General features: G+C 39.5%; 1 protein-coding gene and 1 pseudogene across 8 annotated transcripts; one reads left to right on the top strand and one right to left on the bottom strand.

Annotated features, from left to right (window-relative positions):
* Nucleotides 1-6,659: 6,659 nt before the first annotated feature.
* Nucleotides 6,660-78,822, bottom strand: ERO1B (endoplasmic reticulum oxidoreductase 1 beta). Of its 8 annotated transcripts, XM_010820421.4 has the most exons (19): nucleotides 78,546-78,822; nucleotides 63,027-63,146; nucleotides 51,594-51,677; nucleotides 46,234-46,275; nucleotides 45,326-45,388; nucleotides 44,781-44,863; nucleotides 33,281-33,354; nucleotides 27,891-28,011; nucleotides 27,707-27,753; nucleotides 24,927-24,938; nucleotides 23,201-23,227; nucleotides 19,811-19,903; nucleotides 19,456-19,702; nucleotides 18,633-18,702; nucleotides 15,889-15,975; nucleotides 14,667-14,800; nucleotides 9,598-9,654; nucleotides 8,006-8,044; nucleotides 6,660-6,998 (listed from the first exon to the last, which is right to left on the bottom strand). In XM_010820421.4, the coding sequence occupies exons 1-19, from the start codon at nucleotides 78,645-78,647 to the stop codon at nucleotides 6,983-6,985; spliced, it is 1,518 nt and encodes a 505-aa protein (XP_010818723.2). In that variant the 5' UTR covers nucleotides 78,648-78,822; the 3' UTR covers nucleotides 6,660-6,982.
* Nucleotides 78,823-85,838: 7,016 nt separating this feature from the next.
* On the top strand, nucleotides 85,839-87,517 carry LOC782464 (adenosylhomocysteinase-like; annotated as a pseudogene).
* The last annotated feature ends 56,662 nt before the right edge of the window (nucleotides 87,518-144,179 follow it).

The raw sequence follows: 144,179 nt of genomic DNA on the forward strand, positions 1-144,179 counted from the left end.
TAAAGGTCACGAGAAGACAAGAAATGGAGATTATTGGTTCCAAAATACCCAAACATCCTCTTGTTTTAAGGCAACATGATGAAATTACCCCCTCCCCACCCATAATGTGAAAGTTTAAGAATGAGGTAGAGGCCATATCACCAAAAATTTTGTACCATCATTTAGCTAAGTCTGATTGAACACTAAAAGGCTGCATATTTCTTGTGCATCCACTGGAAATATACACAATAGGATTAATTATGGTGTTAACTGTCTAAAGAATGCCAACTGGTTTGTGTACAGGCAGACCTTGGAGATTGCAGGTGCGGTTCCAAACCACTGCAGTAAAGCAAAATACTGCACAAATGTGAATCACAAATTTGGTTTCCCAGTGCATAAAACGGATTTTCCCTGTAGGTCCAGTGGCTAGGGCTTTGCCACTGCAGTGGGTGAGGGTTCATTCCCTGGTCGGGGAGCTAAGACTCCACATGCCGAGTAGCCAAAAAACCAAAACATAAAAAACTGAAGTGATATTGTAACAAATTCAATAAATAACAATGGTCTACACTTTTAAAAAAATTACGTTTATACTTTTAAGTGTACAGTAGCATTATATAAAAAACAATGCACATACCTTAATTAAAAAATATTTTACTGCTAAAAAATGTTAACCATGATCTGAATCTTCAGCAAGTCATAGTAGTAACAAAGATCACTGATCACATGTTACCATGACAATAATAATGAAAAACATTTGAAATATTGTGAGAATTACCAAAATGTGACACAGAGACACCAATGCGGTTGGGAAAATGGCATCGGAAGACTTGAGCCACATAGGCTTGCCTCAGACCTTCAGTTTATAGAAAATGCGGTATCTGCAGTGCAGTTAACGTGAAGCACAGTAAAATGAGGTCTGCCTGTAGATATCTTTCATTGGCTTTTTTCCCTTTCTACAGTGAACCCATTTAATTGAGCTGATGATGAAAACATCCAGTGTGTTCACACACAACCGTGGACTCTAAGAAGTTTTGATTCTGACAATAAACACACATCAATCACATTTAGCTATGCCAGTTCTTTCTTGAATATGTCAGGCAGTGTTAATGACTATGCTGGCTATTGTGTTTAGCTGCTTACATCAGGCACACTTGCTAATGTATCCCCAAATTTTCTCTTTATCAAAATCCAAAAGAACTGCTCTTTGTTGGCCTTGAACAATTAACCCTATTTAAGAGGAAAGGAGGAAGAATTAGTAAATCCTAGAGCGTGAGAAGTACTCTGAGAAGAAGGTTCTCATTTGCATTTACATAGTTAAGTATTACAAGAATATTGCTTTTACTTTGACAATAAAGATGAACTTGTATTAGAACTAAATGGGTCTAAATATTTGAAGCTGTCAAGATTTCCAAGAAACTTTAAAAAAAAAAAAAAAAACTTGCTTTGCTTTAGATTACTGCATGATAAAATATAGATTAGCATAAGGCTGATCAAAGACACATCTAATATGTATTTCTAATTTTTATCCCATATAGGTGAGAATTTTGTTAATTAAAAGCATTGTTAACTGTGCGTAATATTAAGACTTTTCATAGTGCAGATGGAGGAGCTTTTGGAAATGATCAAGCTAAATAGTGGAATTCTCAGACTACAAACTGATTAAAGTGAGGACACACTTAACATTTTTTTAAGGGACAGTGAGGGTAAGGAAGTGGAATTAAGTGTTTATTCAATACTTCAGTTCAGTTCAGTCACTCAGTCGTGTCTGACTCTTTGTGACCCCATGAATTGCAGCACACCTGGCCTCCCTGTCCATCACTTACTATGTGCTAAACCCTGGGCTAGGTATTTGTGGGTCCAGTCAGCACAGTCCTTACATTAACCCTGCTCTTGGGCCTAAGCAGGCATGTATGAAGAGCCCTTGCATGAAAGGGTCAAAATACCTGAACATCAGCTAATGTCATCCATGTGCTCCCAACCTAGGTAACTGTGTGCATTCCCCATTCCTGTCACCCAGGTCCTCTGGGCCTGGGCACTGATGTGTGCTCATTCCAAGTGGGGTTCTGAGACTAAAACCCCTACTTGATGACCTGGCAGCCAGAGTCCTTAGGTGCAAGCCCATTGACTCAAGAGCTCCTAATGGTATCTGCCTAGTTTCTCCAAAGCTGGGTTCCTTCCCTCTGTCCCTTGACCTGGGGCTGGATCTCTCCTCTGTTTTCCTTGCCAGCATTCCTTCTTTAGCCTCCAATTCTAATCTGTTCTTTTGACAGGTCAGAGGCTGCCCTGCCATGTAGAATATTAGACTCTTCCATCTGTAGAACAGATTCTCCCTCTGAACTTTAAAAGCCCACTCCAAACTTGAGATGAGTGGGCTGATCTCTTCAGCTAGATCTGTGACCTGTTTCTTTTTAGCCTGTATGACCTCCAAAATCTCTTTCTCCACTGATTCCTGTCACTCTGATCCTTCTTGACTCTGACCCTCTATTTCCCATGAACCTTGCTAAGCTACAACAGTCCGTCCTGTCTCTTTGCAGTCATAAGTACCCTTAAAGGATTAACTGAAGTATAAACGGGGTACATTTAGCATAAACAGATGCTGCTTTACCAGCACCTTTCAGTTGATGCCACTGTACATCCCTTGGTGCATTCACTAGCCCAGAGTCTGGGCTTCAGGCCTGCAGACTGAAAACCTGTCAAAAAGAACAGAAAGAACACTTACCCATTTGGAGATACGGTCTGTGAAGGAAATCAGCATGGGTAACTTAAATAATAGAATGATGTGTGGTGAATGCTGACTCTGCCCTGACCAAGGGGTGGTAGGTAGATTGTTTTAATTGATTTTAATCAATCTGTGACAAATTGATGGCACTTTCAAGCAGACACTAAGATTCATTCACAGTTGTTCAGTCGCTCAGTCATGTCTGACTCTTTGTGACCCCATGGACTGCAGCACACCAGGCTTCCCTGTCCTTCACTATCCCGGAGTTTGCTCAGATTCATGTCCATTGAGTTGGTAATGCCATCCAACCATCTCATCCTCTGGTGCCCCCTTCTCCACCTGCCCTCAATCTTTCCCAGCATCAGGGTCTTTTCTCATGAGTCGGCTCTTCGCATCAGGTGGCCAAAGTATTGGAACTTCAGCTTCAGCATCAGTCCTTCCAGTGGTTTGATCTTCTTGCTGTCCAAGGGGTTCTCCAGAGTCTTCTCTAGCACAATTAGAAAGCATCAATTCTTCAGTACTCAGCCATATTTATGGTCCAACTCTCACATCCATATATGACTACTGGAAGAACCACAGCTTTGTCTATACAAACCTTTGTCAGCAAAGTGATCTCTGCTTTTTAATATGCTAAGTTTGTCACAGCTTTTCTTCCAAGGAGCCAGTGTCTTTTAATTTCATGGCTGCAGTCACTGTCTGCAGTGATTTTGGCATGGAGGGTACCTTCTCCACTAGACAAGTTTCTATGTTACCTATTCCTCTTCTATTAAAATACAGTTGATTACTGAACATTATGAAGGTTAGTGGGGGCTGAGGCCCAGGGAGTCAAATCCATGTATAACTTTATAATCAGCTCTCTAGCTGTAGTTCCAAATCTGTAGATTCAGCCAACCGCACATTAGGCAGTGCTGTAGCCCCTGTGTATATAATGAAGAAAACCCACGTGTTTCCAAGTGGACTCATGCAGTTCCAACCCATGTTGTTCAGGGGTCAACTGTATTCTTTCTCTGGGTGTATTCTTATGATAAACTAGATATAACCCAGTGAGGTTACGGAATTCTTAAGTTACCTGAAGGCAGGGATATTTGTTTTGTTCACTGCTATATGTCCAGCTCCTACAAGAGCGAGCAAATACTCAGATCCTGTTATTCTGACAAGTTATTGGGGTTTTTTAAGGTGACTTTTTACACTTGCATTTTTATCCACTGCATATAGATTTTATAAGTTTAATACTCATTTAAGGGCCCCTCCCTGTTTTTTCATGAATCTTTGACAGATATCTAACTTTTGTACAAAGAATCCATAATGGAATAAAAAAGAAAGTAAGGATTGTATAGCAAGATCATTCTGAAATCATTCTTAGAAGCTGAGTCTCAACTGCATGTTCTGTCTCTTTGTCCTTACCTGTTTGGGCACTGGCAAATAGAATACTGATGTGATTACCACAGCAGGTAGTAAAAAGTAGATTTTTTATCAAGTGAAGTATAAAAAGGACAGTGACATATTGTGGTTAAAAGTGCAACCCTCCAAACACTTGAGGTGGTCAGAGTTTTAGCATCATTCATATGTTAAAGGATTTTTTTTTTCTTTGAAGCGTTAATGGAACAAATAAGAACAGCTTTAAAAAGTTATTTTAAAGGGGTGTGGGGAAAGACTGAGGGGACCACTGTAATAGCTATTAAAACCGAGGCCCTGAGTAATTAAAACAATGTGAAACAGGTACAGGAGTAACAGACCAATGGAATAGAGAACCTAGAATTTTAGATATGATTACACATAGCATCTCAAACTAGTGAGGAAAAGTTGCATGGTGCTGGAATAACTGGGTAATCACCTGGGGGAAAAATAGGTTGGATACTTAATTTGCACTTTATACCAGGATACACTCCAAGGAATCAAAATATAGATCTAAAAAAATAAAACCATCAATGTTCTAGAAGAACATACAGATGAACTATTGCTGTGAACAAGGCATTCTTAACTATCAAAGTCCAGAAGTCACTAAAAAAATCAATAAATTAGACTGCAGAAAAATTTTTTAAAAAATCCATGACAAAACCACCATAAGCAAAGTCAGAAGACAGACAACAAATTGGGGGGAAAAAGTGTACAGCTTCTTATAGACAGAGGATTAACAGGGGTGTGCATGCTCAGTAGTGTTCAACTCTTTGTGACCCCATGGACTGTAGTCCACCAGACTCCTCTGTCTATGAGATTTCCCAGGCAAGAAATGGGTTGCCATTTCCCTCCGGGGGATCTTCCTAACCCAGGGATTAAACTCACATCTCCTAGCATTGGCAAGTGGATTCTTTACCACTGAGCCACTTGGGAAGCCCCCAGAGGATTTATATCCCTGACAAATAAAACACTTTTAGAAATTGATAAGATCAATAGTGCAGTAGAAAAATGGGAAAAAGATACAAACACAAAAGGAAATTATACAGATAAACAATAAACCTTAAACAAATGAAAGGTAGTAAGCCTTACCTGTGATAAGGAAAAAACTAAAACACACTGATATATAATTTTATCAGCTTATCAGGATAGCAAAAATCCAACATTTTAATAATACTCATGTTGGTCAGGTTGTGGGCAAGCAGGCATTGTTTTAAATTGCACACAAGTGTCATCTGGTAACCATCTCCTGTGGAGGGCATATACTAATATTTTTCACAATTACAAATGCACATGGTCTTTGACCTAAAAATTCCATCTGCAAGAATTTAGACTATAAGTTCATATTTACATATGTGTAAAATGACATATAGAATTCTGGAAACAATCCAAATGCCCATTAATAGAAGACTGGCTAACTAAACAATTGTACATTCAAATGTGAAGTGTGAAATGTGAATGTCGCTCCGTCGTGTCCAACTCCTTGCGACCCTATGGACCATATAGTCCACGGAGTTCTCCAGGCCAGAATGCTGGAGTGGGTAGCCTTTTCCTTCTCCAGGGGATCTTCCCAACCCAGGGATCAAACCCAGGTCTCCCGCATTGCAGACGGATTCTTTACCAGCTGAGCCACAAGGGAAGCCCAAGAATATTGGAGTGGGTAGCCCATCCCTTCTCCAGCAGATCTTCCTGACCCAGGAATCAAACCAGGGTCTCCTGCATTGCAGGCGGATTCTTTACCAACTGAGCTATGAGGGAAGCCCTGTACATTCATATAATGGAATAATAAGCAGTTATCTTAAAAAAAGAAGAGTGATTAAGTTATCCATTGACATGGGAAGACTGCCAAGAAAAACTAAGTGAAAAAAAGCAAACAGTATGTATATACCACCACTCTTTGGGTAAAAGTGAGGGATAAAATGAGACTTTCCATTTGTATTTGTTTGTATATGCCTTAAAAATGTATAGATGGAAATATAAGAAACCAAGAACAGAGGTTATTTGTGGTAAGGGCGGGGGAAGGATGTGCAGTATGGAAAGTCAGGCCAAAGTCAGAAAGAAGACATTCCACTGTATAGCTTTTTATATTTTTTGGTTTTTGAACTATGTGAATGTATTAGTTATTTAAAAAATTAAATAAAGTATATTTTAAAACCTTTATGAGATTCAGTACAAGTCAAAAGATACTAAAAGCTCCCCAAGTTTTAGTTGATTGGTAATAAGCCAGTTTCTAAAATAACACAAATGTACCACGTTCTGAGCAGTTTCAAGTTCTAGTCCCACAACCTAGAATATGAATGTGGACAAATTACTTAGCCTCTCTTCTCCTCAGTTTTCTGATTTAAAAATAGAGAAGTTAATTGTACCTACCTGCTAGGGCTCCTGAGAAGATAAATAACCCATGCAAAGCCCTTCAACAGTGGCTGCCAATGCTTGCAATTATGATTTTAAAAAGGAAACAACCACAGAGTACTTATTTTCTCTCTTCTCTACCAATTATAACCAAATTTTCATCTCATAAAAGGAAACATTTAAAAGGGGTTTAAAAAAAAACAGGATAGGAAGATTGCAGAAACATTTACTTTAATTCACATTTTCTGTAATCTTGTGGGTACAACAGCAAATCATTTGGAATTCTGTTCAAAATCAAAGCTGCACCTGTAGATGTTACTTCAAATCGAATACACATAAACCTGGTATGTGTCTGTGTTGTTTTTGTTTTCCCAAATAATTTCCATGATACCATGCACCCAGTCTGTGTATTTTGGTGAATAGCTATGGTTTCTGCAGGTACTTCAGTTTGCAAAACTGCTGGGAGGCTTACTGTGAACTGTTCCCAAATTTCCAGGTGAAGGCAATGCTGATGGAGATCAAAATAGCTGTCCTTGCTTATATACAGTGGCACCTAGGTAAAGTTGGAGAATATGGCACAGTGTTTCACAGACATACAGAGATTACAAGTGTTGAACAACTCACAACGTTAAAGTGTCAAAATAAAACACTTGACTTATCAAATTTCAAAACGGTAAAAAACCATTCTAATAGTCTGTCTCATCCTCCTTGTAATCTAAGAATCAACACAAGAGAAACATTTAAGTTTATCAGTTTTAATACAGAGAATTTCTAATTTACACAGATGTCACTTAAGGGGGAAAAAAAAAAACTCACGCTACTAAAGGAAGGAATATGTTCCTTCTCTTCATTTTCATTACTTTGTCAGCTGGTACAATCATTTCTGTCAAGTTATATTATCAAGTGCTGGATTTTTAAATTAGGTGATGAGATAAAGACAAAATGCCAAGAGGTATTGCCATCCAAGCATTGTCACAATGCAGTCGGTACTGTAATATCACTTCACAATAAAAAGTAGGAGTTGGAAAAAAGTTTATATCACAGGGATCATAAAACATCACCAGGCTCACAAAACAGATTTCTATCACATTCATTTAAGAAATACACACATACACAAAAATGTAGGTTCCCCCCCACAATCTCGTTTATGGTAAAGTTAATCAAATAGATTTCAGCTTAAGACTACTTCATTTGTTTATTTTCTTGATAGTGAAAGATCTGTTAAAACCTTTAAAAGAATTTTTTACCCTAACTAGACTTTTTAAGTCCTAGAACTCACTCTAAGACATAATTTTAACTAAGCTTGAAACAAATCACAGTAAAGAAAACAAATGGAAATGACCAAAGATTTTTTCCAGGAAATAGAACTTAAACAACAGCTTTTATCTTTAACTGGGAGAATGGTGAAGTAACACTACCAAAAAGATTTTTAAACTTACAGTAATAATAGACAAAGTGCAAAACATTCACATTTTCTTAGACTTTGAAAAACACTAAGAATAATTCTTATTAATTTACTAGCAAGATTACCTAGATATTCAACTTTTTAGACAAATTTACCTTAAGGTCCCCCTTTCCCACCAGACAGTACTTGTATCCCTAAAAATGAAAAGAAAAAGTGGAGGAGGCTCCAACCAAATCAGTCTGTTTTATTCAACAAAAATATACCACCACCACCATCAACAACATGAAAACTCCAGGTCTACAAGGGTTAGAAATTGGGTAAGAAAGTAACTAGTGAGCTCTTACTCCCCCCCAACCATATCCCTCCAAGGGATAGCTACATATGTTTAAAGGGGGGATGAACCAACTAAGCACAAGTATGCCACTAAACCATCAATGAAGACATTTCAGACTTTGGCAGGATAAGATGTGGATTTAAGAGCACTTATTTACTTCATAAAAGACTGATACCCGCATTACTTCTACACAGTTGCAACCTTCCAAATTAATCACATTATATATACACTAACACCTTTAACAGTAATCAATATTTTAAATATTAAAGATATTTAAATCCAAGGCTTAGAAAATGACAATTTAGGACTTATAAAGTCATCTGTTGGTACAAGTTGCAAGTTCATTTATATACAAAGAACTAAAAAAGAAAAGGTAGGGAAAAAGGAAGCTTACAGAAGTATGAACTAACTATTTAAATACAAAAGAAAATCAAGTTGAGAGAGGATTGCATAGACTATAGTCAAAAATAAAATCCTTTAAAAATGCTTACTTTAAAATAGTAAGTTTTGTGTATATAATGTCTCCAACTGGTGTTATAAATCCATATAATCCCATTCAAATTTTATCAATATGGAAACTGTTAAGTATTTATGCCATTTTTGTTTTCTTAACAAAAATTCCTAAAGTTGGAGTAGGGGCAAAGAGACACAAAACCAACAGAAACTGTTTTCTAGGTTCTCAGTAAAGAATCCCCTTGAGCCAGCCCACTGCAGGCACAGGAGATCTGGATGGGTAGCACAGGGGACAGTACTGATTCACCTTTGCTGAAGGTATTTATTCGCCTTTAGACCAAAACAGAACAGCAACAACAACAGCAAGTAAAAATCTTAAAACAAATTGAAGCCTTGGGGATTCTTAGGTAACTACTGTCATTATACATTGAAAGGGTCATTCGTCACGCAGACACTTCCCTATGATAGATGGTGACACACAGAGCTAGGCAAGGCTAAATAACATTTAAAAATCATTGACAAATTTTTGTTACTGATACTGGCCCTAAGCATCATTTGCTCTCTAGCTCTCCTTTTCCATAACAGACTGTTAACAGTGTTACTCGGATGGAGACATAGACATTTTTAAGTTTGACTACTGGAAATAAAGAACAGAATAAACACAAAGCCAATTCTTCGTGAATTGCTGTTCAGAATATATTCAACAGATGGTAACACATGGAATTAAACACAGAATTAGTATAACTTACATGTTTTAAAAGTATATACTTCATTTATAAATATCTCTAGTTGATAATCTATTAAGAAGCATAAATATTCAAGTGAACATTTGAATTTTCTCTTTAAGAGCTCAGAATTCTTGAAGTCTGATTAGTCTCCTTTTGCTGAAATGTCCAAGACTAAAAAGGCTTCACACAGTCACTTTATGTCTCTAATTAGACATATAAAAGCCTCTATTACCTACTGTGTTGTAATAAAACTTTGAAATTCTGTAACTCTCTTATACTTGTAGAAAGCCTACAAGAGAAAAAAAAAGCATATTAGTACAGCTAATAGGATGTGTACACATTTCATATTATTGATGCTGTCATATGGACTATAATTTGAAAGCAAATTGAAAATAAAATAATGTTTCACTGAACAATGAAGCTTCCATTTTTTAAAGCATATGCTATAATTATTAAAGACTGGCAAAACAGAGCTGTAGTTTGTTACTTTTGATTTAGAAGGGGCAAAGTTACTTCCTATTAGCAACAAATTCTAGATCAATGATGGGAACAGTGATATGATAATTCATTACAATAAAGAATCTCAAATCATTTACATTTGGCCTTAAAAATTCATTTTGCACTCTCCTCTGTAAATGTCCAATTCTTTCTTATTGCTCCCCAAACATGGATTTGTTTCAACACAAACACTGATCTGTTTTAACACAAAGGTGCAGATTCTATTTATCTGTCTACTGTTGAATCCCTGTGCCCTCCAGCCACCTGTATTTATTTGTTGCTGTTAGTCACTTATTCGTGTCCAACTTTTTGATCCTGTAGACTGTAGCCCACCAGGCTCCTCTGTCCATGGAATTTCCCAGGCAAAGAACACTGGAGTGGGTTGCCATTTCCTTCTCTCGGGACCCATGTTTATAGTGTTCAATAAATAATTACTGGCTGACTGAATGAATGAATAAAATACTTCTGAGCCCAAACTCAGAAGTAAAACTCTGAAATGGGAATCATTAAAAAAGAAATCCTATAAGCTCAATTATCCTTATGTACAATTCAGGTTTATACAATAAAAATCTAACATTTTTCTTTCTGTAACTTAAGATGATATAGAATACAGTACTGAGCCTTTATTTTTGTTTGTTTGTTTTTTTTTTTTGAGCGCCTTTAAGTACATAATAAGTAATAACTTTTCTTATATTGAGAGCTTAAGGTATGGTAGGCAATGTTCTGAGCCCATCACACATGTAATCTCATTAATTGTAAACAAAACAAAAAACTCTACAAAGTAGATAAAATTAATCCTGATTTTATATTTTAAGAACACGGTGCATGCTAAGTTGCTTCCATTGTGTCGGATTCTTTGCGACCCTATGGACCACCAAGCTCTTCTGTCCAAGGCATTCTCCAGGCAAGAACACTGGAGTGAGTTGCCATGCCCTCCTTCAGGGGATCTTCCCGACCCAGGGCTCAAACCCGTATCTCTTAGGTCTCCTGCATTGGCAGGCAGGTTCTTTACCACTACTGCTACCTGGGACGCCCATTTAGGAATACTGAGGCTTAAATAAATCAAGTAATTTTCTCAGGGTCACTCAGGTAGTGGGTAGGATTCTAACCAGCTCATCAGATCCCAGGACCATACGGCCTCTCAAAAAAAAAAAATCTATGTTCTCTATGGTCTCAAAAATATTTTCTTTATACTCTTACAAGCTGTAGATGAACAGAAAATGTATTCTTACTCAAATCCTCAGAATATTAGAGAAGTGAAAATGTTTATTAGGAGAAAATATGATTATTAAGCAAAATAAATGTGTAAAATCATTTTCTGTACCTCAAAGTACCCATTAAAAAAACAAAAACAAAAACTATCATATGAAGATACGGTAGAGACCAAGGCCCTTAACTAAAGAAAAGAGAGCTCAGTAAAGAGCAGCAGTTGAAAAAAGTATGCTCAAAGTCTGATTTAGATACAAAACTGGGGAGTATCAGAAAACTCAAGGTTTTATACAAGCTAACATTTTACCAGGAGAGTACAGACTCAGCAGCATGGTGTGGGACCTGTCTCTGTGAAGATGCATCCAAGAGCTCACACGTTATGACACAGGTGGGAGTGCCCACACTCCCTGTTACTATTCTCAGACAGACACAGCATGGCTGCATCCATCTACTGCTTCACTGGTACTTTCAGAGGGACACTAAAATACGCTGTAAGACTCAACAGGTCACTAATCCCCTATCTATTTGTACCCAGGAAAATAAACCACTTGATAGAAATGCTGAAACTGTCAAAAATTGGCTGCTAGTGTAGGAAAGACATTTGCAGAGTATTCAAAATAAAGAAAGCACATTTCCCAGCATTCTGTGGCCAGAACCAAAAACAGCGCTCATGTATGTCTCTGCCCACTAGCATTATGGACACAGCAATGCTGCGCTGGGTGCCCTAGCTGAGGTAGGACTGTATTATATAGGTTGTTAGACCAAGAAAACTCCCAGTTCACATAAGAACGAGTGCACAAACTCCCCAAAGTATAACACAATAATTGTGTGGTTAGTGCAACCAAAATCATTTACTATATAAATGAACTGATAATCAGGTGGAAGATACAATGAACAGATCTGATTAACAATTATTAAGAGTAACTGTAATATTTTTAAAGGAAAAAAATAAGAAATGTATAGAATACATATGAAGGAAACAATAAAACTTGATGAAGAAAAAAAAGAATGGCTAAATTTTGGTATGTCCATGTAACAGAATATTGGCCTATATTAAAAACAGTGTTTATATATTTGAAAATTGCTAAAAGAGTAAATCTCAGAAGTTCTTATCATAAGAAAATATTCTGTAATTATGTATGGTGATGGATGTTAAGTAGGCTTATTGTGGTGATCATTTTGCAACATATACCAATACCGAATCATTATGTTACACACCTGAAACTAATATAATGCTGTATATATCAAGTACACACTAAGGAAAAAAAGAATGCTTATGAAAAAATAATATTGGGAAATGATTACAACATAATGCCAAGTAAAGAAGGATAAGAAAGGATACAAAATGTGTAAGTAGTGAGAAAATACACATTAAAAATACAACAAATGTTGAAATAGTTCTAAGTGGTAGGCATATGGATGATTTTTACATTTATTTACTAAATTATACTTTCACATGGTTTTCTAAATTTTCTATAATGACCATGAATTACTTTAATAATTAAGGGGAGAGAAAGATGAATATTTTAAAAGAGCTTTAAAAGCAGATGGCTGTTATTTGTTTTCCCTGGGAGGATAAGGGTGATTAAATTAGGCTGTTCCTTATTTGTGTAACCATCCCACCCTGAGTATCATAACCCTTAAGAAAAGAAAGGTTTCTCACATCTAGACTAGTCATAAAAAAATGAGACAGATTTGTAAGTGCTGAACATATTAGAGCACTAAACTCCCAGCGGTGTCTGTAAATTATCATCACTACCACCCCTATTGCCATGGACTTGAGAGAGCATCTTGTAATTTTAAAAGTGTCACATGGAACCTTATTTTATCTTCATGTTAACTTCTTGGGAAAGATTTTTACTTATCTTCATGGTACAGAGAAAGGAAACAAACTGGAAGAAAGGAATGATGTACCTGAGCTCATGCTGCCAGTAAATGGCAGCGCCAGGATTCCAGAATGCTAATATCTGACTGAGTCCAGTACTCTCTAGAGAGCAATAAAAGGTAAAACAGCCTCTGTGGAAAATTCTGAAAGAGATGGGAATACCAGACCACCTGACTTGCCTCCTGAGAAACCTGTATGCAGGTCAAGAAGCAGCAGTTAGAACTGGACATGGAACAACAGGCTGGTTCCAAATCGAGAAAGGAGTACGTCAAGGCTGTATATTGTCACCCTGCTTATTTAACTTATATGCAGAATACATCATGAGAAATGCCAGGCTGGATGAAGCACAGGCTGGAATCAAGATTGCAGGGAGAAATATCAATAACCTCAGACACTCAGATGACACCACCCTTATGGCAGAAAGTGAAAAAGAACTAAAGAGCCTCTTGATGAAAGAGAAAGAGGAGAGTGAAAAAGCTGGCTTAAAACTCAACATTCAGAAAACGAAGATCATGGCATCCAGTCCCATCACTTCATGGTAAATAGATGGGGAAACAATGGAAACAGTGACAGACTTTATTTTGCGGGGCTCCAAAATCACTGCAGATGGTGACTGCAGCCATGAAATTAAAAGATGCTTGCTCCTTGGAAGAAAAGCTATGACCAACCTAGACAGCATATCAAAAAGCAAAGATATTACTTTCCCGACAAAGGTCCTTCTAGTCAAAGCTATGGCTTTTCCAGTAGTCATGTATGGATGTGAGAGTTGAACTATAAAGAAAGCTGAGTGCCAAAGAATTGATGCTTTTGAATTGTGGTGTTGGAGAAGACTCTTGAGAGTCCCTTGGACAGCAAGGAGATCAAACCAGTCAATTCTAAAGGAGATCAATCCTGAATATTCATTGGAAGGACTGATACCGAAGCTGAAGCTCCAATACATTGGCCACCTGATGTGAAGAACTGACTCACTGGAAAAGACCCTGATGCTGGTAAAGATTGAAGGCTAGAGGAGAAGGGGATGACAGAGGATGAGATGGTTGGCTGGCATCACCGACTCAATGAACATGAGTCTGAGTAAGCTCTGGGAGTTGGTGATGGACAGGTAAGCCTGGCTGCTGCAGTCCATGGGGTCCAAAGAGTCAGACATGACTGAGCAACTGAACTGAACTGAGCTAGAGAACTGAAGCTGGAAGGGCTGCATTTGTGAATATTCCTTATGAGACTGAGAGAAATTCTGAGGAAGTTGATATCTGGTTCTTTCTCAATTTAATTTTATTTAGATTTAAATATATTTAAAGAAGCAGATTCACAGCTACAGAGAACTAGTGGTGACCAGTGATAGAGAGGAAAGGGAAAGGGACAATATAGGGGTAACAAGTTAAAGGTACAAACTATTATATATAAAATAAACTACAAGGATACACTGTACAACACAGGAATACAGCCAACATTTTATAATAACTATAAACGGAGTTGTTGTTGTGTGTTGTTGTTTAGTCACTAAGTCATGTCTGTCTCTTGCAACCCACGGACTGTAGCCCGCCAGGCTACTCTGTCCATGGAATTTTCCAAGCAAGAATACTGGAGTGGATTGCCATTTCCTTCTCCAGGGAATTCCCTGACCCAGGCATCCAATGCAGGTTTCCTGCATTGCAGGAGGATTCTTTACCATTTGAGCCACCAGGGAAGCCCATGAGAAGAGTTCTCACCTTCCAAAAGCATTTAAAAGAGCAACTATTTCCTGTCGAGTGAGTTGGAAGCCTTTAGATGGGCTGTTCTCTGGAAGCTTTTGGATTTCTTTTTCAGAGAATAATATCTTCAGGGCAGTTCCTAAACCCTGAGTCTAAAGAAAATAGTGATAAACTTGCAGTTAAATTCACATAATAATTGCTATAAAGGTTTAAAGAAACATTCAGTCATTGTGATGAGAAGGCAGGAAATTCAAATGAACTGAACTTTTCACCAAAATATTCAACTATGCAAAATATAGTTTCTACTTCTCACAGATTATGCATATGATAAATTTATTGAAGCTGTTAAGGAAACCTGAAAAGTTTAACCCTTTTGGATACACATCATACTATTCAAAATTACTAAAATGCCATTTTTTTAACCAAGAAAATATCACATTAGGATTAAAAGTGTTCAATATGTAACCTTGAAAGCATTCTTTCTAGTCCCTAGCAATTCAAAACTTAGAAATCATTATAAGTTCTTAGTGATACCTACACTTAATAATTTCTCAATTATTAGCACTAGAGAAAAAGAAAAATCTGATTTCAGTGTAGTCACCATTAAAAAATATTCCATCTCCTGACTTTCTATGACTTACTATCATCTTTGTAAAAAGATGACAGAAAATATCACACAAGCCTTTTTACATTGAAATATATAGGGAAATGGGCCTGCTGTGCAGACTTTCCTATTTTGTGACTAGTGGACCTCCTTCTTCTGATCACTGATGCCAAGTCAGTGATTATAATTTGATAATTAAGTTTTTTATATGATTACATTTTATCTTCTAAATAGGTATGTAAAATACCAATACAATCTATTTATAATCATCCAACTTCAGAAATCTGATATTGTACCAACAGAAACAGATATAATAAAACCAAAATCATTAACCTAGAATAACAGAAAAAACAACCTAACACACATACATTAATACACACTAATTTTTTTCATAAATGAAATAGCAAAACCACACTTTGGATCTCTATTTTTTTTTTAATTTTATTTTATTTTTAAACTTTACATAATTGTATTAGTTTTGCCAAATATCAAAATGAATCCATCACAGGTATACATGTGCTCCCCATGGATCTCTAATTCAATGAACAATGAGGACATTTTAACAAAAACTTTCAACTTCTCAGTGCAGAAATTTAAGGTTAGTAATAGTTTCAGAACAGAAAACAACACACAAACCTGTAACTTCCCCCATAATCTGCATTTGTCACATCCCACGCAGTCCATTATACGGGAGATATTCTTGAAATGTAACCGGAATTCCTCCTAATGTGCAGAAAATATTTTCATTCTAACTAGACATTAAAAATTAAACTGCATTTATCTGAATTCTAAAAACATTTTTAAGCTTATTAATGAATGAATTGTGTTTTTCAACAATGATGAAAATCATCTGGATTTGTACAGCATAGCATGCATATGAAATAGCTAACATTAATAGCATTTTATAAAATTCACTCCACATATTAATTCAACCAATTTTTTAATGAGAGGCTACTCCATGCAAAGCACCAACATGTTCACTGTGGGGGACACAAGAGTAAATCATGCATGGTTTTTACTTTGAAGGAGCTTAACTGCTGCTTCTATTTGATATCTGCATACAACCAGTGGCAAATACATCTACATTATGTTTTATTTATTTTGGATGCACTGCTTTGTGTAAGTGTAAATCAGACAGCTAGTCCTGGAGCAATGATCAATTCCCGTCTCTCCTTAGGACTACCCCATATCTGTACACGTGCTCTGTCAGCATGGATGACCACAGTGTGTGGTCTCGCAGTCCCCCACGTTTGCTAAGGCTGCTTCTTCAGGGACACTCACTCACTGGATCCTTGAATGGTGCTGTATTAGCTCCCCACACAATTTGGTAACTCTTCTGCCTGTGATCTGTGCACAGGTTTCTGTAACACTAAGGTCAGCCTCAGCTTCTCTGAGAACAACACTAACTAAGAGAAAGTTTCCTCATCCTTTTCATTGGGCAAATGCAGAAAATAAACATCATTTTATTGTACTGAGGTAAATGTTTCATTGCAAAGAGCTGGAGTGAGTCACCTGAAAACTCTGGCCCATCAAAAGCCCAGCCCTGCTGCCCAAAGTGTTTGGAGGAATCTGTAGCTTGGCCAAAAGAAAGACAACAGAAACATTCCAAAAACTCCTTTGTGCTCCATTCTCAGAATTCACATGCTTTGGAGCAGATGGAAAAATGGATTTAAATTCTCCTTTATATACCTTTGAAAAGTAGCAAACCAAATTTCCAGCATTTTACACTTTAAAGCTAGTTGTGAAACTTTAGTCTGGTCTCAATCTTACCTTCCTCATCTATAAAAAAAGATACATAATTATAGTTGTCTTGATCAAAAGTATAAAATTTATATAAACATTTATAAAGTAGGAAGCATTAAAAAAATGAATTAACATTATGTTAAATACCATAATACTAATATACCTCTAAAACAACCATAAATCAAAACAACCTTCCAAAACTAAAATACAGTGTGGCTAAACTACTTCATTTCAGAAATACTAAGCAACTCTGACTAATTTATTCATTCTTGTAGCATGTCTATATCTAAAATATGCTGGGGCCAAATAGGTTTCAGAATTCATAATTTGTCAGATTTTATTTTATTTTTTTTTTTATTTGTCAGATTTTAGAAATAAATTACATAACACTGTTTATTATGAAACACCCCACTGGAGTATATGCCAACACCTTATAATCAAATATATGATTGTTTTTGTAGCAAAATGTAATAATAGTCATACAAAGCAGAATTTTTTAAAAAACACTGTAACTATCTTTACATCAGTTCAGGTTAGACTTCCTTGGTGGCTCAGATGGTAAAGCGTCTGCCTACAAGAGGGAGACCTAGGTTCAATCCCTAGGTCGGGAAGGTCTCCTGCAGAAGGAAATGGCAACCCACTCCAGTATTCTTGCCTGGAAAACCCCATGGATGGAGGAACTTGGTAGGCTACAGTCCATAGGGTGGCAAAGAGTTGGACACGACTGAGCGACTTCACTTTCACTTTCTATAACTATCTTTACATCAGTTCATGTTAGGTTTTGCTAATAAATTAATTTGCACCAAACATAAGAAAAATGTTTCAGTGGTTGGAGCTTTTGGATTTCAGAATTGCATATAAAAAATTATAGAGCTGTTGTAGAAGACTATTTGCCAGTCAATTTCAAATACTTTTATCAAACTGTAAAGGTATAATGTATTCCTTAATTACTATAAGCCAGCGGTCCCCAACCTTTTAGGCACTAGGGACCGGTTTAATGGAAGATAATTTTTCCATGAACAGGGAGCGGGGATGGCTTCAGGATGATTCAAACATTGTGCACTTTATTTCATCAGTTCCACCTCAGATCATCAAGCATTAGATCCAGGAGACTGGGGCCCTCTGCTGGAAGCAAATGAAAATGAAGTGCTCCTAATGTGAAGTTTCATAATGTTCCTAAAATATAGTCTCTTTCTGATATCCCAAGTCAACAGATAATTTTTGCCTTATATGTTAGTCCGTAAGTACAAAAACATAATCGTTTGAAAAACTGTAATAGTTCATAAAATACACTTTTGAAAATATGCTATTACTATCTTCTAAGTGGCTAACAGTGCATGATTGCTTTTAAGATGCATCAAAACAACAAAAAGAAAAGAAAGAAAACTTCCTCTCAAAATAACGTCTTTTAAAAGGACAATTACAAAGGTGTCATTAGAGCTACAACTGAAGATTCACTAAGCAGGGGGGCAAACTAGAGAGAAAAAAGGAATTGAGAGGAGTTTTTTGTATCATTTACAGTAAAATCCAATCAGACCACCCAGATTGAGAACTGGGAAAGGAAGTTTAGAGGAAAAAAATTAAAACACAACCAGTCAGCTGCTCTCCACTCTTCCCACCAATCAAGAACTCTTTACCTTTAATGACTTGGCCCCCTTTTTGTCACCTGCAAACATGGATTTCTCATCAAAGTGCATGGGAAAGGACCTGATGAAATGAAAATATTATAAGTTACAGATGACAAATTCAAGTTCTGGTAGAATTTTCTATCCCTACAAATATTTAAAATTCATAATTTACTCGTGTGTAAGGTTTGGTAACATGAGAAGGTGGCAACAGTTTGCATATAACTATTTGGTAAAAGAGAGCTTTATAATTTGTAAGACTGTAAGGTTTTGAAGAAATTATATGACAGAAATAACCTAAAAAATTAATAACAATTTATGTGAAAAATGTAAAACATTCTGTTAGCATTTCAAAAAATGTAATGCACAATTTACCTTAAGCATTTCTTAACCCAACTTTCCTCCATGCTCATTTTAGCATAGACCCAGGATATTTTTTTTAAGGTTAAACTGTAGAATGTAAAGCTAATGTTCTCTTAGGTAATCTATCCTTATGCTAACACATATTACCATGAATTTAAATAGCAACTGGAAGAAAACAAAATTGGTAGAAAGAATACTAAAATAACATTAAATTTTGGCACTACATAAAATTTAAAGTTATATTTAAAAATACAGCCTATTCTCGAGTGTGAAAGTTTATGCAATAAAACTTTTCGGTCAACATTTTTAGAAAAAAATTTTAAAACACTGCCATCCAATGAACTGTCCTTCTCAGTTCTAATTCTCCCTTTTCCTAACCAGCTTTCAGGAGTCAGTTTTTGTTGTATTTCAAGAACTACGTCATCCAATTACAGAGTGGAAAATTTCAGATCACTGATAATTCAAGTCTTACTTTGTATCTTGAAAGATATTCAGTAGAAGGGTTTTTGTGTCAGCATCTTCTTGCACATTTCCAGTGTAAAGGTCGACAATTGAGCGCTCAAAGTATGGGGCCACTTTTGATAAAGCTCGAAGCTCAATTAAATATAGGAAGTACAGATTCTTTAGCCTTCTTGGGCCTTCTCCCTTGGTCTCCACAGGGTCGAATCGGCGTTTAAATTCTTTCATGTTAGGTCCCCAGCTAGGTTTACCCCAGGTTTCTATAAAAGAAATATATTATGTACTTTTAATAAATAGGATTTTTTCTCTCTAGAGAATATATTCTTTTCCCCAACAATTTTTATACTAATAGAAAAAAATGTGATTACCTTCCAAGAGATAATTTGCACACAGATGTAAATTAATACTAGCATGAAGTCCTGATATAAGCTTATAGAAGACTCGTTTCTCCAGACACAAACCTAGTCAGAAAAATATTGAAAAAGAAATTACGTTCATTTAGATAACAGAAATACTGAATCAAGAGGATTAGGTATGCAGGCTTATTTTTAAAGTTAAGATTCAAGGACATTAAAAATAAATCAAGGAACAATATAAAATAATTAGTTTGAGATCCTCTCACTAGCAGATAAAATAAGATTTTGACTTCAGCATGGAGGTAACTGAATATGATAACTTAATGCAGAATAAGATACAAATGTCTGGACTTCTGAAGGTCCAAACACTCGAGCAGATGCACTTAGTTAAGTCCACATGTTACCCAGAAGGCAACAGCACAGATACTTTGTGGTTTAGGCTAAACTAAAGCAGACTTAGAGGCACTGCTTTTGCTTAACAATAGCTGTTTCTCCTTTTCCCTTCCCTACAGATGTCCTATTTGAACCTACTTGATGGTGGAGGAAGAAGAGACTGAAACTGAATTCTCTTCTTCTTCTAGATTATTATTATTTATTTTTGAAGCCAGGCCCTCAGCAGTGAAAGCGGGGAATCCTAACCAATGGACCACCAGGGAATTCCCCTTCTTCTAGATTCTTTACTGTGTCTTATTAATCCTTTGTCCTGAATTTCTCTACTTAACTACATGTTCTGCTTCTCAGGAGCCCAGACCTAGAAGACAGACATCCAGCCAATAGAAAAATGTGTGCTATTTACATGTGAGTAAAACCACATCAAGATGGAGTTTAGGACTGTGATGGAAGTTTATCTTATGTAGCCTTCTTAAGTCCCATAGGCTTTTGCTCAAAACAGAGTCAAGATAATTTCATCATCCTATCCTACCCCTGCCTCCATTTAAAAATATTTTCTCTTATTACAAGAGTAATACATATTGTGAATGTACTTAATGCTATTAAGTAAAATTTGAAATGCCCAAGAAACTAAATTTTATACTGTATTTTCCATAATAAAAAAGGAACAGTATTTTTAGAAAATATTCTTTATAGAAAATTTTAAAAATAAAACTGCAAAACTTTAGTCTTTAAGAATACACCAGATCCAGAACAATGAGCTTTTTCCCTTTTCTACCACTCAACAGAGTTATGTCTTTTTTTGCCTTTTTTTTTTTTTTTCACTTTCCCCATGGGGAAAAATGGGCTCCAACAGTGGAAACTAAGAAATAATCTCATTTATATGCTGAAGGCTTTTTAAGACATTAAGAGTATGTATGTGGCTTACTTTGCATCTTCTTAGGACCTTTTAGATCTTCAACTTACTTTCCCTTTGTGTTCTACAACAGATGGCTCTGAAGCAAGTAGCTTCTAATAGGAAAAAATAATTATTTTGAGATCTCATTCCCTAATTCAGAATTCTTCCTAGAATATTCTCATCTCATCTCATGGATAGAGTGTGTGTGCATGCTAAGTCGCTTCAGTTGTGTCCAACTCTTTGCAACCCTATGGACTGTAACCCATGAGGCTCCTCTGTCCATGGGATTCTCCAGCTAAGAATACTGGAGTGGGTTGCCACGCCCTCCTCCAGGGGATCTTCCTGACCTAGGGATCGAACCCACGTCTCTTACGTCTCCTGCGATAGCATGCAATTCTTTACGACTAGCACCACCTGGGAAGCCCCATGGATAAAGGTAGAAATTAAATTCTATTTTGTGGTTTCCTCATAATAAATAAAAATTAAATGCAGCATTTACCTCTTAAAAAAAAAGCATGTGGCCAAGTTTATGGTAACAAGGGATATAAACAATAGGAATAACTTTGATAAAACATTAGGTACTAAATTCTCCTGTAGTAAAACTTCTAATCAAATCTGTTATCAAGTAGCAAAATGATCAGATTTGAGGTTCACTTTTTCTTCCTTTAAACCTAAGCAGTAAGATATCTAAAGGTAAGAGAATGGAAAATAAGCTAAGCAAAGCTCATGAAAATTCAGATGCCTAAAAATGAGAGAGGCAATTCAAATTTGCAAAGTCCACAAAGCTCCTTACCTAAAACGGGGATGGGTGGTAAGTGGGAAGGAAGGAAGAAAAATCTATACTTCCATAAACTGAAAATTAGGCAACTTCAAGAAAAATCTTAACAATAAAAGATGTGCCAAGTGAATGCACCAAGAAGACATACAATACTCTTAGCAGGAAAGTGCTGGAGAGCTGACCCCTGCCTGCAGTCTGCTGCCAGGCCAATGCCTAGCAAATCCAACTGCTGACTTTAGAAAATGGTTCTCCTCTTTCTCTTCTGGATTTAATTTCATTCAAATTCATTTTCACCAACCAAACTACAGGACAACAATATATAATTTTTTTCTCACAAAAGGGCTAGATTTACTGCAATACTATTATTTGGCATTTGTACATTGTTTAGTGATTCTCAAAGCAATTTTCACAGGCATCATCTACACTCACAGCGTAGGTAAGTTGGATGGCTACTGCCACTCTCGTGCCCCAGATCAGCAACCTGAATCTCAGAGAATCTCTGAGTCAGTTGCCTATAAAAGGGAGTGCTCACTGAACCATGTATCAGTGGACTCCCATCAACAGGATACTAGGAGATTCTGGGGTATACAGTATATATCCTAGAATTTGACACTGCCCATAAATTTCATTCTTATCCTCCATTATCCATATGCAGAGTCTTTCCCCACCTCTTTTAAACTAAATACTATTTTTGTAACTTGCATTTTTAGAATAAAGCTAATTAAACAAAGCTAAGCATCTTTTCCCACGTTGGCCATTTGTCAGTGTAATTCCTAGCAGTATTTGCACATCAAAAATAATTAATTAAAAAAACAGAGAAATCCCATTCATAATATAACATTACTAACAAACCTAAGAATCTAGTATATTGGGATCTATATTACTTTATTCTTTAGTTAGTTTAGACTGTATGTTTAAACATGTTTAAAATCTTCTGAATTCAAATTCATCTTCCCTTAATTTCATATACAAAAAAACCCACTTTCTTTCAAAAAGAATGTCTCTACTTAACAAACCAGACTTGCATGATGCTTCCTAGAAAAGTAGTTTGGATGAGTATTACATACAAAATGGAAATAAGACTGGGAACCAGTTATGAAAATGTGATGACCATATCTGCCCTGTGTATTTCCGTAACACTGGTTTTTAGCTGACCAATATCCTCAACATTTTCAAATAATTTTATCCTAAACTACAATAACATAAAACCTGTTATTTTCTTTCATACACTGTCAAGATTAGTTGTCTAGGTAATGAATCCTAAAACTTACAAATATATATTAAACAAATCTTTTTGTAAGATGCCAATACATTTAAAATGCAGACATTAGGTTACCTTCTAGCCATGTGTAGAATGATTCTCCTAAAAAACAAAGCAAAAACAATAAAAATTATATAAACATATTTACTTAAAGCCTTAAATATCCATAAGGTTGAAGAGAAACAATCTTAAGTTTGCCTTTGATGATAACAACCAAAGCACTGTTCAAAACTTCCAGAAAAAAACTGAATTATAATTAATACAAAAATCAAATTACTAATTATCCTATTTTTCCTGAACCAGTAAAGCTACATATACTTCCTTAATTATCTAAAAATACTAAGTTTCAAGGGATAATTAAAAAAAGTTCTCTAGTTTTCAAGATAATTCTTCAGAAAAGTTAATGACCAGAATATGAAGGGGCCTTACTATGTGTACCATGCTAAAAGAACAAATCCTAGCCCACTATTGTTCTGAGTGAAAAGGAAAATGGCAGTCAGTAAGGATGAAAATAGTTAATATACTTCCTAAGTTACCCATCCTTATTTTAATTGTGAAAAGCAAAGCATGAGGATGAAAACTCAACACACAAATGGCTGAGCAAGGAGTACAGGGGATAAATTAAGATGGTGGGGAATTTGTCTCCTGAGTCTTCACCCTTTGCAACAACACAAATACCTTCCTAGAGATTCATTCATTCAACATGCTCTTACTTAGATGATACTTTTACAAAGGATCATTCATTATCTCACTCATTTATTCAGAAAGCCCCAACAGTTAATAGCAAAAGTCTAGCTTGCAAGGTCCTCAACAATCTGTCCTCTACTCATCTTTCTAATTTAAACTACCCCATGTGAAGTCTTTCTAACTGCTAACAGGGTCTCCCAAAACATGCCTTGTTTTTTCCTTTTTCAAGGTCCTTTTTTCCTTTTTCCTTTTTTCCTTGGTCCATGCTGTCATTCAAGTAGCACATACTATCCAATTCTACTGGCTTAAGTCGGTCCATTATTTGTGCATCTCAAATGCCACCTTTCCCAGTAATATTCCAAGTGAGACAGGATCTATTCCACCTCTGAACAAACTCCTACACCACTCACTGTCTGTGCTGTGTATGTAATAATTCTTTATCGTCTCTTATGAACAGTGCTTATCATTCCTACTGTACATATTTTTAGGTCCTAGAGGAAAGATAGTTCCTCTATCTTTATAAAAAGATATGTTTTATACATCTTTCCATCCTGTACAATGTGTACAATGCTCATCATGGTGCCCCTCTACACAGCTAAGTAAATATTCATTTGAAATAATTATTTTGGCTGTTTGGGGGCATGTTATAACTGACATTCATTTAGAAATCTGGAATAACCTACTGTTGACAAATTATCATTCATCAGATTAAGTGTAATAATGATGACTGAGGTTATAAATTACAAAATCAATAAGAAAATAAAGAAATCACAAGACAAATATCTGATAAAACTATTTTAATTTCCTTCCATTTCTTTAGAACATACTCAAGTAGATCACAATAACCAAAAAATAGGGGAACTTGGAATGTGATCCTGTTTCTATACTAAACATGTAAGTAGAATGGTTGTTACACTGTTTTTAACATAGGGTAACTTTGAATTATATACATTAAAAAAACCTCTCATTTTTTGGGTTGCTATTGATTGCTAGTTATTTTCTGAAAAAAATAGGATAAATACTTTTGAATTAAAAACAGGAAAAAATCAAAGTTTGATCATTAAAGACATTTCTTCTACACTTGAAGCAACATAAAATGAGAGTTTTAACTCACCATCATCTTCTCCTGAAAGATAAAATAAATAGATAGGATATCAGACAATGTCTTTTACAGTTCAGATTCCAATCCTATTTATTTTAATATGCGATTAAAACTTACTGTGTGTTAAACTATTAATCATACCATTAACATTGGTTGGCTTGTAGTTATCCTACAAATAAGACTTCTTAATAAGAATAAAAGCCAAACAGCACAAGATTTTCATATATGTTTTATGCAATAAATAGTATCAGAGAGCAAGTAATCATAAAAACCACTAGTTTCAATAATTAACAAATACACAAAGTTACTCCTTTAATTGTTATGCACACAACTCTTTCTGAACATGTGTTTTCAGACTGGAGCACTTTTCTTTCTTAAATTACTGCTCCTCAGCACACACTCACCTGAATAAAAACCCTTCCCAAACTGTCGTCAATGAAAGCATCCTTGCAGGTGCTGCGGGCCTGCCCAGACATGGGGAAGAGGCCGCAAGGCTGGACTCTCAGGCTCCACAGCAGCCCTGCCTTATTGGCTTTACATGTGGAATTCTACATAAGCTTTCATTTTTGAAAAAAAAGTTCTGTTGCACAAAAACTGTTCAAAAACTAGTTGTAGAAGCCCAGCTGTTACAGCTCAGGAATAGCGTGGAAGACACATAGTTAAGAATATTAAACAGCTGTTCATCAACAATTCACAGTTTGAGTGAAGAAAGCTCATCAACAGCATTAGCAAGAGCTATTCCATTACTTCCTAGGGTACCACCATCACCTGGGACCCATTCTCTCCCTTACCCAGTCTTTTGTCTCCCTCTTCTACACTTGTTTTCTCTTTTCTACTCCTCTTTCCTCCCTCTTTTTCTCTGAGCACTTTCCTTCCTCTCCTCATCTCTCCTACAGTTTCAAGTCTTAGTTTATCATAATATGGAAGCGAAGTGTTTCTTAGGATTTGATGCTTTTATTAAATGAACAACTGTACTTTCTGCTTTACAAGTGATCATATGGTCTTCCTTGGTGGCTCAGTGGTAAAAAATCTGCCTGCCAGCGCAGGAGACATGGGTTTGACCCCTGATCTGGGAAGATTCCACATACCATGGAGCAACTAAGCCTGTGCGCCACAACTGCTGAGCCTGTGCTCTAAAGGCCGGGAGCCAAAGCTACTAAGCCCTCAAAACACAACTAATGAAGCCTGAGCACTCTGGAGCCTGTGCTCTGCAACAAGAGAAACCCAAGCACCACAGCTAGAGAGTAGCCCCTCCTTGCTGCAACTACAGAAAAGCCTGCACAGCAATGAAAACCCTGCACAGCAATGAAAACAATGCACAGACAAAAATAAAATAATTAATTTTTTTTTTAAAGAGTAAGTTATCATAGAAAAGGTCTGGAAGGATACCTTCCAAACTGTACTATGGAAGAGAAAAAGTATGGAGGCAGGTAGGAATGGGGGGTAGGGGGGGAGTGTCCTCTTTATTTTTGTATTGTTTAAATTTTCATAAAATCTTATATAATAAAACATTTAAGTTGAAAATAGAAAAGCTATGAGGTAAAAGTAGTAAAAAGAGAGAAAAAGGGTAGGAAGCCATCCACATCGTCTTCATACTCCAATTACCTTGTCAGGCAGTTTCAGAATGAATCTGGGAAGACTATATGCCACACTGTTACAGAGCACACATCTGAGAGCAGTCCATTCATTCCACCTTCCCAAATCTCTCTGGTTTTGAGAAATGCCTAAAAAGATGAATCTAGACCAGGAAATTCAAGTTCCTAAATCAATCCTGGTCTAAAGAAAGCATTAGGATGTCAATCACAGGGCTTCTCCCAGGGTTTGGGTCCTTGTTGAGAACAGATTGAAGATATGCCTAATAATTTTATACTGAATAACCTCCAACTGTGTACAATAATGCTGTCACATAGAACTATAATACCAGCCATGTATGTGATTCAAATTTTTTTCTAATAAACATGTAATGTTTTCTCATATCCACACTTTGAAAAGTATGGTATACATGCATTACAGTACATCAACAATTTGCTTTGTGATGCAAGAGTTAAAGTGGTTCTACCAAAACAATAAGATTCTGTTTAAGGGCAAAAATATTTTATACTGCTTTAGTTTTTTAATTTAAATGAACTAAAATTACATAAAATGGGAACTTTATGTGTTTCTTTCACACAAGCCACATTTTCTGTGCTCAACAGCTTGATGTGGCAAGTAGCAACCTAACTTTCTGGTATTTCTCTGCATCCTTCTGACTCAGAGTGTTGTGCACAGATCAGCACTTGGGCATCACCTGGGAGCCTCACCCAAGACCTACAGAATCAGAACCTGGTATTTAACAAGGCTCCCAGGTGATCTGTATGCACACTGAAGTCTGAAAAGCACAGGAGGAGCCACTGGTTCTCAAACTTGGCTGCATACTAGAATCATCTAGAAAGCTTTAAAATCACCAATACCTAGATCCTAATTCCAAAGATTCTGACAACTGGTATGAGATAAGGCCTGGACATCCAGATTTTCGGGAGTTCCCCAGAACCTCTAATATATATGGATTACTCATATTTCTAATTTATTTTATATAAAGCTCCTAGTTTAGGACCTGGCACATATCAAGCAGTCAATAAAGGACAGTAATTATAAAAACATGTGGAAATCTTGATACAACTAAGAACTAAGCTTATTCTTTTAATCATTCAAATTAGCAAATATACAAAATAGCTGAAAAATTTCTCAATACATAGTTACAAAAGTATCTTGTAAATAATATCCAAAAGCATGAAAATGTATGAGACACCCACCTCGGCTGGGTGCCAGAGGATTTAAAGGACGATAAACAGATCGAGGCCTGAGAAAGAAAAGTACAAAATTCAGACGTAAATGGTTTGACATTTTGACGTAATTTTTTCCAAAGGAAACAAATATTCCCTTCCTTCCACCTTCCCGCTAGTCAATCCTCCTCCTTCCCCTACCCCCTCCAGTTACTTGAAACAGTTCTCTTCATAGATGCTGTTCCACACTCTCCACGCAGAGGACCCTTTATAGCCGGTGTAACGCTCGGGATTCAACAGCAGGTCTACATACTGAGCAGCTGGAGATCTCTCATCTGAAGAAGAAACAATTCATAAAACCATCTACATGTCACCATCTATGCAAAATTTACCATCACAAAGCAAACAGGGCTACACAAAAGTTAGAGAAATACTGCACTTTCAAGCCATCTCCAAGTTAAAAGGTAGAGCAGTTAGCATACTTGTGATTGTCCTTGACCCAGGATTTATAACAACTTGAACTTAAGAAAGGAAAAATAACTTCTCCCTTTCTTTTGGATGCTCAGTGCTCTTTTAAGTAAAATAACATCCCTTACCTTAATTAGAGGCATTAATTACTTCTCAAGTTTAAACCACCAAGACTGAAAAGACCTAACCAAATCATAATCTGTTTTAATATTTCATGTGTTTGCCCCCTCCATGTATATAGCTACCTAAACACATACTTGAGACATGTTAGTACATATTATATGAAAAAAGCTCTCTCTGTTACTCTCTGCTTGGACTTAGGAAGTAAATGGTACAATAACTTTGAGATTCAAAATTGATCATTCAGAGTTACACCATGTTCTAGTAAAAAAAAAGTTATAAATTTATTTTTACCAATGTTAATATATTATTTAACATATTAACTGGTTAACATATTGGTTAGTAGGCACAACTTCAAGAACTTATTAGCACATTTGAAATTAAATAATGACTTTCCATGTTGAAACCCAAATAAGTATTTCCTAGATCTCTACTATTTGGACAATATTTTGAGAGAGATCTCTGGGGGATACAAAAGATAAAAGGAAAAATCATCTTAATTACTGAGGTTCATATTTTGGGTTAGAAAAGGGAAGTACAGGTTTTCTTACCTACACAAAAATTATAATGACTATGCTTCACAAATCTAATAATACTCATAGGCTGAAGTGCTATGTATGTTGGCACAGATGTATTCTTTTATTTATATGCTTCCTACTTTTTGGTGTCATGGTATTAATCAATGATATTAATATATAGTCACCTGACTTGAAACAAGACCAAATATGGTCATTAAAATATAGTCCCTCTTAGTTTCATTACCTGTCAGTCAAAAATATTCACGGCCATTCAATGACCATAGATTAAGATTATCCACAATCCTAAAAGGAAAAAAGAGCATCCTGACACATGTCTTCTGAGAACTACCTGGTACTTTAGTGATGCAGGAAGAGTACAAAGCTAATTTCAACTTCCCATTAGTAAACAAGTGGTATCTCACAGATAATGGAAACATGATTTTAAAGAATACTGGCTCTATTTTTAGCACTAACATTATACAGATACTCCACTATGTAAATTAAGGCATAGAAACAGTTTATTTGTAAATGGAAGAACAGAAACTGTCTAAAGACATTTCTTAATCAAGACTTAAGACTAATTAATTTAAAATTTTTTAATTAAAAAATTAAAATTTAAATAAGTTAATGAATTTTATTTTTACAGTAAAATTTTTAAAGCTTTATAATGACTAATTTCTGTTTATTATTTTAAATTTCTTTGAGCCATTCTTAGTTCACTTTACAAAACTGAGTTATCTATATGAACTTAAATACTAAATTAATATCATAAATATATACTCATATACATAATGTCCATATGTATAAAGTACATCCATATGTATAAAGTACATGTGTGTACACACATAAGCCTACACTTAAATAGAGTCATCTATGAATGTGCAGATTGAATTAGTATCACCCTCTTCACCCAATTAAACCAACTAAACAGTAAAGAAAAAAATCCTTGGATTCAGATATTAAAGTATATGGATTTAAAGTATACTTCAAGGGAGTAGAAAGTCACATGAGCAAAATCAATTATACAGGTTTTAAAATTAAGTAAAACTTACATTCTTCACGTTCTTAATATGTATTCCTTTAATTCAACCAAAAATTGTCTTACAAAATGTAATATTTTTTCAAATCATGAAAAAGGTGGGTTTTGTTAACCTACAGAAAGTGTTAGCAAACTATGGCCCACGAGACAAGCCTGGTCTGCTATGTGTTTTGTAAAGAAAGTGTCATGGGAACTCAAGGCTTGTTCATTTGCCTGTGTGCTGCTTTCACTCTATTATGGCAGACTTGAGCAGTTACAACTGAGACCATGTCAACTATGGTCTATCTAATATATATAATAGTTGTGGCCTATCTAAAATATTTACTATCTGCCCATTTACAAAAGAAAAAGTTTGTCAACTCCTGACTTATGCTGACAAGAATTTCATGACATCCAGAATGAAGAACATATGAGGGAAAAAGCATACACAGGTTGAGGTCCCCTACAAAACACACCCATTCTTACTCCTGGGGTCACCTGTGACATGATGTTAACTAATTTGTTCCTAAACTATAATTTCTTTTCATTTGTACACCTGTATCGTTCATTCAGATAGTTCTCTTGGATCCCTAATAAATCCTCCCCTCAAAAAGTTTTCTCTTCTTCCTCCCTCTACAAACCTACTCCAAAGATATTCCTTCTGACTATTCTAACAATTACCTAAGGATTCAAAGAATTTCTATTGAGTCTAAATACCTAATTCTGTAAATTTGTCAACTTGAACTAATATTTCTTCTTCCTCCTCAAGTACCCCTTTTATCCGATTGAATTTTCCTTTCACTGCTCTAATTTAGTATTAGTGTTTTGAGGCCACATTGCATTCTCTAGCCCTCCTGACCCATGTATCTCTTAAAATGTAATGGTTGCACAGGCCAACTTAATATGCAGGCTTTTTGCTTATGGACACAGATCAGAAATATTAGGTTATAGACTCAGGACTAAGCCCACAATCTTCTATCTCTGAAGCTACCCCAAACTGCAATTTACTATTAAAACATAATTTCCTCAGTCAAGGAGAAACTATAGTTTATAAAGCACCCAAGTAATTTTGATACACAGCCAGATTTAGAAACTTCTATTTCAAGCAGTATTTTTAACGTATCAATGAACCTGTTGAAAGGGGAAAAATAAAAAAGTAAAAATCTATCACATTATTTATGAAACAACTAGCACTTCCCTGTGGCTCAAAAGGTAAGGAATCTGCCTGCAATGCAGGAGATCTGGGTTTGATCCCTGGGTTGGGAAGATCCTCTAGAGAAGGGAATGGCAATCCACTCCAGTATTCTTGCCTGGAGAATCCCATGGACAGAGGAGCCTGGTGAGCTACAGCGTGTGGGTTCACAAAGAGTCGGACGTGACTGAGCAACTAATACTACCACATGAACCAACTACTTCAATCAACAGATATTTATTGGGAATGAACCATGGCCAGGCAGTGTTCTAGGCACTAGGGACATAGTTATGAACAAAAAGACAAAGTCCTTGCCCTCAAGTAGCTCATAGTCTAGCTGAAGACAGACAATAAAGTTAAATAATGTCTCACACATAGTTCTTAGTGCTCTGAGAGCAGGCAGCGGTGCACAGAGACAGAGGGAAAGTGGTTGCTATTTTATGACAGCAGGTTCTCTAATGAGGTGACATTTGAGCAGAAACCTGAGGCAAAGGAAGCAGCAAGCCATGCATAAAAAACAATAACAAAAAAATAAATAAATAGAGAGGGGTAAGGAGAGCAGCCTACCTCAAACCACTAAATTATTTAAAAACCTATTATTTGATCTATAAGGATTGTCTTCCTTTCAAATAAGAACAAAGCCAAAAACAAATCAGCAGATAACAGGGTGTTTGGCTATATTCCAGTACACTGGGGTGAACATTCTTTAGATTTTTTGCTTTAATCTAATGATTTAGATTATTGAAATAACAATGACACCAAAGCTACTCTGATGGTATTTTTTTTAACTGTAGGTGAAAAAATCTTTGGGACACACATGAACATTACTACCCAGAAGAAGTAGTAATCCAACTAGTAGCATGGTTTCACATGTTTAAGACCTACACAAACTATAAAAACTACCAGTTATTTAAATTATGTAATCCTAAAATGATTTTATGTAGGTAGCCATGTGAGTGCTTACCCAGGAATAGTGACTTGCTTTGATGAAACCTTTGCCAATTCTAAATATCATAACAGGGATATTTTACGAATTTGCCTATCACTATATTCAAAAAAAGCTTTGTTCAGATTTCTTAACAATTTCCTTGCTGAAACCATATAAACCATGGTAATAACACTCCCTCTCCCAGTGTCTCCTCAATTTACCATAATATTGGAGAAGTGCCCTGTAAGTATCCCATTACAGACTGTATTAACAGCACAATTCTACATATGAATCTTTAAAAAATTTTTAGAAAGCAGACCACTTTAGATGCTTTAAAAATTCAGAAGAACTTCTGCTGCCTGTTAATTATGTTAATTATGTGTGTTAATTATGTGTGCTTGAACCTCAAATCCTTTTCCACCTCAAAAAATATAATGATACCAAGGTAAAAGGTAAAGAGAGGCTGAATGAATTGTCCTAAGCCTACGCAGCACAATTATTGGGAGTATTCTGAGACAAAAGATCTGGAGACACGTCAATTATCTTCTGCTGAAAGAAATGGTAGTTACTATTGAACCGTGGCCTGGCTTTATTCTATTCCAAACAGGGCTGTGGGGATCAAGTTAGAGTCCTTGGAATATTGGAAGGTGTCTTTATGTTAGTTTGTTGAGACCTCCAACTAATTTCATTGTGAACATTTCTATAATATGGTCACAGACCTATAACTAGGTGGCTTGAATTAGAGGTCCATAGGAGATGGGGGTGTCACAATGGAAAGAAGACGTGTGGCAATAAGATCTAGGATTGAATCCTGTCTCAGCCTCTTGCTACTCTGTGATCTTGGGCAAGCTTTTAGTCTTTTTGAGACTCAGTTTCCTCAGATATAAAATAATACACACCTCAACCCACTCTAGTACTTTTGCCTGGAAAATCCCACGGCAGAGGAGCCTGGTAGGCTGTAGTCCATGGGATCGCTAAGAGTCCGACACGACTGAGTGACTTCACTTTCACTTTTCACTTTCATGCATTGGAGAAGGAAATGGCAACCCACTCCAGTGTTCTTGCCTGGAGAATCCCCGGGACGGGGGAGCCTGGTGGGCTGCCGTCTGTGGGGTCGCACAGAGTCAGACACGACTGAAGCGACTTAGCAGCAGCATCAGTGTAGTTGTAAAGCTAAGAAATGATGAACTTCAGGCACTTAGTACAAGGCCTGGAACACCAGTTCTTAAATACTATTATGAATAATAAGATCCACATACAACATCCTGTGTATTAAAGCTGTAACTTTGACTGTATTTTTGCTGATTTAAGTATCTTAAAGGGTTAAAGTTAAAATAATGTAATTACAATAGTTTATTACCATCAAGTTCACAAAAGTGATCCTGTGAATCATCATATCTTGCCCAGTCAATGAAAGCTTCTTTGCTTTGATTACTAGGGGAAGGAGGAATAAAAGAGAAAAAGGATTAAATTTGGAGTTGAAAAGTTTGACACTGTATTCTAGTGTATTAAAAATAGATAATCTGAGATCAAATCTTCATTAATTAGATGGCATTACAAATTCAGTTAGTGGTCACATGAAACAATGATTAAAACAAGTGATATGAAAGAGATATTAATTTCCACGAGTGATTTTCATTTAACTACATTAAAACTACTTTAGGCCTAGTTCAATGATAATTACTTAGACCAGAAAACTAATTTACAAATACGTATAAGATGCAATTAAACACAAAACTCAAGCTGGTCTTTTCAGTTGACTTAGGCCTGGTGGGCTGCCGTCTATGGGGTCGCACAGAGTTGGACATGACTGAAGTGACTTAGCAGTAGCAGCAGAAACAAAGTAAATATGTATTATTTTTTCCTAAGTAGGAATTAAATTTACTTTCAAGATTCTTTTAATTTAAATTGCTTCTGTATTTATATTACACTCGAAAATACTAAAAAAAAAAAAAATGCATTTCTAGGATCTTCCATCCAACATCCCTTAGTAACATCAATGTCACTTTTATCACACTGTATTATTCATTTTGCACATAACCTCACATTTAACAAAATCTATGACAAGATTTCTGGCCAGGAGAACTGATAAAGGAACAACTACACTCAAACTAAACCCTGACCTATATTTCCTTTAACCTATACTCAGACCTTCTCTATCTTAAACACACAGCGGCAGTGTATATGAGAGAAGTATTATCACCCTTCTTTACTCACTACACAAAAAGAAAAAAACAAGGCAAAAAATTATGTACTAAGTATAAATCAGGTATTCCTAAACGTGGTACTGTCATAGCCAATAATTTATTTTGCATTTGAGAAGCTGCTGCATAGCATAACCACTGCATGAAGTATATAAGGCTGTCTGCACTACAACCACCTTACCAATAAAAATCTCCAATTTACCACAGAATTTTCTATGAGAATATATAATTAAAGTTAATAAAAAATTTATACCATAAGTGACTCAGTTGACATATATGATGCAATAAAACAAGAATGCCTAAGTTCTAGTTACAACTAAAATGATAACTATAGTCATGTTTAATCAGATAAGTCTTCTCCTGAAAATAGTAAGGAACAAAGCAATTTTGATATAAACACCTATTTTCTTATTAGCAATATGACTAACTTAGAGGAACGTTTAGTACATTTATTTGATGAGGTTTTCTAATTGTTTCATCTGCTGCTGCTGTTGCTGCTAAGTTGTGTCAGTCGTGTCCGACTCTGTGCGACCCCATAGACGGCAGCCCACCAGGCTCCCCCGTCCCTGGGATTCTCCAGGCAAGAACACTGGAGTGGGTTGCCATTTCCTTCTCCAATGCATGAAAGTGAAAAGTGAAAGTGAAGTCGCTCAGTCGTGTCCGACCCTCAGCGACCCTATGGACTGCAGCCTACCAGGCTCCTCCGTCCATGGGATTTTCCAGGCAAGAGTACTGGAGTGGGTTGCCATTGCCTTCTTTGATAGAAGGCTAATCTAATGCTAATAGAGCTGGCCCAGTTTGGTTTAAAAATGAGTTGGAAGGAAACTTAGAGATCATCTAGCCCAGCTTTTCTAAAAAGTCAGTTTGAAGATTGATGCCGCAGTACTTAGAGAAGAATTTCTTGGGCTTAACCTAGGGCTTCCTATCAAGATGCTGCTGTGAGTTAAAGTAGTCATCTTTAAAGTGGGAAATGGGCAGGAAGGGATGGGATGGAGGGATTACACAGGGGCATGAGAAAACTTTGGGGAGTGTATATATAATTATCTTGATTGTGCTGAGTTTTGTGAGTGTACACTTGTCAAAACATCACACTGTACATTTTGAATAGGTGTAGTGTATTGAATGTCAAGTACACTTCTATAAAGCACTACTGGTTGTCAGAGAAGTTGTGGGATGAGGAATTCCTGTACAGTACTACTAGCAGCAATGTATTTTGGTACAGTCATTTTGGAAAACCATTTGGCAGTTCTTAATTCCTGGTGGCTCAGTGGTTTAAAAAAAAAAGAAAAAAATCTGCCTGCCAATGCAGGCAGTGTGGGTTCAAAGATGCCTCTGTGGAAGGAAATGGCAACCTACTCCAGTATTCTTGCCTGGGAAATGCCATGGACAGAGGACCCTGACAGGCTGTAGTCCGTGGGGTCACAAAAGGATTGGACACAACTTGGTGACTAAACAATTCCCCCTGTAGGTATACTTCTCCACAGAAACGCATACAAACGTACCACCAAATAGCCACCTAAATGTTCTGTGAAATGGCCAAAACCCATTGGCCCATATATTATTCAACATAATGCTGCATAAAATAAGCCAGATACAAAAGAAGACACACTGTATTATCCCACTTATATAAGCTGGCAAAACTAATCTTTCTAATATAACTCAAAATCATGGTTAACTCTGCAAAGTGATAATGGTTAGGGAAGCACCTGAGGTGATCTCCTGGGTGCAAGTACCTTATTCTGGATGGTGGCTAATGGAGTTGGTTCACTCTGTAAAATTAAATTGACTTTTATACTTAGACTTGAATACTTTATTATATGTGTGTTAAACTTAAAAGTTAAAAAAATTAATAACTATGGCTCAACAACAGAAATTTATAAGTGAAATCAAAAGACAAGCCCTAACATCCCATATAACCAACAAAGAAATATTATCAGATTATATGAAGAGTGCCTACAAATTAATTTAGAAATGTACCCTTTCCCCAAAGGAGAGAATAGCAAAGAATATGAACAGGCCATTTACCTCAAAAATGTTATGATTACTTAAGGCCCAGTCCCTGGATCACGTCTCTATTTATATTTTCTCCTTGGTAATCTCACTCAGGTTTATGGTTTTTAAATATCACATATTCATTGAATGACTCCCACATTTTCTTTCCAGTCTGGACCTCTCCCCTGAAACTGAGACTTGTATATCTGCCTGTTTGACATCTCCATAGGCAGTTCAAACTTAACAAGTACAAGGTTGAACTAAAATTTCCCATCAAATCTGCTCCTCTTGTGGATGTCCCCAGTGTAGCAAGTGGCAGCTTCATTTTCTTAGTTCCAAATCTTGTACTTATTCACAGCTCCTGTCTGTTTTCATACACAATCCTTCATATTCAATCCTTCAGCAAAAACTATCAGCTCTACCTTCACGGATTGGAGAAGGAAATGGCAAGCCACTCCAGTGTTCTTGCCTAGAGAATCCCAGGGATGGGGGAGCCTGGTGGGCTGCCATCTCTGGGGTCGCACAGAGTCGGACACGACTGAAGCAACTTAGCAGCAGCAGCTGCCTTCAAAATCTATTCTGAATATGACCACTTCTCAATGTTTCCACTGCTATCAGTTCAGTTCAGTTGCTCAGTCGTGTCAGACTATTTGCACCCCATGGATTGCAGCATGCCAGGCTTCCTGTCTGTCACCAAATCCCAGAGCTTCTCAAACTCATGACCACAGAGTCAGTCATGCCATCCAACCGTCTCATCCTCTGTCGTCCCCTTCTCCTCCCACCTTCAATCTTTCCCAGCATCAGGGTCTTTTCCAAGGAGTCAGTTCTTCGCATTACGTGGCTAGAGTATTGGAGCTTCAGCTTCAGCATCAGTCCTTCCAATGAATATTAATGACTGATTTCCTTTAGGATGGACTGGTTGGAACTCTTTGCAGTCCAAGGGACTCAAGAGTCTTCTCCAACATCACAGTTTCAAAGCATCAATTCTTCGGTGCTCAGCTTTCTTTATAGTCCAACTCTCACATCCATACATTGACTATTGGAAAACCCATCACTTTGACTATACAGACTTTCATTGGCCTTTCTTAATGACTTTCGTAATGCCCCTACTTTTAAATATGCTGTCTAGGTTTGTCATAGCATTTCCTCCAAGGAGCAAGTGTCTTTTAATTTCATGGACTATCCATAGGCCAACTCTCACATCTATACACATCTACTGGAAAAACCATAGCTTTGACTAGATGGACCTTTGTTGGCAAAATAATGTCTCTGCTTTTTAATATGCTGCCTAGGTTGGTCATAACTTTCTTCCCAAGGAGCAAGCGTCTTTTAATTTCATGGCTGCTGTCACCATCTACAGTGATTTTGGAGCCAGGAAAAATAAAGTCTGTCACTGTTTCCACTGTCTCCCCATCTATTTGCCATGAAGTGATGGGACCGGATGCCATGATCTTTTCTGAATGTTGAGCTTTAAGCCAACTTTTTCATTTTCCTCTTTCACTTTCCTCAAGAGGCTCTTCTTTGCTTTCTGCCGTTAAGGGTGGTATCATCTGCTTATCTGAAGTTATTGATATTTCTCATGGCAATCAGATTCCAGGTGTGCTTCATCCAGCCTGGCATGATGTACTCTGCATATAAGTTAAATAAGCAGGGTGACAATATACAACCTTGACGTACTCCTTTCCCTACTTGAAATCACTCTACTGTTCCATGTCCAGTTCTAACTGTTGCTTCCTGACCTGCATACAGATTTCTCAGGAGGAAGGTAAGGTGGTCTGGTATTCCCATCTCTTTCAGAATTCTCCAGAGTTTGTTGTGATCCACACAGTCAAAGGCTTTGGTGTAGTCAATAAAGCATAAATATGTTCTGGAACTCTCTTGCTTTTTCGATGATCCAACGGATGTTGGCAGGTTGATCTCTGGTTCCTCTGCCTTTTCTAAACCCAGCTTGAACATAAGGAAGTTCTCAGTTCATGTATTGCTGAAGCTTCGCTTGGAGAATCTTGAGTATTACTTTGCTAGTGTGTGAGATGAATGCAATTTGTTGCAGTTTGAGCATTCTTTGGCATTGCCTTTCCTTTGGAATTAGAATGAAAACTGACCTTTTCCAGTCCTGTGGCCACTGTCGAGTCTTCCAAATTTGCTGGCATATTGAGTGCAGCACTTTCACAGCATCATCTTTTAGGATTTGAAACAGCTCAACTGGAATTCCATCACTTCCACTAGCTTTGTTCGTAATGATGCTTCCTGAGGCCCACTTGACTTCACATTTCAGGATGTCTGGCTCCAGGTGAGTGATCACACCACTGTGGTTATCTGGGTCGTGAAGATCTTTTTTGAATAGTTCTTCTGTGTATTCTTGCCACCTCTTCTTAATATCTTCTGCTTCTGTTAGGTCCATATCATTTCTGTCCTTTATTGTGCCCATCTTTGCATGAAATGTTCCCTTGGTATCACTAATTTTCTTGAAGAGATCTCTAGTCTTTCCCATTCTATTGTTTTCCTATATCTCTTTGCATTGATCATTGAGGAAGGCTTTCTTATCTCTCCATGCTATTCTTTGGAATTCTGCTTTCACATGGGTATATCTTTTCTTTCCTCCTTTGCGTTTCGCTTCTCTTCTTTTCTCAGCTATTTGTAAGGCCTCCTCAGACAACCATTTTGCCTTTTTGCATTTCTTTTTCTTGGGGATGGTCTTGATCCCTGCTTCCGATACAGTGTCATGAACCTCCGTCCATAGTTCTTCAGGCACTCTTTCTATCAGATCTAATCCCTTGAATCTATTTGTCACTTCCACTGTATATTGGAAGGGATCTGATTTAGGTTATATCTGAATGGTCTAGTAGTTTTCCCCACTTTCTTCAACTTAAGTCTGAATTTGGCAATAAGGAGTTCATGATCTGAGCCACAGTCAACTCCTGGTCTCGTTTTTGCTGACTATATAGAGCTTCTCCATCTTTGGCTGCGAAGAATATAATCAATCTGATTTCGGTGTTGACCATCTGGTGATGTCCATGTGTAGTCTTCTCTTGTGCTGTTGGAAGAGGGTGTTTGCTATGACCAGTGCGTTCTCTTGGCAAAACTCTGTTAGCCTTTGCCCTGCTTCACTTTGTACTTCAAGGTCAAACTTGCCTGTTACTCCAGGTATTTCTTGTTTTCCTGCTTTTGTACTCCAGTCCCCTATAACTAAAAGGACATCTTTTTTGGGTGTTAGTTCTAGAAGGTCTTGTAAGTCTTTACAGAACCATTCAACTTCAGCTTCTTCGGCATTAGTGGTTGGGGCAGAGACTTGGATTACTGTGATATTGAATGGCTTGCCTTGGAAACAAACAGAGATCATTCTGTAATTTTTGAGACTGGACACAAGTACTGCACTTTGGACTCTTCTGTTGACTATGATGGCTACTCCATTTCTTCTAAGGGACTCTTGCCCACAGTAGTAGGTATAATGGTCATCTGAGTTAAATTCACCCATTCCAGTCCATTTTACTTCACTGATTCCTAAAATGTTGATGTTCACTCTTGCCATCTCCTGTTTGACCACTTCCAATTTACCTTGATTCGTGTACCTAACATTCCAGGTTCCTGTGCAGTACTGTTCTTTACAGCATCGGACTTTACTTCCATCACCTGTCACATCCACAACTGGGCGTTGTTTTCGCTTTGGCTCCATCTCTTCATTCTTTCTGGTATTATTTCTCCTCTCTTCTCCAGTAGTATATTGGGCACCTACCAACCTGGGTAGTCCATCTTTCAGTGTCATATCTTTTTGCCTTTTCATACTGTTCATGGGGTTCTCAAGGCAAGAATACTGAAGTGGTTTGCCACTGCCTTCTCCAGTGGACCACGTTTTGTCAGAACTCTCCATGATGACCCATATGTTGGGTGGCCCACACAGCATGGCTCATAGTTTCACTGAGTTAGACAGGTTGTGGTCCATGTGATCAGTTTGATTAGTTTTCTGTGATTGTGGTTTTCCTTCTGTTTGCCCTCTGATGGATAAAGAGAAGAGGCTTATGGAAGCTTCCTGATGGGAGAGACTGACTGTGGGGTAAACTGGGTCTTTTCCTGCTGATGGGTCATGCTCAGTAAATCTTTAATCCAATTTTCTGTTGATGGGTGGGGCTGTGTTCCCTCCCTGTTGTTTGACCTGAGAGCAAACTATGGTGGAGGTAATGAAGATAATGGCGACCTCCTTTAAAAGGTCCCGTGCATGTGGTCCCAGGCATGCAGTGCCACACTCAGTGCCCCTGACCCTGTAGCAGGCTACTGCCAACCCACACCTCCACCAGAGACTCCTGGACACTCATAGGCAAGTCTGGGTCAGTCTCTTGTGGGGCCACTGCTCCGTTCTCCTGGGTCAGGTGCACATAAGGTTTTGTCTGTGACCTCCAAGAGTCTGTTTCCCCAGTCCTGTATAAAGTTCTGTAACCAAATCCCTTTGCTACACTCAATATGCCAGCAAATTTGGAAAACTCAGCAGGAGCCACAGGACTGGAAAAGGTCAGTTTTCATTCCAATCCCTAAGAAAGGCAATGCCAAAGAATGCTCAAACTACTGCACAATTGTACGCATCTCACATGCTAGTAAAGTAATACTCAAAATTCTCAAGCCAGGCTTCAACAGTTCGTGAACCGTGAACTTCCAGATGTTCAAGCAGAAGAACCAGAGATCAACTTGCCAACATCCGCTGGATGATCAAAAAAGCAACAGAGTTCCAGGAAAGCATCTATTTCTGCTTTATTGACGATGCCAAAGCCTTTGACTGTGTGGATCACAACAAACTGTGGAAAATTCTGAAAGAGATGGGAATACCAGACCACCTTACCTTCCTCCTGAGAAATCTGTATGCAGGTCAGGAAGCAACAGTTAGAATTGGACATGGAACAACAGACTGGTTTCAAATAGGAAAAGGAGTACACCAAGACTGTATACTGTCACCCTGCTTATTTAACTTATATGCAGAGTACATCATGAGAAATGCTGGGCTGGAAGAAGCACAAGCTGGAATCAAGATTGCCGGGAGAAATATCAATAACCTCAAATATGTAGATGACACCACCCTTATGGCAGAAAGCGAAGAAGAAATAAAGAGCCTCTTGATGAAAGTGAAAGAGGAGAGTGAAAAAGTTGGCTTAAAGCTCAACATTCAGAAGACTAAGATCATGGCATCTGGTCCCATCACTTCATGGCAAATAGATGGGGAAACAATGGAAAAAGTGGCAGACTTTATTTTTCTGGGCTCCAAAATCACTGCAGATGGTGTCTGTAGCCATGAAATTAAAAGACACTTAGTCCTTGGAAGAAAAGTTATGACAAACCTAGACAGCATATTGAAAAGCAGAGACATTACTTTGCCAACAAAGGTCCTTCTAGTTAAGGCTATGGTTTTTCCAGTAGTCATGTATGGACATGAGAGTTGGACTATAAAGAAAGCTGAGTGCTGAAGAATTAATGTTTTTGAACTGTGGTGTTGGAGAAGACTCTTGAGAGTTCCTTGGACAGCAGGGAGATCCAACCAGTCCATCCTAAAGGAAATCAGTCCTGAATATTCATTGGAAGGACTGAATTTGAAGCTGAAACTCCAATACTTTGGCCACCTGATGTGAAGAACTGACTCATTTGAAAAGATCCTGATTCTGGGAAAGACTGAAGGTGGGAGAAGGGGATGACAGAAGATGAGATGGTTGGATAGCATGACCAGCTCAATGGACATGAGTTTGACTAAACTCTGGGAGTTGGTGATGGATAGGGAGGCTCGGCGTGCTGCAGTCTATGGGGTCGCAAAGAGTCAGACACGACTGAGCGACTGAACTGACTGAACTGAATCAAATCCCACTGCTCTCCAAAGTCAAATTTCCTGGGGGTTCTACTGCTATCACTCCAGTCTAAACTGAACCACCATCATGTCTTAGAAGGATACTACTATAACCATACAACCAGGCTTCCACAGACCTGGTTCCGCCAAACCCACTCTCTCAAAATCCTCCAGTAATTTTTCATTCCACTCAGTTTGAAATCAATATTCATAGTTAAGTGTCTTCAAGACTCTATGAGATCTCCACCCTACACTTCCCTTGGCCACTCCTCCCCCAGCACCTTTTGATCTTATCTCCTACTATTTTGTTCTTGTTCACTGTACTCTAGCCACACTGGCCATGTGATTCCTCAAGAAGTCAAGGCACACTCCAACCTCAGGGCCTTTTACTAACCATTATGCATGCCTGGAGTACTCATCCCCACCACCCACCAACCCCAACACCACCACTCCCTCCCCTGCAGCCATAGTATCATGACTCCTGCCTTCAAGAGCACTTTGCCTGTTATCACTCTAGTCTTCTTGGACTATTTATCTATTGCTGCACCTCCAGGCATGTGGGATCTTAGTTCCCTGCTGCTGCTGCTGCTGCTGCTGCTGCTAAGTTGCTTCAGTAGTATCCGACTCTGTGCGACCCCATAGACGGCAGCCCACCAGGCTCTGACCAGGGATCAAAAGTGGGCTCCCTGTATTGGAAGGCAGAGTCTTAACCACTGGACCACCAATTTAAAGCAGTGCAAGCACCTTTACTCCAAGGCCTCTCTCACAGTCTTCCCTGCATTATTTTTTTCCCTGGCACTCATCATCATTTGACTTACTTCTCATTGACTTTACTTGTTTTAAGCTGCACATGGGGAGGAATCTGTTTCTCATGAACACTGCTATATCCCTAGGATAGTGCCTGGCAGTCATTTGTTGAATGAATAAGAAACCCGAATGCCCAATAAACAGAAGGAAAAAATGCCCAAACTCACTGGTAATCAATAAAATATAAACAAAAATGAGATACTATTTCACAGTTAAACATTATCAATATTTGTCAAAGATGTGGACAACAAAACAAGTTCTTGGTGTTGGAGGCAACACACAGCCACACAAGTATTTTAGAAAGCCATTAGGCAATATGAAGAACAGCTAAGCAACTATATGCAAATAAACATTAAAAAAAAAAAAAAAGAGCAGCTGTAAGACAGCAGTCCTCAGATTCAACAATTTCACTTCTGGTGTATATAAAAAAAATTATCAAGGATGCTCAAACTGGCATAATTTGTAAAAGTAAAAAATTTGTAAGAGCAGCAATTTGTAAAAGTAAAAACTGTCCATCAGTAGGGGAATACCATATTTTACTTGTCTATTTCCCATTGATGAACACTGGGCTTCCCTGACAGTTCAGTTGGTAAAGAATCCACCTGCAATGCAGGGGACCCCAGTTCAATTCCTGGGTCAGGAAGATCCCCTGGAGAAGGGATAGGCTATCCACTCCAGTGCCCTGGCCTAGAGAATTCTATGGACTGTAGATAGTCCCTGTGGTCCCAAAGAGTTGGACATGACTAAGCGACTTTCACTTTCACTTCATATGATGAAAACCATTCATCAGCTAAAAGAACGAGGCAAATCTCTGAGTTTTAACATGGATATATCTAGAAAGCAAAATGTGCAGTGTTTCAGAATGTTATTTAACATATATAATTTACATAAAGGAAAAATAAAATCTTCTATACAAACTACATCTATGTATCTACATATAGTTTATATTATAAACTAAAAATAAAAATATGGACTAGATATACACCAAATTTACTTCTAAGAAAAAAGGGAAGAAAACAGGGACTAAGAAAGAAACATGTGGAATTTCAAATTTGTCTTTGACATTTTTCTCAAAAACATGGTAGATAATGTTAACACTTATTCATTTGGAGTAGTGGATATATGGGTGTTTATTATACCATTATTTCTAATTTTCTACATTAGAATTTTCATGAGTAAATCAGATACATAAAACTGCTAACTTTATTAAGTCTTTAACATTTATAGTACACAACTACATATCTAAACAAGAAAAATAAAAAGAACTTCTATTATACTGCCTTCTGCTCACTCATTTTATACTGCATTATCTGAGACCATTTACAAATTATTTATGTTGGCCTTCAAAAGCAGGTTTGTACTTAGAGCAAATAAAGAAAAGTCAACAGAAAAAAAAATGTATGCATTGTAACAGTTATGTTAATAGAAACCTTTAATAGTCAAAATGCAACATATAGATTGAATTACCATTTTTATTTTTAATTGAGGATAATTATAATATTGTGATGATTTCTGCCATACATCAACATGAATCAGTCACAGTCACAGGTATACGTATATCCCCTCCCTCTTAGACCTCCCTCCCCATCCCACCACTCCAGGTTGTCACAGAGCACTGGCTTTAGGAATATAGCAAATTCCCACTGTCTATCTATTTTACATATGGTAATATATATGCTTCAGTGCTACTCTCTTAAATCATCTCACCCTCTCCTTCCCACAATGAATTACTATTTAAAAAAAAACTTAGAGATTCAAGTTTCTTTTTCTATAATAATCAGAAAGAATGACCCATAAACCCTGTTAGCTGAGAAACTGCCTGAATTTTTCCTTTTTAATAGTCATTACTGATGACAGAAATTTAAGAACAAATTAGACAAGAAGGAAAGCTATCATGGAATTTAGGATAAAGAACTTCTTCCTTTCAAAAATTAGTTGAAACTACTGTTTAATCAAAATCACAAGAAAAATCGAAGATTTCTAATGCAAATAAATTAAACAAGAGAATATTTTCTTAACACTAATAACATAAAATTTACCTTAATGTGCTGTTAATTGCTCCCAGTTTACTAGCTTGCTCACAGTCTTCTAATTCTTTGGTATTATTTGCCACTTTCGAGTACTGAAAGGAAGTTCATAAGTAAGTTTAGTGATAATTATTACCTTTATTTCATTTTCCATTGGCAGAAGAGTCAATTTGTCAATGATAATATATACTAAATATAGATACATCCTATCATCAAAATCCCTAACACAGAGAAGAAAATACAAATGAAAATATGTCACAAATTTCCACCTAATAAGTAAGCAAAGACATTAAAAATGTAGCAATTTGCATTGGTATGTTGGTGATGATGTGAACTGAGAAGACTCTCTTGCAAAAGTAACTGAATATTTACATAGAGCTGCAAATATGAATAAATCCTTGAGCCAGCAGTCCTACTGCTGAATCTATATCCAGAGCAAAGTTTAAAAACAAGAATCACTCTAGAAAGTTATTTGGTACTCTCTCATAATGTTGAGATAGGCATACCCTTTGGCCCAGCAATCTTACTTCTAAATATAGACCTAAAGAAACTCTTACATATGTGCACAATTCGACGAAAGACAAAGATGCCAGTGCGTCATTGTTTGTAATAGCAAAAACCTGAAAACAATTGAAATGTCTATCAACAGAGGAATGGCTAGTCACACAATTATACAAATATCTATACAACTGAGTATTTTACAGCTATTAAAATTAACAAAATCTACATATATCAGCAGAGACAAAATGTTAAAAGCCAATACTGAGTAAAACTATTAAGCAAAAAATGTTTTTAACTTGAAGAAACACAAAATATAAATTTATTTTAAAGTTTTAAAAATTTCAAGTAAAAGTTCTATATATTACTTGTAGATACATGTATAATACAACATAAAAAGTATCACAGAAGGATACACGACAACTTCAGCAAAGTGGCTAGCTCTAAGGAGGCAGGAAATATTATTATATAATGGGACTGGGACAGAGTTCAGAAGGAATTTCAATTATCTTTATACTATTTATTTTAGCTCTGAAACAAAAATACATAAAAAAGGGTGAGTACAAAAGACTGCAAACAGTAGAGAGTATAAGAACAAAATGGAGAGCAAATGCATTAGGAAGCAGAGAGACAGGGTATGATTATCTTATTGAAAAAGAAGAGTAAAACCACATGCCTGATAAAACACCTGCTGATTAGGGAAACTGACACTGTAGTTATGTTTCATAGTTCTTCTAGAAGTTCTAAAAACAGAACTAAAGTATTTCAAAAGAAGCTATATAATTTAATTGTAAGAATATATTATACCTCATGACTTGCTACAAAATTAGGGATTTGGGATTTTCAGGCAAAAACGTGTCCATTCTCAGCTAACCATATTATGGTTCTCTTTTGCAACCACATCAAACAGTAAGGGGCAAGTTTCACTACGTAAAGCAGAAATATTTAATGAAGAAAAGTGACTTACCTTATTAGAATTCCCAGCTTTAATTCCAACTGGAATTTTACTCTTAAAAGAACAACAATAAAAATTTAGAAAATGATCTTTATATTTCTTGAGATTTTTTTCACAAATTATTAATGACATTATCCTAATTCAAAGACTGTTTTAGTCCACAAGGAGAAAATATACATTCATTCAAATTTTATTTTCACACTACCTCTTGAGATGAAAGGTAAAGAACTACCCCAATGTACAGGCTTGTAAATCACAGTACAGAAAACTGAAAGACAAAGGTTGTCATAATCAGCTCTAATAACTCTCAATGCAGTAAATAATAGTTTATATAATTTTTAGGTTCAAAAAGACCCTAGCAAAATCACTTTTTCCATAAACTTTCTTTCCACAGAAACAACTTTTTAAAAATTCAAAATTATTTGAAATTTATTATGTTCAATTAAAAGTTTTGCTCAAAGTTGACATTTAAAATTTAGATAATTTTGAATTAATACTAAAAAGCAAGTTCTTTGACAGAACTGTGGTTGGCAAGGGGGAGGGTGTGGGAGAGGGAAGGACTGGGAGTTTGGGGTTAGGAGATACAAACTACTGTATGTAGGATGCGTAAACAACAAGGCCCTACTGTACAGCACAGGGAACTAAATTCAGCATCCTGTGAAAAAAAAAGAATGGGAAAAAATATAAAAAAGTATTATAACTGAGTAACTTTGCTATACAGCAGAAATTATCAACATTGTGGACATGACGTAATGTCTAAACAACAAAATCAACCACACTTCAATAATTTTTTTTAAAGAGTAAGCTCTTTGGTTCATGATTAACCTAAGGTTTACCAATGTAAGAACTGCATCAGTTCTTACTATATACAGTAAGAAGTGTATATAGGTCTATCTTTTCTGTAAAACCAATAATTTATCTCAAGCATAAATAAATCTATGAATTATTACAACTGGTTTATCAAACACAATCTTAAATAAAAATCATATCTGAAAGCAGTCTCGGGTTGATCCTCGGATCATACCAGGGGACTGATTTCCAACATCTGAATCTATGGATTATCAAATTAATAGCAAATTACCTATTAAAACTTTTTCATGTTTCATAGATAAAACTTAATGAAATTTTCAGAATAAATATTTTTCTGTCAGGCTGAAGAATGTAAGTAACAATAATGATAAGAAATTTTTCCCCAATGAACAAAGAGATCATGTAGTTAAAACATTACTTGCTGCCAATATTTTATAATTTCAATGTTTTCTAGCACCACAAACAGAGGGCAGAAGAGAGAAAACTATAAAACTTAAGCCAAATGTAACAGTTACAGTTATAAGACCCTGAATTTAAAGTACGGAATACTTATCAAAAGTGCCCTCTCACTGTTGTCTTCTAACTCACATAATACGGTAAAATAAAAGTGTACTTGCAGCTTTTTAAAAGGTTTGATGCTAGATGCAGTAACTTGTGACTTAAGCGAATCTTAATACAGGCTACTGAGATATATTGGGATAGGCACCACAGATGATACTCATGTATAACATAAAAATCACAAAAGAGAATTATTAAAAGCAATGACAAATGTAAAGCTAATAACTAAAATCAAACATGAAATAAACCTGGCCATTGCCACTAACAATATGAAGCAGTCTGCAAATTACAAAATTAAGTGAGCCTCACGATTAAATTAGACTTCAAATTATAGAATGCAAATTGTAACTCCGTATCATGACAAGTTTGGGTTCAATATGAAATGCCTACTAAATTCTCCCCCAAAGAGAGAGAAATACAAATATCCTCACGTTAATTAAAAGAACCAATATAATGGGATAGTTTTTATGTCCAGAAAGAAATGAAAGAAGATGGCATTGGGAAGGGAAGAGACAAATTTTTAAATACCTGTATTAGATTTCTTACGTTGGGGATTTACATGCAAATGAACACTTTCACTTATTTTGTTAGAAATTTAAGACTACAAGACAGAGAAGGAGAAATACTGTATGACATCCCTTATATGTGGAATCTAAAAAGAAATGATACAAATGAACTTACAAAACAGAAAGACTCACAGACCTAAGAGAACGAACTTATGGGGGATAGGGCGGAGGGAAGAGATAGTCAGGGAGTTTGGGCTGGACATGTACACACTGCTATATTTAAAATGGATAACCAACGAGGACCTACTGTACAGCACATGGAACTCTGTTCAGTGTTATGTGGCAGCCTGGATGGGAGGGGTGTTTGGAAGAGAATAGATACATGTATATGTATGGCTGAGTCTCTTCACTGTTCACCTGCAACTATCACACCATTGTTAATTGGGTTTACCCCAGTAAAAAATAAAAGGCTAAAAAGAAAATTTAAGACTACAGAGGATAATCCACTGTAGACAATAAGAAACTGATATTTTAACATAAAAACATATACTGTGCAAAGAAACTCTTACAGCTCAGCAGTAAAACGGCAACTCAATTTAAAAATGGGCCAAGTATTTGAACAGACATGCTTTTGATGAATACATACAAATGGCTAATAAGCACCTGAAAAGATACCTGATATCAGGGAAATGCAAATCAAAAGCAAAATGAGATGCCATTTGTAAGGACGGCTAAAATAAAACATAATACAGAGGACTTCCCTGGTGGCACAGTGGATAGCAATCTGCCTGCCAATGAGGCAGACATGGGTTCAATTCCTGGTCCAGGAAGATTCCACATGCTTCCACATGCTGCAGAGCAACTAAGCCCATAGGCCACAACTACTGAGCCTGTGTGCTGCAACCACTGAAGCCCGCACACCTAGAGCCTGTGCTCCACAACAAGAGAAGTCATGGCTTCTAAGCCCGTGCACCACAATGAAGAATAGCCCCCACCTGCCGCAACTAGAGAAAGCCCACACCAAAACAAAACAAGGATAAGACAGCAACAAGTTTTCACAAGTATGTAGAGAAACTGGAACCATCATGCATTGCTAGAGTCCATGTAAAATGATGCGGCCACAATGGTTAACAGTTTGGCAATTCCTCAAGAGTTAAAGTTACTATATGATCTAGCAATTTCACTCCAAAGCATACTTAAGAGAATTGAAAAACATTTGTACACACAAATACCTGTGCCTGGATATTTATTCATTATTCATAGTAGCCAAAAAGTGGAAACACTCCAAATGTCCATCAACTGATAAATAAACAAGATGAGGCATACCCATACAATGGAATATTACTCGGCAATGGGATGAAGTACTGATACACACTATAGCATGGATGGACCTTCAAAACATTATGCTAAGCGAAAGAAACCAATCACAGATGATCACATACTGTATGATTTTATTTACATGAAGTGTCCCTAATAGGCAAATTCATAGAGACAGAATGGATTAGTGGTTTCCAGCAGGAGAGAGTAGGAAACAGGGAAACTCATAGGTAGGGGTTTCTTTCTGGGGCAGTGAAATGTATCACACCTAGATAGTGATGACTGTTGTGCAATTCTGTAATATACTATAATTCACTGAATTGTGACTTTAGAATGAGTTAATTTTATGGTAGGGCAATTATGTCTGAATAAAGCTGTTATTAAAAATCATAATGATAGTAATGATATTAAATTAAAATAATAATTCAAGTCCATATTGACATAAACATACAATAAATAAAGGAAAAGCTCTTTATGCAGTAGAATGTCAACTAATGTAGAAGAAATGGAATCAGAAAAATCACAATTGGACAATCATCATATAAATAATTCAGGCAAGAATCATGAGTGGATGCTAAAACCACAATGGTAAAAATACGATAAAAAACTGGATGTTTTCATAGTTTCAAAAAATGTTTCCCAGTTTATTTCTTCTTATTCCAAGAAGAAATATGGCCCATACAAGCCTAATCATGTAATCATGATGACGTAATTTGCCTCCCAACAGGACACTGAGAAGGACACAACATACCTTCTATGGTGTACTGTCCAAAGTGCATGACCTGAATGCAATCATTAGAAACGGCCAGAAAAACCCAAAATAAGAGGTAGTCTCAAAATAACTGGTGTATTTTAAGGAAAGGAGGAAGAGAAAAAGGAAAGGAGGAAGGGAAGGGGTTTGTTAAAGAGACAACAAAAGAGAAAAGAACACTGAAGGACTATTCCAGATTAAAGAAGACTAAAGAGATACGACATCCAAATGCAAGGTATGATTCTGGGTCAGAAACTTAGTTGTTGTTGTTGCTATTTCTGTAAAAGCACATTATTAAGTCAGCTGGTGATCTGTGATTAAAGTCTATAGACATTCATATTATATAAATATTAATTTCCTGATTTTGTTAATTACACTATGGTTAATAATCTTGTTTTTAAAGAAATATACACTGAAGTATTTAAGGATAAAAGATCATGTCAGTAACATATCTAAATGGTTCAAAAAATAATAATATTAATATATACATATAGATGGAAGAAGAAAGCAAACTTGATCAACATTTAACATTTGGGGAAATATGGATAAAAAGTATATGGGAATTGTTTGTACTATTCTTGCAACTTTTCTGTAGGTCTGAAATTATTTCAAACTGAAAAGTTAAAACATTTTATTCTTAAAGGAAAACGTAAATAATTTTTTTTTAATTTTCCCTTTAGAAAGGACATTGGTTCAGATGTTTTTTCTGTTTGTAAGGCAAAAACTAGACTGATTTTACGTAATAGAACAAAAAAAGTAAAATGAAAATACAGCTTATAACTAATTACTGTCAAAAGTGAAAGAGAAGTCGCTCAGTCGTGTCCGACTCTTTGCGACCCATATGGACTGTAGCCTGCCAGGCTCCTCCATTCATGGGATTTTCCCGGCAAGAAAATGTCAAAGAGGAATATAATTAATAATGCTAGATGTCAAAAAATAAAGTCTGAAATGTAGCATTCCCCTACTAATAAGTACAGCCCTTTCCCTTCCCAATGTAACGAGACCAAGTGAAGATCTAATTCCAAGCTTTGAATTTCCCAACTTTTTTCACTCTAATTCCCACTCTAAATTTGAGATTTAAGGTCTAGTAGCATTTTCTTTGCCCACGAAACAAGATGCAGGTTCAATAAAGCATGAAATAACAGCTAACTGTAGATCCTGTCCTAGAATAGGGCTCCATTTTAGAATCAGACTCTAGTTCTACATCCAGTCACCAACATCACTGGATACATGAGTGTCTTCAAACACATTTTGGTGGCAAGTACAGACTAAATCTTCTATAACCTGGTTAAAAAGAAGAAAGTTGAGGGCATATGAATCTGATGCCAAGTCCAAATGCTCTGACATAAGCCTAAAATGTAGAGTTCATGCTTATCTAAAAACCCAAGAGAAAGCATTTCTTTTCTTGATTTTTAAAAAATTTATTTTACCTCTGGACAAGGCTCCACATGACAGTCTTTTATTGAACAATGGCCATCTTCTGCCCAGAAAGGACACGGTCGCTTCAGGTTAACCTTGAGAGAAAGAATGAATGAGCATTAGTCAACATGTGTCACAGTCTTACAGGGCTAAGTATCACTGTGCTGGGCACCAGCGACCTGGTGGTGAAAGAAAAGCATCCTACCCTGTGGCATTTGTACAGCTCAGAAGTTAAAACCACTCAAGTTTTTCAGACATCCAAGGTCTAATATAAATTTTTAAAAATAAATGCTATTAGTCCTCTGACACTTCAAAAAGGAATAAAGTCCAAGCACACTGCTCATCTGAAGAACCTGGAAAGCATTACAGGACCACTGTATAATGTCTCCCATCTCCTTACCATCACCCACTGACCAGGTTCTCCCAGGCACCCACTCCCTTAACAGAAGTGCACTGAGCACCCATTCTGCACCAGGCACTGTGTAGGCTCCAGAGGCAGAAAAAGCACACCCTCCCTGCAGCGTATAGTCTCCTGGGGGAACCAGGAATCATCTATTTGAGTGCTTACTTAATTACAAATTCTGGTAGGTGCTACAAAGGAAAATCCAGAGTTCTGTGATGGAAAATATCAGAGCTGTGGCTGGAAGCATCTGAGGAGGAGGTGGTGTTTTAGTTGGTAGAAATGTGTGTATGGAAAGGTAACAGGACTGGGATGGTTCTGGGAATTGAGAAGCTGACTTAGTTTCACTGACTTTTAGAGGGGAAGGCAGGGAGTCGCTGGAGAAGGAAATGGCAACCCACTCCAGTGTTCTTGCCTGGAGAATGCCAGGGACGGGGGAGCCTGGTGGGCTGCCGTCTCTGGGGTCGCACAGAGTCGGACACGACTGAAGCGACTTAGCAGCAGCAGCAGCAGCAGGGAGTGGCAGGGAATGAGGGAGAGATAGGCAAGACCATGCAGGACATTTCAGCAGGGACAAACTCTGGTTTTCATATTCTAAACCTAACAGGAAGGCATTAATTCAATAGTACCTCCACATGGATTGCCCAAGCCCAAAATCAAAGCTTTATTTTTACTTCCTCCCTTTCCTTTATCCCCTGCAAACAATTCATCGTTCACTTCTCACCATCTCTTCTGTCACCACCTACTCCTGCCCCGACTACTGCAAGTCTTCCGGCATCTACTGCTATCTAGTCTCTAACACAGTAGCTACAATCAGCTCTTTAAAACACAATTCAGAGCATACCAAGCCCTGCTCAAAACCGTCCCACAGCTTCCCATCACCTTAAATCCACAGGCCCTCCATCGCCTGGCTTCCTACCACCTCTCTGACCTGTCTCCTCCCACAGACCTCCAGGCACAATGGCCTTCTGGCTGGGAACACACCAAGTTCCTTCCTGTCTCAGGGCCTTTTCAGTGGCTCCTCCAGATCTTTTATGGCTCAATCCCCTCAGGTCTTTCAGTTTAGTTCAGTCACTCAGTCATGTCTGACTCTGGTTCTCTCAAAGATCACCTCAGCAGAGACCTTTCTGACCAGACTCTCTAAAGTAATGCCCAGTAAGCACCCTACACGCTGTATCATTATAGCATTTATCACTACCTGAATATTATCTACTTATTGTCTGACCCCTCACTGTAAGGATGGGGATTTTGCCTGGTTCATTATTTTACCCCAGTATCTACAATACATAATAGACACCTCAATAAAATAAACGTGAGGTGAGGTAAGCCATACCCAAATTTACAGAGGAAGAGGCAAAAACAGGTAGAAACTGGCAACACGAAGAGAAAGTGGTCAACTCTGCCTATGGGATGTCAGGAGGGCCTCCAAGGTAACAGGTAAAATGGCTATGACTAGAAGTTTCCTAGAGAAAGAGATTTCTAGGCAGAGGCATCAGGATGTCTGAAGGTAAAGAAGCTTAAAATCACCTGGCACCCTTGGAAACTGCAAGTGCCCCTGAGCTCCTGGCTTGCAAATCTAGCTCCTCCCTGACACCTCCACAGGACAGGCACAGACATCTCAAATGTACTAAGACACCCTAAACTGTGCTCTTCCCTGTAGTAATTCTTGCCATCTCAGTAAATACCAACTCCCTTATTCTAGTTCTTCAGGCCAAAAACCTGGATCACCCTAACTCTCTCTCACCCCACAAAGATATCTCTGAAAATCAGGTCAGTTCAAAATACAAGTCCAATTCAATGGCTGAGAGCCCCTCCCACGGGCTGATTCCCTAGTTTCCTGACCCTTGTTCACGGGCCTCCTCCTGCTGTTCCTCAAATACATGAAGCACACCATGGTCCCTGAGCCTTGACCCTTGTTATTTAGCTAGTCACAAGGCTTGCTTTCTCATTCCCTTGAGGGTTCCTCCAATGGCACCTTCTCAGTTTGCTGTTTTAAGTTGCTACGTTTTAGGCTAATCTGTTACACAGTGATAGATAATTAATACAAAATGCAAGGAGTAGGCTGTGCACACACTGCAACAGGCTGCTCAAGTTACTCTTCAGGAAGAAAGGGCCTCTACCCCAGCCCTGGAAACACTGCAGGCAGCCAACCTTGGCTAATGAGAGCCACTTTGCTCAGTGTTACTACATCCAATGACTGGTGTAAGGAAATAAAGGGCTAGACATCCCCCTGAAGTGGGGACAGCTCTGGTTGTACTATCTTAAGAACTCCCCACTAGGGGCTTCCCTGGTGACTCAGTGGTAAAGGACGCACCTGATAATACAGGAGACACAGGTTCAATCCCTGGTCTAGGAAGATCCCACATGCCTCAGAGCAGCTAAGCTGGTGCACCACAACTATTAAGCTTGAGTGCTAGAGCTCGGGAGCTGAAACTGCTGAGTCCACAGCCACAACTACTGAAGCCCAAGCTCCAGAGAAGAGCACCAAGAGAAGCCACCACAAGGAGAAACCTGAGCACTGCAACTGGAGAGCAGCTCCCATTCACTGCAACTAGAGAAAAGCCCTCACAGCAATGAAGACCCAACACAGCCAAAATGAAATAAATAAATTCAAAAAATTAAGAACTCCCCCAAAAGTGTCACCTGAGGTCACAGCTTTATTTCCCCCTTTGCCCAGTCCTGATGTCTCCCTTCCTTTTCCTTCTCAAGAGCTGCCCCTAATTAACCTCTTGGACACTAAACACAGTCTCAGAGTCAGCTACCCAGGAACTTAACCTGTGACAACTTGTCCAGCTCCAGAAAAATAAATTACTGCTATTTTGGGGGATCACATTAAATTTATATATTAACTCTGGGGCTTCCCAGGTGGCTCAGTGGTAGGAAATCTGCCTACCAATGCAAGAGACACAGGGTTGATCCCTGGGTCAGGAAGATCCCCTGGAGAAGGAAATGGCAATCCACCCCAGTATTGTTATCTGGAGAATTTCAGAGACAGAGAAGCCTGGTGGGTTACAGTTCATGGGGTTGCAAAAAGTCAGACACAATTTAAGGACTGAACCACAACTTGGGAGAGAGGTAACATCATTATGCTACAAAAGACATCTGCCCATTTGTTTGAGCCTACTTTTGTGTCTTGAAGAAGTGTTTTGAAGCTTTCTTCTTTTAGAAATAATAACTATTTTTTGATAGATTTATTCCTGTATATTTTATCTTTTTTGCTAATGTAAATGGGGATCTCTTCTCCATTATATCTTATAACATTGTTCGTATTTATGAACATATTGATTTTTCAATATTAAATTTATAACCTGCTATCTTAATGCATTTTTTATTATTTGTGTGCAATTTATTATTTAGAGTTTTCTAGGTCTACTTTTGTCATTTATACATGGAGATAGCTTTATTTATTCTTTTAAGAATTTTATGCCTCTAGTTGCTTTTTCTTGTTCAACTCTATTGGCCAAAATGATCCAATATTAAATGACACAGTAGGTGCTATTTCAACATCTACTGGATTAGGGCATGGCAACCTGCTCCAGTATTCTTGCCTGGAGAATCCCACGGACAGAGGAGCCTGGCAGGCTACAGTCCATGGGGTCACAAACAGTTGGACATGCCTGAGTGACTAAGCACAACACACACACACACACACACACACACACACACTATTTCATCTAAGGGTCCAGTATTAAAGGAAACAAGAGGTTTCCTCTCAGCATGGTTCCTGATTTAAGGGAGAATTCTTCTAGTGTTTCCCCACAAGTAAGATGCTGGCAATGCTGATTGAAATTATCATGGTAAAGAATTATGAAAAGTGAAAGTGAAAGTCAGTCACACAGTCGTGTCCAACTCTTTGCAATTCCATGGACTGTAGCCCTCCAGGCTCCTCTGTCCATGGAATCCTCCAGGCAAGAGTACTGGAGTGGGTTGCCATTTCCTTCTCCAGGAAGAATTATGGATACTTCCTCATCACCATTTTAAAAAATCAGTATGTGTACTGAATCTTGTTGAAGACCTAAAAGTCTCATCTTTACATTCCTGGAATAAAATCTACTTGGTCATGATATATTTTTTTGGTAACACACTCAAAACTTAGGCATGAAATCAATATTTGATTTCACTGTTACTGTCACACCTTACATTCAATCCATCAAAAAAGTCTGCTGTGTTACCTTTTACATATGACACCAAGTGGATCATTTTTCACCTCTTCCAACTCTATCATCTTATTCTACATCCACATCACCTTTCATTTGAACTACTGCAACAGCCTCAGAAATCGTTTCTCCATTTCCTGTCTCCCACCCTTATTGTCTCTTTTGCACAAATTCCTCTAATAGCTTCTTATCACACTTTATGTGACAATATGGCCCTCCAGTTTTTTTTTAAGTAATTGTTTAATTCTCAAATTTTGATTTAAATGCTTAGATGAAAGCACAGTTTTATTTTTATTTTTTGGCCACACTGTGCAGCATGCAGGATCTTAGTTCCTGACGAGGGATTAAACCCATGCCCTTGGCAGTGAGAGCAGGGAATCCCAACTACTGCACCACCAAGGGAATTTCCTAACTTTTTTTCTTTTTAAATCAGGCCCCTGACTTTAGGGGAAATGCTTTCAATTTTTCACCACTGAGGATAATGTTTGCTGTGGGTTTGTCATATGTAGCTTTTATTTTGTTTAAGTTTGTTCCTTCTATTCCTGCTTTCTGGAGGGTTTTTATCATAAATGGATGTTGAATTTTGTCAAAGGCTTTCTCTGCATCTATTGAGATAATCATATGGTTTTTATTTTTCAATTTGTTAATGTGGTGTATTACATTGATTGATTTGCAGATATTGAAGAATCCTAGCATCCCTGGGATAAAGCCCACTTGGTCATGATGTATGATCTTTTTAATATGTTGTTGGATTCTGTTTGCTAGAATTTTGTTAAAGATTTTTGCATCTATGTTCATCAGTGATATTGGCCTGTAGTTTTCTCTTTTTTGTGGGATCTTTGTCAGGTTTTGGTATTAGGGTGATGGTGGCCTCATAGAATGAGTTTGGAAGTTTACCTTCCTCTGCAATTTTCTGGAAGGTTTTGAGTAGGATAGGTGTTAGTTCTTCCCTAAATTTTTGGTGGAATTCAGCTGTGAAGCCATCTGATCCTGGGCTTTTGTTTGTTGGAAGATTTCTGATTACAGTTTCAATTTCTGTGCTTGTGAGGGGTCTGTTAAAATTTTCTGTTTCTTCCTGATTCAATTTTGGAAAGTTGTACTTTTTTAAGAATTTGTCCATTTCTTCCAAGTTGTCTATTTTATTTGCATATAGTTGCTGATAATAGTCTCTTATGATCCTTTGTATTTCTGTGTTGTCTGTTGTGATCTCTCCATTTTCATTTCTAATTTTGTTGATTTGATTTTTCTCCCTTTGTTTCTTGATGAGTCTGGCTAATGGTTTGTCAATTTTATTTATCTTCTCAAAGAACCAACTTTTGGTTTTGTTGATTTTTGCTATGGTCTCTTTTGTTTCTTTTGCATTTATTCCTGCACTAATTTTTAAGATTTCTTTCCTTCTACTAACCCTAGGGTTCATAATTTCTTCCTTTTCAAGTTGCTTTAGGTGTAGAGTTAGGTTATTTATTTGACTTTTTTCTTGTTTCTTGAGGTAAGCCTGTATGGCTATGAACCTTCCCCTTAGTACTGCTTTTACAGTGTCCCACTAGAGCTAATCAATGAATAAAGTTGCAGGATATAAAATTAACACACAGAAATCCCTTGCATTCCTATACACTAACAATGAGAAAACAAAAAGAGAAATTAAGGAAACAATTCCATTCACCATTGCAACAAAAAGAATAAAATACTTAGGAAAAGACCTATATATAGAAAACTATAAAACACTGGTGAAAGAAATCAAAGAGGACACAAATAGATGGAGAAATATACCATGTTCATGAATCAGAAGAATCAATATAGTGAAAATGAGTATACTACCCAAAGCAATCTATAGATTCAATGCAATCCCTATCAAACTACCAATGGTATTTTTCACAGAGCTAGAACAAATAATTTCACAATTTGTATGGAAATACAAAAAACCTCGAATAGCCAAAGCAATCTTGAGAAAGAAGAATGGAACTGGAGGAATCAACCTGCCTGACTTCAGGCCCTACTACAAAGCCACAGTCATCAAGACAGTATGGTACTGGCACAAAGACAGAAATATAGATCAATGGAACAAAATAGAAAGCCCAGAGATAAATCACACACCTATGGACACCTTTTCTTTGACAAAGGAGGCAAGAATATACAATGGAGAAAAGACAATCTCTTTAACAAGTGGTGCTGGGAAAACTGGTCAACCACTTGTAAAAGAATGAAACTAGAACACTTTCTAACACCATACACAAAAATAAACTCACAATGGATTAAAGATCTAAACATAAGACTAGAAACTATAAAACTCCTAGAGGAAAACATAGGCAAAACACTCTCCGACATAAACCACAGCAGGATCCTCTATGACCCACCTCCCAGAATATTGGAAATAAAAGCAAAAATAAACAAATGGGACCTAATTAAAATTAAAAGCTTCTGCACAACAAGGGAAACTATAAGAAAGGTGAAAAGACAGCCTTCAGAATGGGAGAAAATAATAGCAAATGAAGCAATGGACAAAGAATTAATCTCAAAAATATACAAGCAACTCCTGTAGCTTAATTCCAGAAAAATAAAAGACCCACTCAAAAAGTGGGCCAAAGAATTAAACAGACATTTCTCCAAAGAAGACATACAGATGGCTAACAAACACATGAAAAGATGCTCAACATCACTCATTATCAGAGAAATGCAAATCAAAACCACAATGAGGTATCATTTCACTCCAGTCAGAATGGCTGCGATCCAAAGGTCTACAAGCAATAAATGCTGGAGAGGGTGTGCAGAAAAGGGAACCCTCTTACACAGTTGGTGGGAATGCAAACTAGTACAGCCACTATGGAGAACAGTGTGGAGATTCCTTAAAAAACTGGAAGTAGAACTGCCATATGATCCAGCAATCCCACTGCTGGGCATACACACTGAGGAAACCAGAATTGAAAGAGACACATGTGCCCCAATGTTCATCGCAGCACTGTTTATAACAGCCAGGACATGGAAGCAACCTAGATGTCCATCAGCAGATGGATAGATAAGAAAGCTGTGGTACATATACACAATGGAATATTACTCAGCCGTTAAAAAGAAAACATTTGAATCCGTTCTAATGAGGTGGATGAAACTGCAGCCTATTATACAGAGTGAAGTAATCCAGAAAGAAAAACACCAATAGAGTATACTAACGCATATATATGGAATTTAGAAAGAAGGTAACAATAACCCTGTATGTGAGACAGCAAAAGAGACACAGATATATTGAATAGTCTTTTGGACTCTGTGAGAGAGGGCGAGGGCGGGATGATATGGGAGAAACATGTAAAATAACATATGCATGTAAATAACATATGCATGTAAATAACATATGTGAAACGAATTGCCAGTCCAGGTTTGATGCATGATACAGGGTGCTTGGGGCTGGTGCACAGGGATGACCCAGAGGAATGGGATGGGGAGGGAGGTGGGAGCAGGGTTCGGGATGGGGAACACATGTACACTCGTGGCAGATTCAAGTCAATGTATGGCAAAACCAGTACAATATTGTAAAGTAAAATTAATTAATTAAAATAAATAAATAAATCAGGCCCCTAACTACCTCTCCTATTTTCCCTCTCATTCACTTTTGTCCAGGTATACTGGTTTTCAAACACCCTGTGCCTCTATACCTGTAGTTCTACTCCCCTTCCCCAAAATGTTCTTTCTCCAGATCTTGTCATGGTTTACTCTTTCACCTTAGGTAGGTCTTTGCTCAAATGGTGCAGCCAAAAATGTCTTCCTTTCCTGACCACCTTCTGTAAAACAGGGCTATCTACCTTCCCCACCTCTATTACTTCTCTTACTTTGCTTTATTTTTCTCCATAACATTTACATTTTCACAGGAAATTATATTTTATTTTTTACTTGTTCAAGGTTTGTCTTTCTAATCACAATAAAAAGTTACATAAGTTTGGAGGTTTTGTTTTATTCACTATTGTATCCACAGCACCTAGAATACACTCTGCTACAAATTAATTTGATAAATATTTGGTAAATAAAAGAATGGAATGGATAGTAGAAGACAGAAAATATAAATACCAGCTACAGCAGCCAACTGATCAGCTCTCAGAGGTTAGGCTCTTTTTTCTACTTGTATTTCCTTGCTAGATGAATCAAAACTATATATGTGTGTTTAAAATTAACCTCTTCTCTTAGCTTTCCTGTTTTTGTTTTTTGTTTTTAATTCATACGTTGACAGAATTCGAAGAGTCAGTTCAGTTACTCAGTCATGTCCGACTCTTTGCAACTCCATGAATCACAGCACGCCAGGCCTCCCTGTCCATCACCAACTCCCGGAGTTCACTCAGACTCACGTCCATCGAGTCAGTGATGCTATTCAGCCATCTCATCCTCTGTCGTCCCCTTCTCCTCCTGCCCCCAATCCCTCTCAACATCAGAGTCTTTTCCAAGAGTCAACGCTTCGCATGAGGTGGCCAAAGTACTGGAGTTTCAGCTTCAGCATCATTCCCTCCAAAGAAATCCCAGGGCTAATCTCCTTCAGAATGGACTGGTTGGATCTCCTTGCAGTCCAAGGGACTCTCAAGAGTCTTCTCCAACACCACAGTTCAAAAGCATCAATTCTTCAGCACTCAGCCTTTTTCACAGTCCAACTCTCACATCCATACATGACCACTGGAAAAACCATAGCCTTGACTAGATGGACCTTTGTTGGCAAAGTAATGTCTCTGCTTTTGAATATGCTATCTAGGTTGGTCATAACTTTCCTTCCAAGGAGTAAGCGTCTTTTAATTTCATGGCTGCAGTCACCATCTGCAGTGGTTTTGAAGCCCAAAAAAATAAAGTCTGACACTGTTTCCACTGTTTCCCCACCTATTTCCCATGAAGTGATGGGACCAGATGGCATGATCTTCGAAGAGTAGATAGCACCCAAACATCTTAGACTTGAAACTAACTGATTAACTAGATCATTACATTACTCTCCTCTGGGAGAGGGTATGAATACATTGTGGTTACATTTAGAGTAATTTCAATATGTTGGTTGGAACATTTTTTAAATCACATGCATAAGGATGAACTGTATGTTGGCTAGCAAGCACACTGTTATTTCTGCCTATTTGAGTTTCATTTTTCTTCCTTCTGTAACATCCCCTAATTTTCCTTTGAGAAACAATTTGCAAATATGCAAATACAAATAGAACTACTAACCAAATTGTCTTTTGGTCAAGGGGTAGGGCTACATAATCCTACCAAGACCAATTTAGACCTTTCCTCCCAGAAATCTGACTCTTGTATAATATAAAAATATGGGGAAATGGTTAATTTAATTCAAAATTTTGGTATCACAAAGAGAATGGCCATTAATCCCTGCTATAATCTCTGTCTCACCTGAAATATGCTTCTTTAGCTTATCTTTCAATTTTGTGAGCTGCCTCACATTTCTCAATAAAACTTCTGTTTTGTTTGTAAGCCAACAAAAGTACCCTACCTTAGGATACGTAAACCATTGTTTCTTTTTTGGAAAATGTGGATGATGTTGACCTAATAGGATTTCAGTGTAACAAACAATTAAATGAGATATTCATCCATGTATTCGAATATTTGAGTGCTTATTATTGACCAGATGGGTGAGGATACAGAAACAGAAAAAACAATTTCAAAAAGGGAGGAGTGGAAGAATGAGGCCACGACATTGTGAATGGAGGTGTGATCTGGCCATTCTGTGAAGGGATGATCTTTGATAGAAGGAATACTTCCTTCACTGTATTAGACTGAACCATACAAAATAGGCAATAGTCAAACTTTCCAACTTCTAAAAGCAACAATTTCATATGGGTAAGCCTAGTAACAGAAAGGAAGCAAGAGAAAGCAGTTACAAATGCAGACAGACATAAATTTAGGACTAGGAATTAGAAGAAGGTATTTTAACCTGTGTGATTTGTATGAAAAATGTCTAAAATATTAGAATAGTTTGCTTAGGCATACATTTCTTTTTGAAATAAGTTTATGGGATCTGCATCTCTAAAGGGTTTTGTATTGAGGAAATATATCCACTTTTTTGTATATTCTTGGTGCTGATGGGAAAAGGGGATGGGTTCCCAAATCTTTAGGTCTCTACTTTGGTATCCTTCTATACAACTTAAAACTTCACAGATAGTATATTCTTTAACCCTCAAAGCTATTTAAAAGACTAAGATAACCTATACAGAAAAAGGATTAAAAAAATCATGCTCAATTTTAAAAATAAACTAAAAATGAAAATCAAAGAAATTATAAACCAATTGAATACTGAGAGCAAGAGTAGAGGCAAAAATGTATAACAGCGGCTTTTAAACCATTGTTCTTTGAATCTGTGTTATTGCCACTGCCTTTAAACTACCACTGGCTATTCTGTGAAGGTCTAGAGTGGGCTATCAGACTTAAGAACCAGTGCTGCAGTCTTACTGCAGTGCTGTTCTGCTTATGTCCTCAGGCTGCTCTATCACTCCTCCAGTGAGCTACCCAACAAATACATTTGTTGGGACTTTGTACCTCACACTGATAGCACACAGCACTGCCAACCGCACAACTTAAAGCCTGGGTAAGTGTGTCTAGATGACAAAACCTAACTCACAAGGGAGGCTGACAAAATAGGTCCCAGGTATTTTCAACGTCTATAGAGGAATGACTCTTGCGTATGAAACCCAAACTGACCAATGAGAAATTCCCCAAACATAGGAAGGGAGTTCAGATTCGTAATGTTCAAAAAGACTAGCAGGCTTTCACTACAAGAGTTAATACAGTCCAGTGATAAAGGATATACACAGAGTGCTGAGAAGAACAGAAAAGGATTTTCCAAAGAGTTATAAAAGTCACATCTATAGACAGCTATAGAAAACTCTTCAGTACCGATGGAATCAAAAGTTATACCATACCTTGTAATAACGAAAATAGTCTCGTTCTTGCAGCTTTTTTATTTTGGGGAAGATTTTGAAGGTGTTGAAGTTATCGATGCTATCTATGTCACACAAGCAGTCATCCAAGACTCCGGTGACCTAGGGGAAAAAAATACATATATAATAGAAAAGATGTAAATTAATGTTCCAACCTTAGCAAATCTGTACTATTATGTAATAAGATAAATTATGCCCTCAACTTAGCCAGTATTTGCTGATTAAGATACATAACATTTAAAGCTGCCAATTTTTACAATGGTCAGTTAAATAAAAAGCAACAGAAGGATTATATATACCCATTCTAAAGAAATAAACATTCTTGTTCAGTGGTCAAAAAGAAAGGTATTGAATACTCTCACCCTTGTCTAAACATACACAGAATCCAAACAGTCACTGGAATACGAAGGCAACTACTTCCAAGATTAACCTAGAAATCACAGGCTGTAATAATACTGCTGCAGCAACTCTACCTTTCTTTTAGACTCTCATTTATGGAACCCTTTCACGACAGACATGATGCTAAGAGCACTACATATGTTAACACATTTACCCTTTAAATACCTTATGAAATGGCACTATTCTTCTCACTTTACATAAAAGGAAATTAAGGCTTAGCAAGGTTAAAATAATTTTTTCCAAAGTAGACATAAAACTTAGTCCCAACTCTACTGTATTTTAAATTAAATTATCTTATCAACTACTCAAGGTAATCAAAAAGGAGAAATTGATATTTACAAAGTGAATTCACAGTCGAAAAATTCCACAAAATATTCTGCGGCTAAATTTAAAAATGGTACTCATTAACATGCACAACTAGGATGAATCTTTATGGAATTATGCTAAGTAAAAAAAAAGTCAAACCCAAAAGATGAGATACTACAAGATTTCATTTATATAACATTTTTGAAATAACAAAGTTTAGAAATGGAAAACAGACTACTGGTTGCCAGTGCTTAGGGACTGGAGTAGGGGATGGGAGTTGGAGTGGGGAAGCAAGGAGGTAGGTGTGGCTATAAAGGGACAGAAAGGATTCTTTCAGTGATGACATTTTTCAGTATCCTGACTGCAGTGGTGGACATACAAACTCATACCATGTGATATAAATGTATAGAACTAATCCACAGATACACAAATGAAACAAGTGAAATGAACATACATAATTACATCAATTGTCAGTGCTCTATTTATAATATTACACTATATGCTTACAAAATGTGTGTATGTGCTCAGTCATGTCTGACTTTTTGTGACCCCATGGATTATAGCCCACCAGGCTCCTCTGGTGATTTCATCTTGGGATTTCCTAGGCAAGAATACTAGAGTAGGGTGCCATTTTCTACTCCAGGGGATCTTCCTGACGCAGGGATCAAACCCACATATCTTGCATCTCTTGCATCAGCAGGCAGATTCTTTACCACTGTGCCACCTGGGAAGCTCTTACAAAATGTTACCACCAGGGAAAAACTGGATAAAAGGTAAATGACATTTTTATGTATTATTTCATTCAGAAAACTAAGATCATGGCATCCGGTCCCATCACTTCATGGCAAATAGATGGGGAAACAGTGGAAACAGTGTCAGACTTTATTTTTGGGGGCTCCAAAATCACTGCAGATGGTGATTGCAGCCATGAAATTAAAAGACACTTACTCCTTGGAAGGAAAGTTATGACCAACCTAGATAGCATATTCAAAAGAAGAGACATTACTTTGTCAAGAAAGGTCCATCTAGTCAAGGCTATGGTTTTTCCAGTGGTCATGTATGGATGTGAGAGTTGGACTGTGAAGAAAGCTGAGCGCCAAAGAATTGATGCTTTTGAATTGTGGTGTTGGAGAAGACTCTTGAGAGTCCCTTGGACTGCAAGGAGATCCAACCAGTCCATTCTGAAGGAGATCAGCCTTGGGTGTTCTTTGGAAGGAATGATGCTAAAGCTGAAACTCCAGTACTTTGGCCACCTCGTGCAAAGAGTTGACTCATTGGAAAAGACTCTGATGCTGGGAGGGATTGAGGGCAAGAGGAGAAGGGGACGACAGAGGATGAGATGGCTGAATGGCATCACTGACTCGATGGACGTGAGTCTGAGTGAACTCCGGGAGTTGGTGATGGACAGGGAGGCCTGGCGTGCTGTGATTCATGGGGTTGCAAAAAGTCGGACACAACTGAGTGACTGAACTGAACTCTCACGATTTCATGGAACAAACAATTATCGCAATTAAAACTAAAATTTAAAAACAAAAATGGAATTCAGCCTGTTAAAAGTTATTCATGTGATCCACAGGCATAATATATGCAAACAATGATTTTAAAAATGGAAATTTTCTAGTTGTTTCTGTCTTATGCTTTTTCCCTGGGAGTTTGTAAATGTGTCCCATTCACACTCTAGGCCCCTAAATAATAATAGGGGAAAAAAGGAAACAAAATACACACCAAAAAGCTTTTTAGGCTTTAAAAATACTTTACCCAGTAAGAATGAGTGAGTGCTCGTTCTTACAAATTTTTCTTAAATTGTTGACTTTTAGTTAGTAAACTGCAGCATTTACAAACATATTATTTGTGGTAGGGGTTGGAGTAAGGTATACAAAATTACCATGTACTTATTTCTAACTCTTAAGGACTACTACGGAGAAGGCAATGGCACCCCACTCCAGTACTCTTGCCTGGAAAATCCCATGGATGGAAGAGCCTGGTAGGCTGCAGTCCATGGGGTCTTGAAGAGTCGGACATGACTGAGCAACCTCACTTTCACTTTTCACTTTCATGCATTGGAGAAGGAAATGGCAACCCACTCCATTGTTCTTGCCTGGAGAATCCCAGGGACGGGGGAGCCTGGTGGGCTGCCGTCTATGGGGTCACACAGAGTCGGACACGACTGGAGTGACTTAGCAGCAGCAGCAAGGACTACTAAACTACTAAACAAAAACTTTGTGTATAACCAAGTTTTTAAAAATAGAAATTAGATACGAAAAAGGAAAAAAAGGCATCCAGAGTAGAAAGGAAGAAGAAAATTCTATTTGCAGATGATATATACAGAAAATCCTAAAGACTTCATTCACTGAAACAGAACTAATAAATTCAGCAAGTTCTAGGACACAAAATCAATATTTGAAAATAGTGTACAGTGTTTCCATACACTAATAACAAACTGTCAAAGAAATTAAGAAATAATTCATTTACAATCAATTACATCAAAAAGAATAAGATAATACCTAGGGAAAAAATAAACCAAGTGGTGAAATGCATATAAACCATAATATATTGATGGAAAATATTGAATAAATGGAAGGCTATTCCATTCTCATGGATTAGAAAAATATTGTTAAAATGTCCTTAGTACTCTAAGCAGGATAAAGACTCAATACATCCCTGTCAAAATTCCAACATCATTTTTACAGAATAGAACAGTCCTAAAGATTTGTATGGAACCATAAAAGACCTAGAATAATCAAAGCAATCATGAAAAAGAACAAAGATGGAGGCATCATGTGCCCCAATTTCAAACTAGATTACAAACCTATAGTCATCAAAACAGTATGATACTGGCAGAAAAACATACACAGAAGAACAAAACAGAATAAAAAGCCCAGAAAGAAGCCCATGACTATATGGTCAATTAATATATGACAACAGAGCCAAGAATATATAATGGGGAGAGGACAGTCTTTTCAACAAACAATGTTGAGGAAACCAAACAGACAGCCACATGCAAAAGAATGAAATTGTACCACTACCTTACAGCATACACATTTGAAATGAACTCAAATGGATCAAAGACTTGAACATAATAAGACCTGATACCATAAAACTACTGGAAGAAAATACAGATTTTAAGCTCCTTGACATCAGTCTTGGTGATGACTTTTTGGATTTGATATCATAATTAAAAGGTAACAAAAGTAAAAATAAACAAGTAGGACTATGTCAAACTAAAAAGCTTCTGTAAAGCAAAGCAAAACCACTAACAAAATGAAGACAACCTATGGAATTGAAGAAAATATTTGCAAATCATATCTAATAAGGGGTTAATATCCAAAATATATAAAGAACTCACACAACTCAATAGCAAAAAAACAATCTGATTAAAAAATGAGCAGAGGAGGCTTCCCTGGTGACTCAGTGGTAAAGAATCCACCTGCCAATGCAGGAGGCACTGGTTCAACCCCACTCCGGGAAGATCCCACATGCCAAGGAGCAATGAGGCCCGTGCACCACAACTACGGAACGAAACCGAAAACCCTAGGGCCCGTGCCCTACAACAAGAAAAGTCACTGTGATGAGAAGCCCAGGCACTGCAACTAGAGAAAAGCCTGAGCAGCAATGAAGACCCAGCAAAGCCAAAAATAAATGAATAAATAAAAGTATTTTTAAACAGGAAAATATTTTTATTTAAAGATCTAAATATTTTTCCAAAGAAGACATATGAATGGCCACCAAGTACACAAAAAGGTGCTCAATATCACCAACATCAAGGAAATGAAAATCAAAACTATAATGAGATATCATGTCACACCTGTTAGAATGGTTATTATCAAAAAGACCAGAGTAACAGGTGTTGGTGAGGATGTAGAGAAAAGAAAACCTTTGTGCACTGTTGCTGGACTGTAAACTGGTGCATCCACTATGGAGAAGAGTATGGAGGTTACAGAAAAACTTTAAAATAGAACTACCACAAAATCCAGCAATTTCACTTTTTGGTATTCACCTGAAGAAAACAAATACACTAACTTAAAGATACATGTAGCCCCATGTTCACTGCAGTATTATTTACAATAACCAACTATGGAAGTGACCTAAGAATCAACTGAAGGATGAACAAAGAAGATGTGGGATATATACACAATACACCTAGTAATGGAAAAAAAAACAAAAAACTGGCCATTTGCCACATGGATGGAACTTGAGGACACTGTGCTAAGTGAAATAACTCAGAGAAAGATAAAAACCGTATGATCTCACTTTCATGTATAGTCTGAACAGAAAACGACAACAAATCCAAGTTCATGAATACAGAGAACAAACTGTAAAGGATATTTGATTTTTTTTTTTTTTTTTGCACTGCTGCTGCTGCTGCTGCTAAGTCGCTTCAGTCGTGTCCAACTCTGTGCGACCCCATAGACGGCAGCCCGCTAGGCTCCTCTGTCCCTGAGATTCTCCAGGCAAGAACACGGGAGTGGGTTGCCATTTCCTTTTCCAATGCATGAAAGTGAAAAGTGAAAGTGAAGTCACTCAGTCATGCCCGACTCTTAGCGACCCCATGGACTGGAGCCTACCAGGCTCCTTCGTCCATGGGATTTTCCAGGCAGGAGTACTGGAGTGGGGTGCCATTAGGTACAAAGTTCTAATGTTTTATAAAACACTTGTCTTTCTGCTTGTGTAAAATTTCTGTTCATATCTTTTGTTCATTTTTCTACTGGGTTGTCTTTTTCAATGTAGTAATCAATATTGCTTTTTCCCTATTCTATTTTAACCTCTGGAACGCACCATACTAGACCGTCTTATTTTATTCTTCATGTATCTTAAGCTCTCTATAACATTTACTATTCTGTTACTTCTCTGAGCTTCATTCTGAATAATTTATTTGCACTTTTTCCCATTCATTTATTCATTTATCCAACATATTTATTGAGGGCCTAACATAAGCCCTGCAATGTCCTTAGAAGAAAGAAAAGAAAAAAAAGACAAAAATCTCTTCCCTTCAGGTGTTAACATTTTCATAGGAGAGAAAAAAAAAATGCATGAGCAAAGTATAGAGTCTGTTAGATGATAATAAAGCAATATGGAGGAAAACTAGAAAATTGAGACAGGTGTTACAAAACTGGGACTGCTCATTTTTAAAGAGAGATAGGTACGAAAGGTCTCACTGAAGTTTCAGCCAAAGTTAAAGTGGGGAAGGAGCAAATCAAGCTTTTTTTTTTGAAGGGGGAGGGTGAAAAGAATTCCAGGCACTGAGAATACTAAATGCAAAGGCCCTGATGCAGTAAGGCCCAATGCCGCCCCAGAACAACAGGAAACAACAAGGAAGATTATCTAGCAGGGAAAAGGAGAACTGGGTCTTCCCAGGTGGCTCGTTGGTAAAGAATTCACCTTCCCAGCAGGAGACACAGGTTCAATATCTGTGTTGGGAAGTCCATGGAGTTGCAAAGAGTCGGACACAACTTAGCAACTAAACAATAACAAAAGGAGAATTAGGGGCCTATTATTAAAATATTGGCTTTTCTGAGTCAAATGTTTTCTCACACCAGCCAACTCTCCAACTCTCCAGCATCAACTGGGTGCCCAATTCAATTCTAATATTATCTGGAATTGGAGCAGAACCCACAGATTAAGGGTTCAGTCACATAGGACTGCTCCCACTTCAGACACCGGTCCAAGCCCTGGATCACCTGTACTGACTGGCTATAAACAGGGGTTCCCACAACTTCCTTCTCAGGTTTGATAATTTGCTAGAATGACTTACAGAACTCAGGAAAACACTTTACTTATGTTTACTGCAAAGGGTCCAACTCAAAAACAGACAAAAAGAGGAAATGCACAGGACAGGTATTGGGGGTGCACGTGCAGAACTTCCATGCCTCTGAGCTACCCTCCCAGAAAGTCTATGTGTTCACCAATCTAGGAGCTCATCAAAACCCATTAAAAACTCTCTTAAGAGTTTTTACAGAGCTCAAACTACTTTACCCCTCTCCCAAACCTAGAGGTCAGTGGGAAGGGACAGAAGTTTTAATCCTCTAAGCACTTGGCCTTTTTGGACCAGGATCATCATCCTTAAGCTCTCTAGAGGTTCCCACCTAAGTCACCTCAACAGCATAAACTCAGGTATGACTGAAAGGAGCATTCCTATTTCTCAGTAAATTCCAAGGTTTTAGGAACGCTGTGCCAACAACAGGGGACAAACAGCAAGCATGTTTTTGTATTATACCACATTGAGTTACACAGGAAACCACCGAAAAATTTTAAAGCAGAGGCTTGAGAAACCTATATGCAGGTCAGGAAGCAACAGTTAGAACTGGACATGGAACAACAGACTGATTCCAAATAGGAAAAGGAGTATGTCAAGGCTGTATACTGTCACCCTGCTTATTTAACTTCTACGCAGAGTACATAATGAGAAATGCTGGGCTGGAAGAAGCACAAGCTGGAATCAAGATTGCTGGGAGAAATATCAATAACCTCAGATATGCAGATGACACCACCCTTATGGCAGAAAGTGGAGAGGAACTGAAAAGCCTCTTGATGAAAGTGAAAGTGGAGAGTGAAAAAGTTGGCTTAAAGCTCAACATTCAGAAAACTAAGATCATGGCATCTGGTTCCATGACTTCATGGGAAACAGATGGGGAAACAACGGAAACAGTGTCAGACTTTATTTTTTGGGGGCTCCAAAATCACTGCAGATGGTGACTGCAGCCATGAAATTAAAAGACGCTTACTCCTTGGAAGGAAAGTTATGAACAACCTAGATAGCATATTGAAAAGCAGAGACATTACTTTGCCAACAAAGGTCCATCTAGTCAAGGCTATGGTTTTTCCTGTGGTCATGTATGGACGCGAGAGTTGGACTGTGAAGAAAGCTGAGCGCCGAAGAATTGATGCTTTTGAACTGTGGTGTTGGAGAAGACTCTTGAGAGTTCCTTGGACCGCAAGGAGATCCAACTAGTCCATTCTGAAGGAGATCAGCCCTGGGATTTCTTTGGAAGGAATACTAAAGCTGAAACCCTAGTACTTTGGTCACCTCATGCGAAGAGTTGACCCAATGGAAAAGACTCTGATGCTGGGAGGGATTGGGGGTGGGAGGAGAAGGGGACGACAGAGGATGAGATGGCTGAATGGCATCACTGACTCGATGGACGTGAGTCTGAGTGAACTCCGGGAATTGGTAATGGACAGGGAAGCCTGGCGTGCTGCGATTCATGGGGTCGCAAAGAGTCGGACACGACTGAGTGACTGAACTGAACTGAACTGAAAGGAATATGGAGTAGTACAAGGTGAGGATGAAGGGTTTCTCTTTTATATTGTATGATCATGGAAGGTGACAATTTAGGTAAGTGAACACGGCAGGTAATATGACACTTAAGCAGAAACCTAAGAAAGTGAGCGAGCGAACCATATGAATACATGAGAAGTGTGTTAGCTATGTAGAGGAAACTGCAGGTCCAAGGGACTCAAAGCAAGAGGATATTTGCCATCTTTGAGGGATAGCAAGGAGGTCAGTGTGGCTATAGCATATGTTTAAGGGGGAGGAGACAGTGAGAAGAACAGATTTGAGGGGGATAAAGTCAGGAATTTAGTTCTTAATACATCAAATTTGTGATACCTATTAACTATCTAAGTGGAAACACTGAAAAAGTAGTTAGATATATGGATCTAGAGCTGAGAATCCTAGACTAGAGATTCTGAGATATAGATACTAAATACCATAAGAAAGTGAAAGTGAAAGTGAAGTCCTGTCCGACTCTTTGCAACCCCATGGACTGTAGCCCACCAACCTCCATGGGATTCTCCAGGCAAGAGTACTGGAGTGGGTTGCCATTTCCTTCTCCAGGGGTCTTCCCAACCCAGGGATTGAACCCGGGTCTCCTGAATTCCAGGTATTTAAAGCCAAGAGACTAAAAGATGGCCAAGGTGGAGAGAAGAGAGAGTGTAAGATTTGAACCTTGAGGTTCAAACAATTAGGAACAAGCAAGGGATTCTAATAAAGACTGGCCTGCAGAAAGGAAAGAAATCAGAAAAATATACTATCTTGGAAGTAAAAAAAAAAAAAAGAAAAAACAAAAGTATGTCAAAGACAGTGAGTGATGAGCTATGAAAAAAGTCTGCAAAATAGTTTTTAAATCTTAGGTTTAGCAAAAAAATCACTTTAGCAGCAAGAAAGACATTAGTGATTTTGACAAGAGCCATTTTGGAGAAGTAGTAGAGGCAAAAGTCAGACTGAAATGGGCTAAATGATCAGAATAGGAAAGATAAAGATAACTCTTTTGAGGGGTTTCTCTATAGAAAAGAGAAAAACTAAGCAGAGTCATAAGAGATGAGTGGGTCAAGAGAGAACTTTAAAATCGTAGAATTAACAGCATGTTTTATGATGACAGTAACAGGCTCAGTGGTAAAGAATCCGCCTGCCAATACAGGAGACTCAGGTTTGATAACTGAATTGGGAAGATCCCCTGGAAAAGGAAATGTCAATCCACTCCAGTATTCTTGCCTGAGAAATCCCATGAACAGAGGAGCCTGGTGGGCTATATAGCCCATGGGATCACAAAAAGAGTCAAGACATGACTTAGCAACAACAACAGTCCATTAGAGAAGGGGAAAAAAAAAAAATCAATGAACCAGAAGAGAAAGGGAAAATTTGCTGGAGCCATGTCCTTGAACTGGAAAGAAGGAATGGGACCAAAATGCAAGTGGAGGGATTGGTCTCTGATAAGAGTACTAACAGTTTATGATAATCTACAGAAGTCAAAATATGTGGGTCAGAGACTAGTAGGTGGACAGATGTGGATTATTCTGATTATTCCAATTTAGTAAAATATAAAGCTAAGAGTTAGGATCAAAAGAAGGTATTGGGAGATTAAAGGAAAAAAAGGACATAAAATGGTTTTTCAATTCAATAATCATTTTTTTCTGCTGGATATAATCAACCACTTCATCCATCAAGTTGTTAATTTGATTTCTAAAACTTCTATTTCATTATGTTTTGAACTTTGGGGCCATTCTTTAAAATTTCTTGTTCTTTTTCATACTTTTAAGTCTTTATATTTAAACATGTGAAAGTGTTAGTTGCTCACTCCTGAGTTAGATAGTTAGTTAGTCTGACTCTTTGTGACCCCATGGAATGCTGGGCTGGATGAAGCACAAGCTGGAATTATGACTGCCAGGAGAAATATCAATAACTTCAGATATGCAGATGACACCACCTTTATGACAGAAAGTGAAGAAGAACTAAAGAACCTCTTGTTGAAAGTGAAAGAGAAGAGTGAAAAAGTTGGCTTAAAACTCAACATTCAGAAAACTAAGATCATGGCATCCGGTCCCATCACTTCATGGCAAATAGATGGAGAACCAATGCAAACAGGGACAGACTTTATTTTTCTGAGCTCCAAAATCACTGCAGATGGTGACTGCAGCCATGAAATTAAAAGACACTTACTCCTTCAAAGAAAAGCTATGACCAAAGTAGATAGCATATTAAAAAGAGACACATTACTTTGCTGACAAAAGTAAATCTAGTCAAAGCTATGGTTTTTTCCAGTAGTCATGTACGGATGTGACAGTTGGACCATAAAAGAAAGCTGAGTGCTGAAGAATTGATGCTATTCAACTGTGGTGTTGGAGAAGATCCTTGAGAGTTCCTTGGGCTGCAAGGAGATCCAACCAGTCAATCTTAAAGGAAATCAGTCCTGAATGTTCATTGGAAGGACTGATGCTGAAGCTGAAACTCCAATACTTTGGCCACCTGATGCGAAGAACTGACTCATTGGAAAAGACCCTGATGCTGGGAAACATTGAAGGCAATAGGAGAAGGGGACGACAGAAGATGAGAAGGTTGGATGGCATCACCAATTCAAAGGACGTGAGTGTGAGCACACTCTGGAAATTGGTGATGGACAGGGAAGCCTGGTGTGCTGCAGTCCATGGGGTCGCAAAGAGTCAGACACAACTGAGTGACTGAACTGAACTAGACTTAAGCCCACCAGACTCCTCTGTCCATGGAATTCTCTAGGAAAAAATACTTGAGTGGATAGCTGTTCCCTTCTCCAGGGGATCTTCCTGACCTAGGGATTGAACCCAGGTCTCCCTCATTGCAGGCAGATTCTTTACTGTCTGACACACCAGGGAAGCCCCATTTAAACATGGTGATTTTAAATAATACCTGATTATTTGAAAAAAATCTACACTTATTACAGACCTACTTCTATAATCTATATTTCTAAATATCGCATTCACGTTGCCTTTGTGTGTTCTGTGGTTTTTGACTATTAGCTTATTTTTCTTGACACTTCATCTTCAAAAATTCTTTAGGGCCTGTGTAGACAATGAATTCCTCCAGAGGGGATGGTAATGGTGGTAGTTTAATCACTAAGTCATGTCTGACTCTTTTGCAACCCCATGGACTGTAGACCGCCAGGTTCCTGGGTCATGGAATTTCCCAAGTCAGACTACTGGAGTGTGGCCATTTCCTTCTCCAGGGGATCTTCCTGTCCCAGGGATGAACCCATGTCTCCTACATCTCCTGTATCGGCAGGCAGATTCTTTACCACTGAGCCACCAGAGAAGCCCTCCAGAGGGGATGGATATTTGTTTTTACCTGTAAACTCAGAGCACACCAACCTGAGATTGCTACAAATTAAATTTTCCACTTGAAGATTTTCCCTTCACAGGTAGCATGAATTTGCCCTGTATAAGGACAGCTCATAGAAATTCTCAAGGCAGTTTTCCCCCTGCCTTCCCCTAGCATGTTTGTTCATTCTCCCCTTACTTGTGGTGGATTTCATTTCTCCTTATATTTAAGATGTAGCTCTTTGGAGCCCAAGCTTATGGTGAGGGCCCCTTTTACTTCCCTCTATTTGGGCAGACATGGGTTTTATTTCTTGTTTATGCCACTCCATGCAGTTGTCAGAGCAGAAGCTCAAGGTCTTCAGAGTTCAGAGGAAGTGGTCAGGGTAATGGCACTGAAGCAGCACTGAGTCTCAAAGTTCTGGCTTTCCATTTTGGGGGGTGGAGGAGGCTTTATATATTCCTTGATTTCTTGCCAGCTCAGAAATGCACTTAGAAAAAATTTAAAATCTGAAGTTACTTCTTTATGGGAAGATTAACTTGTTACCTCATTTGTATCCACTACAATTTAAGTTTCTAGTGTTTTATCATACTCAAGGTTGGCCAAAAAGTTCATTCAAATAAACTTTTTGGCCAACCCAATACAAAGCACACTTGCATTTCATTTACAAGAACATGGGGTATGTGTTGCACAAATGCGTACTTGTGAACAGAAATATCCTTCAAAAAATTAATTCTTCCCTTTATTCTTTACTGATTTTCTTCCAAGTTAGTGAATGAAAGAGAAGAGAAAGAACTGGCTTAGTTCCACCTTTTTATTTTCCTGGGTCTCCCTCTACTTTATTTCTATACCATAAAGAAGCAAGCATACTGAGATGCAACTGTATAGACCAGAAAGATACTCTCCTTCACTTACTTAACTGTGATATTAATCATGTAAGCTCTTTAAATGTCAGTTACCTCACTGTGTGAAAGATGTGTCAAATGAAATGAGACAATGTATTTTTAAACATGTTACAGATTAAAGTATGATTGAACACTATATGAGAAAGGATCACTGGAAACAAAAACCATATGTATTCAATTTTGAGGACTCTGGCACCCGCTACCTTGAATATGCACAAATCCTTAACTGTTGAACTACATATATTCATTTGGACATAATGAAATTTAAATCATATATATTCATTTGGATATAATAACATTTAGAGTACACATGCAATTATAAAACATTAATACACATTAATTTGTGACAGAAACCTAAAATGAAGCTTCTAAATTGGTGAGAAAGTATACAATTAAAATATACTATCTAAAAAGAAAGAGAAAATGAGAAAAAAAAAACTTTAGAAAAATATCTAAATGTAAACTCTACTCAAAAAGAAATAGCCCACTAATAACTAGAAAATAACTTTATCAAAGACAATTTAGAAAATATACTTTTTATAAGTCTGGTAGATTGCCACTATCTATTTCAAGTGTTTCCAAGTGGTGTTGTAAGATAGCTAAAACGATAACTACATTAGTTACTTGCAAACCTGGTTTAAAATACTGATTCCTGGATCACATCCAGATCCATTAAATCAGAACAGTTGGTAATGGGTCCAGAGAATGTGCATTTTTAACATCCCACCCTCCCAAACTAAAAGTCCTCCCCTTTTATTTTTATTATTCATTTAGAAAATATTCACACAGGGAGAGAAACTGAGTATTCAGGCATTCTGGAGTTCAGAACACCTTAGGGTCATGAAAAAAAGTGTCTGAATAAAGTCAGAAAAACATGTTTGCACTGTTACCGTCATCAGTTCAGTTCAGTTCAGTCGCTCAGTCGTGTCCAACTCTTTGCGACCCCATGAATCGCAGCATGCTAGGCCTCCCTGTCCATCACCAACTCCCGGAGTTCACTCAAACTCACGTCCATCGAGTCAGTGATGCCATCTAGCCATCTCATCCTCTGTCATCCCCTTCTCCTCCTGCCCCCAATGCCTCCCAGCATCAGGGTCTTTTCCAATGAATCAACTCTTCGCATCAGGTGGCCAAAGTATTGGAGTTTCAGCTTTAGCATCAGTCCTTCCAATGAACACCCAGGACTGAGCTCCTTTAGAATGGACTGGTTGGATCTCCCTCCAACACCACAGTTCAAAAGCATCAATTCTTCGGCACTCAGCTTTCTTCACAGTCCAACTCTCACATCCATACATGACCACTGGAAAAACCATAGCCTTGACTAGACGGACCTTTGTTGGCAAAATAATATCTCTGCTTTTGAATATGCTATCTAGGTTGGTCATAACTTTCATTCCAAGGAGTAAGCATCTTTTAATTTCATGGTTGCAGTCACCATCTGCAGTGATTTTGGAGCCCCAAAAAATAAAGTCTGACACTGTTTCCACTGTTTCCCATCTAGTTCCCATGAAGTTATGGGACCAGATGCCATGATCTTAGTTTTCTGAATGTTGAGCTTTAAGCCAATTTTTTTCACTCTCCTCTTTTACTTTCACGAAGAGGCTTTTTAGTTCCTCTTCACTTTCTGCCATAAGGGTAGTGTCATCTGCATATCTGAGGTTATTGCTATTTCTCCCGGCAGTCTTGATTCCAGCTTGTGCTTCTTCCAGCCCAGCGTTTCCTCATGATGTACTCTGTATATAAGTTAAATAAGCAGGGTGACAATATACAGCCTTGACGAACTCCTTTTCCTATCTGGAACCAGTCCATTGTTCTGTGTCTGGTTCTAACTGTTGCTTCCCGACCTGCATACAGGTTTCTCAAGAGGCAGGTCAGGTGGTCTGGTATCCCCATCTCTTTCAGAATTTTCCACAGTTTATTGTGATCCACGCAGTCAAAGGCTTTGGCATAGTCAATGAAGCAGAAATAGTGTTTTTCTGGAACTCTCTTGCTTTTTTGATGATCCAACGGATGTTGGCAATTTGATTTCTGGTTCCTCTGCCTTTTCTAAAACCAGCTCGAACATCTGGAAGTTCACGGTTCATGTATTGCTGAAGCCTGGCTTGGAGAATTTTGAGCATTACTTTACTAGCATGTGCTGCTGCTGCTGCTGCTGCTAAGTCGCTTCAGTCATGTCCGACTCTGTGCGACCCCGTAGACGGCAGCCTACCAGGCTCCCCCGTCCCTGGGATTCTCCAGGTAAGAACACTGGAGTGGGTTGTCGTTTCCTTCTCCAATGCATGAAAGTGAAAAGTGAAAAGGGAAGTCGCTCAGTCGTGTCCGACTCTTAGCGACCCCGTGGACTGCAAACTAGCAGGCTGCTCTGCCCATGGGATTTTCCAGGCAAGAGTTACCTTCAATTTGACTTAACCATCAGCACTAATTGCTTCAAACCATGTCTCCCCTCATCATCTGGCCACATGAGACACCTTTTCTTGTTTTTTTGGGTTTTTTTTAGCTCTTAGTAGTTTTGCCACTCTGCAGCAGGTGCAGACTAGACAGCACCTGGCAGAAGCCTATTCAAATTCTACTGTATAAAAAAAAAGAAGCCTTTATTAAGGCAAAAGACCCTGGGAAGCTATTGAGAACCAGCGTATTGAGAACCCTTCTGTAAGCTACGCCTCACAAAGAACCCCCAAACTCTAATTTATCGGCCATCACTCACTGCTGAGGGAGCCACAAGGTCAGACACGGGCCCCCCTCTGGTACTTGAGCTCACCTGGCGACGCCACTCAGCAGACGGAGTACAAGCTGGGTAAAAATACAACGGTCCTGAGAGAGGCGAGGGACTCTCTAGTCCAAAAGTCAAGGAAGTTCAGACTTGTCCCCCTCGCGATCGACTTGGCTTCTGCAGGGCCGCTGGGTCTGTCACCTACTCCCCACCTGCCCCCCACCCATCCCCTGAGTTCCCCGCGAGGAGGGCTTCCCCTTTTCTCTGAGTGCTCTCATCCCAGAACAGCCGCAGAGGTTTTCATCCCCGTCCCATCTCCCGCCACACTCGGAACCGCTTAAACATCGGAAAGATAAAAACGAAAACACCTCAGGGGACCGTCACCATCTTCCTCTTTTTCCTGCCATCACCCCGTATCGCCACCCCTCACACCGCAAGCGGCTCGCAGGCGTTTCCTGGACTTGATGATCGGGGCTTCAGCCCCCCGGCTTTTCCGCTCGTCAGAAACCTCCCGGGGTTCCCTCCCCTGCCCGCCCGCGCCTCAGTCGCGGCCCGGTCGCCGCCTCCACCGCCGGCGTTCGGCCGGGGGTCCCCGCACCGCCATCACTCCGGCTTACCTGGGCCTCGACGACGCTCGGGAGGAAGCTCAGGGTGACGAGAAGCTGCACCGCGGCCGCCGCCCCCTGCCCTGCGCCGGCCCGCCGGACCCCCGGGCTCATGCTGACCTCTCCCCCCGCCGCGGCCGGCCGGGCCCCTCGGGGCCGGGAAACGGCGGGCAGCCCGGGCGACGACCCAAGAGGACGGTTCCCGGCGGCCGAGAGACTCCAGGGTCAGAGGTCTGCACGCCAGTCCAGTGGCGGAGGACGCTCTCCCAGCCGCCCGGCAGCTGTGAGTGAGGTTGACGAGTCGAGCGCCCCCACTTCATCCCCTAGGCGGCCCCGCCCCCGGCTTCCCCTGCGCCCGGCCACGCCCCCCCCCTCCGAGCGCGAGGCCTTGTGGGAGTTGTGGTCCAGTTGGCCCGGTGGGCGCCGGCGGCCGGAAGGCGGGGCCGGCGGAGGGGGTAACTGGAGAGCTACAGCCGCGGAGACCGCCCCGCCTCCCCGGAGGTCCAAGGCGGCCAATGACGCGAGACCACGCGGGCCTTCAAAACAAGAGGCGGTGCTGGCGGGTGGAGAGGAACGCCCGCCCTTCCCGCGGACCGCCGGCCGCGCCCCCTCGCCTGGCAGTTGCTCATGGAAACCCGGCGGGGGCCCCTCCCTCTGTCGTTGTCCCCTGACACCCGCACCGCCACGAGGCTTCAGGATTCGCCCACGATCTAGGCAAACGAAAAACAAGGGCTCTTCGACTTTCAATGTCTGGCGCTTTCTTTGGCTCATCCACTTTTCTGTAGCCTCCCATCTATCGCCTGTGCCTAGATGAGCCATCTGAGACTTGTGGAGTTGGCTTGGGCTCCTCCATCTTACACGCCCCAGATGTGGATGTCGTCCTCTGGCTGGTCAGGCTCTGACTCCCTGGTCAAGCTTTGACTCCTGTGTTGACCCATACAAACATAATGAACGTTAAAGGATGGGAACAAACCCAGGTTTATATAAAGTCTGGCAATGGGGTTGAACTGGGAGTGATAACTGGGTTCAGCTCCCACCTCTAAAACATTCTATTTGCTTATGTGACTTTAGACAAGTTGCTTAACCTCTCTGAACCTCCGTTTGTCTGTCTCTAAAGTAAATACAAGCATACCCACTTCAAACATTGTTCTAGGATTGCATAAGATTTCATACATAAAGGGCTTAGTATGGTCCTAGAACAAAAGAAATGTTCAATAAATAGCTGCTATTAGTTTTATTAATAGTCTTGATTTCTGGTAAACTAGTAAGGCATCCCAGGGACGGGGGAGCCTGGTGGGCTGCCGTCTCTGGGGTTGCACAGAGTCGGACACCGGACACGACTGAAGAGTTGCAGCAACAGCAGTAAGGCATCACCTTAAGGTGACCTTATAGTAACCTTGTAATGTGTAGGTTTCCTGTCACTTTTATAACAAATTACCACAGATTTAGTGACTTACAACAAATTTATCATCTTACAGTAATGGAGATGAGTTCAATTAAGATAAGCAGGGCTACATTCTTTCTAGAGGCTTTCTCTAGGGGAAAAATATGTTTCCTTGCCTTTTCATTGGAAGGACTGATGCTGAAGCTGAAGTTCCAATCTTTGGCCACCTTTTTCGAAGAGCCAGCTCATTGGAAAAGACTCTGATACTGGAAAAGATTAAGGGCAGGAGGAGAAGGGGGAGACAGGATGAGATGGTTGGATGGTATTGACTCAATGGACATGAGTGAGCAAACTCTGAGAAACAGTGAAGGACAGGGAAGCCTGGCGTGCTGAAGCCCACAGGTCTCAAGGAGTCGGACACGACTGAGTGACTGAGCAACAACAAAGAGGCCACCTACATTCCTTCGCTCATAACCACGCATCACGCAGTCAGATTTCACTCCCTCTGCTTCTGTTGTCACATGCTTTCTCTTTCTAACTCTAATTCTGTGCCTCTGTCTTGTAAAGGACCCTTGCAATTACTTTGGGCCCACCAGATAGTCCAAATAATCTTCCCAACTCAAAATCCTTAACATAATCACATTTGCAAAGTCCTTTTTGCCACATAGGGTAACATACTTAACAGGACCTGGGAACTAGGGTGTGAGCATCTTTGAGGGGGGGCATTAATCAGCCTTCATATAGTGCTTTATATCATATGAAGCACTTTCATAATTGGCTGGGCCTAGTGCAAAATGAAAATGCAAGGTCCTGGCTCAAAAAAATAGTAAGAATTTCAAGACAACAGCAGCAGAACATTAACACACAGGTCACATGCCCAGAAGTCAGCCCTGCTGTCCTTTTCTTCTTCAACACCTTTTTCTCCTGCCTCCAAACATGTCTAGTTCATCCCTGGCTTAAAAGCAAAAATAATTTTTACTTGATATGCTTGGAAGTTGTAACAGAGGTAAACTGAATGCACTAATTCCCTTTGGTTGTAAGCCACAAAAATCAGCTCTAGCTTAAAAAAAAAAACATTAAAGTTCAGCAAATTTTAAAAGTGTGGAATAGTTTTTAGTACGCAGGAAGATTTTGCTGCTCATACCTCAGGAAAGGAAAGTCCATCAGGATAGCATTCAGGGACTCCAAGTAGAGTCTTTTCTAGGACACTGACATTGGATTGAGCAACTCCAGTCATTTTAGTCTTTGTCCTGCCTATCAAAATTCAAATTTTTTCTGGAATTTACCTTGGGGAGAGGGAGCAAGCTATTTGATTGATAACTGCACAGTACTAAGTGGGATGTGCACAAGGTGATAACACAGATGAAGATTGACTGTTACTGCCTTCAGTCATTAATGGACAGGAAAAAAGATGCTGGTCAGACAAAACTGACAGCTGTCCCTTTCAGGAAGTCATGGATTTATTCAGGTACTCCCTTTGCACATACTTTTTTTTTTTTTAACCTCAGCATGTATTCACACATTCATTAAATTATTCCAGACATCCTGAGCTTAGAACACCAAAAAAAACCACCTCAGGACACTGGTAGCCCTGAAATAGCAACAATACGCCTTCTGTCACAAAGAGTCAGACAGGACTTAGTGACTGAACACCAACAATAACAACAAATGCCTTCTGTCCTTTCTGTAATATTTTATCTATTAACACCATCTGGATTAGATGACCTTAATTACCTGGAGCGAAAGTGAAGAAGAACTGAAGAGCCTCTTGATGAAAGTGAAAGAGGAGAGTGAAAAAATTGGCTTAAAGCTCAACATTTAGAAATCTAAGATCATCACATCTGGTCCCATCACTTCATGGCAAATAGATGGAGAGACAGTGGAAACAGTGGCTGACTGTTTTCTGGGGGCTCCAAGGTCACTGCAGATGGTGATTGCAGCCATGAAATTAAAACACGCTTACTCCTTAGAAGGAAAGTTATGAACAACCTAGACAGCATATTCAAAAGCAGAGACATTACTTTGTCAACGAAGGTCCGTCTAGTCAAGGCTATGGTTTTTCCAGTAGTCATGTATGAATGTGCTGCTGCTGCTGCTGCTAAGTCGCTTCAGTCGTGTCCGACTCTGTGCGACCCCATAGACGGCAGCCCACCAGGCTCCCCCGTCCCTGGGATTCTCCAGGCAAGAATACTGGAGTGGGTTGCCATCTCCTTCTCCATGTATGGATGTGAGAGTTGGACTATAAAGAGGGCTGAGCACCGAAGAATTGATGCTTTTGAATTGTGGTGTTGGAGAAGACCCTTGAGAGTCAAGGGAGATCCAACCAGTCCATCATCCTGGGTGTTCATTGGAAGGACTGATGTTGAAGCTGAAACTTCAATACTTTGGCCACCTGATGTGAAGAACTGACTCATTTGAAAAGACCTTGATGCTGGGAAAGATTGAGGGCAGGAAGAGAAGGGAATGACAGAGGATGAGATGGCTGGATGGCATCACCGACTCAATGGACATGGGTTTGAGTAGACTCCGAGATTTGGTGATGGACAAGGAGGCCTGGTGTGCTGTGGTTCATGGGGTCGCAAAGAGTCTGACACGACTGAGTGACTGAACTCAACTGAACTGAAGGTGTAGAAAAATTGACCACATTTCTCAAATGAAAATATTTCCAGACCTCCCAGATCTATTAATCTGAGAAGTGTCAGTCAGTACTACTCTCTCATTGCAAATAATGGCAATTTACAGTTGATTTGGCTGGGACAGATTATTGCAGGCAGTTACAGGAGAAGGCAATGGCAACCCACTCCAGTACCCTTGCCTGGGAAATCCCGTGGACAGAGGATCCTGGTAGGCTGCAGTCCATGTGGTCGCACAGTCAGACACGACTGAAGCGACTTAGCAGCAGCAGCAACAACCTGGAGGTACAATCTTCGTGTAGACTGTGATCCTACTAGGGTCGTCATGACTATGTTTCCCATGGTTCTTCATGGAACCAAACAATCAGCCATGGATGACCTGAGTGTGCTTCAGCTTTTTGAATGAATACTGTCAAAACATGAGAAGTCAAGATAAATATTTATACTTGAAATGTTGTCACATTTACACCATATACAAAAATATGTTTATATTGGGTTGACCAAACTATTAGTTCAAGTTTTTCCATAACATCTTATGGGAAAACCCAAATGAAATTTTGGGCCAACCCAGTATTTATTGCAGATTTTGCTTTGCTTTCAAATACATCTCTCTGGACCCTTTTTTTCCCCCTCCCCCTACTTTTCACAGCATATCTCACTTCTGTTCTGAGAGGATGACCGAATTTTCTCATCTCTGTAGTCAGGAGTAAGACATTCAAACATTCATTCTGATAGTTCCTACCTAGCACATTAATTTTAGCGCCAACAATCTGCTGCTCTGTATTAGCTGCTCCTTTGAATACATATATTATAGACATCTAGAGGGTAAAGCTGTAGAGGACTTGATCTTCTTATACTCTGTTCTCTTTAATGGCTATCTCAGTTCCTATGAACAGTAATTGATAAACATTTGTTGATTGGTTAATATCAGTTAGGATCTTAATTTATCTTGGAGGACATCTATCTGAGAACCAGTTCTGTGTATGGTACCCAGAACTTTTCCTGTGGACAGATGGGAAGTGGCTTCCTTAGACCAGAACATTTCTGGTGAAGGCACTAAGATGAAACCTGCAGCTTTTCTTTAAGGCAATGAATTACACTTCTTTTAACAGAGGGTATTGGGGGACTAACAAAAAAACAAAGACAACTGAAGGAGTAATTGTCAGAGGACTGGTTGAGACAATTACCAGAAATCTACTGTCAAGTTCTGTTTTTTTCTCAAGCACTTTGAAATATCCATAGCTAACCGTTGAAGCAAAGGCTTGAGAATTGTCTGGAGTAGATTATTGTAATGCTTAAGAGACTTTGTGAATTAACCAAATTGCACTAAGTATTTGCATTTCCAAGATATCATCAAATTGTGCTTCTTTGATGACTTTGTTTTTTTGGCTTGGTTAACTTGTGACTTCTAATGAAGGAGGAGATTGTTGATGAATGTTTCTAAATAAAAGTCAAGGTAATGGGGTGGAAATTTAATAACACCAGTCATTTTCACTCCTGATAGCAAGCTGAATTGTGATTAATGAACCTGCTGAGTAATGACAATCTGTTGTGTTTAAAGAACTGTATTTGTAAATGGTAATGCTGTGTTAACAACTGGCCATAGCATTTTTTAAAGTGAATTTCTACCTGTAATTTAGCTATAAAGAGAATTTTTGCTTGATGATAGGATTTCTAAATTTTACTGAGGGCATTTCCTCCCCTTTTCAATTCACAATAGAGATGAAAAGTACTAAAATAAAAGAACTTGGCTGCCCATGGCTTACCTAAAGCATTCATTGTTTTTCTTGAATATTTATTCAGCTGTGACACTTAAGTATTTTCACTTAACAGCTTGAACGCTGATAAACTTGAGTCAGAATTATTTCCATTTCTAAAGGAGTTTACATAGTGATATATGTAGTTTGGATAAAACTTTCTTTTATATAACGAACATTATGGTATTATGCTAGAAGTTCATATATTATGCGATCAGGGATTAAATGTAAATAACTGGGAAAACTAGAGTCATAATTCTGCTGATTTCACCCCCCCCCCACTCTAATTTCTAGAATGCAAAAGACTGTATAATGACAAAGTCCTTTGTCACTTCCTGCACACTGTGTCTTCTATCCACTCTCCTATTCCAGTCCACTTCGCAAAGGGTCCAGGGCACACGACCGTGAAAGAATGTTTGCATAACGTAAAAATGAACACCCCAGGGAATAGAATGGGATACCAAGGTCAGAGATGGTGACTGCAGACAGGGAATGGCAGAGACGGTTCCAGGTGGTCATTCAGTGCCAGCTGGAGGTGTTTCTACATCGGCAGTGACTGAGTTCTTTCCTCCTGTCGATCTGTGCCACCAGTCATTGGGAACCTCAAGAAGTTTAGTTTCTTCAAATTCAGTGCTTTTACCTGAGTCCAATCAAGCATATATTATATATGGAGTTCAGTCAGCTGCTTCATCTTTGTGCTGCTGCTTCTCCAGTGGTCACATTCCCACTTCCTCTCGCCATCCCTCCTGCCCTACTGTCTCCCTTCCACAACCCCTTCCCCCAGTAGAGTCTGGTTTTGATTGTCCAGTCTCAGTTGGGCAGGAATCTGAACTCCATCATTCTCACCTATTGGCCAACACCTTGACTCAGATTTAGATCCCATTTGGCCTTAACAGAATCACATACTTGCTGGTTTCTTGTGTATTATTTCCTTTGTTCTATGTAGGAACGTTTCTGTTTATTTGTTTGCTTTCTTTGTCATGCCATGCATCGCATATGGGCTCTTAGTTCCTCAACCAGGGATTGAGCCTATGCCCTTGCAGTGTGAACTCGGAGCCCTAACCACTGAACTGCCAGGGAACTCTTTAGTTTTTGTTTGTTAATGATGTATAGTTGATTTACAATATTTTATTGGTTTTGGGTGTAAAATATAGTGATTCCATTTTTAAAATAAATTATACTCCATTTTAAACTCCGGGAGTTGGTGATGGACAGGCAGGCCTGGCGTGCTGCGATTCATGGGGTCACAAAGAGTCGGACATGACTGAGTGACTGAACTGAACTGAACTGATACTCCATTTAAAGTTATTATAAGACATTGGCTATATCCCCTGTGCTGTACAATATATCCTTGTAGCTTGTTTATTTTTTATATTCTCTCATATATACACATTCAGTATTCCCTTCCACTTGAGCAAGACGACCAACATTTAGAATGTTACCTAAAATATTCTGTTCTCACCCTGCACCGTGCTGCCCTGCCAGCTCCTGTTCCCAGCCTGAGGCCCAATCCCCTTTGCCCGCATTCACCACTCCTTGCAGAAACAGAAACGCTACCAGCATGTCCAACAAGCTGCTTTACAAAGCCACTGACTTCAGCCTGGCTGCCTGGGGACGCAAAGCCCTGGACCTCGCAGAGAATGAGATGCCAGGCCTGATGCGCATGCAGGAGATGTACTCCGCCTCCAAGTCACTGAAGGGCGCCATGTTGCTATCTGCCTGCACGTTACCATGGAGACAGCTGTCCTCAATGAGACCCACATCGGCCTGGGTGGTGAGGTGCAGTGGTCCAGCTGCAATATCTTCTCTGCCCAGGACCACCCAACAGCTGCCATTGCCAAGGCTGGCATTCCATGCCCAGAAGAGTGACACGGATGAGGAGTAATTGTGGTGCATCCAGCAGACACTGTGCTTCAGGGATGTGCCCTTCAACATGATGCTGGGCAATGGTGCTAACCTCACCAACAGCATCCGCACCGAGTACCCGCAGCCCCAGTCTGACATCTGAGGCATCTCTGAAGAGACCACAGTGTGGGTCCACAACCTGTATAAAAGGATGATCAATGGGATCCTGAAGGTGCCTGCTGTCAGTGTCAACGACTCCTGACATGATGAATGCGGGCAAGATGGCGGTGGTAGTGGGCTGTGGCAACAAGGGCAATGGCTGTGCCCAGGCCCTAAGGGATTTCGGGGCCCGATTCATCATAGGAGAGATGAACTCCATCAATGCGCTTTAGGCTGCCATGGAGGGGTGTGAGGTGACCATCATGGATGAGACCCCTCAGGAGGGCAGCATTTTGTCACCACCATTGGCTGTACCAAGCTCATCCGTCAACCCACGCTTTGAACAGATGAAAGATGATGTCACTGTGTGTAAATCAGATGCTTTAACGTGGAGATTGATATCAAGTGCCTGAATGAGAGTACTGTGGAGAAGGCAAACATCAAGCCCCAGGTGGACTGTACTTGTTGAATAATGGGCACTGATCATAGGGCTGGCCAAGGGCCAGCTGGTCCACCGGGACTGCACCATGGGCCATCCCAGCTTCATGATGAGCGACTCCTTCACCAACCAGGTGCTGGCGAAGACTGAGCTGTAGACCCACCCAGATAAACACCCTGTGGAGGTCTACTTCCTGCCCAAGAACCTGGACAAAGCAGTGGCTGAAGCCCCCCTGGGCAAGCTGAATGTGAAGCTGACCAAGCTGACTGAGAAGCAGGCCCATACCTGGGCGTGTCCCATGATGGCCTTTTCCAGCCTGACCACTAAGAACCAAGCCTGCCCTTTGCCTGCCAGTTGCTGTCCTTACCTGGGTCCCACCGCTCCTGCAAGCATGCTCAGTCTCTCAGTCCCATCTGACTCTTGGCGACCCCATGGACTGTAGCCTTCCAGACTCTTCTCTCCATAGGATTTTCCAGGCAAGAATACTGGAGTGGGTGGCCATTTCCTCTTCCAAGGGATCTTCCCGACCCAGGGATGGAACCCACATCTCTGGCATCTCCTGCATTGGCAGGTGGAGTCTTTACCACTGAGCCACCTGGGAAGCCCCCCACCTCTCTTCCCCAAGAGCAAAAACACCACCACCTTTGAAATTGGTTTGATAATGTCCCCCGTCGACTCCCTGGGGCTAGTCACTCAGTCTTTGGCCTCTGCTTCATTCCTCATGCTGTCCCAAGTGTAGGGGTGGGAATTGAAAAGTCCTCCCTCAAGCCCTGGTCATGATGGAGGTACATAGGAGTTACCCACAGGGAAAGAGCCTTGAGCTCAGGGGTTTTTGAACTGCTCACTCAATCAGTCCTTCCTGAGGCTGGAAGTTGGCAGTGGTAGGCACAAAGCCCATGCACTTTACCATCCAGGCCCTCACTTGGCCTGTGGACTTTATACCCATGTTCTTGATGACAAGTTCATTGGTTCCTCAGCCCATGATAAGGAAGAAGGGGGTTTGTCAAAGGGTGGGGAGGAACTGTTGGAGTTTGAGGCTCCTGAGAGCCTAGCTTAGTGCTTGGCATTCTCTTCAACCTCAGAGCAAAGAGACTGGTACTTTTAGTCCCTATTTTACAGGGGTTGGAATACACTGTTAAGCGAGAAGAGGACAAGAAAAGTGACAGCCAGAGGTTCAGAGGAGCCAGAGACACTTAAAAGCACATTGTAACTTGATAATTCCCTTCACAACTCTGGGTCAAAAAGAGATTCATGTGGTTTATAATGATAAAATTGAGCAAGAAAGTGGGTTAATAAAAATTTGGTGCCTAAAAAAAAAAAAGACTTCCTGGTGGTTCAGTAGTTGAAGTCCACTTGCCAATGCTGGGGATGAGTTCCATCCCTGCTTCTGGAAGATTCCACATGCTGTGGGGCAGCTGGGCAACTAAGCACGTGCTCCGCAACAAGAGAAGCCACCACAACGAGAAGCCCAAGCACTGCAACCAGAGAGTGGTTCCTGCTTGCTGCAACTAGAGAAAGCCCAGGCACAGCAACAAAGACCCAAGGCAGCCAAAAAGGTAAAAAAAATTTTTTTTTCTTTTTTAATTAAACAAAAGCTCCATACACTTTTCTGGGAAAAAGATGAGAATAACACGTACTCTACAAGGCACTCTAAGTACCCCTCACCCAATACCTGTTAGGATTGGAATCCCAGTGGGATTCTTATTGTTTGTGACAATTGTCTTAGACACCCACAGAGGCAGGATGAGCCATCATACTAAACTGCATTCCAGGGCTTCTCCCAGCCCCCAAGAATGAAACAGGTCATTTATGCCTCTCCTTTCTTCCATGACTTTCCATCATGCTGTATAATAAAATCAACTGGCTATTTCTTAGAAAATACTACCTATTTTCACTAGTCTGAAGTTGCCACCAGGTTATAAAACCATCAGAAGACCCAGAGAAAATATCCAGTTATCCCAGAGATTACTTTGCAATTACTTGAGAGAATCTTTCTGCCCAGTTTTCAGGTTCTGCCTTAAAAAAAAAGTCTGAAAATCTAATACTCCTCATCTATGGGGCTTTTCTCAGACATCCCTAAGTTTGTCATACAACTAAATTTGAGTGATTCTTCACTGTACAAAATAATTTAACAAAGAAGTAAATGCCTTCACTATAGTTTTTAATTGCCATTGGTAACAGTTTTTTTAAAATGACTCCAACATTTTTTGATAGACTTTATTTTTAGAGTTGTTTTAAGTTTACAGCAAAACTGAGCAGAAAATACCCCTTAACTTACACCCCTGCCCTGTACAAGGACAGGCTCCCTTTCTATCAACATCCCCCAACACAGAGGTACCTGTGTTACAATCAATGAATCAATACAGACACATTATTATTGCCCCAAATCCATAGTTTATATTAGGGTTTATTCTTTGTGTTCTACATATAGAATGTAGTTTTGATAAGCGTATATTGACATCCTTAGGGTATCATACAGAAGTGTTCCGGGGCTTCCCTGGTGGCTCAGTGGTAAAGAATCTGCCTGCGATGCAGGCGACTCAGGTTCAATACCTGGGTCAGGAGGATCCCCTGGAGGAGGGCATGGCAATCCACCCCAGTATTCTTGCCTGGAGAATCCCATGGATAGAGGAGCCTGATGAGCCACAGTCCATAGGGCCTCAGAGAGTTGGACACAGCTGAAGTAACTGAGCACACACACACAGAAGAGTCCCATTGCTCTTAAAATTCCCTGTGCTCCACCTATTCATCCCTCTCTCCCAAGTGAAATAATTTTTTAGTAAACTTACTATCCTGAGGTTTATATAAAAAATGGAAAACATTATTTCAGCTGGAATTAATGCTAACCACATCGATTAAAGCAAAAATAAAACATCAACTTCATTAACCTGAAATGATTTCACCCTGTCTGTATTATGTGTATTTAAGAGGAAAAAGGATGCATAGTTTTGTCCAGTTATCTTATCAAACATTAATTGATTATGAACTAAATCTTCTGACCAAAATGATGACCCAGGAAGGGGGGATTTTAAATCTTGCAGCAAACCAGGTACCTTGAGCTAAATCAAAGACAAGAAAGCTGTCAGCCATGCTGTCAAGTTTAGGGAAGAAAATTCAGACACAGGATAGCTTTGGGAGAGCAGCCTACAGCTCAGACTTCCCACATCATCCTCTGCCCTCAACTGTGAAGTGACTAGTGCTTCACACCTGAATTAGCTTGGGACTTTCAGCATCTCAGCCTGCTGTACAAGGTACTTACGCCTGCATTTCCACCTGCATGTCCCCATTTGCATCTCTGTAAAACCAGAATTCTGATTTATAATCCTTTGTGTAGCAACTGAAAAATCTCTTGACTGTCTGAAAACTTTCATACAATTCATCATTATTTTAAATAGAAACCTCCAGATGTGTCCTTGTATGTTAATTTCTATGATGTAGAGGAGTAAAGTAGTCACCTTCCTGGCATTAGAGCTAAGGAAAGTGTGGACATACTTAGCAGAGATGTTACAGAGGAGCTGAAGCATCAAATGAATGATTGGGCCAGGTGATCCTTTAGAGGTTTGCAATCCTGACTTTAGTGATTTCACCAAAAAAACAGAGAGCTATGCCAAGCCTTTTATCAACCAACAAAAAGTCTTCTTCTAACATATTTTAAGCATTCTAGAATGATCCCTTCCCATTTTCAGTATGACCATCTGTATCAACAACTCAGTAAATGACCCATTATCTCATGTTCCTACCTTTAATCACTTGAACTGGAAAGTAGCTAGAAATTGAAAATTAACCGAATGGGGCAGTCAGCAGCTGTATTTGACCAATTTTTGAAATGGAATAGACTACCTATAATCAAGCTCAGGAAACAAGAATGTAGGCTACTCTGAGAAAAAAAAAAAAATAGAAAAACTTTGTGACTCAAAGATCCAAACTAAAAAATAGCTGGTGTTTAGATGAAGGGAGCTAATTATTGTGGGGTTATTTTAGTAGAGTTGATTATTAAGGAAACACTTTAAAACAACCAGAGAGGCATATCCAGGAAGAACAATTTGGGAGGAAGGTCACCAGACTGTCTTGGAATGTTACTGTAACATTCCTCCCAGTGTTGACGGCAACAGCATTAGCAACATGTATACTTTTCAAATTTTAAAGATAATCTTCTTGGGGCTTCCCTGGTGGTCCAGTGGTTAAGACTTCACTTTCCAAGAGCAAGGGGGTGCCATGTATGTTCAATCCCTAGTCGGGAAGCTAAGATCACACATGCTTCTCCAGCAAAAAAACTAAAACATAAAACAGAAGCAATGCTGTAACAAATTCAATAAAGACTTTAAAAATGGCCTACATCAAAAAAAATCTTAAAAAAAAACAAAGATAATCTGGTCATCCCAAAGTGAGTATGTCAGCCATCACTATCATTATGTATAAGTACATTAACCAAAAGTTTTACTTCTTTTGTAAAAAGTGTATAGAAGCCAAAGGATAGTCATGTCTCCAGCCACATCTACCCAACCTGCATCTGCCGTTCTTCCTTGCCCACCCCTCCCCTTACACACTAGCCCTATTCCTTTTGTCAGTGTAAAAGCATTGCTCTAACAGTTCTCTCTTCTCTTTCCTGTGTATCAACCTGCCACTCTATAGACTTATTCATCAATGTATAAAGACATGTTGTCAGGGACTACCTTGGTCGTCCAGCAGTTAAGATTCCATGCTTCCACTGCAGAGGGCAAGGGTTTGATCCCTGGTCAGGCAACTAAGACCCCACATGCTGAGAGGTACAGTTAAAAAAAAAAAATCCAAAACAAAGTATCATAATTGCACCATCCTTTTTTTTTTTTAACACCCATCCTTTAAGAACCGTTTCTTTACCCTGTTTCTGCCAGGCCTTTCTTTTTACAGAACACTCCATGAACTAATTCTCTATATTCGCCTGTGTCCAATTCTGCTCATCCTGTTCCCTCATCGACCCACACCCATTGAGTTCTTGTCCTCGCTCTTCCACCAACTGCTCTTATCAGAGCTCGCCGCAGGCCTCTAGATTGCTGTATCCAGAAGTCACGTCTCAGTTCTCATTTCCGTGACCTAAAGCAGCGTTTGGCTCAGTTGATCACTCTCCCCTAGAAACACGTTCTTCACTTCCAGAATACCACACTGCTGGTTTTTGTCACCTGTCTCCTTTGCTGGTTCTTCCTCATCTCAGTGACCTCTGAGTACGCTCTTTTATTTATTTTCACTTCCTTGGAGGTTTCCTCCAGTCACTTTATTTTTTAATAAATTTACTTTAAAAATTTTTTAAAAATATGTATTTATTTATTTGGCTGTTCTGGGTCTTAATCACAGCATGCAGGATCATTCATCTTCTGTGCAGCACAGAATCTTGAACCTTCAGAACCTTGCGGAAACTTGACTGGCTTCTCAGTCGTGTCTGACTCTTTAGTCATATATAGAACACCAACTCCCAGCTCCCTGGTTAGACTTAAAATTAATTAAGTAACTTTATTTATTTAGCTGCACCGGGTCTTAATAGCAGCACGTAGGATCTTTATTAGCGGCATGCAGGAGCTAGTTCCCTGATCAGGAATTGGACCTGGATCTTTACATTGGGAGCAAGGAAGCTTAGCCACCACCAGGGGAGTCTCTCCTCTAGTCACTTTAAATGCCATCATATGACAATGACTCCCAAATTTCAATCTCCAGCCCAGACCTCTGCATTCAGCTCCAGACTCACATTCCCCTGCCTACTCGGCACATTTGCTTTGATGCCTGACAAGCATCCCTGCTCTAGGATGCTCCTCTTGCCATCGTCCTTATCTCAGTAAATGGCGACTCCTTTCTTCGTGTTACTCAGGCCAAAATCCTCGGTGCTATATTGTCTTCCCTTACTCTCTCACCCCAATCTGATCCAACAAGTAAATCTTACTGGCTCTCTCTTCAAAATACATCCAGAATTCAATCACTTGGTACCATTTCCACTACTACCACTCAAGTTCAAGTCACCATCATTTCTCATATGGAATACTGCAATATCTTCCTCAGCTCTTCCTACTTCTTTCCTTGCTCCTCTTTAAAAAAAAAAAAATTATTTATTTGACTCTTCTGGATCTTAGCTGCAGCACATGGGTTCTTTTTTTTTTTTTTTTTTTTTGCATTTGGGATCATTAGTTGGCAATAAAACTCTTAGCTGAGGCATGTGGAATCTAGGTCGCTGACCAGGGATTGAACTCATGCCCCCTGCATTCAGAGTGTGCAGTCTTAGCCACTGGGCCACCAGGGAAGTCCCTCCTTGCCCCTCTTTAATTTTTAGTTCAACAAAACAACAGTAGCACTCATGATAAAGCATACATCAATCATATCATTCCTCCTTATAACCGTTAGTGGCTCCGTTTTCACTTCTCATAAAAGCCCAAGTTTTCACAGTGACTTATGAGGCCCCCAGTGTAATCTCCCCCATTTTTCTCTAACTTTACCTCTATTTATTTTCCCCTTAGCTCATTCATCTTCAGCCAGATTTGCCTCCTTGCTATTCTTAAGACATAGTGAGCAAGCTTCCACCAAGGGCCTTTGCACCTACTCTTCTCTGCCTGGCATATTCCCCTCCAAATAGTTACATAGCTCACTCCTTCACCTTCTCCAGGTCTACACTCAAAATACAACTCCTTGGTGAACTTTTTATATCAAGAATTGTAATCCCCCTTTTCCTGGTGTTTCTCTCCTTCCTCTGTTTTATTTTCTCCTTAACATTACTTTAAAATAGTATTTTACTTATCTTGCTTCTTTCCTTTCTTTTCAGATAGAATATAAGTTCCATAGGAGTAGGAATATTTGTTTAATTTGTCCTCTGTTATATCTTCTACAGCCAGATTAGTCACTCAATAACCATTTGTTGAATGAATGAATAACAGTTTAAACTTGTGGTCAAATACTTTCTAATCCAGGATGCAGTTAGAAATCCTACAATTCTCAGTTAACAAAAGTAACCTTGTGAGCAGTTAGGGTAATATTGATACAATTGCCCTGGCTAAGGATAAGATCATGTTTTCTGTTTCGTTGTTGTTCAGTCACTAGCCAAGTAGTGTCTCTTTGCGACCACAGGGACCCCATGGACTGCAGCACTCCTGGCTTCCCTGTCCTTCACAACTCCTGGAGTTTGCTCAGATTCATGTTCATTGACATCCTCTGTCATCCCTTTCTTCTCCTACACTCAATCTTCCCCAACATCAGGGTCTTTTCCAGTGAGTCAGTTCTTTGGTGGCCAACGTATTGGAACTTCAGTTTCAGCATCAGTCCTTCCATTGAATATTCAGGGTTGATTTCCTTTAGGATTGACTGGTTTGATCTCCCTGCTGTCTAAGGGACTCTCAAGAGTCTTCTCCAGCAACACTATTTGAAAGTTACCAATTCTTCAGCGCTCAGCCTTCTTTATGGTCCAACTCTCACATCCATACATGACTACTGGAAAAGCTATAGCTTTAACTATATGGCACTTAAGTCACAGAGACATGACTTTGTTGGCAAATGCTTTTTCATATGCTGTTTTAGGCTTGTCATAGCTAGTTTGTCTAGGTTTCTCTTTAGCGTAACCAAATCAGTGTACCAAGACAAATAGTGAAAGTAACCCATGAATGATTTTTCTGGTTCTCTAGGTACCAGAAGATATTGAGGGAAAGTTCTCTATACTATTGCTGGTTCAGACTCAAGAGGCAAAATGTAGAATCACAGTATCAGTAACCCAAAGTTGTATAATTTGTTATCCAACAAATGATTAGTGACTCCCTACTGTATTTCTTTGGGTTTTCTCAGAGTAGGGATTCATCTGGTGGACATACAGATACGTGAAGGCAGAAAAATAACAGTTGCAAAGGAAGCAAAAGGAGTTTTGCCACTCCTTAGTTAAAGTTCAGTCTGATTTCTCAAAGGCAGTGAGTGTTTTATGGTAAGATTGGGGCAATCATTTTTACTTTGAGCACCACAAAAGAGGTTAAATAAGAAAGAGAGTGGGATTTTCAAAAAAGAAGAGACAACTTTAAGATCAATGAAAATAAGGAAGGATCATGCTTGGCTTGATCATTGCTGAATCCCCATTCATCCTATTAAGCCTGGGAAAGGACTGTGTTAATGTCTGCTGTTACTGTTATAAACAGGATTCAACAAAACTCTCCAACACTGTTGACATGGATGGGGGGAAAGAGTTATAAGAGAGAAAGGATAACCAAGTTCCTCAATAAAAACATTAAGTGGCACAGATATTTTAGTTTTTCTGACTTTATAGAACTAAAACATGTTGTGTTGGTAGCAACTGACAACACCTAGGAGGATTTGACATTAGTAGGAATCATTGCAACAGAATAAATAAATAGCTGAAGAGTAACTGTATTATATAAGCCCCAGTATATTTCAACAGTCCTTAAATAGGCTTGTCAAATATCTGTCTCTTATGTCCATTGAGTCTATCTCCAGAGATGGCTAGGGTGTCAATCCCTCTGAATTCTTTCAAGCTGTGTTTGTAGTCTGGGATAGAATTTTCATTTGATTCTTATATGCATGCTTTTCACAATAAACAAACATCTGAAACAAAAGATCAAATATCATTAGTGATTCTCCTTGGCTTAATTTTCCTCTCATGTTTGGCACATCAACAGAAATATCAACACAGAAATTCCCTGGTGGTCCAGTGGTTAAGACTCAGTGCTTCCACTACTGTGGCCTGGGTGGCGTGCGTTCAATCCCTGGTAGGGGAACTAAGATACTGCAAGTCATATGGCATGGCAAAAAACAAAACAAACAAACAAAAAACAGTAACCAAAAACAACCTACTGTGGTTTTACTTTATGGAGGACAGGAGCTCCTCCCAGGAATGGGCAATGTAAATGCTTCTCCACTACATCTTTCTCTCAAACCTTCTTTTTTGGCTTATAAAGAGGTTTACCAGAAATTCAGTCATAATCAGTGGAGTAATTATACCAGTACTTGGGACAGCAAGATCAAACTAGTTAATCCGAAAGGAAATCAACCCTGAATACTCTCTGGAAGAACTGATGCTGAAAGTCCAGTACTCTGGCCAACTGATGTGAAGAGCAGACTCATTGGGAAAAGACCCTGATGCTGGGAAAGATTGAAGGCAGGAGAAGGGAGTGACAGAGGATGAGATGGTTGGATGGCATCACTGATTCAATAGATATGAGTTTGAGCAAACTCTGGGAGATAGTGAGGGACATGGAAGCCTGGGGTGCTGCAGTCCATGGGGTTGCAAAAAGTCAGACGTGACTTAGTGACTGAACAACAATGACAAATTGTACCAGTGTTCCACTTTGAGGTTTTGAAGCAGGCTGGGACCTGGGGTCCTTTGCTGCAGTGCTTGTACCTGGCCAAACATCTCCTCAAGCAACAAAACATAAAAGAAACTATAAGGGACTAAAAACTGTGCCTGTACAGTGGGGCAAATTATGGATAAGAAGATACAAAGATACCCAAAACCCCACTGCCACGTCTAAGGAGCTGGAAGAAAAAGGGTACTGCACATGCTCTCCTGCACACACAACACCACCAAAGGGGTGAGCAAACCACCTAAACCACCCGTCCAGCCCAACCCCTGAACACACCCTTTCCCTCACTGCGTAAAAGGAACCAGCGCACTCCCATGGGGGAAAGAGTAAGGGAAGCTGTTACTTGTTTTTATTCCCCACTACTGCAGCAAGAGCCTCAGTAAAGCCTTGCCTGAATTTCTTGTCTGGTCTCTTATCAATTTCTATTGATTAAGGAGGCTGAGAACCCCGATTGGTATCAATTTCTCTTTGATACCGTGTACCTTATTTTTCTATCCATGTACCTTATTCCATGCATCTACTTTCAGGGCCTAGATTAATCTTTCCTTGGTGCTCCATTACCTTGTGAGTCCTCCTCCCTTCTCCAGAGGAAACAATAAGTAGCCTCTCTTAATCCAAGGTTGGAGAGCTTGGATATGATCAAAACAAAACAAGGTCCTATCCCGTGAGGAAGGGGAAGCAGTTCTATGCTTTATACTGTAAAGAAGTTATTTCAACAAATAGTCTAGGAACCAAGGAATATGAATATATTAAAAGGACTAGTGAGTTGAAAGCTGATTGATGAACAGAAAACAAAGGAAACTTGTTCTTTCTGCAAGGCAACTGCAGACAGTGTTAGTATGATTATTAGATTAAGCCTATAACCCTTGGCATGATGAAATAGTCCAGTTTAAGGCTCCCCATGTAGCCAAGACCCTCAAGTCAGGCTAAAGTGATCTCATGCTGATACTATTGATTGTCTGCTCCTTGTAGAAACAAAGCCAAAATCCTCTATTGGAGGGGAGAAACTCCAGTTTAGGCATTATGAATTCCCACAGGTTAACTACAGTCAAATGTAAACTCACAATTTTGAAAAACAAAACAAAACAAAACAAAACACCAGGCACACAGGAATCACCAGTTCAGTAAAATTCAGCAGAAACAGTAAATAACAGATTTAGACCTCTGAGGAGTCAAACTGTAGGCATACCCCAGAGATATTATATATTTCCAGAAGATCACAATAAAATGAATATTGCAATAAAGGAAGTCACACAAATTTTTGGTTTCCCAGTGCAGAAAAGAGTATGTTTACACTATACTGTAGCCTCCTAAGTGTTCAATAGCTTTATATCTAAAAGACAACAATGTATAAACCTTAATTTTAAAATATCATATTGCTAAAAAATGCTAGCCATCTGAGCAAGTCCTAGCAGTGACATCAAAGACTATTGATCAGAGATCAGCATAACAAGTTTGAAGTGTTGCAAGAATTACCAAAATTTGACATAGAAACATAAAGTGAGCAATTAATGTTGGGAAAAATGGCACTGACAGACTCGCTGGATGCGGGGTTGCTACAAACCTTCACATGGACAGATCTGAGAGTTGGACCATAAAGAAAGCTGAGCACTGAAGAATTGATGCTTTTGAATTGCAGTGCTGGAGAAGACTCTTTAGAGTCCTTTGGACTGCAAGGAGATCAAACCAGTCAATCCTAAAGGAAATCAATCCTGAGTATTCATTGGAAGGACTGAGGCTGAAGCTGAAGCTCCAATACTCTGGCCACCTGATGCGAAGAGACGGCTCATTGGAAAAGACCCTGATGCTGAGAAAGGTTGAAGGCAGGAGAAGAAGAGGGTGACAGAGGATGAAATGGTTGGATGGCATCACAGACTCAGTGGACATGAATTTGAGCAAACTCTGGGAGATAGTGGAGGACTGAGAAGTCTGGTGTGCTGCAGTCCATAGGGTCATAAAGAGTCAGACACAACTTAGCAACTGAACAATAACAACAATGACAAATCTTCAATTTGTGAAAAATACAATATCTGCAAAGCACAATAAAATTAGGTATAACTGTATAGGAATGATCAGATTCTGAATATAGAATAACTGTGTAAAACATAGTTAAAGTAGGATCACACACATATGTATATACATATATATTTTCATATATATATATATATATTTTTTTTTTTTAGAAAAAAAAAGTCTGTATCTGGCCAGTTTAAAAGCAAATTCTACCAAATTTGAAAGGAATAGACTGTTTCAAACTTAAAAAACCTCCTTTGGAAAATAAAGACAAAGGGAAGTGAAGCGAAATGAAGTGAAATTGCTCAGTCATGTCCAACTCCTTGTGACCTCGTGGACTGTAGCATATGACGCTCCTCCGTCCATGGGGTTTTCCAGGCAAGAGTACTGGAGTGGGGTGCCATTTCCTTCTCCAGAGGATCTTCCTGACCCAGGGATCGAACCTGGGTCTCCTGCATTGTAGGCAGACGCTTTACCATCTGAGCCACTAGGGAAGTCTCCAAAGGGGATAGTCTCCAATTCATTCTGTTAGACTAGTGTAAACTTAAAAGTGAAATTAAACAAAGACAGTTTGGGAAAGGAAAATGACAGGAAGTGTCATTCATGAATAAGATGTCAAAAATCTCAAATCAAATATTAGCAAGCTGAATCTAGCAGCATATGAAGAAGATGACAAAGTTGAGTATGTGCCAGGAATGTTAGAGTGCAATAACATTAAAAACAATCAATTAACACAATCCAGTGTATCAAAGACCAGAAGAAGAAAATCTATATAATCATCAAAGGATGCAGAAAGTATTAAACTCAATAGCTATGATTAAGGGGGAAAACTCTTAGCAAATTAATAATAGAAGAGAACATCCTTTATTCAGTAAGGTTTATATTCCAAAAATACTACAACCATTGTACTTAATGGAAAATCTTTAAGATAGCTTCAAGACAAGTGATACACAATATCACTGGGTGTGTGTTAGTCACTCAGTCGTGTCCAACTCTTTGTGATCACATGGACTGTAGCCCACCAGGCTCCTCTGTCCATGGAACTCTCCAGGCCAGAACACTAGAGTGGGTTGCCGTTTCCTTCTCCAGGGGATATTCCCGTCTCAGGGATCAAACCTGGGTCTCCTGCTTTGCAGGCAGATTCTTTACCGTCTGAGCTACTAGGGAAGTTTTAAGCTTTATCTAATAGAGGTCCATAAATAATTAAGTCAATCTTTAAAAAGAAAGAGGGAAAACTTTCCCTTTCAGGTATTAAGACATACCTCAAAGATATAGCTTAAAATAAATTTTTAAATGGTGACAGTGGTCAAAGAACAGATAAATATCCCCTGGGAACAGAAGAGAGAGCTTTGAGTTAGATTTGTGTATAGATGAGAACCAAGTATACTGTAAAAATAGTACCACAAATCAAAGGGAAAGGGACAGATTATTTACTATAGGCCATTGGTATAACCAGTTTACTGTATGAAGAAAATTAAATTATTTCTACATGATACCATACAAAAGGGCTCTGGGAAGATTAAATATCTAAATTTGAGAGGCAAAATTATGAAGTGAATAGAAAGTGATACAGGAGAACCCCTTTGGAACATCCTTGGAGAAGGAATTACTGTAAATAGTGCTGCAGTGGACATGGGGGTGCACGTGTCCTTTTGAATTTTGGTTTTCTCAGGGTATATGTCCAGTACCAGCTTGCTGGGTCATATGATGGTCCTATTTTTCAGTTTTTTAAGGAACTTCCATCCTGTTTTCCATCATGGCTGTATCAATTTACATTCTCCCCAACAGTGCAAGAGCGCTCCCATGAGTGCACTACCATGTATAAAGTAGACAGAAAGCGGGAACCTTCTGTACAGTGTAGGGAGCTCAGTTCAGTGCTCCTTAGTAACCTAGAGGGGTGAGATGGGGGGAGTGTCAGGGAGGTCCAGAAGAGGCAGGGATATATGTAAATATATATAGCCAATTCGCTTTGTTGTGTGATACTGTAAAGCAACTATACCCCCATTAAGAAAAAAAAAAAAAGGAATTATTAAACACAACTTCAAAACACAAACCTAACTGATACATTTATTACAACAAAATTAATGATTTCTGTTCAATGAAGTATACCACCAACAAAGTCGCAGTACATCACAATACACATGTTATCCACAGAGTCCTTATAGAGTATGAAAAGTAAGAGTAACCTCCAGTCTCCCAAGATTTGCTACATCTAAATGTAAACACTACCGAGTCAGTTTGTTTCTACTTTTCCTGAGGACATGTGCTAAGGGCAACGGTTCAGTACTACATAGCTAGGCCATCGTGGGTCCATAGCTAGGCCATTGTGGGTCCCTAGCTAGGCCATTGTGGGTCCCTAGCTAGGCCATCATGGGTCCATAGCTAGGCCATTGTGAGTCCACAGCTAGGCCATCGTGGGTCCACAGCTAGGCCATCGTGGGTCCACAGCTAGGCCATTGTGGGTCCCTAGCTAGGCCATTGTGGGTCCCTAGCTAGGCCATCATGGGTCCATAGCTAGGCCATCGTGAGTCCATAGCTAGGCCATCGTGGGTCCATAGCTAGGCCATCGTGGGTCCACAGCTAGGCCATTGTGGGTCCAGTTTATTAGCAACAGCCCAGAAGCCCTGGGATCCTGTTCACTGGAAATTCTACAAAGACACTTCATGATACCAAGGAACAGTGTGTACTGTTCTAGCTTGGCCACTCAGTGGAAGAAAGATCAAAACCAAAATGTAACACTTGATCTAGGAATGATACGTGTGATGTAATTCACTTGTTAGTGCCACTGTAAGGCTCACAGTAGGTACTCAGGCAGTTATTAATGGCATTATCTGATCACCTAAAAAGTATCTTCAAAGGCTGTGGTTCTTGGCCGCATTCAAGAGAAGCAGGAATAATATCCCCAGGCCAATGTAGTGAGGGAAAATGGGACTGATCTCAGTTTGTGAACCTTCTCCATTTAGGTAACTGTTAAATGAAATGGCTTTATGCAAACTGAATGTGAGGTAGGGGGATACTAAAATTAAAACTGTAGGGAAAGGAGTCTCGTGTGTGCAGTTTTTCAACTCCCACTCTGCCCCAGTAAGCCTGGAACACTTTCTTCTGAAGAGATAAAGAGTCCTTACAGGCTGTGCTGGACTTCCCATCCTGTGCAGAAACACTTTTCCCTAGCTCAGACTCAACCTGTACTCCTTCGTTCTGCTTCAGCATGTGGGTCATATGGCGCCTGGCCAACACCACTGCTCTACTGTCCCTTACGGTGAGGGTGTGGGGTCCTTCTGGTACAGATCAAGAGGGGTGCGTGCGAGACAGCTGCCCTGAATGGGCAGCCAGGAGGCACCTGGTGGCCAATACTCACCACTGAAGCCCCCCTCGCTCTGTCTCCATGTGAGTAAAGTGTTGTTCCAGCCAGTGCTTTCACTGTGTTTTGTTTTTTTTGGCAACTCCCACATCAAGACACAGTGGGCAGAAGTGTTCAGACTTCTACTCTTGGGAATAAGCCATCCGTGTCACTTGCTCAACCAAAACTGAAAACAAACCACCAGGCAAATATACAAATTAGAGAAAAATTTGAAATTGTGAATAGTCGTCTCCAGCCTGTTGGACTAATAGTACTGTTACCTAGAAATTCTGAGTTTATTATTATATTAGGAGCTATTATTCTGTAATTTGTTGTCAAGTCAGGTTAACATTAGCCCCCTATTTTTAATGTGCTATAAATACAGACCAATATGAGATTGTGTCATGATTAAAAACTATATATGGCATTTGTTTGCATATAAATCAGATCTGAACAGAAAATAGAGACAAACAAAAGCAATTTGATATGCTTGTAAGAATATAGGTAAATTTTGTAGTTAAATGCATGTTAACATGGATTAGCATTTACCTTATATATGAAATAAATAAGTAAAGGTATCAAAGTTAGTGATAACACTAAAGATCTACTGGTGAAAGAGGGAGATCAGATGGGGGCAGGCAGGTAGGTCTGAACAAATCTTTTTCTGAAGAAAATGATCTTTCAAACCTAGGGAAACTTCTAGATAGATATCTATATGACCTTTTCTGTTGCTGAAGGTTTACTACCAGTTCTAGGAATAGCCCTAAATTCAGAGTGTCAGAACTTGTAATGTCTCTGGAAAGGATGTCTTAAAGTGGGAATTTGATGAGACAACTGACTCATCAAGGGTCCTTGAAAGTGAAGGTGGTAGTCACTCAGTTGTGTCCGACTCTTTGGGACCCCATAGACTGTAGCCTACCAGGCTCCTCTGTCTGTGGAATTCTCTAGGCGAGAATACTGGAGTGAGTAGCCATTCCCTTCTCCAGAGGATCTTCCCCACCCAGGGATCAAACCTGGGTCTCTCTCATTGCAGGCAAATTCATTACTGTCTCAGCCACCAGGAAAGCCCAAGGAACACTAATTTTGATCACACTTAATTTTCACTGGGATGTGACGCACTTGAATTTTTTTTTTTTTTTCAGGCAAAGCTGGACACTTTGGAGGAAGTACAAAGTCAATTTTACACAAAAGGGACAAAGAACAACAATGTCACTCACTGGCAGGCTGTTTGGCAGGAAACCAAAGTTGAGGTCCCTTTTTCTACCCACTGGTAGCTTTTATGACCATGAGCAAGTTGTCTACAACCTCCCTTTATAAAAACTCATTTGTAAAGTGAGGGCAATAATACCTGCCTACTTTAAGTCTGATAAGGCTGCTGCAAGAGTAAAATGAAATAACACATAAGATTTGTTGGTACTAACTCCTTGCTATATCTTCAGGTACTTTTCCTTTCATTTCAATGAAGATTCATTGGAGGTTCCAACTTCTTAAGACAAGGACTAGAACTAAAACCATATTTTAGATTATAAGACTTGCAAAGTAAGAATGCCAAAACTTTCCAAATGACACCAAACTTTAACCTTCATGAAGGCAGGAACAGGGATCTGTGTTGATCTTAATTGAGTGCTCAGTCCCAGGCCAAGAAGCACTTAAAAGCCAGGCACTCAATGGCCTTGAAGAATAGCCCTGATTATGTGATTATGTGTTGGAGAAGCCGACTGAGAAAGTTGCCCATATGTAGGATCTGAGTGCAGTGCTCAATGTTCTACCTATACGCAAGGCAACCAAAGAGGGAGGAATTTGCAAAATGTATACTAATGGCACTCTACTTGTTTGCTTAAGCGGTGTTTTGTGTTTGACTTTGAACCCTACACATTGTATAACTGCAGATATGAGGAATGCGGTTAGAAATGAGACAGAATAGCAATGTATTACTTGATATGTCCTACAGAGTTAAGGGAATCACTGGCTCTTCAAACCCTATTAGGAAGGTAGTAGACAGTAGTTTGGTGCAAGCTAGAGTGTTTTCTGAATTGATTGTTATTCATGGTTCATTCAGTTTTGGTTCTAGTAACTCTTCTTTTTACCAGGTTACGTAGTTGTATCATAAATGATGGGTTGAATGTGCCTCCTTACGTGGGCTTTCCAGGTAGTACTAGTAGTAAAACCCCGCCTGCCAATGCAGGAGACATAATAGACGCAGATTCGATCTCTGGGTCAGGAAGATCCCTGGGGGTAGGAAATGGCAACCCACTCTAGTATTCTTGCCTGGAGAGTCCCCTGGACAGAGGAGTCTGGCGGCTACAGTCCATATGGTCGTGAAGAGTTGGCTATGACTCAAGCTACTGAGCACATAATGACATAAGTTTTTTTTTTTCCCCTCAGGTCATTTTGTTAAAAATCCTGTCTCAGGACCTCTCTGGTGGTCCAGGGGGCCTGGGTTCCATCCCTGCTCAGGGAACTAGATCCTGCATGCCACAACTAAGAGTGTCCAGGTCCCAACTAAGACGCAGTGCAGCCAAATAAATAAATAATATCTCAAAAGCCCTGTCTCTATCTTAGGAGCCAGACAAATACACTTAGGATCCTTGGACCAAATGTTTCTTTCACCTGAAAAGAAAGAGGGAAAATAGGAAAGAGGAAAAAGAAAGATTACTTTTTATAATTTGAGCAAAACCTGATCCTGGCATTGGTTGTACTGAGCTGAGCCTGGCCAGAAAGCCTGGGAACTGAGGAATGTCTCCTTTCTTGAGGGCAGGTTTATAAATTACTGGCACTTTGTAATGGCTTGCATCATTTTATTCATCCCCAAATTATGATAACTTAAAATAGGAATACTGAATTAAAAACTTGTTACTTTGAAGCATTCTACTTCATCATCATTTACTCTTATTTTTCATAAGACCATATATGAGGTTTAGAAATTTTGTATTTGTCTTTTCTGCCTGTCTTTTCTTGCGTAGAATTAAATCTTTATACACACACACACACACACACACACACACACACACTAATTCTCTACTAAAGACATTGGTTCCATGTTTAAATTATAGTTATTGTACCAGATAAGAACTAATTTGATAATTATATTGAATCAATGTTCTCTATATATTTTTAAGTATCAGATGTTAACTTCTTTATACAGCTTGAAGAAAATTATTTTTACCTAAGAAGAATAGATCATCATTTTATTGTTAGTTTAATTTACAGTATGACTCCCCCAGTTCCTAGCACTAAGGAAATATTTTAATGCCTCCTCTTGAAACATTTGCTTCCACTGTTTTCACTTTGAAAACATAACTTAAAAATAGCAGTTCCGATGTATGGCAGAAACCAACACAATATTGTAAAGCAATTATCCTCCAATTAAGAATAAATAAATTTTAAAAATCACAGCTCCTTTTTACATGGCATTACTTAAAGTCACACACACAGAATCACACACCCATAGGTACAACGTACAATACTTTTTAAAAAAGAGTTAAGTATTCATCCTTGATATTGCCAGAAAAAAATTCTCTCTAATGGAAATACTGCAGAAAAGAAGAAAAAAAAATAATGTTAACTAGAATCATTCTATTTTATGCCCATTTTATAGATGTGGAAATGGAGGTGGGAGAAACAATCACAGAAGGAGAACTTGGGACAACTGCTAAGCTGATTAATTGGGAGACTGAAGCAAAGGTTGCCAGTGCCCAGGGCCCTCCCATCTCTCTTATGGCCTGGGGCATTAAGAGGGGAGGGCATCTGTCTCTTGGTTGGAGTTGTGAGTGTGGGTATCACATCCTGTGTCTCCCTCGTTCCCACCAGGAATTGGCCAAGATATAATTCAGTGATGCTCCCTTGGATTCTCACTCCCCCTCTCCCAAGAGGATGTACAAATGAAGGCAACAGACATTCTACAGAGAGTCTCTTCTGGGAAGATAAGTCCATGATCTAGAATGACCACTTACCTGGGGCAAGCTGACACTATGGGAGAGAGAAAAGAAAGGGATTTATTGACTTGGGAGAACACAAAGATAGCAGAGACAACAGGGCAGGAATATATTAATGTCTTCAAACATTAAAATGAGGTCTCATACATGAAAGGTTATTATATACATTTTAAATATTAGACATCTTGGAAATGAAATGTCTAGTTGTTTCAAAATCCCTTGGGGCTATCAACAGATGAATGGATTAACTAAATGTGGTAACTATACTCAATGGAATTTTTTTCAGTCTTAAAAAGGAATGAAATTCTGACACAGCTACAATTTGGTTGAACTTGAGAACACTATGCTAAAGTGAAGTAAGCCAGACATGAAAAGATAAACGCTTTATGACCCCTCTTGTATGAGGCACCTAGAATATGCAATTACATAGAGACTTTAGAAAGTATAGCAGAAATTTCCAGGGGCTGGGGCAGGTGAAGATGGGGAGTTACTGTTTAATGGGTGTGGCTTCTGTTTGGGATGATGAAAAAAGTGATAATGGTTATACAAATTAGGAATGTACTTAATGCCACTGAATTGTTCACTTAAAAATGGTTCATGATTCATGACCCCATGAATCACAGCACGCCAAGCCTCCCTGTCCATCACCAACTCCCAGAGTTCACTCAAACTCATGTCCATTGAGTCGGTGATGACATCCAGCCATCTCATCCTCTGTCGTCCCCTTCTCCTCCTGACCCCAACGCCTCCCAGCATCAGAGTCTTTTCTAATGAGTCAACTCTTCCCATGAGGTGGCCAAAGTACTGGAGTTTCAGCTTTAGCATCATTCCTTCCAGAGAAATCCCAGGGCTGATCTCCTTCAGAATGGACTGGTTGGATCTCCTTGCAGTCCAAGGGACTCTCAAGAGTCTTCTCCAACACCACGGTTCAAAAGCATCAATTCTTCAGCACTCAGCTTGCTTCACAGTCCAACTCTCACATCCATACATGACCACTGGAAAAACCATAGCCTTGACTAGATGAACCTTTGTTGGCAAAGTAATGTCTCTGCTTTTGAATATGCTATCTAGGTTGGTCATAACTTTCATTCCAAGGAGTAAGTGCCTTTTAATTTCATGGCTGCAATCACCATTTGCAGTGATTTTGGAGCCCCCAAATTAAAGTCTGACACTGTTTCCACTGTTTCCCCATCTATTTCCCATGAAGTGATGGGACCACATGCCATGATCTTAGTTTTCTGAATGTTGAGCTTTAAGCCAACTTTTTCACTCTCCACTTTCACTTTCATCAAGAGGCTTTTTAGTTCCTCTTCACTTTCTGCCATAAGGGTGGTGTCATCTGCATATGTGAGGTTATTGATATTTCTCCTGGAAATCTTGATTCCAGCTTGTGCTTCTTCCAGCCCAGCGTTTCTCATGATGTACTCTGCATATAAGTTAAATAAGCAAGGTGACAATATACAGCCTTGACGAACTCCTTTTCCTATTTGGAACCAGTCTGTTGTTCCATGTCCAGTTCTAACTGTTGCTTCCTGACCTGCATACAGATTTCTCAAGAGGCAGGTCAGGTGGTCTGGTATTCCCATCTCTTTCAGAATTTTCCACAGTTTGTTGTGATCCACACAGTCAAAGGCTTTGGCATAGTCAATAAAGCAGAAATAGATGTTTTTCTGGAACTCTCTTGCTTTTTTGATGATCCAGCAGATGTTGGCAATTTGATCTTTGGTTCCTCTGCCTTTTATATACCCAGCTTGAACATCTGGAAGTTCACGGTTCATGAACTGTTGAAGCCTGGCTTGAGAATTTTGAGCATTACTTTACTAGCGTGTGAGATGAGTGCAGTTGTGCAGTAGTTTGAGCATTCTTTGGCATTGCCTTTCTTTGGGATTGGAATGAAAACTGACCTTTTCCAGTCCTGTGGCCACTGCTGAGTTTTCCAAATTTGCTGGCATATTGAGTGCAGCACTTTCACAGCATCATCTTTCAGGATTTGAAATAGCTCAACTGGAATTCCATCACCTCCACTAGCTTTGTTCATAGTGATGCTTTCTAAGGCCCACTTGACTTCACATTCCAGGATGTCTGGCTCTAGGTGATGGATCACATCATCGTAATTATCTTGGTCGTGAAGTTCTTTTTTGTACAGTTCTTCTGTGTATTCTTGCCACCTCTTCTTAATATATTCTGCTTCTGTTAGGTCCATACCATTTCTGTCCTTTATCAAGCCTATCTTTGCATGAAATGGTCCCTTGGTATCTCTAATTTTCTTGAAAAGATCTCTAGTCTTTCCCATTCTGTTGTTTTCCTCTATTTCTTTGCATTGATCACTGAGGAAGGCTTTCTTATCTCTTCTTGCTATTCTTTGGAACTCTGCATTCAGATGCTTATAACTTTCCTTTTCTCCTTTGCTTTTCACTTCTCTTCTTTTCACAGCTATTTGTAAGGCCTCCTCAGATAGACATTTTGCTTTTTCGCATTTCTTTTCCATGGGGATGGTCTTGATCCCTGTCTCCTGTACAATGTCACGAACCTCAGTCCATAGTTCATCAGGCACTCTATCTATCAGATCTAGTCCCTTAAATCTATTTCTCACTTCCTACTGTATTATCATAAGGGATTTGATTTAGGTCATACCTGAATGGTCTAGTGGTTTTCCCTACTTTCTTCAATTTAAGTCTGAATTTGGCAATAAGGAGTTCATGATCTGAGCCACAGTCAGCTCCTGGTCTTGTTTTTGTTGACTGTATAGAGCTTCTCCATCTTTGGCTTCAAAGAATATAATCAATCTGATTTCGGCGTTGACCATTTGGTGTTGTCCATGTGTAGAGTCTTCCCTTGTGTTGTTGGAAGAGGTTGTTTTAAATGGTTGTTTTAACCATTTAAAAATGGTTAAAAGTGGTTAAAAGGGTAAAAATGGTTAAAAGGTGATGTTGTATAAATTTTACCACAATTAAAAAGAGAGGCACTTTGGGTAACATAGGTGAATGAGACTAGCAGCTGATGAAGAATTTCACCCAAAGTTAAGAGGCATGGGAGATACATTTAAAAGTTCCAATACTGGCCCACATATATTTTATATGATGTCATCATTCCTCATCAACGTCTCTAGCAGAGAAATCACACAAAGGGCCCATCCCATCCCCACCCACCTCATCGGCCTCAGCCTGGCCGCAATGGTTGTTCTGGGCACCTGGCTTTGCGCCCTGGCCAACACCTGTGCCCACGTGTGCTTCCTGGTGGGTGTCTCAGAGGAGTGCCCCAAGGAGCCCACCACCACCAGGAACCTCTTGGCCACCATGGCCCAGACTATTCTGCTTCCAGAGCATAAGTCTCAGAAGATGAGAGACTGCAGAATCAGTGATTTGATCATTTAAAAAGGGCATAAAAGTCTCCTTGCAGCTTCTAGAAGCCCTAGGTAACACTGGACTTTTATCCTATTATCCTCCACAGGGCCCTGGCCTCCCTCTTCCTTCTCAGCCAGTTGCACTGGGACAGTGGAGTCTTCTCTTAGGGTCTCCAGGTTCCCAGCAGAATAGGAGATTTGCAGTGAGAGAAGTAGAAGAGGGGCCCATGACCTGGGGGCAAAAAAGGGAGGAAGTCAAGGGGCGTGTAAAGCAAGGGGAAGATACAGGCTGAACACTAGTCCTCCAGGCTGGGTTTCCTCCCTTCAGCTCCAAAAGGAGTTGCAGCATGTCAGCCCAAACACGAAGGTAACAGAGCCAACAGTGTGGGGATATTTTGAAACTATAATTAATATCTTCAAACATTTTAGAACAAAGAACTCAAGATGGCAGAGGAATAGGACTGGGAGATCACTTTTTCCCCCACAAATTCATCAAAAGAACATTTAAATGCTGAGTAAATTCCACAAAACAACTTATGAATGCCTGCAGAGGACATCAGGCACCCAGAAAAGCAGCCCATTGTCTTCAAAAGGAGGTAGGAAAAAATATAAAAGACAAAAAGAGAGACAAAAGAGGTAGGGACAGAGCTCTGTCCCAGGAAGGGAGTCTTAAACAGGGAGAAGTTTCCAAACACCAGGAAACACTCTCACTGCCGAGTCTGTGGCGAACCTTGGAAGCACAGAGGGCAACATAACTGGGAGGAAAAATAAATAAACAATTAAAACCCACAGATTACGTGCCCAATGGTAACTCCCCCAGCTGAGAAGCAGCACAGATGCCAGCATCCGCACTAGCAAGTGGGGGCTGGGCAGGGAGGCGCGGGCTGCATTGCTTAAAATGAGGACCGGGCCTCAATGCCCCAAGGGCAATCTGAGGGAACTAACTTGGGCTAGCAAACCAGACTGGGATAGCTACCACGCGAAAAGCCCTAACCTAAGACACCACCAGGCCCACTCACAGAACAAAGGACTGAACAGAGCTAGCCGGCTGCAGACCATCCCCCTCCAGTGACAAGCAGCCAGAGCCGGAAGCAGGCAATTGTGCTCCAGAGAGGCATTATCTACCAAACTGCAAGTAGGCTTCTTTGCTAACTAAGACGTCTTGGGATTATGGATGGTCAACATCCACCTGATAAGGGGAGCTGTTGTACACCCAGAAAACCGAGTGGCAGGGACGGGGGAGGCAATAAGTCACAGCTACCATGCTTGCCAAACACCTGATCACCTGAGCTGCTCGGACCTGGGAAGGGTACAAAACGCAGGCCCAACCAAGTCTGCACCTCTGAGGACTACCCAAGTGCCTGAACTTGAGCGGCTTAGACCTGGGAGGTGCATGCAGCCCAGGGCCAGCCTTGGACGGTTGGGGAACCGCCTTGGAAGTGACAGGTGCAATAGATTAAAACCCTGTAGTTAGTACCGACTACATAGGAAGGGGCCTATAGATCTTGAGAAATATAAGCCAGACCCAGGAACCATCCAAAAATGAACTGACCCCACACTGCCCACAACATCACCAGAGAAAGTCCTAGATATATTTTTACTATCATTCTTTATTTTTTTAATTTTAAGTCCTCTATTACTCCTTTAATTTTCATTTTTATAACCTAATATTACTTTGCAAAAAAAAAAAAAGACCCTATATTTTAAAGCAAACTTCAAATATATATATTTTTTATAATTTTTGTGACTTTGTTTTTTTCTTTTCTTTAATATTGTATTTTTGAAAATCCAACCTCTACTCTAGATTTTTAATCTTTGCTTTTTGGTACTTGTTATCAATTTTGTACCTTTAAGAACCCAATCTTCAGTACCCATTTTTACTTGGGAGTGAGATTACTGACTTGACTGCTCTCTCCCCCTTTGGACTCTCCTTTTTCTCCACCAGGTCGCCTCTATCTCCTCCCTCCCCCTTCTCTTCTTTTGCCAACTCTGTGAATCTCTTTGTGTGTTCCAGACGGTGGAGAACACTTAGGCAACTGATTACTGGCTGGATCTGTCTCTCTCCTTTCGATTCCCCCCTTTATCCTCCTGGCCACCTCTGTGTCCCTCATCTCTCTTCTCTTCTCTGTATAACTCTGTGAACATCTCTGAGCGGTCCAGACTGTGGAGTGCACATAGGGGAGGGATTACTGGCTAGCTTGCTCTCTCCTCTTTTGATTCCACCTCATCTCATTCGGGTCACCTCTAACTCCCTCCTCCCTCTTCTTTTTTCCATGTAACTCTGTGAACCTCTCTGGGTATCCCTCACTGTGGAGAAACTTTTCATCTTTAACCTAGATGTTTTATCAATGGTGCTGTATAGATGGAGAAGTCTTGAGGCTACTGTAAAAATAAGACTGAAAACCAGAAGCAGGAGGCTTAAGTCCAAATCCTGAGAACACCAGAGAACTCCTGACTCCAGGGAACATTAACTGACAGGAGCTCATCAAACACCTCCATACCTACACTGAAACCAAGAACCACCCAAGGGCCAACAAGTTCCAGAGCAAGACATACCATTCAAATTCTCCACAACACAGGAACACAGCCCTGAGCTTCAATATACAGGCTGCCCAAAGTCATTCCAAACCCACTGACATCTCATAACTCATTACTGGACACTTCACTGCACTCCAGAGAGAAGAAATCCAGCTCCACCCACAAGAACACTGACACAAGCTTCCCTAACCAGGAAACCTTGACAAGCCACCTGAACAATCCCACCCACAGTGAGGAAACTCCACAATAAAGAGAACTCCACAAACTGCCAGAATACAGAAAGGCCACCCCAAACTCAGCAATATAAACAAGATGAAGAGACAGAGGAATACCCAGCAGATAAAAGAACAGGATAAATGCCCACCAAACCAAACAAAAGAGGAAGAGATAGGGAATCTACCTGATAAAGAATTCCAAATAATGATAGTGAAAATGATCCAAAATCTTGAAAACAAAATGAATCACGGATAAATAGCCTGGAGACAAGGATTGAGAAGATGCAAGAAAGGTTTAACAAGGACCTAGAAGAAATAAAAAAGAGTCAATATATAATGAATAATGCAATAAATGAACTCAAAAACACTCTGGAGGGAACAAATAGTAGAATAACAGAGGCAGAAGATAGGATTAGTGAAGTAGAAGATAGAATGGTAGAAATAAATGAATCAGAGAGGAAAAAAGAAAAACGAATTAAAAGAAATGAGGACAATCTCAGAGACCTCTGGGACAATGTTAAGTGCGCCAACATTCGAATCATAGGAGTCCCAGAAGAAGAAGACAAAAAGAAAGACCATTAGAAAATACTTGAGGAGATAATAGTTGAAAACTTCCCTAAAATGGGGAAGGAAATAATCACCCAAGTCCAAGAAACCCAGAGAGTCCCAAACAGGATAAACCAACGGTGAAACACCCCAAGACACATATTAATCAAATTAACAAAGATCAAACACAAAGAACAAATATTAAAAGCAGCAAGGGAAAAACAACAAATAACACACAAGGGGATTCCCATAAGGATAACAGCTGATCTTTCAATAGAAACTCTTCAGGCCAGGAGGGAATGGCAAGACATACTTAAAGTGATGAAAGAAAATAACCTACAGCCCAGATTACTGTACCCAGCAAGGATCTCATTCAAATATGAAGGAGAAATCAAAAGCTTTACAGACAAGCAAAAGCTGAGAGAATTCAGCACCACCAAACCAGTTCTCCAACAAATGCTAAAGGATCTTCTCCAGACAGGAAACATAAAAAGAGTGTATAAACTCGAACCCAAAGCAATAAAGTAAATGGCAACGGGATCATACTTATCAATAATTACCTTAAACATAAATGGGTTGAATGCCCCAACCAAAAGACAAAGACTGGCTGAATGGATACAAAAACAAGACCCCTATATATGTTGTCTACAAGAGACCCACCTCAAAACAGGGGACACATACAGACTAAAAGTGAAGGGCTAGAAAATGATATTCCATGCAAACAGAGACCAAAGAAAGCAGGAGTAGCAATACTCATATCAGATAAAATAGACTTTAAAACAAAGCCTATGAAAAGAGACAAAGAAGGACACTACATAATGATCAAAGGATCAATCCAAGAAGAAGATATAACAATTTTAAATATATATCCACCCAACATAGGAGCACCGCAATATGTAAGACAAATGCTAACAAGTATGAAAGGGGAAATTAACAATAACACAATAATAGTGGGAGACTTTAATACCCCACTCACACCTATGGATAGATCAACTAAACAGAAAATTAATAAGGAAACACAAACTTTAAATGATACAATAGACCAATTAGACCTAATTGATATCTATATGACATTTCACCCCAACACAATGAATTTCACCTTTTTCTCAAGTGCACATGGAACCTTCTCCAGGATAGATCACATCCTGGGCCATAAATCTAGCCTTGGTAAATTCAAAAAAATTGAAATCATTCCAAGCATCTTTTCTGACCACAATGCAGTAAGATTAGATCTCAATTACGGGAGAAAAACTATTAAAAATTCCAACATATGGAGGCTGAACACACAGTGCTGAATAACCAACAAATCACAGAAGAAATCAAAAAAGAAATCAAAATATGCATAGAAACGAATGAAAATGAAAACACAACAACCCAAAACCTGTGGGACACTGTAAAAGCAGTGCTAAGGGGAAGGTTCATAGCAATACAGGCATACCTCAAGAAACAAGAAAAAAGTCAAATAAATAACCTAACTCTACACCTAAAGCAGCTTGAAAAGGAAGAAATAAAGAACCCGAGGGTTAGTAGAAGGAAAGAAATCTTAAAAATCAGGGCAGAAATAAATGCAAAAGAAACAAAAGAGACCATAGCAAAAATCAACAAAGCCAAAAGCTGGTTCTTTGAGAGGATAAATAAAATTGACAAACCATTATTAGCCAGACTCATCAAGAAACAAAGGGAGAAAAATCAAATCAACAAAATTAGAAATGAAAATGGAGAGATCACAACAGACAACACCAAAATACAAAGGATCATAAGAGACTACTATCAACAATTATATGCCAATAAAGTGGACAACTTGGAAAAAATGGACAAATTCTTAGAAAAGTACAACTTTCCAAAACTGGACCAGGAAGAAATAGAAAATCTTAACAGACCCATCACAAGCACGGAAATTGAAACTGTAATCAGAAATCTTCTAGCAAACAAAAGCCCAGGATCAGACGGCTTCACAGCTGAATTCTACCAAAAATTTAGAGAAGAGCTAACACCTATCCTACTCAAACTCTTCCAGAAAATTGCAGAGGAAGGTAAACTTCCAAACTCATTCTATGAGGCCACCATCACCCTAATACCAAAACCTGACAAAGATGCCAAAAAAAAAAAGAAAACTACAGGCCAATATCAATGATGAACACGGATGCAAAAATCCTTAACAAAATTCTAGCAATCCGAATCCAGCAACACATTAAAAAGATCATACACCATGACCAAGTGGGCTTTATCCCAGGGATGCAAGGATTCTTCAATATCCGCAAATCAATCAATGTAATACACCACATTAACAAATTGAAAAATAAAAACCATATGATTATCTCAATAGATGCAGAGAAAGCCTTTGACAAAATTCAACATCCATTTATGATAAAAACTCTCCAGAAAGCATGAATAGAAGGAACATACCTCAACATAATAAAAGCTACATATGACAAACCCACAGCAAACATTATCCTCAATGGTGAAATATTGAAAGCATTTCCTCTAAAATCAGGAACAAGACAAGGGTGCTCACTTTCACCATTACTATTCAGCATAGTTTTGGAAGTTTTGGCCACAGTAATCAGAGCAGAAAAAGAAATAAAAGAAATCCAGATTGCAAAAGAAGAAGTAAAACTCTCACTGTTTGCAGATGACTTGATCCTCTACATAGAAAACCCTAAAGACTCCACCAGAAAATTACTAGAGCTAATCAGTGAATATAGTAAAGTGGCAGGATATAAAATCAACACACAGAAATCCCTTGCATTCCTATACACTAATAATGAGAAAACAGAAAGAGAAATTAAGGAAACAATTCCATTCACCATTGCAACAAAAAGAATAAAATACTTAGGAATATATCTACCTAAAGAAGCTAAAGACCTATATATAGAAAACTATAAAACACTGGTGAAAGAAATCAAAGAGGACACTAACAGATGGAGAAATATACCATGTTCATGAATCAGAAGAATCAATATAGTGAAAATGAGTATACTACCCAAAGCAATCTATAGATTCAATGCAATCCCTATCAAACTACCAATGGTATTTTTCACAGAGCTAGAACAAATAATTTCACAATTTGTATGGAAATACAAAAAACCTCGAATAGCCAAAGCAATCTTGAGAAAGAGGAACTGGAGGAATCAACCTGCCTGACTTCAGGCTCTACTACAAAGCCACAGTCATTAAGACAGTATGGTACTGGCACAAAGACAGAAATATAGATCAATGGAAGAAAATAGAAAGCCCAGAGATAAATCCACACACCTATGGACACCTTATCTTTGACAAAGGAGGCAAGAATATACAATGGATTAAAGACAATCTCTTTAACAAGTGGTGCTGGGAAAACCGGTCGACCACTTGTAAAAGAATGAAACTAGAACACTTTCTAACACCATACACAAAAATAAACTCACAATGGATTAAAGATCTAAACATAAGACCAGAAACTATAAAACTCCTAGAGGAAAACATAGGCAAAACACTCTCCGACATAAACCACAGCAGGATCCTCTATGACCCACCTCCCAGAATATTGGAAATAAAAGCAAAAATAAACAAATGGGACCTAATTAAAATTAAAAGCTTCTGCACAACAAAGGAAACTCTAAGCAAGGTGCAAAGACAGCCTTCAGAATGGGAGAAAATAATAGCAAATGAAGCAACTGACAAAGAACTAATCTCAAAAATATACAAGCAACTCCTGCAGCTCAATTCCAGAAAAACAAACGACCCAATCAAAAAGTGGGCCAAAGAATTAAACAGACATTTCTCCGAAGAAGACATACAGATGGCTAACAAACACATGAAAAGATGCTCAATATCACTCATTATCAGAGAAATGCAAATCAAAACCACTATGAGGTACCATTTCATGCCAGTCAGAATGGCTGCGATCCAAAAGTCTACAAGCAATAAATGCTGGAGAGGGTGTGCAGAAAAGGGAACCCTCTTACACAGTTGGTGGGAATGCAAACTAGTACAGCCACTATGGAGAACAGTGTGGAGATTCCTTAAAATACTGGAAACAGAACTGCTTTATGATCCAGCAATCCCACTGCTGGGCATACACACTGAGGAAACCAGAACTGAAAGAGACACGTGTACCCCAATGTTCATCACAGCACTGTTTATAATAGCCAGGACATGGAAGCAACCTAGATGTCCATCAGCAGATGAATGGATAAGAAAGCTGTGGTACATATACACAATGGAGTATTATTCAGCCATTAAAAAGAATACATTTGAATCAGTTCTAATGAGACAGATGAAACTGGAGCCTATTATATAGAGTGAAGTAAGCCAGAAAGAAAAACACCAATACAGTATACTAATGCATATATATGGGATTTAGAAAGATGGTAATGATAACCCTGTATGTGAGACAGCAAAAGAGACACAGATGTATAGAACAGTCTTTTGGACTCTGTGGAAGAGGGAGAGGGTGGGATGTTTGGGAGAATGGCATTGAACCATGTATAATATCATATATGAAACGAATCACCAGTCCAGGTTTGATGCATGATACAGGATGCTTGGGGCTGGTGCACTGGGATGACCCAGAGGGATGGTATGGGGAGGGAGGTGGGAGAGGGGTTCAGGATGGGGAATGTGTGTACACCCGTGGTGGATTCATGTTGATGTACGGCAAAACCAATACAATAATGTAAAGTAATTAGCTTCCAATTAAAATAAATAAATTTATATTAAAAAAACAAACATTAAAAAAAAAGAGACTATATATATGAAAGGTTATTGTCTATTTTTCAAACATTTAAAGATCTTGGAAATGAAATATCTAGTTGTTTCAAAACCCTGCTGCTGCTAAGTCGCTTCAGTTGTGTCCGACTCTGTGCGACCCCACAGACGGCCGCTCACGAGGCTCCCCCGTCCCTGGGATTCTCCAGGCAAGAACACTGGAGTGGGTTGCCATTTCCTTCTCCAATGCATGAAAGTGAAAAGTGAAAGTGAAGTTGCTCAGTCATGTCCGACTCTGTGCGACCCCATAGACAGCAGCCCACCAGGGGTTTTTCCAGGCAAGGGGCCATCAATAGATGAATGGATTAACTAAATGTGGTACATATATTCAATGGAATTTTTTTCAGTCTCAAAAAGAAATGTAATGTACCTGTCCACAGAGTTTGACTACCCCGTGGAAACCCTCTTCACCATCCCTTTTTGATGGATTCAGGATTCCTAAGTGAGCCTGGTTTCTAAGAAGCCTCAATGTAGGCCTGATAAAACCTAGCAGGTATGAACTGCCCAGGACTTTTGCTGCTGTGAGCTGAGATAGTGATGAAAATGCCTGGAGGTACCTTTCTATCTCAGCTCAGTAAAATACTCCAGGGACTTCCCTGGTGGACCAGTGGTTAAGATTCTGCACTCCCAGTGCAGAGGGCCTGGGTTCAATCCCTGATTGGGGAATTAAATCCTACATGCCACAACTAAAGCTCTCACATGCCACAACTAAGACCCAATGGAGCCTAGTTCATTATTTAATTTTAAAAATACTTAAAATAAAATAAAGCGGTCCGTGTGTGATCTGAGTCCGGGGTCATAGCCCCAACCACTGATGTACATATTCCCGGAGTCTAGTTTTCCTTCTGCCGCAGATTCCCATGTGACCTTGTGTAAGTCATTCATATGTCTGGCCTTGTTTTCCTTCCCTGCCAGTGATCAAGCTGCCTATGAGCTGAAGTGTTAAGACTGTTATTTGAGCACTTGATATTTAGAAGTTTTTAGTGGATAGATGTTTAATGAATAAAAATGTTTTGAAACGTACTTTTTCATGTCCATGAATTTTGCAAAGCCACTTAGTTCAGGAGGCCTCTTTTGATCACTTGGTTTTACTGCCTAGAATTCTACTCAACCTTGAATTTACCAACTCCATCCCCAAACAAGCACCAAAAGATAAACATTGGTTTTCTCTTCTTTTGGACAAATCTTTTAATCTGGAGTCCACTATATCTGGGCTTCTCTGCTGGATCAGTAGTAAAGAATCTTCCTGAAATGCAGGAGACTTGGGTTCGATCTCTGGGTTGGGAAGATCCCCTGGAGGAGGAAATGGCAACCTACTCCAGTATTCTTGCCTGGGAAATCCCATGGACAGAGGAGTCTGGCATGCTAAAGTCCATGGGTTGCAAAGAGTCAGACATGACGGAGTACACACATACTTCTATTTCCAGAGAGGTTTCTTTTCTCCCCTGCCCTCTGGTTGTGGGACCAGCTTTGCCTTGTGAATCTTCCCTTGTTGCCGTTACCTTTTTCCTCTTTGAGGAACTCAAACTTAATCATTTAGATGGCGATTTGCTTAGAAATACCACCAATGATTTCTGTAATATACTACATACCAATGCAACCAGGATTTGCAGCAAAACCTGGTTTTGTACAAATCACTTCTATTAAGCACTCAGATAAACCTGACATAATTCTGAGAAAATCTGGGGTGCACTAAGTAGACCAGAATACCGTACTTGGAACTCAAGGGTGTGTGTGTTCAGTCACTGAGTCGTGTCTGACTCTTTTCGACCCCATGGACTATAGTCCACCAGGCTCCTCTACTCATGGGATTTCCCAGGCAAAAATACTGGGTTTTTGCCAAATGGGTTGCCATTTCCTTCTGGAGTTCAAATTCTGACATCTGCTTTCTTTTTTTTTTTTTCAAGTAGTGCGACTTGGACAAGTCAATTAGCTTTTTGGAGCCTTGGTTTTCTCAAATTTCCAAAATAATTTTTTTTCCTATAAGATCAAACTAACTGTTAGAGCACTGGATATCAATATATTTCATCCTCACAACAGCCTCATATATAGGTATTCTGTTTTCCCCATTTTACAGATGGTTTAAGCACAGTTACCAAGTTAGTGGTGGAGTCAGAATTTGACCAGGCAATTGGCTCCAAATTCATACTCTTTTTAAAAAATTTATTTTTCATTTAAGGATAATTGCTTTATAGCATTGTATTGGTTTCTGCCAAACATTATCATGAATCAGATTCATGCTGCTAACCATAGCAGAAACTTGATTGGCTTCAGTTCAGTTCACTCAGTCGTGTCCTACCCTTTAGACATATACAGAACACCAACTCCAAGCTCCCTGGTTAGACTTTTTAAAATTAATTAATTGACTTTATTTATGTATTTGGCTGCACCAGGTCTTAATTGTGACGCATAGGATCTTTTAGTTGTTGTATGTAGGATCTAGTTCCCTGACCAGGGATTGAATCCAGGCCCCCTGCATTGGGAGCTTGGAGTCTTAGCCACTGGACCACCAGGGGAGTCCCTGGTTAGACTTTCATACTCCCAGCTCCCACTGATTTGCCACTGAAGAAACCAAGTACTAACCAGTATATGGGAGGAATGAAGAGCAAGGTAAATATCTAAGAACTTTTATGCTCTTAAATCCCTGATAGAAGTAATAGCAGTATCCCCCATAATTCTATTCAACTCAGAAGACTGACTTGTGACTTCTGGGACAGGACAGGGCCTCTGCTTGTTCCAAACATGTTGAGAGTGGAAAACTGTCTTTGAACTCCATCTTTAGGGAGGGAGTTGGCCTAGCTCATAGAGACACTTGCAAAGAGCAGAGGTGAGCTTCCCTATGGTGCCAGCTGTAGGTTCAACAGAGAATAGGCCAATGTTTGTCCCCAGTATTTTTCAGCTTCCTTTTGGAAAATGTTCTACTGTGAGAATTTCAAACTGGTGGCCTGTGGCTTCACATGGCCCACAGAACTAACCTGTTTGGCTTGGAAATTTTTGATCTACAGATTTTCTTTTTAATGTTATTAGTTGTCCACATTTGGCAATAAGAAGAGTTTGGGGACTTCCCTGGCGGTCCAGTGGTTAACATTTTAACATTTGATGCTTCCAACGCAGGCAGCATGGACGTGTTCACAGTTATATCCAAGTTGTTGGCCTATTGAAAAATCTGAAGGTCTGACAACAGTGCCACAATCAGCCATCAACTGGAGCTTAACAGATGCTGCAGTCATCGGAACAGACGTGAACACAATTTCCACCCCCAGCAGCTCGTTTCACTAATGTTCAGACCTCCTGGACTCCTAATAGCAGCTGAAGTGACCATGCCTATTCTAGCCTCTTACCCCTTTTCCCTGACATCAGCCCCTTTCACCAGATGTCTAATACTTTTTCTGGGTGGTCTGTTTACTTCATTTACTCAATTAGGGGCTATATCCAGGTTTGAAAAAAAAAAATCCCTTAGCCTTGCTAAAATACAAATATCTCCTTCAAAGCCATTAAGGGAATGGTGTTAATAATGAGAATTTCAGGTATGCAGAAAATCCATTTTATCAAATGGCTTTTTGGCAGGACTTACTTGATGATAAATAGTCTTCAGAGCATAAAATATATACATTAAGACTTCAGGGAATTGCGTTTCATTTCACAGAGGAAGTGCCAGAATTATACAGATAATATGCTCCAAAGGTCTTGCCTGCAGAAAGCTGTAATGAGGATCAGGTATAGCCAACTTATGAAGGGACTACTGAAAATCCCTAAAATAGAAGATACATAACTGAATAAGACAATCCTTCATAGAGAGAATTTTCTTCACGATAATTCTTTATGAGAAGTTTTTCAGTCCTCCAAATTGGAATATGTGGCCTGAATTTGTTGTTGTTGTTTTACAGATTTGATACTTTCTAAAAGAATGTCCTACTCTGGATTATTTTTACATCTACTTCACAACTCATTCTTGACAATACTTATACCGTGCTAAAGCAAAGTCTCTGGAAAATCTAAAACTAGAGTTCCATCTATAATGAAAGTCCATTTAGCTATTAGTATATATGAACAAAGATAGTATCATCAAAGCCAAAATTGAGACTGATCAGTAATTACAGATTTTTGTTATGTTTAATATCACTTTGGGCATGTACTGTATCATATAAGGAATATTTATCATTTTTCCACCGGGAACAAGAAAGTTTTGCTGACAAGCAATTGTGTTATCCAGAAAGAACAAGAAGTACGCACGGTATTTTGAAGTCTTATGTGTGCAATCCTAGTCCTTGCTGTACCATATTGACACAATTAAAATTACTTTCTGTCCTTTTAAATATTTATAAAACAACCTGTGGTCTTTGTTAACTTTAATTTCCACATAATAGTCTAATCACAGCACATCAGAAAGAAAAGCAGCACACGAAGCTCTCTGCCATGCAACATCACTAGGCTTTGACAGACGCTGATATCACAGCCTTTGAAGACACATGGTGCTATCTCTGCTTTCTCTATGTTGGTGTGATCTCAATTCATAACACATTTCTGCACATCTACCTGGGTTGCAATCTGTCACCCCTAATCTTACTCTATCTCCAATAACCAATCAAAAATTGTGGCTTGAATGGATATGTGTATATGTATGGTTGAGTCCCTTCACTGTTCACCTGAAACTGTTGCAACACAAATAAAAAGTTTAAAAAATAAAACAATAAAAAAGTCTGGACTTCCACTTACGTGCACCAATAAAGGCCTAATTGTTTGAAAAAAATTGTGGCTTTCTTTTTCCATGTTTCTCCATCAGCCGCTTTGTTAACTATATTGCTATAGTTAAATCTCTGCTTTCCAGGTGATGCAGAGGTAAAGAACCCCCTGCCAATGCAGGAAGCGTGGGTTCTATCCCTGGCTCAGGAATATCCTCTGGAGTAGGAAATGGCAACCCAATCCAGAATTCTTGCCTGGAAAATGTCATGGACAGAGGAGCATGGCGGACTACAGTCCATGGGGTTGCAAAGAGTCAGACACAACTAAGCACACAACACATAGTTAACAATACCCAGTTTAGACCAGCATCCTCCAAACACGTTTTTTTTGGTAACAGTTTTATTGATGCATAATTTACATATCATCTAATTCACCCATCTAAAAGTGTATAATTCAATGGCTTTAGCATATTAGCGAAACTGTGGGGCTTCCCTGGTGGCTCATTGGTAAAGAATCCACGTACCAATGGAGGAGACACGGGTTCGATTCCTGATCTGGGAGGGTCCCACATGCCGCAGAGCAAATAAGCTCGAGCGTCACAACTACTGAGCCTGTGCTCAGGAGACCAGGAATTGCAAGTACTGAGCCTATGTGCTGCACCTATGGTAGCCTATGGTAGCCCCTGGGCCCAAGGACTGGCACTTGGCAACAGGAGAAGCCACCACAGCTCAACTAGAGAGTAGCCCTCACTCGCCACGACTAGAGAACACCTGTGCAGCAACAAAGACCCAGCACAGCCAAAAAATCAATCAATCAATAAATAAAATTATGAAACTGTGAAGCCATCACCACAATAAATTTTACAGTATTTCTGTTGCTTTCCAAAGTAACTCTTTGCATGTTTCCCTCCACTCAGCCCTTGGCAATCACTAATATGTTTTCTGTCCTGTAGCTTTGCTTCTTCTTCATTTTATATAAATGAAATTATACAAAATGTGTGGTCCTTGGGGACTCATTTCTTTCCATTAGCATAATATTTTGAAGGTTCATCCATGTAAGTATCAGTACTTCATTTTTTACTGCCAGATAAGATTTCAATTTTTGAATACCCAACATTTAAGAATCTAAACATACTAAGTATTTCAGTGATGTGAAGCAATGGGAGATTTCTGTATTCCTGACTGGGGAGTAAATTGTTATAACCACTATGAAGAGCAATTGGCAATATGATCACAGTTAAAAAGTGTTTACCTCAGGACACAGCAATCGCTCTCTTAGGTATGTATTCTGTAGAAATGCTTGCGTGCATGCATGTGCATGCTAAGTCACTTCAGCCATGTCCAACTCTTTGAGACACTATGAACTGTAGCCCGCCAGGCTCCTCTGCCCATGGGATTCTCCAGGCCAGAATACTGGAGTGGGTTGCCATGCCCTCCTCCAGGGGATCTTCTAGACCCAAGGATTGAACCTTCATCTCTTACATCTCCTGAATTGGCAAGTGGGTTCATTACCACTAGAGACACCTGGGAAGTCCAAGAAATGCTTGCACAGTTGCACAGTTGACACATAAACATACATTCACCTTTGTAATTACAAAATATTGTAATCTTTCAATGAAATATACATATCCATTTAATAGAAAATCTCATTCTGAACTATAGCCATGAATGAAACTTTAAACATAATTCTAAACAAAAAAGCAACTTTCCAGAATACGTGCAATATGAAATCATGTGTGTAATTAAAAAAAATTTAAACAGTACTAATACCTGCTTTTATTTCTCTAAAAGCATTTATTTAATTTAAAAACGAACCCTTCTCCTACCTCAGCCAAAGGTCTCTGATGTTTATAAGCAATAGAAAATAACTCTGAAGTCCTTCAAAACAAAGAGATGTATTGCACTTATATTGAAATATCCACATAATTAAAGAAAATGTTGAACCATAAAATCTTGAAACGCAATCAAGCCAGTACCAAAGTCCTCAGCAGAAGTGGGTCCTGCTACTGTGTCACTCTGCTTCTGACACCTTAAGTTCTGTATGGGTTTTCTTTTTGGAAATGAAAATTCCTGAAAGGGTATATCATTGACCCAACCCAGTCTCACTGCCCTGGTGGTGGGCATGCATAGTCTAGCAAGTTCCCTTCTATTACTGATGGTGCAGCCAAAGGGAAGGCGCCTCTCAGATCTCCAACCACAGGGCCCTGATGCTGTGCTCTGAGGTCCATCACTAGGTTAGCACAAAGCCCATGCTCCTCCACCTCCTTCCTATCTTCTGTCTCTTCTTTAATCAGACCTGTATCCAAGTCTCACTACCCTCCCACCATCTCCATCCTCCTCCCTCATTTTCTCTGATAAGCATTTCCCCAATAAATTTCTTGCACATTTAATTCCATCTTCCCATTTGATCTTAAAGAAACTGGATTAAGATATTAAGTGCCATGTGGAGTAGGTGAAGATTGGTCTCTAAATGATGGGAATAAAAAACACACTTCTATTTCAACATCACCATATTCCACAGTCCTTCTGCCAGTGAGGGGGAGACCAGTCTTCATGTACATTTGCCATCAGAAATAGTAATTAAGGAAGAGCCCAGAGTGAACCTCAGATTCTCACAACTCTCTTCATGGCCTCCCCTGTATCAGTATATTTATTTGGATCTTTGGGGAGGAAAATAAATAACAGAAATTTCATTTAAAACTGAATCAAAACCACTCAATATTGCTAATTATTAGAAAATGCAAGTCAAAACCATAGAGAGGTACCACCTCACACCTGTCAGAATGGTCATCATTAAAAAGTCTACAATTAACAAATGCTGGAGAGGGTATGGAGAAAAGGTAAGGCTCTAACACTGTTGGTGAGAATGTAAATTGGTGCAGCCACTATGGAGAATAGTATGGCAGTTCCTTAAAAAACTAAAAATAGAGTTGTCATATGATCCAGCAGTCCCACTCCTTGGCATGTATCTGAACAAAACTCTAATTCCAAAAGATAAATGCACTCCTATGTTCATAGCACAATAGGTAAGACATGGAAACAACCAAATATCCATTGACAGATGAATGCATAAAGAAGATGCAGTACACATACACAATGAAATATTACTTAGCCATAAAAGAGAACAAAATAATGCCATTTGCAGCAAAATGGATAGACCTAGAGATTAACACACTAACTGAAGTAAGTCATCATATGATATCACTTATATGTGGAATCTAAAATAGAACATAAATGAACCTATCCATGAAAGAGAAACAGAGTCACAGACATAGAGAACAGACTGGTAGCTGAGAAGGAAAGGCTTAGGGGAGGGATGGAGTGGGAGGTTGGGGTTAGCATATGTAAACTTTGATTCATTGGATTAGCACGAAGAAACAAGTTTGTACTGTATAGCACAGAGAACTATATTCAATATCCTATGTTAAATCTATATCCTATAAACCTAGGATATATTCCATATCCTAAATAATGGAAAAGAATATTTTAAAAAAGAAAGTGAATGTACATATATATATATGTACAACTGAATCACTTTTATTGTACAGCAGAAATTAACACAGCATTGTAAATCAACTATACTTCAACAAAATATAAAATTTTAGAAAACTGAATCAAAACCAATGAACTCTATATTCTCAAGAACATGAAGTCAGAAGGTAGAATGGGTTTCAGGCACATTTTGATCAAAGGTCCTGCTTAATTTCTCATGTCTTCTCTTTGCTCTGCCCTTCTCTGTGGTTAGCTTTATCTGTGCTATCAAAAGCGACACAATGGGGGATTGTCTGCCACCTTTCAGATGCAACATATGCTTTGAATTATTGGCATATATTATATTTCTCATGGCAAAATGCACAGATATAGGAACCCAAGAGTAGAATTGAGAGATGGACAAGAGGATTCTTTATGCCATTACAGCTAATGAACTGCCTTTCTTTCCCCGGTGTCTTGATCCTATTGATCTGAGATTTTACCGACATGTTCTCTGTCCCTCCCACTCCATCCTCAAGACATAGTAAGTCTGTCGCTGAAACAGAAGTTGACACCACCACTTGGCTGTGTTTGGCTTTTTTGCACAATCAGTAAAACAGATGAGAGGAAGGTGTAAGTGTTGGAGGGACTGTGACCCTGACTCTCTCTACAAGAGAAAGAGAGTTCTACTCCTATGGACACCCTTCCCTTAGCATCTATTTCTCTCTTCCTCCTTTGCGTCAGAACCCCAATTTCCATCAATCATCCATTTATTCCCCTTATGACTCATGGGACTTCAGAGATAAAAATCCCATTCCCAGCCACAGAGAGGGGTCCTGACTAGTCTATTCAAATACAGTGATTCCATTTGCCTCACAATAAGAGAATCAGAAACCCAAGTTGGAAGCAGCCAACACGTGACAACATCAGGCAGTGATTATTGGCTTAGGGATAGGGATCTGACCAAAGCTGGTCTAGTCAGGTGTATGGGAAGAGCTTTCATTCTACAACTGGGATTTAGAAAGTGAAGAAATATCTTGTCCTACAAGCTACTAGCAGCTATCTTGTGATCTTGAGGGAAGGTAGTCTGCAATCTTTACTATGATGTTGTTTAAATATTTAACAAAGGTTATTAGATTTACATCCCTGTGTTCCTGCCACTCACTTCTAATTTATTTTAAAAGCATACTGCTTAAAGCAGAACTCTGTTTTTTCCAAATTATCCAAAGGAAAGATAGAACATTTTTTGTTACTTAACATTTCAATGACTAATTGAACACTTGGCCTTAATATTATTTCTTTTTCCTAAGAAATCAAGTTTGAGCCATCATAAAATGATTTATAGCAGATTAAGGATCTTAAAAAAATCTTCTGGTTATTCTTTCTAATGCGTTCCCACTGTGTATATAGTTCAAACTGCCTTGTCCTCCCATTTCTTCATTCTTGATCATTTCCTGTTGCAAAAGTGAATTCACAGAAAATGACGTTGGGAGAGGACAGGTAGAAACATAAGTCTGGATTCTGTCCCAGTCGAGGAAAAGTTGCTGTCCCTTCTGAGAAGAAAGAGTCCAAAGTTATTGGCCTACCACTAGGCAGCTGGCTGGTCATCTCAGATCAGGGTGCCAGATAGAGGGTTCATTGTGAATGGTGGTGGCCCACAAATTAGGTACTGCACAGTGGCAGCTTTGGTGACTGAAAGTCTATCTTACTGAGCTTTCACATAACTTGAAGTCCAGCCACTAGGGATGATAGATTCATGATTACACTGGGCTGGCAAGGGAAACAGGTTGTCTTGTTTCCTAATTAAAAATTTCATCTGCAATGGGATAGAAGTATATTTTCTGGCCCTTTGGAGCCATAGTGAGGGCATAAATGAGAGGAACACTCATGTGGCTCAAAACCAGCATCCCCATCACTCTAAGTCTTGGTATTTCTTCCTCTACATCAGGTTTCTCAGTTTTGGCAAGTTAGTCATTTTGGGCCAGATAATTCTTTTTGCAGAGGTGGGGGGGGGGGTGGTGTCTTGCTCATTGTAGGATGTTTAGCAGCATCTCTGGTCTACCCACTAGAAGCTCGGAGGACCCTCCCAGTTGTGACAGTCAAAAATGTCGGCCAAATTGCCTAAGAACCACTGCTCCAACATGGCATAGTTTTCTTACCTATGTATACAATTTAACACATGCACCATTAGGTCCAATCTTGCAGTAGCAAACCCAGGAAACTGTTGAAATGTGATCAGTTAATAGGGTGAACATACTGAATGAAGACTGTGGTGATTATACCAATAGGAATACATTCATCTGGGTTCAAAATGATGGATCCTATTGGGACTTCCCTGGTGGTCCAGTGGCTGAGACTCTGTGCTCCCAATGCAGGGGGGCTGGGTTTAATCACCAGTCGGGGAACTAGATCCCACATGCTGCCACTAAGACCTGGCACAGCCAAATAAATAAAATAAATAACTATTAAAAAAAAAAAAAAACCACCCTGTTAATCTAAAAGAATTATCATCCTCCTCATCAACCATCTTCAAAAGTCAAGCTCCACAGATATTCCACCAATTTTTGAGAAATGAAGCAGTGAATTCTCATGGTTTCTTTGTCCCATCTTCCTATTCTGTACCATTTCTATCCATCATGTGTGTGCATGCTGAGTCACTTCAGTCATGTCCCACTCTTGGTGAACCCATGAACTGTAGCCCACCAGCCTCTTCTGCCCATGGGATTCTCCAGGCAAGAATACCGGAGTGGGTTTCCATCCCTTCCTCCAGTGGATTTTCCTGACCCAGGGATCAAACCCAAGTCTCCTGCATCTCCTGCATTGGCAGGCGGGTTCTTTACCACTGGTGCCACCTGGCAAGCCCCCTATCTATCATACCAAGGCTATATTGAGGTTGAAACCGGATTATACGGTGAGCAGCTGCTTCTACTGGTTAGTGCTGCTGCCACTCACTAGTGCTCTTTTCACTTTAGAAGTTATTATTCAATTCTCTCAACAACCCATGAGGTTAATACTAAGATACCAGCAAGTTAAAGAAGTTTGCATCACAAATTACTGGCAACAGTCAGTTGGGGATCACTGCTTTCCCTAGTGAGGAAGGCAAATGTCTGGCTTACAAAGTGGGGGGCGGGGGGTGGTGAGAGGGGACTTATGATCTTTCTCTTGAGCCCCCTATAATGGACCTCCAGGGTGGGGTGTCTGTGTACAGGCAGACATTAGTGGAATTTTCCCCTGAATTCTTTGATTATTTCATTTCTGGAGCCCCACTCACTCTTTGTTCTGACCCTGACTAATAAAATCATGGCTCAAGTTTGAAACTCAAATCTTTAATGAGAAGCTGTTAATGAAATTTTTTGAAGTGAAAATGACCATTGATCCAGGTCCTGTTAGGAGATGGAATTCTGAACAGTGCCACAATTTAAAAGATTGTTACATAGACAAAGGCTGGGAATTTTCTGTGAGACCTGATGATGGTAAGATTATAAATCCTAATACACATTGAAGCAAAGTATTGGATATGGAAGAGGGGCTTGGCTTGAACGTCTAGGACATGAAAGAGATTAAGAGTAGGGGAAGGCTCAATTTCATCATAGGGTGATTTCATCATGGCCTTGGCAGAGTCCTCTGTGTGGGGCCAACAGAGGCAGAGATAAATGTTCCACCTTTCCAAAGGGACAGTGTGAAAATATGCACAGATCAATATATTAGAAACATATTAATTTCCAACCTACTAAAGCACACTTCAATTCATAACAGATCCTTTCAGTTTGCTCTGGAAGAATCTCCCCTTCTCCCAATTCAGTATTAGCTGTTCCCTTCTCTCCATCCTATACTCATCCTTTAACTCCTCTAGTTGCTCCAAAGCCATCTTTAGCCTGAGGTGCAGCCAACCTCACAACTGCAGGTCAAAATAATCCTCTCTCCTTTGATCCAACAGCTTCCCCAGTGGCTCAGCCAGTAAAGAATCCACCTTCAATGCCGGAAGACAAGGGAGACCCAGATTCCATCCCTGGGTTGGGAAGATTCGCTGGAGCAGGAAATGGCAAACCACTCCGGTATTCTTGCCTGAAAAATCCCTCTGGCAGAGGAGTTTGGTGGGCTTCCTAGCTTACCACACTGTAACACTGTTTGTTTGATGTTTTTGTCACACTACCAGGTGTGGACAGTATGAAAAGGCAAAAAGATATGACATTGAAAGATGAACTTGCCAGGTCAGTAGGTGCCCAATATGCTACTGGAGAAGAGTAGAAAAATAACTCCAGAAAGAATGAGGAGACAGAGCCAAAGCGAAAACCACATCCAGTTGTGGATGTGACTGATGATGGAAGTGAAGTTTGATGCTGTTAAGAACAATATTGCATAGGAACCTGGAATGTTAAGTCCATGAATCAAGGCAAATTGGAAGTGGTCAAACAGGAGATGGCAAGAGTGAATGTCGACATTCTAGAAATCAGTGAACTAAAATGGACTGGAATGGGTGAATTTAACTCAGATGACCATTATATCTACTACTGTGGGCAAGACTCCCTTAGAAGAAAAGGAGTAGCCCTCAGAGTCAAAAAAAGAGTCCGAAATGCAGTACTTGGGTGCAGTCTCAAAAAAGAACAGAATGATCTCTGCTTGTTTCCAAGGCAAACCATTCAATATCACAGTAATCCAAGTATATGCCCTGACCAGTAATGCAGAAGAAGCTGAAGTTGCAAGGTTCTATGATGACCTACAAGAGCTTCTAGAACTAACACCAAAAAAAAAGGTATCCTTTTCATCATAGGGGATTGGAATGCAAAAGTAGGAAATCAAGAGATACCTGGAGTAACAGGCAAGTTTGGCCTTGGAGTACAGAATGAAGCAGGGCAAAGACTAATAGAGTTTTGCCAAGGGAATGCACTGGTCATAGCAAACACCCTCTTCCAACAGCACAAGAGAAGACTCTACACATGGACATCACCAGATGGTCAATACCAAAATCAGATTGATGATATTCTTCACAGCCAAAGATGGAGAAGCTCTATATAGTCAGCAAAAACAAGATCGGGGGTTGACTGTGGCTCAGGTAGTGAACTCCTTATTGCCAAATTCAGACTTAAATTGAAGAAAGTGTGGAAAACCACTAGACCATTCAAAGTGAAAGTGAAGTCACTCAGTCGTGTCCAACTCTTTGCCACCCCATGGACTGTAGCCTTCCAGGCTCCTCCATCCGTGGGATTCTCCAGGCAAGAGTACTGGAGTGGGTTGCCATTTCCTTCTCCAGGAGATCTTCCCAATCCAGGGATCAAACCCGGGTCTCCTGCATTGCAGGCAGACACTTTACCATCTGAGCCACCAGGGAAGACCATTCAGGTATGACCTAAATCAAATCCCTTACGATTATACAGTGGAAGTGACAAATAGATTCAAGGGATTAGATTTGATAGACAGAGTGCCTGATGAACTATGGACAGAGGTTTGTGACACTTTACAGGAGCCAGTGATCAAGACCATCTCCGAGAAAAACGAATGCAAAAAGGCAAAATGGTTGTCTGAGTAGGCCTTACAAATAGCTGAGAAAAGAAGAGAAGTGAAAGGCAAAGGAGAAAAGAAAAGATATACCCATGTGAAAGCAGAATTCCAAAGAATAGCACAGAGAGATAAGAAAGCCTTCCTCAATGATCAGTGCAAAGAGAGGAAAACAATAGACTGGGAAAGACTAGAGATCTCTTCAAGAAAATTAGAGATACCAAGGGAACATTTCATGCAAAGATGGGCACAGTAAAGGACAGAAATGGTAGGGACCTAACAGAAGCAGAAAACTTTAAGAAAAGATGGCAAGACTACACAGAAATATACAAAAAAGATCTTAATGATCAAGATAACCACAATGGTGTGATCACTCACCTAGAGCCAGACATCCTGGAAGCGTTACTATGAACAAAGCTAGTGGAGGTGATGGAATTGCAGCTGAGCTATTTCAAATCCTAAAAGATGATGCTGTGAAAGTGCTTCACTCAATATGCCAGCAAATTTGGAAAACTCAGCAGTGGCCATAGGACTGGTAAAAGTCACTTTTCATTCCAGTCCCAAAGAAAGGCAGCAATTCCAAAGACTGTTCAAACTACCACACAACTGCAGCTCATCTCACATACTAGCAAAGTAATGCTCAAAATTCTCCAAGCCAGGCTTCAAATGTACATGAACTAACTTCTAGATGTTCAAGATGGATTAAGAAAAGGCAGAGGAACCAGAGATCAAATTGCCAACACATGTTGGATCATAGAAAAAGCAAGTGAGTTCCAGAAAAACATCCACTTCTGCTTTATTGATTATGCCAATGCCTTTGACTGTGTGGATCACAACAAACCGGAAAATTCTTCAAGAGATGGAAATACCAGACCACCTTACTTGCCTCCTGGGAAATCTGTATGCAGGTCTAGAAGAAGTAGTTAGAACCGGACATGGAACAATGGACTGCTTTCAAATTGGGAAAGGAGTACGTCAAGGTTATACATTGTCTATATTGTCACACTGCTTATTTAACTTCTATGCAGAGTACATCATGCAAAATGCTGGTCTGGATGAAGCAGAAGCTGGAATCAAAATTGCTGGGAGAAATATCAATAACCTCAGATGCGCAGTTGACACCACCCTTATGGCAGAAAGTGAAGAGGAACTGAAGAGCCTCTTGATTAAAGTGAAAGAGGAGAGTGAAAAAGTTGGCTTAAAACTCAACATTCAGAAAACTAAGATCATGGCATCCGGTCCCATCACTTCATGGCAAATAGATGGGGAAACAATGGAAACAGTGACAGACTTTATTTTGGGGGGCTCCAAAATCACTGTAGATGGTGACTGCAGCCATAAAATTAAACGATGTTTGCTCCTTGGAAGAAAACTATGACCAACCTAGACAGCATATTAAAAAGCAGAGACATTACTTTGCTGACAAAGGTCCATCTCATCAGAGTTATGATTTTTCCAGTAGCCATGGATAGCTGTGAGAGTTGGACCATAAAGAAAACTGAGTGCTGAAGAATTGATGCTTTTGAACTGTGCTGTTGGAGAAGATTCTTGAGAGTCCCTTGGACTGCAAGGAGATCCAACCAGTCCATCCTAAAGGAAATCAGTCCTGAATATTCATTGACTATTGAAAGACTGATGGTGAAGCTGAAGCTCCAATACTTTGGCTACCTGATGCAAAGAGCTGACTCATTTGAAAAGATCCTGATGCTGGGAAAGATTGAAGGCAGGAGAAGGGGACGACAGAGGATGAGATGGTATGATGGCATCACTGACTCAATGGATATTAGTTTGAGCAAGGTCCAGGGAAACCTGGAGTGCCTCAGTCCATGGGGTCACAGAGTCAGACACAAGTAACTGAACTGAGCTGAAGTGAACTAGGCATGTGGGATCTTAGTTCCCCTACCAGGGATTGAACCCACAGCTGCTGCCTTGAAGGTTCAGAGACTTAACCAGTGCATCACCAGGGAATTCCCAGATTGTAATGTCCTTGGAGAATTCCTTACTTATGTAATAGCTCTCTGATTATTAATCACAGTACCCATACACAGTTGCCCATAAACATTTGTTGACTGAATCACTGCATTGTTTGAATTTTCTTTTGTCTTTTTCTTGACTGTGCCAAGCAGCATGTGTGTGGGTAGTTTCCTGACCATGGACCAAATCCATGACCTCTGCATTGGGAGTGCAGAGTCTTAATCTCTGGACCGCCAGAAAAGTCCCTGAATTTTCCTTTTGATCTCAAAGGATATCCCAAATGACCATCCTAGAGTTGGTGCCCCTTGTGGAAAGAGAAAATTATAAACCCTAAATATTTTGATTTAGCTCTTACTAAATTTGATGCCATCAGCAAAAAAGAAAAAAAAATCAGAATAACATTTCCTTGAAAGGATAAAATCAATGATGCAAGCGCTGTTGAGAAAGCAACACTGAACTTGTCATTACTCTTGGACAGAGAAAAAGGAGAAGGCTGAAAAATATTATCAGTCACCATAATGACACAAGAGGCTAATGGACTGAACATGTTCTGACTCTTTTAATTTTAGCATTACGAAGTTGGGCTTCTAACAGTTTTTTTTTTTTTTTTTTTATGAAAAGGAAAACATCCTCCTGTAATAATCTATTTTTAAGTGTAAAATTTTGGTCTCTTATGGAATTTAATCTTTGAATCTAGACTTACATATTTGTTGTAAGATACTGTGTTTATTTTGGGCTTACCTAGTGGCTCAGATGGAGAAGGCAATGGCACCCCACTCCAGTACTCTTACCTGGAAAAACCCCATGGACGGAGGAGCCTGGTGGGCTGCAGTCCATGGGGTCGCTAAGAGTTGGACATGACTGAGCGCCTTCACTTTCACTTTTCACTTTCATGCATTGGAGGAGGAAATGGCAACCCACTCCAGTGTTCTTGCCTGGAGAATCCCAGGGACGGGGGAGCCTGGTGGGCTGCCGTCTATGGGGTCGCACAGAGTCGGACACGACTGAAGCGACTTAGCAGCAGTGGCTCAGATGGTAAAGAATCTGCATGCAATGCAGGAGACCTGGTTGGGAAGATCTCCTGGAGAAGGGAAAGGCTGCCCATTCCAGTATTCTTGCCTGGAGAATTCCACAGACAGAGGAGCCTGGCAGGCTACAGTCCATGGGGTCATAAAGACTCGGACACGACTGAGTGACTAACATTTTCACTTTCACTATATTTATTATGTGATTACTATTGGGAAATATAACTTTTAGATTTCTTTGTTGTAGAAGTTTAATTTACTCACCCAATCTTTAACCTATACACCATCAGTGGGGTGATTAGTTTTCCATTTGACCTTATACCTTTGTTCTACAATTTCACCAGTATATATTTAGCATAAATTTACTTTTTAGGTAGGAAACACTAAGACATTCTTCCTAACATTCTTTCTCAGGTCATTTGCAGAAAAATACATTTTATGACTTTTAACAGTAAAATGTGAATCTTGGTTTTCCAATATCTTGAATATTTCTTTTAGGTGGCTTAATATGACATTTCTTGAAAAGGCAGTAAGATGGAAAGTGATCTTTCATTAACAAAAGAGTTACAGCTTCCTTTAAATAAAGGACCCCAGAGAGACATTGATTGATTATCCTACATGTTGGTACCAATGCACAGAATCCTGTCAGCTCAAAGTTTTCTCTGAAGCACTACTTCAAATGGCTAAGGATTTTTTTTAACAACAAAGTCCTCAGAGCTCCTTGTTAGATTACTGTAATGATTGGGTGAATTAAGTTGCACTTAATATTTGCATTTCCATGACACCAGCAAATATATTGTCATTCTACCATGCCTGCCTTTTGGTTGACTTGTCAAATGAGGACAGAGTTGATGATTGGTTCTATACACATAGCAACCAGAAGAGAACAGAGGTGGCTATACCAATATAAAAAGTAGGATTTAGACAAAAAAGCATCACAAGAGACAAAGGACATTATATAGTGATAGAAAGGTCAATTCACCAAAAAGACATAACAATTATAACATATATGTACCAATTATAAAGTAAAATATATATAAAATAAAGTACCAATTAGAGCTCCTCAATATAGAAAACAAACACTGATAAAATTGAAGGGAGAAATAGACAGCTATACAATAATAGTAAGGCACTTCAATACTCCCCTTTCAATAATGTATAGAACAACTAGACATGAGGTCCATAAGAAATTAGAACACTTGAACAGAAATATAGAGAACATCCACCCAACAGAAGCAGAATACACATTCTTCTCAAGTGGCATGGAATATTCTCCAGGACAAACCATCTATTAAGCTACAAGTCTTAAAAAAAGTTATTGAAATCATACAAAGCACCTTTTTTGATTAAAATAGAATGAAACTAGAAGTCAATAGCAGAAGGACATAGGAAAATTCAAATATGTGGAAATTAAACAACGCTTAACCAACAGTCCAAAGGAGAAATCACAAAGAAAATTGGAAAATATCTTGAGACAAATGAAAATTAAAAACATTAATGACAGAACTTATGTGATGCACTGAGAGCAGTGCTAAGAGAAAAATTTAGAGCTATAGGCCCTTATATTAAAAAAGAAGAGCGATCTCAAATCGACAATCTAACTTTACATCTTAAAAAACTAGGGGGGGTGGGAAACTCACCCAATACTAGCAGAGGGAAGGAAACAATGGAAACTATAGCTGAGGTAGAGAATAGAAAAAAAATAAGGAAAATTAACAAAACTAAGAGTTGTTTTTTTAATTTTTTTTAAAGAACCAACATAATTAACAAATCACTGGGGATACCCAGTTGCTAAACCACCCTGTTCTCATGGCAGTACTTGTTAGAGACTGAATGGTTATGCTCCCCCAAATTCATGTGTTGAAACCCTAACCCCCAAAGTGATGGGAGTAGGAGGCATGGTCTTTGGGGTGGTTAAGTCATGGGGATGGAGCCCTCATGAATGGAATAATTGTCCTTGTGAGAAAAGATGTGCAAGCTTGTTCTCTCTGCTGTGCACACTGTGAGGACAGCATGAGAAGATGGGTGTCTGCAAACCAGGATTCGGGTCCTCACCAGACATCAGATCTGATCTGCCATCACTTTGATCTTGAACTTCGTAGTCTCCAGAACCACGAGTAATAAAGGTTTGTTGTTTAAAGCCGCCCAGTGTAAGGTTACTTGTTATAGTAGTGTCGACTGAAAAAAGAAAAAGTGCACAATGTGAGAGTTGCAAATTAAGTGTTTGGGGCAATGTGAGGACTGCAGCCCAGAAGACAGCCCCACAGATAGCTCTGCGAAACTGCTCCAAAGAGGTTTGGTGGCGGGTGTGTGTAGGATAGTATATATGTGATTTTGGTAAAGGGGTTGGGGGGGGGGGTACATGCAATCAATCACATATTTTTTGTAGAAAATTTCTGATCTCATGAAGCTTCTGCTAGTCACGAGAAACAATCAGCACCATGAAGGATTGTAGTGCTTTTCAAGATATGAGGAGATACAAGAATTGGGCTCATAAAATCTGCTCCTGAGAATATCTGACTCTCTGAAGACCTGTCCTGCCAGTTTCCCCAGAGCACAGAGTGCCTCGTTTCTGCTCTCCACCCTCAATTCTTTCAGGGGGTTGTTGGAGGTCAGCAGCTTCAGCAGCACATGATTTGTTTTGATCCTTGTACAAGTAGATGACAAGTGCTCATGACAAGTGCCAATCTGTGGTCGACGGAAGCCTGAATTAGGACAGCACCCAAGTCCTGACTAATCCCTCTCCTACTAATTCCACCCCAGAAAGAGCAACCAGTACAGAACCACTTCCTTAGATGTGCTGCAGACTCCTTCAGAGGGAGCTCAGACCTTCCAAAAGATGCTTTCCTCTATCCTCTTGGCCAGCAGCATCCTGAGAAATGGCTTCTTTCACTGCGTGTTACCATTTATTTATTTATTTTGGCTGTGCTTGGTCTTTGTCGCTGCATGAGCTTTTTTCCCCTATAGTTTCAGTGAGCAGGGGGTTATTCTCTAGTTGCAGTGCACGGATGTATCATTGCGGTGGTTTCTCCTGTTGCAGAACACGGGCTCTTGGGTACATGGGCTTAAGTTGTTGTGGCTCCTGGGCTCTAAGAGCACAGACTGAGTAGTTGTGCCACATGGGATTAGTTACTATGAGGCATGTGGGACCTTCCTGGACCAGGGATCAATCCCGTGTATCCTGCATTGGAAGGCAAATTCTTTACCACTGAGCCACCAGGGAAGCAAAATTCAGACTTAAGTTGATGAAAGTAGGGAAAACCACTAGGCCATTCAGGTATGACCTAAATCAAATCCCTACGATTATACAGTGGAAGTGACAAATAGATTCAATGGATTAGATCTGATAGACAAAGTGCCTGAAGAACTATATGGACGGAGATTTGTAACATTGTACAGTAGTTGGTGACCAAAACCACCCCCAAGAAAAATAAACGCTACAAGGCAACATGGCTGTCTAAGGAAGGCCATAAAATAGCTGAGAAAAGAAGAGAAGCGAAAGGCAAAGGAGAAAGGGAAAGATAGACCCATGTGAATGCAGAGTTCCAAAGAATAGCAAGGAGAGATAAGAAAGCCTTCTTAAGTGAACAGTGAAAAGCAATAGAGGAAAACAATAGAACGGGAAAGACTAGAGATTTCTTCAGGAAAATTAGAGATACCAAGGGAACATTCCATGCAAAGATGGGCTCAATAAAGGACAGAAATGGTAATGATCTAACAGAAACAGAAGAGATTAAGAAGTGGCAAGAATACACAGAACTGTACAAAAAAGGTCTTAATGATCCAGATAACCACAATGATATGATCACTCACCTAGAGCCAGATATCCTGGAGTCCAAAGTCAAGTGGGCCTTAAGAATTATTACTATGAACAAAGCTAGTGGAGGTGATGGAATTCCAAGCTGAGCTATTTCAAATCCTAAAATATGATGCTGTTAAAGTGCTGCACTCAATACGCCAGCAAATTTGGAAACCTCAGCAGTGGCCACGAGACTGGTAAAAGTCAGTTTTCATTCCAATCCCAAAGTAAGGCAATGCCAAAGAATGTTCAAACTACTGCACAATTGCACTCATTTCACATGCTAGCAAGATAATGCTCAAAATCCTTCAAGCTATGCTTCAACAGTGTGTAAATGGAGACCTTTAAGATGTAAAACCTGGATTTAGAAAAGGCAGAGGAACTAGAGATCAAATTGCCAACATCCTTGGATCACAGAAAAAGGAAGAGAATTTTTAAAAAAATCTATTTCTGCTTCATTGACTATGCTAAAGCCTTTGACTATGCGGATCACAGCAAACTGGAAAATTCTCAAAGAATTGGGAAATGGGAGTACCAGATCACTTTACTTGCCTGCTGAGAGACTTGTGTTCAGGTCAAGAAGCAAGTTAGAACCAGACATGGAAAAACAGACTGGATCAAAATTGGGAAAAGAGTACGTCTTTGCCTCAATGCACAAGTTTGAGCAAACTCTGGGAGATAGTGAATGAGACAACCTGGTGTGCTGCAGTCCATGGGTTCACAAAGAGGTGGACATGACTGAGTGACTGGACAACAACAATATCACCAGGGAAGCCCCCTCACTGTATTTTTTTTAATTAATTTGTTTGACTGCACTAGATCTTAGTTCAGCATGAGAACTCTTAGCTGTGGCATGTGGGATCCAGTTTCCTGGCCAGGGATCCAATCCAGAACCCCTCATTTGTAGCATGGAGTCTTAGCCACCGGACCACCAGGGAAGTCCCTCCTCTCACTGTATTAAGTCAATACATCTGATTTTAACAGACAACAGCCTTGTTGCTGGTGGTCTTTGCAACTTGAGGCTTTCACAGTCTTAGAAAGTCCCTGACTGACTGGCTCCTGAAGGGGTGATCTGTGTTTCTGGGGCCTGTTCTGCCACCTTCTAACCATGGGTACACGGCCAGCACAAAACCTCCCAGATGCCGTGTTCTCACAGCCTTCACTGTTTGGCTTAGAAGTTTCTCACATGACAATTCTGCTTAATCAGTTCTTGGCAGAAAAGCCAATTGGCAGTGGGTACAAAGTGCACTGATAAGTAGTCTCAATATTGGAAAACAGTTTTTTGAGGGCCAAGCACTTTGCACACGTGTGCTAAGCCCTGCAGTAAATGTCTGACAAGGACTGAAACATAAAAAACTAGAATAACTCTTTAGGGACCTCCTTGCTGGTTCAGTGGTTAAGATTCTGTCCTTCCAGTGCAGGGGGCCTGGGTTCCATCCCTGGTCAGGGAACTAAGATCCCACATGCTGGGCAGCACAACCAAAGAAGGAAAAAAAAGAGAGAGAGAATAACCCTTTAAGGCAAGTACTGTTATTACCCTTATTTCCTAAGTTACAAAACAGGGTCAGAGAATAAGAAGTGGCAAAAGAACCAAGATTGGAGACAGCTGGACTTTACAGTCAGGTTTAACTGCACATAGACACGACTCTAGTTTCAGCTCTGCTGTAATCTTGCCATAACTAGGGATAAGCTATCCATCTCTACGGTCAGGCTCTTCGTCCACAAATTAGAGATGTTCCAGGACTTACACCTTCCTCACTATTCCTGTGAACTCCACGCTTGCACATTCAACTGCCTCCTTGACTTTTTACCAAGAACTGCAAGCGTCTGAAATTTTACCCTACCTGGAAACTAGTCGGCCAGTTTCATGGATGTTGTCAGAACACACAATATATTGACAGCTTACAGTGAAAGATGTCAGATCCATGATCTCTGAAGAAGATTTAGCTTCAGGACCAGCCAAGGGACCAGGCTTGATCACTCAGAGCTTCTGTATGGCAGAAGTTTTATTACAGTGAAAAAGAGCAGAGAAAGCTTCTGACATAGACATTAGAAGGGAGATGGAGAGTGCCCCACTCACTAGTCTTATCAAGGCCTTGTATACTTTTACCAGACCCACTCCCACAAAATATATCTTAAATTAACAAGGTTAGCCAGAAGGTTCTTGTTAAGAAGGAGAAACATGTCCTTGAGCAATATACATTGTTGCTATCTAATAATTAGTACAGAGCTTAAGGAAAAACATACCCTTGAGCAAGACCAGTTGTTTTGTTGTGTAATCATTAGCTCTGGACTTGAAGAAAGTCAGTCTTCTGTGACTAAGACAAAGCAATGTAGAAAAAAATGTTTGTCCCTTTCTCCTCCTCAAGGGCCCTGGATCCCTTCCTCCCTGAGGGCCCTGGACTCCTTATCAACCTAGCAAAGAATTAGCTTTCTCAATATTTAGGTCAAAATAACAAAGGATTTGATTACTCAGGCACAGCAAGGGGCATGAGATTCATGTTCATGTTGGTTCCAACCTTCAATCCTCAGGTGCCTCGGGGGGTGACATGGAGCAGCCAGGCAGATGCTGGGCACTCAGTAGGTTTGCATTACAGTTGAGGAGCCCTGAACATAGGGACCCCAAATCTTTTATAATGGATTTTAAATCTGGCTGACCTTTCCCTAGACGGAGACATTAACTTTGTCTTACTGGACAGTAAGCAAACCTCCCTTCTGCTCTTCAAAGAGACATTCCTTCTATATGTCAAGGATGTTCACTACATAAACAACTTTGAAAAGCAGTCTGGAACAAGGCCTTTCAGTGCCTCTGCCCACAAGATGTGCAGAAATAGAGAGATCCATGGAAAATTGTCTCCCAACAATATCCACTCCTTATTTCTACATTCTCTTGGCTTCTGAGGAATTTTCTGATGAATGAGACATTGTGATGACTCTGACCAGTAGAGACAGGGATCAAATCCATTCATTTTGTCTCATAGAGCATTTAAAGTTATGATCAACAGGACCCAAGCAGCAGGATGAGACCAACCCATAATATTGACCTTAACCGTGTACCCTCAGGTTCCTGGATCCAACCAGCTGAACAAATCTCATAAGCCATCATTGTCATTAAGGGTCTGTATTGACCTTTCTACGTGGTGCAAGGCATTCCCCCTGAGTGCAGCATATTAATAGTGATTCCACAGTCTCTGCCTTGGCCCACAAGGAAAAAGTCTAGGGAAATCCTGACACCCACTGTAACCCTGGCCAGTGAGTAGAGGCTGACCTGATGACCTCCTTGGGCCAAACTAGTGATCACTTCATCAAAGTCAGGACAAATCTTTTCTAATCAACTTTTCTAACTGGCTGATACTCACTGTAGGGAAAACCATCTGCAATGTGAGTATAATTAATGAGTCAGTTAATCCTCTGGAAGGTTTCCCTGAGCTTCATTTGGGGGAGATCTCTACAGTCACCTGAGGACTACATGACCTCCTAATGGTGTTTCCTTAAATCCTTGAGGGTCTCTTAGGCTGTATGGTTTTGGAAAGGAGGTAAATTAATGCTTGGCTTCTACACAAGAAGTGTGGCCCAGGAAGGCCCACATGGTGGCAACAGAATGAGTGTTGTCAACAATTGTTGGAAACCCCCAGTGTGACCCGTATCAGTGGAAGAGCACAGGTTAAGTGCCTCCCACGGGATTTCCTGGCAGGCTGGTGAGCCCTAGAGTTCCTAGTTTGCTTCAGTAATGAGTCTCGTCCTTGCTTTGGTGCAAGCCCAGTTTGCCCAGTGCCTCCACCCCACCAGTCAGAGCATTTGTGCACCTCATAGAATGAGCAATGTCCATAGGAATGGGGGTGGGGCGGGCAACATGTCCACAGGTGTTGACAGCTGGGTTGCATGGGAGGTGCAGAAGCTGAGGGCATTCCCTGCTGTTTATGGTGGTCTCCTCCATCGGGTTAAGAGGATGGCATTCTTCCATATATAATAGTTTGCATCTGCTAATCCCAAACTCCCAATCCAGCCTTCTCTCAGCCTCCTTCCCTGATGGCAGCCAGATGTCTATCTCTAGGTCTAGATTCACTCTTTCCTAATTGGGTTATCAAACTGCTTCCCCAATGGTTCAAGCAGTAAAGAATCAGCCTGCGATGCAGAAGACACACTAGACACGGGTCTGATTCTTGGGTCGGGAAGATGCCCTAAAGGAGGAAATGGCAACCTACTCCACTATTCTTGCCTGGTAAATCCCATGGACAGAGGAGCCTGGTGGGATACAGTGCATAGAGTCACAAAGAGTCAGACATGACTGTGCATGCAGGAAACAGTTCAAAAACTATTCATTACATGCATTCAAAATTTATCCCTATAATGAATTATTGCTTTGGGTATGACCTTAAACAAATTTTTTTTGGTAACAGTTCACTTCTTAATGTTACAATTATTTATATGGAATTCATCATTAACTTTGTATGTCTTTTGTTTCATATTTTCAGGTAATACTTGATGTATTTAGTAATACTTGTATTTAGTAATATAGTAATACTTGATGAGGAGAAGGCAATGGCACCCCACTCCAGTACTCTTGCCTGGAAAATCCCATGGATGGAGGAGCCTGGTGGGCTGCAGTCCATGGGGTTGCTAAGAGTCAGATATGACTGAGCAACTTCCCTTTCACTTTTCACTTTCATGCACTGGAGAAGGAAATGGCAACCCACTCAAGTGTTCTTGCCTGGAGAATCCCAGGGACAGTGGAGCCTGGTGGGCTGCCGTCTATGGGGTCGCACAGAGCTGGACACGACTGAAGCGACTTAGCAGCAGCAATACTTGATGAATCTTTTCAGATGTCTGCTGAATTGAATTCAGTCTAAGCCATTGTGATAAAATGCATCTAATAGCTATAGTAAATCATCATGAAGATGACCACTTGCATTTTAAAATGAGAGTGGGATACTTCACATACTATATTTTCTCACTTGTTTTACGGGACCATCCCAAAATGTCTCTGTAAATAGAAATTAAAGCAGTGAGGCATAATTAAAAAAAAAAGAGGATGGTAATCAAATCATGGTCTGGGCTATCTGGCCAGGGATGGCAGACCCAGGAGTCAGTTCAATTCAAGGCATCTGCCAGAATTTATAAGAACCTCACTGCAGCATTTTCCATTGTGAGGAAGATCTCAGGGGCTGTTCTGAAAGACAAAGATGATTTATGTCTCTCCCTTCCCATACCTCACTGCACCTCTACACCCCAGCCCTGTAGCTGGGTATAGTTCTGTCCCTCCATCAACCACAAAATCAGTGAGCAGTTGTAACTTCACCTTTTCTAATCATCCTCTACTCTACCTGAAACTTCTGTCTTGAATAGCCCTTTACAACAGGGACAAAGGCACCTTTTAAAAACTTCCAGAGATCCATTATGCTCCCTGCCCTTGACCTACATGGGCCACTGAAGAGGGACTCTGTGAACATCATTCTCAGTCAAGTGGTCCTTGTCTTCAGAAAGTGAGGAACTATGGTAGACCCCAAAACCAAGAAAGCAAAAATGAATGGGCCATCGGAATAAGAGAGCATCAATCCTTTTTCATCTTTGATTTGAATCCTCAAGATCCAATTTCCCAGAAAGACATGGGGAGAGATATGTATAATCCTGGAGTGTGTGGGTTGAGGCCAGTCAGAACGACTTGTTTTGTGATTCTGTATATGAACAAAGAGAATTCAATGTGGACAACATCTGTGTGCCTCACATTTTCAAAGGATAGTGATCAAGACTTCCCTGGCAGCCCAGTGGTTAAGATTTCACCTTCTAACGTACCATCTCTGGTCGGGGAGCTAAGAACCCACATGGCTTGCAGCCAAAAAACCAAAACATAAAGACAGAAACAATATTGTAACAAATGTTAGAAGACTTTAAAAATGACCCACATCAAAAAAGAAAATCTTAAAAGAAAGAAAATAATCAACATGTGAACAGACCATAATCATTATGACTCACGTTTGAAATGTACTCTGACCCACCCCAAATCCCACCCCTTGGGGGGATACGAACAATCTCACTATCAAAGGCCAAAGAGAATTATTCAAAACAATCTAAGTTTCAGTGGCTACTGTGTCAGGCACTGTTCTAGGTGCTGGTGACACAGTAGTGTAAAAAAATTAGGCAAAAATCCTGCTCTCATGGAGTTCATATATCAGTGTGTCACTCCTCTGAATTTTTGTGTTTATTCTTTCTTCCATTAATCAAGCTGCTCTGTTTTTTTAAAATCTTTCCATATATACACATATGTAGTATTATGGTATTAAGGGGAAAATCCTTTCCTTAGCGATATTAATAAAGTTATAGATGTTTAGAATTTCAGCTTTATCTTAGAGATATTCCAGGGGATCACTTTGGAGGTAGTTCTCCTGAAAATTCCCTTGGAGACCTGGTCCAACCTTCTGAGGCAAGAACTTTGCTGATGAGGATAGTAACATGAAAGGTGAAAAAAAACTGGCATTTTTGTATTAAGAAAATGGATCAGAATGCTTTAAACACAGACATGCTGTTCAGTTGTCAAAAAGTCCACACGACTGTCAAACGTGTGTGCCAATTAATGGCATAATTCAGAGGCTGTCACCCTAAAAAACAAGGGGATATTTCTCAAATTAATGACCCTTCTTGATGGAAGTTTGACAATGGCTTTGGCTGTAATTTTAATGTAATTTTATGAATTAAGGAAATTACACTGGGCACTTACATCTCCATGATACCATCAAGGATATTGCTGTTCTATTAAAATTTTGTGGTTCCTGATTTTAGGACTCAGCTAATGAACAATTCCACAACAGTGGCAAAGTGATGGGATAAAAACATAATGAACAGTTTATTTGTACTTCTGGGAGAAAGCTGAGTTGTGGTTAATGACAGCTGGATACTGGTAACTGCTTTTATTTATATGGCATAATAGAGATACTAGAAGGTGGGTCAAAGCCTTCGAAAAAGGCAGAATATTTATTTACTGATGACATCTT

This window comes from Bos taurus, chromosome 28, assembly GCF_002263795.3.
Source record: "Bos taurus isolate L1 Dominette 01449 registration number 42190680 breed Hereford chromosome 28, ARS-UCD2.0, whole genome shotgun sequence".
In the NCBI taxonomy this organism is placed as follows: domain Eukaryota; kingdom Metazoa; phylum Chordata; class Mammalia; order Artiodactyla; family Bovidae; genus Bos; species Bos taurus.

Excerpts from the sequence above, each read along its gene's own strand:
- ERO1B (XM_010820421.4), bottom strand. The coding sequence starts at position 78,647 with ATGAGCCCGGGGGTCCGGCGGGCCGGCGCAGGGCAGGGGGCGGCGGCC. Across the intron at positions 9,655-14,666 it reads CTTTTAAATGCTTTTGGAAG|GCTTTCTACAAGTATAAGAG; the intron begins GTGAGAACTCTT and ends TTTCTCTTGTAG. Across the intron at positions 8,045-9,597 it reads GTTTTATTACAACACAGTAG|GGATACAAGTACTGTCTGGT; the intron begins GTAATAGAGGCT and ends TTTCATTTTTAG.